The sequence below is a fragment of the Mustela erminea genome, chromosome 1, assembly GCF_009829155.1.
Source record: "Mustela erminea isolate mMusErm1 chromosome 1, mMusErm1.Pri, whole genome shotgun sequence".
NCBI classification, from domain to species: Eukaryota; Metazoa; Chordata; class Mammalia; order Carnivora; family Mustelidae; genus Mustela; species Mustela erminea.
The window spans coordinates 57,732,224-57,855,229 of NC_045614.1; the positions used below are offsets into that span (position 1 = coordinate 57,732,224).

The 123,006-nt window shown below is 43.0% G+C and overlaps 1 protein-coding gene and 3 pseudogenes across 2 annotated transcripts; all 4 read right to left on the bottom strand.

Annotated features, from left to right (window-relative positions):
* Positions 1 to 7,032: 7,032 nt before the first annotated feature.
* On the bottom strand, positions 7,033 to 79,264 carry RAB7A (RAB7A, member RAS oncogene family). 2 transcript variants are annotated; one of them, XM_032335163.1, is made up of 7 exons: positions 79,032 to 79,264; positions 38,045 to 38,147; positions 25,557 to 25,617; positions 23,721 to 23,847; positions 12,983 to 13,201; positions 11,313 to 11,441; positions 7,033 to 7,312 (listed from the first exon to the last, which is right to left on the bottom strand). In XM_032335163.1, exons 3-7 carry the CDS (start codon positions 25,607 to 25,609, stop codon positions 7,217 to 7,219), a joined length of 624 nt encoding a protein of 207 aa, XP_032191054.1. In that variant the 5' UTR covers positions 25,610 to 25,617; positions 38,045 to 38,147; positions 79,032 to 79,264; the 3' UTR covers positions 7,033 to 7,216. The 2 variants fall into 2 exon arrangements, with proteins under 2 accessions (XP_032191054.1, XP_032190969.1); XM_032335078.1 differs by lacking the exon at positions 38,045 to 38,147.
* LOC116585600 lies at positions 18,870 to 21,106 on the bottom strand (annotated as a pseudogene).
* Positions 53,892 to 55,262, bottom strand: LOC116585891 (annotated as a pseudogene).
* LOC116589161 lies at positions 78,566 to 115,934 on the bottom strand (annotated as a pseudogene).
* Between the last annotated feature and the right edge of the window lie 7,072 nt (positions 115,935 to 123,006).

Here is a 123,006-nt window from a genome sequence, read left to right on the forward strand (position 1 = left end):
TGACTAATAGGAATGTTTCTCAAAGAGACCATTGTAATTCTAGGTTGCTAGATTTCATCGTGTTTGGAAATATCCATAGATTCTGTCACACTTACCTATTTAAATTTAAAAGATTCCATTTCTTTTAGCTAAGCCTTTTTGGGTCCTTAGAGCCTGTCATGGAGTTGGGCATTGTGTGGGGTTTTATAGTGTACCTTGTTGTGCAGAAATTTTCTTGAGGTTGGCAAGAGACCCAGTGTCCATCTATTCTGTTCCATGGCCAATAACATATCCTAACATGGGAAGCTTTGGGTTAGGTGGTGAGCATTCTAACTACTTTTATTTTTATTTTTTAAGATTTAATTTATGTATTTGACAGAGAGATCACAAGTAGGCAGAGAGGCAGGCAGAGAGAGAGGGGGAAGCAGGCTCCCCGCTGAGCAGAGAGCCCGATGTGGGGCTTGATCCCAGGACCCCAAGACCAGGACCTGAGCCGAAGGCAAAGGCTTTAACTCACTGAGCCACCCAGGCACCCCTGTAACAGCTTTTAAATGTTCAACCTGTGCCCACCAATTTGTGGCTGCTTCTGAGGTTCCTCTTAGACACAGACTTTATCTACCAAAAAAAAAAAAAAAAAAAAAGACAAACATGCAAGTTAGTATTTCAACAGTAACCAAAGGAGGTCATGGCTTCCTGGCCAAGAGAAGGCCCTTGTATGTATCACCTCCAGCTTCCACCATGGGAACTCGCACTGGAGGAAGGAATCAGCAGACTGAATTCAGTCTGAATCAGCAGACCGCAACACATGGGGACTTCAGACTGCAGGCTCCACCTGAATGAAGAACTATACACTGTCACTAACCGTTCCCATGTGGATCTTTGGACAGAATCCCGGGGTAGGGTTTTCCATTCATTAAACAAGAATTGTGGTCTGAAATAAACACGAGGGTGTTGGGCTCTGGGCAGAACTGTGTGACAGCCCAAGTTCACCTGCCCTGAACTCCCCCTGCCCCCAACTTCTATTCTACTTTCAGCTTCTTTTATTTAGCATAATGTTTTTAAGTTTCAAGGTGCACCCATATCATGAACTTTATTCCTTTTTATGGCTGAATAGTAGTCCATTATATATTCCACAGAATACTACTCAGCCATAAAAAAGAGTAGAAGTATCTCACTTTGTTTATCCATTCATCCACTGAGGGCACTTGGATTGTTACCAGCCTTTGACTCTTGTAAATAATGCTGTTGGGAGTATGATGTAGGAGTGTCTCTCTCAGAGTCCCAGCTTTCAATTATTTCCGGTCTGCATCTAGTAGTGGAATTGCTGGGTTGTATGGTAATTCTCCGTTTATCTTTCAACACGTTAAGTCTTTGAACAATGGCTAAGTATTTCCCACAGCAGCTGCACCATTTTACATTCCCTCCAGCATGCACAAGTGTTTCAGCTTCTCCACATCACTATGGGCCCTTATTTTTTATTTTGTGTAATAGCTATACTTGTGGATGTGTGGTGCTTTGGATTTGCACTCCCCAAGTGACTAATGACATTGAATTTCTTTCTCATGCGCTTATTGGCCATCTGCTTATCTTTGGAGAAATGTCATTCAGTCATTTTTGAATTGCATTGTTGTTTTAAGATTTTATTCACTTACTTGATAGAGAGAGAGAGACATCACAAGTAGGCAGGCAAAGAGAGGTTCGGGAAGCAGGCTCCCCGCTGAGCAGAGAGCCTGATGCAGGGCTTGATCCCAGGACCCTGAGATCATGACCTGAGCCAAAGGCAGCGGCTTAACCCACTGAGCCACCCAGGCACCCCAGAATTGCATTGTTTTGTTATTGAGCCATCCAGCATCCTAAGATTTTGATAAAGACCGCACTGAATCTGTATGGTTTTGGGTAAAGTACTGTCGCCTTAATATTAAGGCTTCCAATCCATGAAGATGGGATGACTTCCCATTTATTTAGGCCTTTAATTTCTATCAGCAATATTCTATACTTTTCAGTGTATAATTCTTTCACCTACCTGGTTAAGTTTATTTTTAGTATTTCTTACTGGGGTGCCTGGGTGACTCAGTCAGTTAAGCCGCTGCCTTTGGCTCAGGTCATGATCCCAGGGTCCTGGGATAGTCCCGCATCGGCTCCTTGCCCGGCAGGGAGCCTGCTTCTCTCTCCATCTCTGCCTGCCACTCTGCCTGTGTGCTCGCGCACTCTTTCTCTCTCTGACAAATAAAATCTTTAATATTTCTTACTGATACTATTGTAAATGGAATTTCTTAAATTTGCTTTTTGAATTGTTCATTATTAGTGTATAGAAATGCAACTGGGTGGCTCAGTTGGTAAGCATCTTTCTTTGGCTCAAGTCATGGGATCAAGCCAGGGCATCAGGCTCCTTACTAGTGGGACGCCTGCTTCTCTCTCTGCCTGCTGCTATGCCTACTTGTGTCCTCGCTCAGTATCTCTGTCAAAATCTTAAAGAAAAAAAAAAACGCAACTTAATTTTTGTGTATTGATTTTGTTTTGCAATGTCGTTAAGTCTGTTACTTCTAACACTGTATACATTTCAAGGTTTTCTATGTGTAAGATTGTGTCACCTGTCAGAGATACTACATTTCTTCCTTTCCAATTTGGTAGTCTTTACTTCTGGGGTGCCTGGGTGGCTCAGTTGTTCAGCATCTGCCTTTGGCTCAGGTCATGATCCCAGACTCCTGGGACTGAGCCCCACTTCGGGCCCCCTGCTCAGCCAGAAGCCTGCTTCTCCCTTTCCCCCTGCCACTCACTTGTGATGACTCTTTCTCTCTCTGTGTCAAATAAATAATAAAATCCTTTTTTGGGGGGGAAATCTTTTACTTCTTTTTCTTGCCTAATTATTCTACATAGAACCTCCAGTACTATGTTGAATAAAGTGAGCATCCTTGTTTTGTTCCTAATTTTAGGGAAAAAGCTTTAAGGCTTTCACCACTGAGTATGATGTTTGCTGTTGGGCTTTCATATATGGCCCTTGTTATGTAAAAAAAAGTTTCCATCAATGCTAGCTTATTCAGTGTTCTTATCATGAAATGGTATGATGTTGAACTTTTTTATTTTGAGCTATGATTGACATGTTTTGTCAGTTTCAGGTGTACAGCATAACGGTTTGGTATTTGTATATACTGCAAAATGATCACAGTAGATCTAGTTAACATCCATTGACACAATTATAAATTTTTTTCTTCTGATGCAGGGTGGGGGAAGGGCAGAGGGAGAGGGACAAGCAGACTCCCTGCTGAGCAGGGAGCCCCATATGGTGGTGCTCAATCCCAGGACCCTGGAATCATCACCGGAGTCAAAGGCAGATGTTCAACCAACCAAGTGACGCAGGTACCCGGTGATGAAAACTTAAGATTTACTCTTTTGCAACCTTCAAATGTGTAATACAGTATTAGCTACCGTCACCATGCTGTCCATCAGTTACATCACAGGCTTCTAACTGGAAGAATGTACATTTGACCACCTTCACTTATTTCACCCACTGCCTGCCTCTGCCAACTACCAATGTGTTCAGTTTTAAGAGTTTGGTTTTTTTTTGGTTTTTTTAAAGATTCCACATGTAAGTGAGATTATATGATATTGTCTTCTTCTGACTTATACTTAGCACAATGCCTTCAAGGTCTACCTATGCTGTCACGAATGACAAAATTTCCCTTTTTGCAGCTGTGTACACACACACACACACACACACACACACACACACACACACACAGGGACCACATCCTATCCATTTATCCATTGATGGACACTTAGGTTGCGTCCATGTCTGGACGATCATAAATGCTGCTGCAGTGAACGTTGGGGTGCATGTCTTTTGACCTTGTATTTTCGTTTCCTTTGGATAAATACCCAGATGGGGGACTGCTAGATCGTGTGGCAGTTCTGTTTTTTAATTTCTTGAGGAACCTCCACAGTATTTTCCCTAGTGGCTACCCAAGGGTTCCCTTTTCTCCACATCCTCACCAACACTTGTTATTTGTCAGCTTTTTGGTTTTAGCCATTCTGACTAGTGGTATCTCACTGCGGTTTTGATTTGCATTTCCCTCATGATGAGTATTGGTGAGCACCTTTTCTCCTAGCTATAAGCCATCTATCTTTGGAAAAAGTCTATTCGGCTCCTCTGCCCATTTAAAAAATTTTTCGCTATTGAGTTATATGCGAGCAAGCTCTCTCTATGTATGTGTATATATATATATATAGGATATTAATCCATTGTCAGATGTATAAATATTTTCTTCATTATTTCTTCAATTCTTAAATATTTCTCAAATGCTTTTTCTACATCAATTGATTCAAATGTGATCAACTGATCAAATTCTATGATTTCATCAGAGAGAGAACACAAACAGGGGAGCAGCAGGCAGCAAAGGCAGAGAGAGAAGCAGGCTCCCCACTGAGTGGGAAGCTCGAGGCAGGACTTGATCCCAGGACCTCGGGATCATGACCGGAGCCGAAGGCAGTCAACTTAACCAAGGAGCCACCCAGGCGTCCCTAAGGGATACTATTTAAACAGATCGGTATTAGTGTTAACAAATTCATTCCCCTTCTTCTCAAAAGTAACTTGTTAGCGCAAACTGAGATGAATGGAAACAGCAACACACATTTGTCTCCATTTATAATTCACTTTTTAAAAATATTTGTGAGAGCAAGAGTAAGAGCACATACGCAGTGGAGGAGCAGCAGAGGGAGAGGGAGAAGCAGGCTCCCTCCTGAGCAGGATCTGCATATACCGATCTAAGGCGAAACCAAGAGCTGGGCACTCAGCAGTCAGCTCAGGCACCCCTTAGCCATCAGCTCTTACTGTAAGTGGTTATCTCAGCGTCAGGATGGTTATCAGTTTTAGACTGATGGTTGTGAACAGAGGTCAAGGTCCACTTCCATGTCAGATTTAAGGTTAGGACCAGAGGATATGATCGTGGAGAAGGAGTTTGGTTTGTAGAAGTGAGGGTCACACATGTCCATAAACCAGAGATCTAGGCCATGAGGTACTAGCCATGGTGGAATTGTAATTGTGAGCTTCTGTTTTTGTTTAAAGATTTCTTTATTTGAGAGCAACAGCGAGGGGGGGGGGGAAGGGACGGAGGAAGAGAATGTCCAAGTGGACTTCTGCCCAGCGCACAGCCTGATGTAGGGCTTGATCTCACGACGTGAGATCATGACGTGAGCTGAAATCAAGTAGGGTGCTTTACCGACTGAGCCACCCAGGCACCCCAGTTGGGAGCTTCTAAAAATGCTACTGGTAACACACAAATGGGAGCCAAGAGCAGGCATGAGGAAAGGAACCCACTAAGGAACCGGAGCAGTGGAAATGTAGAAAAGCGGAGCGAAGTAGAATCCAAGAGCTTAGTCATGGGGGCATTTCTAGAAGCAATACCTACACCACGTCTCTGACTGAAGCACTACTATTCTATAAATTTGGTTCTAGATGGCATACATTCAGTCCCAGCTATAATACTGGGATGCAGGGCACCCTACTGCCACCCCCTCTTCTGTGAGAAATCAGAAATCTAGAACTATGGTATCTAAGTGTCAGCAACTGTAAAACATAAGAGCACGAAGGCTAAGTTAGTGCTCATACGCAGTTCACAGTTGGTCCTCTATAGGGACAGTGTTTTCTCCATTCAGGGTCCCCACATCCCATCACTGTGATCAAAAAACCAAAACCAAAAACTAGGGACAGGCACTGCAGGGCTGGACGTGACACGGTCTTTCTGCCTCAAGGGCACCCCATGTGCCCAGTTACGGAGGGCTCTTCGGCTTGATAAAGCACTGGCCAGGATTAGCTAATAACATGGTCTCTACTGAGCCAAGGGTCCAGAAGAAGGAAAAAAGACAGGGCAAAGGCAGATGATCTTTGTTCTTGTTACATTTTATTGGCATCACGTTCATCTCTTTACAGAAGAACTTGGCCCACACCCTAGAATGTAGACCTTTGGAAAAAGGGGAAGTGCTCCGTTAAGCAAGCTACAATGCAGGGGCAGATCCTAGGGAGGGGGCAGAACTGCCAGGGTTCCATACCAAAGAAACAGGTTAATGAATAGTGGGCAATACTGGGAGTTGGTGGGGAAAAGGAGAAAAAGGTTTGCTAACCTAAGGATACCACAACCCTGAAAGGAGTGCCTTCTAGAACAAAGGTAAAATCACTAGGACAGATCTGTTAGGATTTTTCCTTTTCCTCTTATCAGTAGGATGCTGACCTAATAGGGGAGTTTCCAAGTATGGGGGGGGCAGGGGGAGGAAAAAATGAGAATTTTAATTTCTGAAACAATGGCCATTTATCCATTGCACACATCACTGTATTATGCAAATCAACCTTTTGGAAAATTTAGACACAGAAGGGAACTAGACAGTTTTCCCCCTGGAGAGATGAAAAGCTTTTTGGCTCTTAAGTCTTTGATAAAAGGCGTACATAATTCTTGTGTCTACTGTACAGAATACTGCCTCTAGCTGGATTTCTGAATTCTGAGTAGCTAACACTCTGCAATCCAGACAGGGTTCAACCCTCCATCCTACACACCTGCATTACAGGACTTAAACACATAATCCAAGAATTTCTTACACTAATTTATACATTTTTAATTGGTTGCATATATTAACATGTACTATAAGATTCTTTTCTAAGAAGCATTACATAATAAATGGATACTGTAAAAAGATCTGATTAGTTAAAAGTAACAAGCATTAACAGATACATACAAAACTCAGTCTGATCAGACTGGGTGTGAGCCTGTAATGAAGCATGGGGCACCAGCCTTCCCAAGTGGTAGCCTTCACAGGAGGGGGGGGTTGGGGTGGAGGGTAAAAAGACCACAAGACCGTTAAAAAAATCAGATAACTAATTAGACACAGATTAACTGTAAACAGTTCTCTCTCCCCAGTGGACGAAAAGAATAAGCTTTCGATGCCGACTCCACACCAGAACGATTTCTACGGCTTGCCTGTCCCGCTGCCATACGAGGGCTGATGTGGTGGGTGGGCAGACCCCGATGGAGTCATCACGGGCCTGGGCTGGAGTCTGTCTGCTTGTGTCAGGGCTGTGTGTGTGTGTGTGTGTGTGTGTGTAAGGGTGTGTTTGATGGGGTTTCTTTTGGCAGCTGGATTCGAGAGATGACTTTATGTTTTGTTTGGAAGAGGACAGGGGGCTTGTGTTGGAAGGCCTAAGTGTGTTCTTTGTTTGTGAAGGACTCTGCGCTCTGCTCTCACTGCCCCTTCAGCAACTGCAGCTCTCCGCCGAGGCCTTAGCCCGGTCGTTCTTGTCCAGTTTGATGGGCTCGGGGAATTCATTGTACAGCTCCACCTCTGTTTCCTGCACAGAGAGAGAGCGGGAGAGAGGTCTGTTACTTAGGGTATGGGGAAGCTCCGAGCTCTGCGGCAGCCTCAGTGGTGCTCTCCCACGGCTCTCGGTGGGCAGGGGGCTGGGGCACAGACATAGCGCTGAAGGGAGGGCTCTGGCAGAAGGTGCTCAACTCTCAAGGGCCGAGCAAGGGCAAGACAGATTTTATGACAACCCTGCGACAATGTGAAGAGAGAAACCGAGCGGGAAGAGCAGCGATCGGCGCTGAGCAGTCAGGACACAGCTGACTCACGCTCTCCACCGTCACGATGGAAATCTGGTGGCTTGGGGACCATAGCCAGCTCACAGATGCTTTCTGAGCGCTCCGTAGTGTACCACCACCAACACTCCGAAGTCAGACTTCAACACGGGCTGGATTTTGGCAGCTCTCAGCACTTCCACAAGGCAAGTGTGGGCTGGAGCATGAGTGCTACCTGCCCTTTCAGTCCCAAAACATTCCTCTAGTCCCGTTTGCCATTCATTTTTCTGGACTAACGGTCCACTTTCTTTTTCTTCTCTATTTATTTGACAGAGAGAGATAGCGAGCAAGAGGGAACACAAGTAGGGGGAGTGGGAGAAGCAGGCTTCCTGCTGAGCAGGGAGCCCGCTGTGGGGCTCGATCCCAGGACCCTGAGATCATGACCTGAGCTGAAGGCAGACGCTTAATGACTGAGCCACCCAGGCACCCCTCCATTTTCCTTTTCTTCCAAAGGCTTAGGAGGGTTTTGCCTCTAAACGCCGCATACTCAGAAACCAGCTATGGATGAATTGTATCAGCAACCGTGGTGAGAGGTCACAGGGGATGGACCGTGGTCAGTTTAGTGGGACTTTTTGCTGAAATAACATGGGTCCAGTGCACAGCAGCTGTCCACTTCCTGGTATAAGAAAACAATTTGTCACTTAAACACTGAGAACCTAAGTGACAGGAATTGTTCTATAAAAGTAAAAACCTCCAAGGAATACACATGGGAAGAAGGTCTACTGAGCCAGACCACGGAGCGTACAATTCAGTGGTTTTTAGTGTATTCACAAAGTTGAGCAACTATCACCACTGATTCCACAGATTTTCTTCACTCCACGGAAACCCTGCCCCTATTGGCAGTCACACTCTCTCAAGCCTTGGCAACCACAGACATCTTCTGTCTTAATAGACTGGCCTATCTTGGATATTTCATTTGATGGACACTTGTTTGTTTCTGCCTTTTGGCTATTATGAGTAATGCTATTACAAATACTCATGTACGAGGGGCACTTGGGTGGCTCAGTGGGTTAAGCCGCTGCCTTCGGCTCAGGTCATGATCTCAGGGTCCTGGGATCGAGTCCCGCATCGGGCTCTCTGCTCAGCAGGGAGCCTGCTTCCCTCTCTCTCTGCCTGCCTCTCCATCTACTTGTGATTTCTCTCTGTCAAATAAATAAATAAAATCTTTAAAAACAAAACAAAACAAAACAAATACTCATGTACGAGACTGTGTGTGGACAGTTTTTGTTTCTCCTGGGTATGCACCTAGGAGCGGAACTGCTGGGTCACAGGATGACACGTTTAACTTTTTGAGGAACTGTCAGACTGCTTTCTAAAGTGGGTGCATCATTTCGCATTCCCACCAGCACCTAGGAGTATATTTAATATGAAAGGCAAAGGATGTGAAAAATGCTAGTTTTACCGAAGGACAGCACACAAGACCTAAAATAATAGCTGCTATGGACTGAATGTCTGTGTCTCTCCAAAATTTCTACGTTGAAACCCTAATCCCCAGGGTGGGAGTCTCACGAGGAAGAAAGTAATGAGGTGCGATGGGGTCATTAAGGCTGGGGTCCTGACGTGAGAGGTGAGTGTGTCCTTCTAAGAAGAGACACGGGGAGTGCATGTGTTTCCCCACTTGCTCGGGCTTGCTCTCGCTGTCAGCACAGAGGAAAAGCCACACACCAGAGGACACAAGGAGAAAGACGGCAGTCTGCAAAAACCGGTGAGAGAGCCTTAGCAGCAACTGAATTTGCTGGCACCTTGATTTTAAGCTTCTGGCCTCCAGAACAGAGGGAACATAAAGCCTGCTGTTCTGCTACCCAGTCTGCAGTACTTTGTAATGGAACCCAAAGCACACTAGTAAGACAGCTCTAATGCAGAATCACAAACAGAATCTCAGTAAGATTTTGTATTTGGGAAGGGTGAGGAAAGAAGGTGGAACTGCAATAAAATTCTCAGTCTAAATAGAAAATGCACCAAAATAGCCAAGGAAAAAAAACCCCAAAAATGTTTTTTTGTCAGTCACTAGTCACCTGTCATGGACGGAGACTTGCCTAGCAGAGGGGATACTACACTGTAATGGCAGTCAAATCACAACAGTCCAGGCAAGGAACATGCACGCTGCCGAACAAACTGGGCAGACCAGAAAAAGATCCCAATATACACAAGCATTTGGTGCACAAAGGTAATGCTTCAATCTACGGGGGAAAGTGGTTTATCTAACAATCTGCTACTAATATTTGAAACAACTGACTACTCTGCTAAAAGAAAAACGTGAGTCCCTAATTTCCTGCCATAAGCAAAATAAGTTCAATTGAATTAGACAATAATCTAGACGCGGGAAATCCAGACATTTAAAATGACATACCTAACAAAAATTACTTTTTTCTATGCCCCAGGGAGACAACAGAGTTGGAAAAGTCACTTGCAATACCGGTCAAGGTAATTCCCGCTCACGGGAGCGATGGGCACCCGAGCCAGTGCCAGGTGCTGACGGTGTGCAGCAGGGGCCCAGTGACAGGCAGCGAGGCAGCAGAGTTCCAGATGGCGCTGGCCACTTGCTGCTCAGCAGGGAAGAGAAAGGACTGAAGTACTACCGTCCTCGAGGAAAGCAATCTGGCACCATCTTTTGAAAGCACATATACCTTTCAATCTAACGATCTTACTCTTGAGAGGCTAGTGTGTAGGAACAAAAAAGCATTCTAATAAGGCTACTGGGACAGCAATATTCACACCTAGGTGTGAGGGTGGGTTAAAGGAAGGGGGAGAGCAAGTGGCAAACACCTCAGGCCTACATCCTGTTAGCATGAGGGGCGCTCACCAGGGGCTCCGAGCGTTTTGGGTGCATCAATTCCTTTCATCACAGAACACTCAGTCCAGCCCTTGGAACAACCAAGTTAGTTCCCTGCCCAGCAGTCCAGATGCCCTGGCCTGCTGAGAATCAGTGCTTTCTATAAACCCAGTTTCCTGGAGCTCGCAGAACTGCCTTGCCCTTTATAGCCACCATATGCCTCGTCAAGATGCTCTCCACATCTTCTGGCGTGCGTCTCACCTCTGACACTCACCCGCTCCCGAGTCTGACATCACAGAGCATGGATGGTACCTCATGATCTGTCTTAACTCACTGGCCCCGAAGAGCTGCTGAATCAACAGAGCATTCCACTCCCTCATGCCAACAAAAACAGGTGAGTAAACAACATAAATGAGAAAGAAAACCTCACTCAAGGAATACAATTCCTAGAACTTCTGGTGATCGAACACACCCACTCAGGAGAACGCCAGGAATGAGCCTGTCTCATTCCAGCCTCACAACCATCCTGCGGCAAGTATCATCTGACAGAGGAGGGTATGCAAGCTCAGAGATGAGGAAAACAAAACAAAAACCGAACTGGATCTAATGATGGGTCTGTCCCCTCCTTCAGTAGAGGGAGCCATCTGACCGAGGGCTCCTAGAGGTCTCATCGGATAGCACGCAAGGGGAACAAGGACGTCCCCAAATAAGGGTGGCCTCAGTGCATCTTCGCTGCCCTTGCACTGTAGAGGTTATTTACAAGCAAGTGGAATTTTCTGGAAGCTTTAGCGAAATGCCTCATGACCTTCCTAGATAAAACACATGGGTTTTTCCGGCTACACAGAAGAAAGAGCTAAGGAAGATTAAGGACAAGAAAGCCAGGCAGGGGCTAGGCCGATGGTCAGTCACCAGAGGGAGCCAGACAGCTGCGAGAGACCCACCTGTTTAAGTGCATTCCGTGCAATTGTCTGGAACGCCTGCTCCACATTGATGGCCTCCTTGGCACTGGTCTCGAAGTAGGGAATGTTGTTTTTGCTGTAGCACCAGGCCTGTGCCCGCTTTGTGGCCACCTGGAAGAGGAAACAGGGTGTAAGTGTGCTCCTGAGAGAAGCCGCTAGCACAGGTGAAAGGAGCAGACTGGATGAGGGTGGCAGGGGTCTGAGGAAGGGGGCGGCAGACCTGTCCACGGTCACACTGCAGGCTTTGTGTAGCACAGCTAGGCCTCACACCTAAGCCCATTCTATAATCCCTAGTTTCTGACCCTTAGCTGCACTTCTAGGCAGATGATGAAAGGAGCTAGCTGGCCTAGGAAGTACAGAACTGTTCCTCTTGGGACCTCAGAGGTCCCAGCCCAGGAGATGCCTGGCAGCTTGGTCTTAAGGTTTGCAGTCCCTTGCCATTACTGCTAGGGTTCCATCACCTGTGCCACAGAATTCGGAGCTCTCACTGACACCCTTGCCTCTCCTACCCGAATTCCTTCCCCACCCCAGCCCACTTTCAGGAACGAGAGGATTGTCACCTAGGAAAGGGAGGAAAAGAGATCAATGGCCAGAAATAAACCGAGCTATAAATAAGAGTCCATGCTCCCAATCCCAAGAGAAATGCTATTTCAAAGTAAACCAGAGCAATTTTACTCAAAGCCCAAAGTGCAATCTTCTACACACACGGAGATCCAGGCAGGCCCCTGAAGTGCAGGAGCACTTGAGAAGGACAAAATCTAATTCCCCCCTTTTGAGTGCAGAAGGAGAACGGAGGCTCACAGGGCAGAGACAATGGCCCGAAGTCACAGCTGGCCTGAGACAGCATGGGCACTTAAACCGAGTTTCCTGGGTCCTGGTCCTCAAAAGGTAGCTGACCGGAAGACCAGTTCACGTTCCCACATGTACTTTTCTGGAGCCACCTGGGCTTCGCACAGAGCCCAGCAAACCACAAGTCACCTTAGAAGCCAGTGCCTTTCACAGGAGGAGAAAACAGCAACAGGCCAACCAGAAAGCCACCATTCCCCAAGCTCCTCTAGGTGCCAGGGCTTTTGGGTACACTGTCATCTGATCCCAGAGTGTTCTTGTTACGTAAGTCAAGATTCAGACTCCAAGAAATATTCCCAACTAAAAAGTGCATGAGCCAGGCTTTAAATGGAACTCTGCCTTTAAATCCAAAAGGCCAAAACGCACACTGCAACCAGCCTGAAGTCAAATTATTTCATGGCAACCGAAACAATGGCCAGCACAGGCAACTCCACAAAATGCACTTGGTACTGTGTTGGCATAATTTCAAAAGGAATACCACCGCAAACATTCACTGTCCCTGTTTTGCCACAGGGGAAAGCAAAATGGTAGGCCTTGAGCAGATTAGGAAGCAAGGCCCAAGGGCTGGGCAGGTAACTAGCTAGTTATCCCTCCCCTCTACCCCACTCTGGGGCCACACACATACACACAGATATACTGGGGACTGGTCCTTAGGCAGCATGGCTTTTTACCAATCAAAGCTAAAACAGTACCTGTAATCTAAAACTTAGCTGCCACTTTCAAAAGGCGGTCCAGGAACCACAACCTAAATGACGGCAGATTCATAAGCCTCCACACAGAAGATTCCCATTATCTTCAGCACTTACTTGTCTGTTTTCGAGGTCAATCTTGTTTCCCAACACAACGAAGGGGAAATTTTCAGGATCCCGGGGACTGGCCTGGATGAGAAACTCATCTCTCCAGCTATCGAGAGTTTTGAATGTGTTGGGGGCAGTAACGTCAAACACCAGAACGCAGCAGTCTGCGCCTCTGTAGAAGGCCACACCAAGGGACTGGAACCGCTCCTGGCCTGCTGTGTCCCAGATCTGCGAAGACAGAACATTATTCCTTGGGGGGCCCAGCACTAGGAGTGGGGGACACCAGAGGAAACGCGCTGCATCATGGAGCCACTGAGGGACAAGTGACCGCAGACCGCAGCACTCGGCAAGCAGAGCGCAGCACTGGGTACCCCACCCCGCCCAGACAGAGGGCGCATGTGAGCGCATGTTCTGTGGGGCACGGGCACCCAAGTCTGAACCCTGCTAGAGAACGTTTTTATCTTGATCTGGGCGGTGGTCCAATTAGGAGACATTTATGTAAAATTCACAATGTAAACTTAAGATCTAGGTACTCTGGGAACTTTCTGCAGGTGATGGATACATAGGGAGGTGATTACATATGAACTGTACATTTAAATCTACATATTTTACTGTATATAAAGTTTAGCTAAAAATCACTTTTATTTATAACATGACTCAATAATAATAAAGCAAACAAAAACACTTGACAAAGATGAGGGGAAAAACAACAAAAACATACTTTAGATCAGAGGCGAAAGCCAGCTTTTAATCGAAAGAACAACCGGGTACTACTGACCAGCTCAAAGAACTTCCAGTCGTTCATTGCCATGCTAAGTTCAAGAGCAAGGGTGGATTTCCTTACTGCCCTAGATCCCTAACAAGGCCACCCTGGTCAGCCTGAGAGATGATGAGTGTTCTGAGGAATAGTTTCCACACCACCCAGAAAGTCACCAGGTTTAAGAAAGTGCTTGGTTCAGAAGCAGCAAACCATTACTTATAGCTGACATGGGTCTTTAACTGGTTTATTCACTGTTTGCAGGGAACCCACTGAGCTTCAGAATAACGTAAGAACTTAGACCATCCTTTATAACCCAAATAAATGCCAACTTTATGTCTAAATCACCAGCCAACTACCCCAAAAGGCCCAGGTTTAAACCAAAATTGGAGTGTGGACTGGGCCACTATAGTTTCATTCCCAGAACCAAATTCTGCAGGATGGTTGAGCTCCCCTGTGAAGCAGTGGTGCCTCCCTCCAGGTGATCCAGAACACATGGGGAACCTACCCAGTGTCACTAGGCCATACACAAACTGCGCTCCCAGTTCAAGTAGGAAGAGCACCACAGAGGACGAGGTTATGATGCCTGATCAGAATAAGTAAACATGCACAAGAGAAATAACATAGGACAGGGCAGTAATATGCAATTTGCCTTTCTTTAAAACTACCAATGTAATCAAAGCTCATGATCTTCTACTAAATCCCCTAACACCTCCCAAAATAGTCTCTGAAAGGAGTCCTAAAAACCAATCCAGACAGTTGACTGGCTCAAATGACACTGCCACAAGCAGGGGCAGAGCCAGAACTTAAATACTGACGGGAGGTCTGGAAACAGCACTCAGAACCCCTAACAAAGGTCCAATGAAGCAATTATGACTACACACGCTAAACTCTGGCCCACAGACTGGCCAAGAACAGCCTGGAAGGGGACTACTGTGGTCACCAATGTTAGGGCCGAGCAAAAGTGCACATTTCAGCTTTTTGTCAAATAGTCAAGAGCCCAAGCGTTACTCTTAAGAGGAGGACAGTTCTGAGAAGCCTGCCTCAGCCTTTTCTCCCAATGTGCATGACCCTCCATAAGCAGTACATGAAAACGTGGCTGCCAGGACTCTTGGCCACAACTCCGAGAGCAGAGAGCCTGACCGTGGCAGTCCACTCCGTTCCCAGGAAACCCCAACCACTATATACACTATCTACATGCACTTCACTCTGGGAAGAACCTTTCTAAACTAGGACTTGCCGTGACAGCCACAGGAGGTCAGCCTGACTGTGGAGTAGAGGTAGGAGGCTGTCATGAATGTCCGTGTGGGGCACAGGAGTGCTCAGGCCACTGGTAAAGGCAGCAGCCACTCAAAGAGAACCAGAGGGAAGTGAGAACGACTTCCATGTAAGCGTGAAGATCCATACGAACAAACTCAAAGGCAATTATTCTACCTGCCTCTCATCGCGATGGGGAACTGCATGCAACTTCCAACACAACAGACAAAGCATATATGTGTAGACAAAACTTGATCTCTGTTGCCAGTGGATAACCAATACAGGGACTGCTGGTGGTGTCTGCCTTTGAGCTTTTCTGCTTTCCCAACATCCTACAGTGAAAAAGGAACCCTTCGTCATTAACAGGGAGGCTGATCAATGGAGCGGGGAACTCAAGAGTTCCTCAAGAGCCTGGTCATACAATAAGAAAACTAGAAACAGACAACCACTTCTACAAAGAGAAAGGAGGAAAAAAACAGAACTTAAATCTAGACCTTGACAAATTAAAAAAAAAAATCCGCCCCCCATGAGAGGAGTAACACTGTTACTATGTAAACATCTGGGTAAATAAAGCCAAAGCCAGAAACCCCCTGAAACACTGGGCACCCTCCCACACAGAGACCATCTTCATTAGCTCATGTGTCATTCTAGGTATCCACACTGCGGGGTTTTATGTAGCTGAAATCCTTACACCACGCATCACTGCGCTCTGCCCCATCCGCCTCTCTGCCCACGTGAAACACCACAGTGCTGACAGTAGCTCACACCTCTACTGCTGCCCAAAACTCAGTGAGCAATTTTATTCTTGTTCTTTAAAAACATATTGCTGCCAAATTTCCACAACTATAAGGACCTCAGTAATGAATGTTAACTTACAGAGCCTCTTCTGTATTTCTGATTGTTTAGGACAGAATCCCAAAAGGAGAATTACGTAAGAACTCTAGGACTCTTGAGAGACCCAAATGGGTACCTGGAACGCTCATACACAGAGAAGACAGAGTAAGGCACTAAGAAGTCAAGTTGAAAACTGTGGTTATTCTTAACAACTTTTTTTTTTTTTAAAGATTCTATTTATTTATATGAGAGAGAGAGAAAACATGTGCAGAAGCAGTGGGGTGGGGGTGGGGAGGGTTAGAGGTAGAGGGAGAAGCAAGCTTCCCGCCGAGCAGGGAGCCCAAAGCGGGACCCTGAGATCATGAGCCGAAGGTAGATGCTCAACTGACTGAGCCACCCAGGTAGCCTCTTAGCAACTTTCAAAAATTAATTTATCTTCACACCTAGAAAAGTACAGTCCTATGACCGTAATCTTTTAAAAATTTTAATATGAACTTTAATAGAAATATCTTATTTTCTGGGATGCCTGGGTGGCTCAGTTGTTAAGTGTCTGCTTTTAGCTCAGGTCAAAATACCAGGGTCCTGGGATCGAGCCCCAGATCAGGCTGCCTGCTCAGCGGGAATCCTGTTTCTCCCTCTCCCTCTCCCCCTCCCCTTTGCTTGTGTTCCCCCTCTCCCTAGCTGTCATTTAAAAAAAAAAAAAAAAAGTATTTTATTTTCTACAAAGCATACCCATGTATCTATTTACCCATACTCCAATGTGACAAATACTAACACTGCCACCATAAGATCAGTTTGATTTTCTTTTTTTTTTATTTGACAGGCAAAGATCACAAGTAAGCAGAGAGGCAGGCAGAGAGAGAGAGGGGGAAGCAGGCTCCCTGCTGAGCAGAGAGCCCGATGTGGGGCTTGATCCCAGGGCCCTGAGATCATGACCTGAGCCGAAGGCAGCGGCTTAACCCACTGAGCCACCCAGGTGCCCATTTTCTTTTTTTTAACAGAAACAGAGTTAACCCTTCCTCACAGAATTCCCTTTCCCTCCCAGACATAAATGGCTCCTGAGGAGTTAAATGCCTACATAATAGTAAGGATCTTGTACATCTTTTTGCAGCTTGCCTTTTTTCCAAAGTGAAGGGCCATATAATATCCCACTGTCTTAATACACACAATCTATTCCCTGGGCATCTCAGCAACAATGAGTTCTCTTCCTATGGCCAGAGCTCAGATTCCCTGGGCTCTCTTCCTAGACAGAGCACTGCACACACTCAACAAGGAAGAACAAAATGGTAGTCTCTACTGATAAGTCTGCCCGGATGCACTCCCACCATCAGCTTGAGAATATTCTACTCCCTATACTCCAGTCAAAGCTTGATTTTTGTCAGCCTTCCCCCCCCCCCATGTCTGTACATTTATAGCAATATGCTTTATTAACTTTAAAATGTGGGGCACCTGGGTGGCTCAGCTGGTTAAGTGTCTGTCTTCAGCTCAGGTCATGACTCTGGGGTCCTGGGACTGAGCACCGAGTCAGGTTCCCTGTGCAGCGGGAAGTCTGCTTCTCCTCCTCCCTTTGCTCCTTTCCGCCTCCCCACCCCCACCCTGACCTGTGCACACTCTTTCAAATAAATAAAATCTTTCTTAAAAAAGATTTTATTAGGGGCACCTGGGTGGCTCAGAGGATTAAGCCTCTGCCGTCAGCTCAGGTCATGATCTCAGGGTCCTGGGATCGAGCCCCACATCGGGCTCTCTGCTCAGCAGGGAGCCCGCTTCCTCCTCTCTCTTTCTCTCTGCCTGCCTCTCTGCCTACTTGTGATCTCTGTCTGTCAAATAAATAAATAAAATCTTTAAAAAAATTAAAAAAAAAAAGATTTTATTAGACGAACCATAAGTGACTCTTAATCTCGCAAAACAAACTGAGGGTTACTGGGGGGAGGGGAAGGGGGGGGTTATGGACATTGGGGAGGGTATGTGCTGTGAAGTGTGTAAACCTGGCGATTCACAGAGCTGTACCCCTGGGGATAAAAATACATTATATGTTTATAAAAAAATAAAAAAATGTAATAAAAAAAAAAGAAAAAAAAATTTTATTTATTTGAAAGAAAAAGACACAGCAAGAGAGGGAACACAAGCAGGGGGAATGGGAGAGGGAGAAGCAGGCTTCCGATCTGAGCAGGGAGCCCGATGTGGGGCTCGATCCCAGGACCGTGGGATCATGACCTGAGCCGAAGGCCGATGCTTAACGACTGAGCCACCCAGGCGCCCCCCCAAATAAATAAAATCTTAAAAAAAAATAAAAACCTGTGTTGCACATTTAAATGAGTTTAAATAACTCTTCTATCAACAGATATTTGTAAAAAATGAGGAATATATTAGAATTTAAAGGCTACCTGGGTTTGCATTTTTCTTAAAATGTACATAAATTCTCACTTTCAACTCAGTAACTTTAGTATGTCATGTCTGAATATTTTTTTTTTTTGAAGGTTTTATTTATTTATTTGACAGAGATCACAAGTAGGGGGAGAGGCAGGCAGAGAGAGAGATGGGAAGCAGGTTCCCTGTTGAGCAGAGAGACTGATGCAGGGCTCGATCCCAGATCCCAGGGATCATGACCTGAGCCGAAGGCAGAGGCTTTAACCAACTGAGCCACCCAGGCGCCCCTGAATATTTACTTTTTTAAAATGTTGTGGTATGACCACCTTTCAGTTCTACTGATGATAAATATATGTTACTATTTATGATCAGTAATTTTAAATGATACTTTATATTGAAATAGGATACTTTTCCCCTATATCCATAATTTACTTATTTTATGAGCAGAAGTTTAATCCCTTTCACCTATTTCTCCCATTTCCCATCCCTACCCCTCTGGCCACCACCAGTTTGTTCTTTGTACTGATGAGTCTGTTTTTGTGTTGTTGTCTGTTCTTTTTTTTTTTAGATTCCAAATATGAGAGAAACCATATAGTATTTGTCTCTGTCTGACCTATTTCACTGGGGATGATACTCTCTAGGTCCACCCATGTCGATACAAACAGCAAGATCTCATTTTTTTTTATGATAAGTACCACATCTTCTTTATCCATTCACCTACAGACGGACAGCTGGGCTGCTTCCATATGAAATAAGGTACTTACCGAATATTACTATTTTACTTCAAGTCTAATTTTAGTTCTAGAGAAGTTGGTGCTATCTCAAAGGCCTGGACAAGGTTTTATTTTTCTCTTATTTCAGGAAGATCACTTAACAGCAAACATTTGAGGTTTCTTAAGTGGTGCAGAGCAACACTGCCTGTCTGTGAAACACCCACATGAAATTATTTCCATTTCCAACAAGCTTTTATGTAAATTTTCAAGTTTATGAAGTCTCTCTGAACAGTCAGGCTCAATATAATGACACGCACAACCTTGGTTTTCCAGCATGCTGCTATCCCGCCATGTGATCAAATCCAACATTCATGATCTCAGAGCAGTGGCACCACCTGCCTGAATTCTGTCTGTCCAGAGGGCCTGATGAGGTTGCTGTAGTCCTTCTACCAGCTCTCCTGGCCCTGGTGGCACACCACAGCCCTACAGCACAGTCACTCAGATGCCGCCCGTCAGGGCAGACATCCACTTTATTCAACCAACCCCAGAAATATCTGGAGTCACAGGACCACAGGGAATTTCTTTAAGCCACCCAACTGCTCGGATAATTTTCCAAAGAGCATTTTTTGATAGCACTGGGGAGGGAGGCAGGGAGTATTCCCTGTGTCTACAGTAGTGCCACCCTGCCTCGTCACCTTTTTAAATTTGTAATTCCCGGAAATCAAACTCCTGGACATTAACAGTTTCTTCTGACAGCTGCCTGGTGATGTCTTTTGTCCAGTTTTCCACAGGGCTGATTGTTGACTGGATACTACTACGCATTATCAACATTTTTTCTGGTCTGTGGTTTTATCTGGGAATCTTGTTATTCAAATGTTTAATTTAATGGGGTCTATTATCGATCTTTTATCTTTTATGATTTGTGCTTTCTCTATTTTAAACATTTAAGGTAAAAAAATTATTTTCATTTCTGAAGTTTCATTCTGTACTTGTTCCATTCAGGTCTTAAACCCTCTGGTTACTCCCCATCCAAAACAGAAAACCACTGGCCCACTCCCTTTACTGTGTAACCCCCCCTTTTCCCTACTCTTTTGGAAGCTGACTCTTTACTCAGTGTCCAGCTAGGTGTGCCCTATGTGCCCTCTGTTCCCTTGATCTGCATGTCTCTGACAATATCACACTGTTTAAACTACCATGGCTTCATAGTAAGTTACCTTTACATTTTTCTTGCATACTTGATACCATCTAATGTTTAATACTGATTCCTAGCTTCTTCCTGAACAATATAAGGAACTGAAAACAAAAACAAATACAAAAAAACCCCACAGCAACCACTATGCTTCCCCAACACATTAACTTACATAGGTCTAATCCTGGTTTTGTGTGATAGTTTGGAAGTTACATACTCTATTAGGGTCGTAATTCTAACAATAAGTATTTGCATGCAAATAAAGTTTATCTCCGTTTATCTTATCTCAGACCTTTCTAAATGGAATACTTTCCTTCTGCCTGAAGTACATCATTTAGAATTTTCGCCACAGAACCTAAGGAAGTACGATCTCCTTTGAGGATATTTTTAGCAGGGACAGAACACTGTGTTGAAGGTTTCTTTCAGAATATATTCCAACCCTCTGTTACGGCTGAGAGTCAATTGTCAGCCTCATTCCTGTTCCTTTTTAAGGTCATCATCTTCCTCTGGATGCTTTCGAGTTTGTCTTTTGTTACTGCAATTTCATTACGGTATGTCGAGTTATTTACCCATCTTGGAATTTGGGCTTCCTGAATCTGCGGACTGGTGCCGTAATTATTCTGGAAAATTATCAGCAAATACCATCTCTGATTCATTCCCTTTATTTTGAGATTAAAAGGAAGTCTGACCTATCTACTGAATCCTGTCTGTACCTCTCTTTCCTACCATTCTTCCTTTCAGCCCTCTTCTGGGGTGTCCTCTCTGCTGCTAAAAACATTCTTGGATTTCCACCCTTTTTTTGATTATTGTATTTCATTTTTAGAAATTCTATTAACCTACACCACCTGTTTAGTTTCCTCTCTCCACAGACAACATAAGACTGCCTTATTCCTTTAAATACAAAAACCACTCTGAATGATAAGGGAGCTTTCCATTGGTTCTTGCCTTGTTTTTCTTTCTTTCTTTTTTTTTTTTTTAAAGATTTTATTTATTTGACAGAGACAGATACAGTGAGAGAGGGAACAGAAGCAGAGGGAACGAGAGGAGAAGCAGGCTTCCCGCCGAGGAGGGAGCCCGATGCGGGGCTCGATCCCAGGACCTGCAGATCTTGACCTGAGCCGAAGGCAGACACTTAACGAATGAGCCACCCAGGTGCCCCTTGCCTTGTTTTCTTATTTGGATTATCTTATTGCACACTGGTAAAAGCTTGTAAAAAAATATGAGGATTCCTCAAGATCTAGGAAGATGATGCCTCTATCCAGAGATCATGGTTTTCATTTCCTTCTAAGTCTGTCAAGCTGGCTGCAATAGTACGAGGGTCAGCCTTTTGTTTCAACCTTTCAGAAACATGTTTTCTCCTCTATTGTTTCCAGAGTCTAGTGACTGTGGTTCTCCAGATGGTGTTCACTCCAGCAGTGCGGTGCTGCAGGGTTCCAGCTCAGTAGGGCATGTGGGGCCCTGCACCCAGGAGGAACTGGGCTCTGACTTCGGAATCAGCCCACACTGCTGTCAAAGCCACAGCCTGGCTCCACAGCTGTTCTGTTGGTATAGGAACCAGCTTTCAGTCTGGGTGGTGCGCATGTTAAATCTGCAGGTAGTACTTTATGCCAGTATCCTGAAGGCATTCCATTTCCTTCTCCCTTCTGATGTCCTCAAGAACTCCTCTAATGTTCCTTTTTAAGTAATTTTTCTTCTCTCTAGTTGCTCTTAAAATTTTGCTTTTGGTGTTCTGCAATTTTGAGTCTTCTGGTAATCTGCTCAGTTTTCACAGCTTACTGTTTTCTTCAGTTGTGTTTAATATGCAAGTTAACTGTTCATTTGGTTTATTGCAATGACCACGTTTTCACTTCTTCAAGTTCTAAGTTCTCTATATCCTCATTTTTACAATAGTATCCTTTTTCATTATGGTTTCGATTCCTTTTTTAAAAAAGTCTCTAGTCATTGTGAACATTTTTTGTGGTACATTATTTCCTCATGTGGCTATGACCTCATCTTCTCTCCAGAGGTGGCAAGTCTTCCTATAGAATGGTCTTATCTCTGCTTTTGTCAAGAATGACAGGCATTTATGGGTTTATGTCAAAGTCTTTAACATTTCTGTCGAATGTAGAGTATAAGCTCAGAACCTAGACATGAGCACAGTGGAACTGAGAGTCTCCAACAAGAAAGCAAAGAGGCAAAGCCTCAGGCATACTTTATACAGGAGCTTTGCCACTTCTTTGGGTTGAGGGTATTTGATCCCGTTTTCACAACTTTCCACAGTCCTGGGTGAGTGTGAGAGTGTGAGAGACACAGTGAGAGTGAGAGAGAGAGAGAGAGAGAAAGATGAAGAGAGAATGTGTGTGTGTCTCCCCAAGGGAGTGTGCTAGTGGGAGTTCTAGCTCCCCAACCTTTTGTAGTCACATCTCCTGCCCCTGGCGAGTAATTAAACTCTAGTCTGGTTATAAACTTGACAAGCATCATGGCAGAAGCCCCCAAGCTTAGCACTAGCTTTCGGTTCCCTCTTCTTTCCTGTAACCTGGAAATTTCTTTCTCTCTCAAGCTTGGCTTGGTAAAACTATAGTCATATTTTGAATATCTCGGTGTGTATGCATGGGGGAGGTGAGAAATGAAATCTGTATCAGCCCCATCCTGGATGTGTGAGTCAAGGAACATCCAGAGTCCTTATCCTCTGGGAGCATGTCACAGCTTTAGGTTCATGTCTGTAAAAACGTCTACCTATAACACCTGGATCATTCAAACATTTTGGGGCAAGCCTGGTGTTTGCTAGGACTACAGTGGAATAAAAATCACGTCTGTCTCTAGAGGTCTAGTCTACCAGGGAACTCATTTAACACGGGAAGAAACAAGTGCTGTGGAGACTGGAGTTTCAGAAGACAACCAGGGACAAAAGCTGGAGACTTGGGGATGAAGACAAAGATGGGACGAAAGAGCTGGGATGGAAGCAGACAGGTTCAAGGACAGGTTTGTAAGAGCAGCACATGGTTTAGAAGGACTGACAAAAGACAAAAAAGTGAAGTACAGTTGTAGCCAGAATGAAAAGTCTTTCAAAAAGGTCACATGAAGAAATGTGTATTTTAGCCTAATTGTTGCAGGGAAAAACCTTAAACGATTATGGTGATACACAAAAAAGCTAGCTGGCTTAACAGAAACACAACTTTGGTGGCTGTAGATAAGACAAGAGAAGCCAGAAAAATAGGGAAACTACATGAACAGCTACTGCAAGAAACTAGGAGAGACCCAAAGATGTTTTGGGTCTTTGGGTCTCTCCTAGTTTCTAAAATACTATGCAGGGATATTAAGAAAGGAATGAGTTAGACATTTTGGAGACATAGCAAGACAGAGCCTGTAGGGTGGCAAATTCAGCAAAACACACAAAAAAACAACAAAAAGGAACTCTAATTAAATTTGAACTTTGAAATAAACAATGAAAACTTTCTAGTATGTCTCATGCCACATCTGGGTCATACTTGAAGTCCTGTATTTTACCTGGCAATCCTACTTGGGGCCAATTATCCATGAATATGGTAATGGGAAATGAAGAAAAGGAAAGGAAAATGTCTAGGCATGAACAAAAGTTTCAGACCAAATGAAAAAGGCTTGGCTGGCAAAGCGGCAAAGACATGTGCTTACCTGCATTGTAACTAGTCTGTCATCCACCATCACCTCCTTTGTCAGAAAGTCTGCTCCTATTGTAGCTTTGTACTGATTACTGAACTTCTTGTTCACATACTGGTTCATGAGTGATGTCTTACCAACTCTGAAATTGGAGGAAAACCACAAATATAGGTCAACTAGGAAGGGACAGAAAACAGATTCTGATACTTGAAGCTCTGAAGACACCGGCCTATCTTAAAGAGAACAAGAACTGTGATCACAATAGAGAGCTGCCCCAGCCAACTGCCCAGCATTACTCATTCGAGACTGTATTTTCTCCTGGGATGAAAACATGGGGTACAGATGTGGGCCAGATGTTGAAAAGCTGCTTGCAACTCAGTAGAACCTAGTATTACTTTTTTCCTTCCAGAAAGATGTCAGCAAATACTCTCCTTCTAAAAGGAGCTACAGCAGTAAGATCACTCCACCATTCCAAAAATATCTCTGCTGTCTTGGGTGTCTCTCCTTTTAGGGGTTGCTACTCAGTCCAAGAAAGTAATAGCACAGGAGGAAGTCACCGGCTGCAAGGAGACATACACACCAGTCAGCCACCTGCTGCTTCGAAGTTTAAAATCTAAAGTGGAGAAAGAATCAATATTCCACACCAAATGAGAATTTCCTCAGAGTAAGCTCCTCCAGAGGTGTTCTTCAGTAAGAAAACTCAGGAAGAGATGACAGGTGAGGGGGTCTTTTGGTGATGAGATTAGTTAGGGCAGGCTGAAGACAATACAAAAGCCTTCAGAGTCAACGGGAACACCTTCCTCTCCCACTCCCATCCAAGTACTAACCAGGCCCGACCCTGCTTAGGCTTCCTCTCCCACTAAGGAACATTCATTTTCAAATGCAGAGGACAGGGAAGTACATTTATGGCTTAGGGCAGTGTTCTCCAACCCAGGCCATCTGGATCTGAATTTTCAGGGGGAAAAGCCAGGAGATCTGTAATCAAATAAAGGCCTGGTGATTCTTTCCAAGCAAGTTTGGGGCTAAAACAGTACCTTTCAATCCTGACAGCACACCAGAGTCATCAGGAGTAAGGGAGGGGAAGGGAGGGGAAGGGAGGGACAGAGACAGAGAGATGTGTGTATTTAAGTAGTGCTAACTAGGCCCAACCTGCTGGTCTGGAAAAATGCTAACTTCTAAAAGGCTCCTCAGGCAATTAAAAAAACCACCAGGGTAGAAAAACCATTGCCTTTTTAAAGGGCAGGGAGCTTTGGGATAAGGCGGCACACCTGCATTTATTATTATTATTTAAAAAAAAAATACACAGCTTCTAGCTGGTCTAAGGTTTCAAAGGTCACTTCAGATGCTGAGTCTGAAAAGTCTTCCACAGAACCATAACAGCTACAGAAGAGCTGACTTAGTGGCAGATCTAGGATCAGAATCCAGTTCTCCAGACCCAGGTTCTTTGGAATATAGGCCCAAATCTGGCACAGCAGTGGGAGGATACTGCACAGCACATCCCAAACCCAGACTGGTAGGCATGAGGTCAGTGGCAACAAATGTACATAAACAGAACTCCCTTGTCTAACCAGCTCGGGAAAAAATCGGGGAAAAAGGGAATTCCATGAGACTATTCTTGAATTTAAACAGCTACCCTTTCCCCTAAATCATGCCAAAGAACAGGGAAGAAAGGGTTACAGAACAAGAGATCATTCAAATTGCTGCTGTGCCTGAAACAGCAGGAGACCTAGGGCCCTACTGCCCTGCTATTAGAGAAGAAACCGCCAAATGTCAGCACGTAGGGTACCAGCTTCAAGGAGGTCACATTTAATCCTAGCCAACACAGTAGTTCAAACAGTGAGAAACACTTACCCAGAATCTCCCAGGATGATAACCTTCAGCAACACTTTCTTCCTAGAGGTCATCCTTCAAACTGAAAGGAGAAAGGAGAAAGCACTCTGAGAGTGACAGAAATACGGAGGCAAACCACGCCCCCCAGTGTAGGCATCAAAACAACCAAGAACCATTGAGCCCTGAACCTTTCCGTTGGCTATTTCCCTGCCATGCGGGGGGGGGGGGGGGGGGGGGGGGGGGGGGGGGGGGAGAACACGACGACTGGATGGAGAGCAGTATCAGTCATTAGAACTCTGGCCCCAAGCTGGTTAGAATAGTGAGACAGGCTCATCCTGCCTCTCAGAGCAGTCTAAAAGAACATATTCTCCTCTTGGATGTTGAGGAAATAACTGTTTACAAATAAAAAAGGTAGGTAAGGAAGTGGGTTCTGTAAAGCCTGTTGTTATTCTTCTACAGTTTGGGAGAACAAGGCAGTCAAAACTAGGTCTTAGAAAAGCTACTTAGTTTCATTTTTATTTATTATTTATGTTAAAAGATTTTATTTATTTATTTGACAGAGAGATCACAAGTAGGCAGAAAGGCAGGCAGGGAGAGAGGGAGAAGTAGGCTCCCCACTGAGCAGAGAGCCCGACGCGGGGGCTCGATGCCAGGATTCTGAGATCGTGCCCTGAGCTGAAGGCAGAGGCTGAACCCTCTGACCCACCCAGGCGCTTCTAATTTTTATTTTTAAAAGGGGTGTGTGTGTGTGTAAAAGAGAAAGAGAGAGCCAGCGAGCGCGCGTGTGTGCGCATGCAGGTGTGCGCGCACACAACCGAGCTCACACACGGGGAGCAGCAGGCTCCCTGCTGGGCAAGAAGGCTGATGTGGGTGGGAATCGATCCCAAGACCCTGGGATCATGACCTGAGCCAAAGCAGATGCTTAATGGAGCCACTCAGGTGTCTCTTAGTTTCTTTTTTAACCACCTATCTTTTAGAAGGCTGAGAGGCTGGCTACATGACTGTGACTTTATCTTGTTGGTAGTATTTGCTTCTGTAATAGTCTTAACATCTAATACTCCTTTGAGTGAATTAAGTGTTTGAACAGTCATTCCTGCCTTTTACTTAATATACCAAAAATCTGGGGAAAGTAATGCTGTAAAGAACATCTTTGAACTTCAGTTCGGGGATCATTTCCTTAGGACCCAGCAACAGCCATGGGATGGGGTGCGGGTGGGGGGCACAATCTCACAGTCAAATTCACAAGACTATCACAGGCCATACATTCACTTATACAGGCCATACCCGGCATGCATCTACTGAGAAGGAATGGGACAGGAACACAGCTTGTTGGCTGTTCTTTCAAAAGTCCACATAGCAGATGGCTCAGGTATAGGGAGAGTGTGTGGGTTCAAGCCCTGACTTAAACCTTCACTGTTGAGAGGATCCAATCAGCTCTTTTAATAGCTGTACTGGTCCCTGGTGAGGAACACACACAGCCCAAAAGCCAATGTGCTCTGCAAAGCCCAAGCATGGGGCTGCACTAAGCGCTCACAGCCTCTCCCTGCCCAGATGCAATCACCAACCGGGAGACATTTTACCATGTAAGCCACAGCGCCCAGCAAGAGAAGTTGGCAGTCTGCCTTTATTGAGTTCCCCAGAAACAAAGTTAACCAAAGGTCAAATTTTCACACAGGCCAACGGGTTTTGTTAAACTTAACTTACAGATACTGTTTAGGAATGGGGTTACTGAATCAAAAGTATAAATATTTTCATGACTTCCACTAATTCACTTTCTTTCTTTTTTTTTTTTTTTTAAGATTTTATTTATTTATTTGACAGAGATCACAAGCAGGCTGAGAGGCAGGCAGAGAGAGAGAGAGAGGCAGAAGCAGGCTCTCCACTGAGCAGGGAACCCGATGCGGGGCTCCATCCCAGGACCCTGGGATCATGACCTGAGCCGAAGGCAGAGGCTTTAACCCACTGAGCCACCCAGGCACCCCATAATTCACTTTCTTGAAGGATTTTCCAAATTTATACTACAACCACTGTTGCAGTGGTTAATAACTGTACAAGACTTAAATAAGAAAATGACAATCTTACTGAAACAAAGAAAATCTGAATAAATGAAGAGCTATCTCCAATAGGAAGACTTAATGCAGAGATGTAAATTCTCCCCTACTGAAACAATCCCAAGGGTTTTTTTGGAACTTGAAATAATTCTTATTTGATGAATAATTTTATTCATCAAAATAAATTCACAGGAATCCCTCCCATTCCTCTCCTCTAAAAGAATAATGACAAGAGGAGAGAGGACTTGCCTTAACAGTCTTGGAAAGTATGTTATAAAAATACAGTATTAAAGTATGGGGCTGGAACAGGACTAAACGAAAAATAACCCAGAAACGAATAATTTGGACAAAAATGCATTATAAAATTCGGTAGCAAAAGGATGAAAAAAAATTCACAAAATGAAGGCAGCCAGAAAAATCCTGAGAATTAAGATCCTTACACTTCATCCTCCAAAACAAAATGCCCTAAGGAGTAAATATTTAAATATAAAAATGAAGTTGAAAGGAATACAATTATTAGCAGGTTTTTCCTGGATGGGAGAATTAAAATAGCTTTAATTAATTAATTATTTATTTTTCCCCCTTTATACTACCTTATTGTGACCTTTGGAGGAACACATTACCCTGAAACTGAAAAAGCTATTTCCACTTCGGAGAAAAATGTTAAGCTGCTGATTTTTCAAATAAGTTTTATCATTACAAAATTAGTCCTTATTCATCATGAAAGATACACGAATGAGGATTTTATTTTCACTTAGGGCCTGCACTCAACGGTGGATCTGAAGAAACCCAACACGTGGTTTCATCACCAGGATGTTAACGGCTTTAAATTGGCAAAGTTTAGAGCTAGGTTCCTGCACTTAACTGTTCTCCAGGATCAAGAATGGGACACTGGTTTCTAGAAAAAAGTAAAGAAAAAACCAAACCAAACCAAACCAAACCTGAGCACAACTTTTGCTACAAGAAGCTGCCCAAGCTGCAACGGCTTTAAAATCTCCACTCGCAGTTTCTTCGCTACTGATTTCCATCATCACCTTCATCAATTTCTGAAATTACTTCTTGAAATCCTACAAACTTAGGGGACACCTGGCTGGCACAGGTGGTACAGCATGTGACTCGATTTCAGGGTTGTGAGTTCTAGCCCTAGGCTGGGTGCAGAGTTTACTTTAAAAAAAAAAAAAAAAAGTTCCTACAAACTAGAAACTTGTAACTGGAAAACAGTTTCTAACACAGAGACCACTCCTTTTACAGGAGAAACTGAAACAGGCAAAGAGGAAATAAGAGCTGTGCAAGGTCCCTAGCCACTGTGTTCCTTGGAAATGAACATTTCTGATAATACCCATTAATCCATTTAGATATATCTTCTAATTTTCAGAATAAGGTGTATTCAGAACACATTTCCTTCCTTCTGCTTTCAAACCAAGCCTCATCAGTGTGTTTTGGAGAGATTTCCTTGGAAGAACAAGCAATACTAACTACTTCATAGGCCGAATCCATTCTTTCCCCTCAAGTATAATTTTTTCTCGAATAATAAATCAAAAGCTAGAATTTTCCTGTTAGCCTGGAGCTATCACTCTCTTATCTCTGAAGCAGAGAAACCAACTGGCCATAAAGGCAGACACAACAAAGAAACCCCCATGTAGGTAAAAACGTCGGGAAAATAATATCCAAGGGTCTGGGCTGGATAGAGCCAATGAGGTCAGAAAGGGTCCCACAGAGAGGTCAGGGGAGGACAGCGAGAACAAAGAATTGGTATGGGAAAAAGTGGAGGAGCAGGGAGGGAGTAGAAGTTGGCGGTCAGCAGGCCACTGCAAAGTGTGGCCAGTGCAGCTTTGTGTGGTGATCACAAACTCAAGGTGACTATGCTCCTGTGGAGGTGAGACTAGGGAGTTGCAGTATCAAGGAGTTGAAAGCAAAGCATGTGCAAAGCCACCACCACAACAGTGTAAAACACAGGAAATGAAGGTGAACCAGGTGTTGTATCATGTCCAAGATCACACAGCAATTGGGTGGCAGAGCTGGAATTGTTGAATGTGTAAGCCCAGGCCCCCAGTACTCAACCACCATGCCACTCTGTAGTATCAGCTCTCACCGCCAAGAGGATTCTGGTTCATCAGGGCTGGGGGATCAGTCCTTAAGGTTAGGGATTCTGAAAAGTTCCCTCTGGCAATTGAGGCGCACACACCAGATTTGGAACTCCTGACTTGGGGTCTGGAACTGCTGCTCTGATTTACGTATGTGTCTGATACAGTGACGGCACTGACATTAGAGATGCAAGGCTGCAGCAGTTAAACGGACTAGTGTTCAAGAACCCATTAACAATTTTATTTGCGTGGTGTTGCCAAGTTGCGTACCTCTCTAGGTGGATCAGCTAGATCCTAATCAAACAACTGACTCTTCTGCTACTCTCTCTCTCTCCCCCACCCCCAATTAAAGTACTGAATTATAGAAAATTCAGAAAGGTACACAAAAGAATGAGCCAAAGACAAAAAGGCATCCACAATTTCAACTCTTAGAAACAATCCTATTAGCACCAGTGTTTAGGTCTAATTTTCCTTGAAATAGTTGAGATTATACTGTTATATCCTGTCTTTCTATATTAAATATCCTCCCATGCTCCTGGCATTAAGGTTACATGATACTGCAGCATATGGATAATCCCACTATTATTAAGCATGCAATTATTTTAAATTATGTATACAATCTGATCACACAAATGTGTTATCACTCAGCAAAACAGTAAGACTATTTTAAAGGCCCTTGAAATTTACTGACAGAATTATTTTCCAGAACAGCTTTATTAACACCCACGCCATCAGTGAACTAGAATTTCCATTTCGCCATACCTCAGCTATCATTAGCACAAATCACTGTTAATCATATAGCTAGAAAAGAGGATCAGGTCAGCTGGTTCCATCTGCATCTCTTAGATCGGCAGAGGTCAAGCATTTCAACCAGAAACCTCTCAGTTGTCTGCTGGTCTTTGCCTATTTTACCTAATATAATGTGATTTATTGCATAGTCTACATATAGCATTGAGAAGGAAGCATCATGGGGATACAGATTTCAGAAGTTGTAGGCTTCTGAGCAGATTCAAAAGTACCATTCTAAACTATAACCAGCATGAAACCTCTCCATCCCATATTCTTCCAAGACTCCGTGCTATAGCTATACCTGACCATTAAAGAAGACCCAGAAGGGGTGAATGGGGTGGCTCAGTTGGTGAAACGCCCACCTTCGACTCAGGTCAAGATCCGTTTCCTGAGATAGAGGCCCTGTGTCCCCCATATCCGGATCTCTGCTCAGCAGGGAGGCCAGCTTCTCCCTCTGGCCCTCCCCTAGCTTGCACGCATACACATGCTCTCAAATCTTTTTATTCCCCGTTATTTATTTTTTTTATTTCTTTTCAGCGTAACAGTATTCATTGTTTTTGTACCACACCCGGTGCTCCATGCAATCCGTGACCTCTCTAATACCCACCACCTGGTTCCCCCAACCTCCCACCCCCCACCCTTCAAAACCCTCAGATTGTTTTTCAGAGTTCATAGTCTCTCATGGTTCACCTCCCCTTCCAATTTCCCTCAACTCCCTTCTCCTCTCCACGTCCCCTTGTCCTCCATGCTATCTGTTATGCTCCACAAATAAGTGAAACCATATGATAATTGACTCTGTTAGCTTGACTTATTTCACTCAGCATAATCTCTTCCAGTCCTGTCCATGTTGCTACAAAAGTTGGGTATTCATCCTTTCTGATGGAGGCATAACTCCATAGTGTATATGGACCACATCTTCCTTATCCATTGAAGGGCATCTTGGTTCTTTCCACAGTATGGCGACCGTGGCCACTGCTGCTATAAACATTGGGGTACAGATGGCCCTTCTTTTCACTACATCTGTATCTTTGGGGTAAATACTCAGTAGTGCAATTGCAGGGTCACAGGGAAGCTCTATTTTTAATTTCTTGAGGAATCTCTACACTGTTTTCCAAAGTGGCTGCACCAACTTGCATTCCCACCAACAGTGTAAGAGGATTCCCCTTTCTCCACATCCTCTCCAACACATGTTGTTTCCTGTCTTGCTAATTCTCAAATTAAATCTTAAAAAAAAAAAAAAGACAACGCCAACCCCACAGTCACCTTGCCCTCAAAACCAATGAATTCAAGGCTCAGAGTGAGGTAGGCAAGCAATATATGCTAAGGTTTTGGAGAAGGTCACAGGGAGGGAGCGGGAAGCCATATACTACCAACTGTGCTAGCCTCCAAGCTGAACAGAGTAACGTCTGCTGGAGGTAGATTCTTTCAACTTTCCAAATGGAGCAATCTTCTTAGGGCCTACAGAGTGAAAGAGCAGAGCCTATGAAAGATCAAGAAATAAAGACCACTTTCCTGAGCACTCTGTGCTGGGCACTACACTACAGGTCATGCATTTAATCCTCACAACGAGGCTGTAAGGTCGAATTCTCATTTAACAGACAAGGAAACAGGAGTTTGCAGGTGGTCCCTGGATCTGTAAAAACACTCAGATACGAGATGGGAGCCCAGGACCGATTACAAAGTGCTTCATCTCAGTCGCTACACTGGGTTGATCACCAAGATCAAAAAGGCGTGTCATGCTTCAAAATAATCCACAGGGTGAGACAGAGTGCACAGCCCAAATGTGACCGGCTGGTAACAGGCTGAGTGATGGGTGCAAAGGCTGCCTGCACTGTTCACACTACTTTTGCACGTATTTGGGATTTTCCATAATAAAAAACTGTAAATGCAATTCATACTTCTAACAAATTAGAAAAATCTGAAGGAAAAAATAAAGTATGTATAAATTTATTTTCATTACTAAAAATACAGTGACAAACTTTTATGGCAAATGTGTCCCAGATTCAGGCTTGATAATCATCTTTGGTTATCCGTGATAATTAGCCTTTGGTTTGAGGGCAAGCATACTGTTAGTTTTGCCACAACAGAAATCTTAGGTTAGAAACATCTGGCACATACCTTCTAAAAAGGAAGCCTAAATAAAAAACTATGTTATGACTTTGGTAATAACCTTTTTTTGAAAAAAATATTTTATTTATATTTTGGGGGGGGCGGCGAGAATGAGCAGGACAGACCGAGAAGCAGCAGACTCCCTTTTGAAGAGAGAGCCTGTCCAGGGGCCTGATCCCAGGACCCTGATGAGATCATGACCTAAGCTGAAGGCAGCCACTTAAATGACTGAGCCAGTCAGGAGACCAAGAAGGTTTGTTTGTTTTTTGTTTTTTTTTGTAGTAAGGAGTCTCTATGCCCAACATGGGGTTTGGACCCACAGCTCTGAGATCAAGAGTCATGTTCTACCAACTGAGCCAGGCAGGCCCTCCAGAAGTAACTTGTTTTAAGATCAGTTTGAGAGAGAAAGTGAGAGGGATAATATGAATTTGGATTCCTCCAACAGAGCAGCTTAAGATGGAAAGAGAAAAACTTGAACAAGAGGATTTTTCTTTTTCTTTTCTTTTTTTTTTAAGTAAACTCTACCCTTGAACTCACGATTCCAAGATCAAGAGTCCCATGCTATGCTGTGTGAGCCAGCCGGTGCCCCAAGAGCAGATTTTCAACAAACAGTATCACCCAGCCAACTCCGATCCCAATGGCTAAAAGGCACTATATAAGGGTTCTAGAGTAGCAGGAGACAGCCATAAAATGTCATAAAGGTAAATAAAAACAATTCTGAACAGCATCTCTAAGCCAGGAGGTGGAAGGAAGTTATGCTGGCTACAGAAGGTAGGTTTGCTTCATGGGAACAGGAACCACAGGTAACAAGAGAAGGAAAACTAGCTACACAAAGGCCTAAGATAAAAAATTACCAAGTGCGTCTCTTGAAAACTCACAGTGTGCTGGTCTTCAGGCTAAACATCTTACCTGTATCATCTCATCTGGGTAAGCATGAAGATTAAGATAACTTAGTGTTACTTTTGGACAGGTTAAGGGTGTTCATTGTGTCCTTTGGGGATGGGAGTTGGGAGCGTGACTACTTTAACAATCCAAGGGTTAGCAAATCCAGGAAATACTCTACTAAAAAAAGTGGGGGTGGGGGGAAAGGACAGGGGCATAACAGATTGCCTGAGTTAAAAATGGCTTCAAAATTCTAGGCCCAGAAGAAAGGCAAGAAAATAACATCTCAAATGATGTTCTGAAAGCTCCCAAATTAAAACTGAAGCCATAATTTTTTAACCCACTGAGCCACCCAGGCGCCCATAATTTTTTAAAAAAATATTTTATTTATTTGACAGAGAGAGACAGACAGACAGGGAACACAAGCAGGGGAGTGGAAGAGGGAGAAGCAGGCTTCCCGCTAAGCAGGGAGCCCAATACGGGGCTTGATTTCAGGACCCCAGGACCATGACCTCAGCCAAAGGCAGATGTTTAACATCTGAGTCACCCAGGTGCCCCTGAAGCCTAATTTCAAATGGTAGCAAAAATGTCCCTCCAATAAGGGAATGAAAAAAATGGAAGCTGGAGTTGTTTGGAAACCCCATGATCAAATGGTCCACATGGACCAGAACTAGGTCCAGGTCCAGGAACGTGAATGGGAGAAGAATGCAGGTCACTGCCACATACTTCCAGGAGGGGATGCAAGGTTCCAGAGAGGAGGATGCTCATCTGGGCAGGGGCAGGAGTGGAAAGACTGCCAGCCTGGAAGCAGGAAGGCAGAGGATGAGTGGGGGCCTTTGACCAAAACCCTTTCTGTAGAATCATGAAGTCACTTTGGGGGAAGCTTGGGGAAATGCTGGTGTTCTAGAAACTCAGACAACAGGCTCAGATTGGAAAGCAGAACTTATCAACTGGTTGGTATGGATGATCACTACCTCCGAATGCACAACAGACATTTAAGCAAGTGAGGCACCTTTTTACTTTGAACTAGCCTTTGTCTTGTTTTTATTGAATAAAGTCACTTGCCTGGGTCTGGAGCACCTTCCATCCCCTTCAATCGGCTAAGTTCTAATACCCTTCATTCAACACAGGTGTATGTCAGAATAATTCTAAAGTCTTAAACCTAGTTTCTCTACTCCCAGAGTTTGAAGTGAGTTTTTTCTTTCCCTTTCAGGATGAACGCTGCCTTCAGCAGGAAGCCTACTCTAGCTTCCCCAGGGACCAAGACAGATTCCAGCCTTCCTTCCACCAGTTTCCACTACATCCACCCAATAAATGAAGAGATACTGTGGATAGGGCTAAACTGTGACTAACCCAAAGTGGAATTTGCCCAAAGAGGAAGCCTACACCTGGGACATGGACAGCTAGGGGCAGTGGGCAGGCCCTGTGGAATTTCTTGCCGTGCTGAAGCAGTTTGTACTCTGGAAAGTTTAAGAGTCACTGGTTTAACAGAGTCCAGGATCTGGACTGAAACATGTATTTCCAAGTCTAGGAATAATACAAGCTCAGTTGAATTTTATCATATTCCCCTTTCCTCCTAAATAGAGAGACTGGAATAATCTTGCAGTCAAATTCTACCCCCCCCAATTTTTAAGTAAAGGGGTGCACCTGGATGGCTCAGTCAGTTGTGTCTGCCTCTGGCTTGGCTAAATGATCCCAGGGTTCTGGGACTGAGGTTGTTTTTTTTTTTTTTTTTTTAAGATTTTATTTATTTATTTGACAGAGATCAGAAGTAGGTAGAGAGGCAGGCAGAGAGAGAGATGAGGATACAGGCTCCCTGCTGAGCAGAGAGCCCGATGTGGGGCTTGATCCCAGGACCCTGGGATCATGACCCAAGCTGAAGGCAGAGGCTTTAATCCACTGAGCCACCCAGGCACCCCCCCCGCCCCGAGTTCTATACATCAGCATCCTTGTTCAGCAAGGAGCCTGCTTCTCCCTCTGCCTGACACTGCCCCTGCTTGTGTACTCTCTCACAAATAAATAAAATCTTTATAAAAAGTAAAATACAAATTTTTAGTAAAATCTACCCCAATGTGGGGCTTGACTTCACGACCCCAAGATCAAGAGTCTCGAGCCAGCCAGGTGCTCTTATTTTTTAGAGAGACACTGTATTTAGCTGTATCTCAAATTTCACGGCTAACTGAGGAATGCTTGTTTTTGCTAGGATTTTATGACTTCGGTCTAGATGCCTGTGCTAAAATGGGAATGTCAGCATTCACCGGACACATAGGGCTACGGTATAAAGGGTAGTAACAGATGGCTGCGCTTGTCTTCTAGAGGTTTGTTTTCTGGCAGGCAGGAAGACCATCATTTCACAGGGCAGTATAAGTAACAGTACTTTAAGGGAGAGAACACTTATCAGCAGAAATACTAGAACATTTTCAAAAGCAAGACTGAACAGCTGTATATGCAATGCCTGAGAAGGAGTGTCCACTGCTGTCAAAACTAATCGGTCAGAATGGTTAACTTGTTTGCCATCTCTTACAAGCTTCAGAGAAGTTCTCAGGAAGCCCAGTGAGAAATGTTACAGGACTGAAGTGAGAAGGAGCAAGGCTCTGAAGCGTCAGGTCTGAGACGCCGGTGGACCACCAGAGGGATCAAAAGGGGCTGTCTGGGCCTGAGAGCATGTAGCCACCAAGGCTGGAGCTGGCACACAAAAGCTAGAGCCCAGCCTGCCATGGGCACTCTCCATAACCATGCGAGGCAGGTACCTAGCCTAGCCTCGAATTTCTCCAGAACATGCATCATTTCTACCCCATATGCCCTGTATCTCTCATGTGTGTGCCACCCCACCCCCGGGGCCACACCCCCTGCACGTACCCACTTCGTGTACCAGGAGCCTGCTCATCTGGGAGAGGGCAGCAACGTATAGGCAGTCTGGACAGCCAGTCTTCCTGGGCACCACTCCCCAAACGCCAGAGCATCTGGGTCCCAGGGCCCCCTTTCATCATACTGAACCGTAACTTCCAGCGCATCTGCCTGCCACCCGAATGCGGACAGACCAAGGCAGTCTCTCCTCCACCCCCGAATCCCCAATTCCAATAGCACACCCCACAGGAGGGCCTGGTAAACTACTACTGTATCCAGCATGGTAGTTACTGAGCGCAGGTGGCTACTTAAATGAAGTTAAATAGGGCCAAATACAGTTCCCCAGCCATACTAGCCACATTCCAAGTGCGTGACAGCCATCTGTGGCTGGCACCTACCATACTGGACAATGCAGATATAGCATATTTCCATAAGCATAGGAAGTTCTATAGTATAGTACCAGTCTAAACACTCCTAGAACCTTTCCCTAGGATTAATACACAGTTCTCAAACATCTTAAATCTCAATTTATGGCCATTCCTTGTTTCATTACCACCTTATCTTCTGTCTGCTTTCATTTTTTTTTTTTAAGATTTTATTTATTTATTCGAGATAGAGTGTGAGAACAAAGAGTAAGTGAGTGTGCGCATGCACACTTGAGTGGGGGAGAGGGAGAAGCAGGCTCCCCATGGAACAGGAAGCCCGATGTGGGGCTCAATCCCAGGACTCTGGGATCATGACCTGAGCTGAAGGCAGAGGCTTAACTGACTGAGCCACCCAGGGACCCTGTCTTTCATTCTTAACAACTAATAAAAATACTTGTTCTTCAACAGCAAACTATAGATACTACTTAATGTCTGAATTTTTCATTAGAACACCACAGCAGGATAATGCTGCATCATAACCACTTCATAGTATCTGTGGCCATTTGTCCTGGCAGACCAGGGGTGCACAAACACTATAGGAGGCTCTCTGCAACCCGTCAAGGGGAAAGTTCAGTTAATGGTTTCACACACCAGCTTATAGGAAAGGAAGTGAGTACAGGAACAAAGGAATGCTCAAATCCGAGAATGCGATACTGTCGATAACGTAAGGAACACTGAGGACACAAAACTGATGGCACTGATCGACTGGAACAGCCCTTACAGATTTCTTGCCCAAGTAAGATGAAATGATGAAACATCAACCAAATCTTAAAATCCTTCTCTGAGAAGGTGGGAAACTCTGCCAGTGACAGTTTAGACAGTTTCATCAGACTGGAGAAGGTCCTGTTAGGAACTGTACGCAATTCTGTGCGGCAGGCACATGTATTTTACTCCCCAGTACTTTCACAGGAACCATGGTGAACTGAGGTGTTTCATATAGTTAGATTTATATTCCAAAACAATTCCTTCTTAACCCCTTCTCGAAACAAGATGTCAAAGTAAAAGAAATCCAGTCTGGCAAATGATAAACTAGCTCCTCACTGGAACTTTTAAAAAATTAATTTATTGTTTCAGAGAGAGAGAGAGAGAGATCGAACATGAGCAGGAGGGGTAGAGGAAGAGAGACAATCCCAAGCAGACTCTGTGCTCAGGGCAGAGCCCAACTCAGGGCTTGATCTCACAACCCTAAGATCACGACCTGAGCTGAAACCAAGAGTCGGATGCTTAACCTAACTAACTGTGCCACTCAGAGATGCCCCCACACAGGAATTTTTTAAAGCTCTAAAGTAAGTATACCAAATAACATAAATGTAGTATCATACCTGTTCAGGTTAGATGTCAAAAAGGTAACTCCCACCACTCAATGGACACACGACCCAGAAGTCCCAAACAGGGAAACCTAGGCAACGCTGTATGGTACTGCCACTAAGAAAGAAGAAGTCAAAGAGGCAGGGTGAGTTACATCAGATGGAAAACAGATGTGTCCTTTTCCCTCCCAGTAGAGGAAGGATGGAGACTAATGGCAGACAGATTCAACCAGAAAGACAAGACAAACCAAGACGAACACTGTTCAAATGCAGGTGAGGTGAAGAGCCTCACTAAAGCCAGGCAGCCTACAGGTCCCCATCTTAACACAAACAGCGGCCAGAAATCATGGCACACTATACATGTCAAGGCTGCATTAGCACCCTCTCTCCTCTCTAGCATTCCTGCTATTCTCCCTATGAACACACCCCGATCAGGGCTCTCTCTGTATGGCAGCCCACTCCTCACACATTTAACTGAAGGGTAAGAGGACTCTCAATGGCTGCTGGGTCTTCAGGATATCCAAGAACTCTTTCATTACTGAAGGTATTCCTGTTTCGCTGAAAAGGTAAACTTCAATTTCAATTCTTTCACCACCACACCACACCTACCCCACCTCTCCAAAGAATAAGAGCCGTTAAAAAAAAGAGGGAGGGGGGGTGCCTGGGTGGCTCAGTGAATTGAGCCTCTGCCTTCAGCTTGGGTCATGATCTCAGGGTCCTGGAATCGAGCCCCGCATCGGGCTTTCTGCTCTGTGGGGAGCCTGCTTCCCCCCTCTGCCCCTCCCCGCCGCCTGCCTGCCTACTTGTGATCTCTGTCAAATAAATAAAAATCTTTGGGGGCGGGGGAGACAACAGGCACAAAATGAAGTCACTTGGGCTAAACCCAGCATCACCAAATTGACACTTAATTATAGTTCTGGCCGCTCCCAGAAATGGAATCTTAAACCAGTCAGTCCGGAATTACCTGGTCAACACTGGTGAGGTAACCTGCCTGACAGACCCCAGCTGTAGCCCATAGGAGATCTCCTCACAACCAATCCACTTATTACTAGTGTAACTTCCCTGTCCCACTCTCTACTGCCTAAAGAAGTCTTTTTATTTTGTACAGCTCCTTGGAATTCCCTTCTTTGCTAGATGGGACGCTGCCTTATTCATGGCTTCTTGAATAAAGCCAGGAAGATCTTGAAAACTTACTCAGCTGAATTTTCTTTTTAACAGATCAAAGGAATCAGAAACTGTGGCTATATAGCATTTCTCTCTCTCTCTGATATTAGAAGGAGGGTGGGGAAGTTACCCCTAGGGGAAATACAAGTCAGAGCAGCAAACTCTTACCCAATGTGTATGGTTCTACAGACTTTTAAACCCTTGATTCTTTCTTCAAGTCAGATACTAGGAATGCAGGAATACCGCAAGTCTGAGAACTTATCTGAAGGGCTGAAGCTCAGTGGCTGTCATCCTCAGAAGAGATACTCAAAGTAGAAAATGCTTTTAAGTACATTAGCTTTAAGGGGCGCCTCGATGGCTCAGTTGGTTAAGCATCCGCATTCGGCTCCTCGGCTCCGTGTCCTGGGATCGCACCCGCACTGGCCTCCCTGCTGCTTCTGCCTCTGCCCCTCCCCTTGTGTGCTCTCTCTGACTCTCTCTCTCAAATACATAAAATCTTTAAAAAAAAAAAAGAATACTTCATATGATGTCTCCAAAATACATGAACAGATTAAGCCTAATATGCAATCACTGGGATTTAAATTCAGAAAAGCCTTACTACCCAAACCATTTTTAAACAAGCATTCAAAAAGTTGAATGTGGAAGAAAAGAAGTAAAACAGTACTACAGATTTTCACATTCTGTAAGCAAATCTGAAATTAAAAGCAGCATGGGATGTCTCTAGTGGGAAACTATGCATTATTTAGACTCTAAATCTAGAGCACTTTCTTTTGTGCTGACTCCAGCCCTCCCCTGCTGGTGACCCAACTACAGGTCCTGGAGAACCCCTGTCTATGGATACGCAAATGAATTCTAGCTGGAGAATTCTATTTCCCCTGGGCAAGAGCCAGTTTTGTGCTCATGTGCATATTCCTTTCAACTCTACTGACCTACACTTAATGTCTGTTCTTTGTATTCCTTTGGTTGTAACATTTTCCCCATTTTCTCAATTAATGAGATAAAATCTTTGACATGTATTCATTTCGTATTTAAATGACAGTATGATCTTACCTTTTCTTGAGAACTACCATAATCTTAACAGCTAACATTTCTAACGAAGTTTTAAGTGTGTTTGGTTTATCTTCAGAGGCAAAAAGCAATACTCGTAAGAAGAGAATGGGGAGAGTGTTGAGATTCCTAATACTCCAAAGCTGTCATACAAAGGTCGGTCGGAATGCTATGACTTCAGGAGTGTTCTCAATACTATTCTCCAAAAGCAGCTCAGATCTGCTCCGTATTCAGATGCAAGACAAACTGGGACAACAGACAAACCAAGGGCTTTGGGACCCAAGAAGACCCGAGAAGCTCTAGTTCAAATCAGGGCTTTGAAACTTACTAGTTGGGCAAGTTGAGGTAAATAATCTGTCCTCCTTGGGCCTTTTATAGTAAATTCCTAAATCTGTAAAAAGTGGATAGTTTTATCTTTCCGTGCTTCTGTGAAGAATGAGAATGAAGATATAAAGGAACCAGAGACACCAATGACTGACAGCTCATTACTATCAGGCCCAGTATCTCCCCACCTCTTCAATTTCTGGAGCTATTACTGGTTCCTGGTAAAATGGAGTAAGTCCCTTATTCACCCAGTACAACATTCTTCAGTTCAATTCTTCAACCAATGCAATTACAGAACATATTTTAGTCTTCACTCTTTGTGTTGAGATGAGCCCCACAACTGAGGAAATTTTCCAAATACAGAACTTAAAATTAAAACATATCCTTTCTAATGAACTCTGTAACTACCTTTTACAAAGGGAGTCCAGCCACACCCAGAGATGAGAGACTCCAGAGGGAAGAAAGCCCAGGCTCAGGAAACTCCTTAAAATCACAAAGTTCTCAAATTTTTCATGGAAAAGAGGAGCCGTGTAATTATCTGCCTTATGTTAAAAAAAAAAAAAAAAAAAAAGTAATGTGTACTTGGATTTTTTAGGAAGAGAAGGATAGAGGATTTGTCTTCCAAATTTTATTTTTCTTAAGTTAACACTGATTCTTTCTTATGGCATTCATTTGACAGCAGAAAGAGCCAGGTCAGGAAATATGGGAGACAGATGGGGGTGAGGAAACCCCCATCATTTTAGAGCTGGCTAAGTACAGGCATGCTCACATAACGGACAGATGACTGGGCAACTGACTGATAACTGGCTTATTTATGACCCCTACAATTTCTGACTCTCCAGTGTATCTGGTGAAGGACACAGATGATAAATGTAAATGCCCCCTGGGTATCTAACAGAGACCCTGAGCTTAGTTTAAAATTTAGTCCTATTTCAAGGTTGTCAGAAATGTGGGCTAAGCAGATTTCCTAGGTATCACACCAAAAGCACAACATGTAGAAGGACTGACAGACTGAACTTCATCAGGATTAAGAACTTCTGCTCTTCAAAAGATGCTGTTAATACAGTGAGAAGACAAAGATGGAGAAAATATGTGCAAACCACGTATCCGACAACAGACTGAGAACTCTAAAACTCAGTAAGAAAACAACCAACTCAATAAATAAGCTAAAGAGTAACCAGATAGTTCACCAAAGATCCCATGAGATAAAACTATCAACATGCCTGAACGGCTAAAAAAATATTTTTTAAAAAAAGATTTTGTTTATTTATTTGACAGAGATCACAAGCAGCCAGAGAGGCAGAAAGAGAGAGAGAGAGAGAGAGAGGGCAGGAAGAAGGCTCCCGGTTGAGCAGAGAGCCCGATGGGGCTCGATCCCAGGACCCTGAGATCATGACCTGAGCTGAAGGCAGAGGCTTAACCCACTGAGCCACCCAGGTGCCCCTGGTTAAAAAAAAATTTTATGACCATACGAACTACTGGTGAAGATATGGAACTGGAAGATGTGGAATAATATTGCTGGTGGGTATGTAAGACAGAAAAAACATTTTAAGAATTAAAGATACATTTTGGGGTGATGAAGATATGTTCTGGAATGAAAGAGTTATGTCGGTTGCACAATCCTGTGAATATACTAAAAAGCACTAAAATATGGGACACCTGGGTGGCTCAGTCAGTTAAGCATCTGCTTTGGCTCAAGTCATGATCCCAGGGTCCTGGGACTAAGTCCCACATTGGGCTCTCTCTACTCAGCAGGAGCCTGCTTCTCCTCTGCCAGCCACTCCCCCTGCTTGTAATAAAATAAAATAAAAATAAAATCTTTTTTTAAAAAGTGCTAAAATGAACCTTGAAGGAATGACAACGATTCCCCTCCTAAGTATCTACCATTAAGGCATATGTCCAGACAAAGATTTGTACACAAATGTTCACAGCAGGGTTATATGTAACAGTCAAAAACTGGAAGCAAATGTTCATCACTTGGAGAATAAACTGTGACCCACCTTTATAAAGGAGTAAGATTCAGCTACAAAAAGGAATGAACTATTGACATTTAACATGGACGGAACTCAAAATGATGTTGAGTAAAAGAAGCCAGACACCTCTCCCCTAAAAGTACATCTACTGTACGTGCATATACATAATGTATAAATGCAGATTCCACTTAAATGAAATACCAGAAAATGTAAACTAGAAAGCAAGTCAGTGGTTGTCCGGGAATGGGTAAGGAAGGGGCAGTAGGCAGGAGGGAGGATTTATAAAGGGGCTTAGGAGACTTTTGGGATAATGGATTGATCATTTGATTGGGGTGACAGTTTCAGAGACAGACGCATAAATCAAAACTCAACATGTATAGTGTAAACATGTACAGTTTATTATATGGCAATTATACCTCAATTAAGCTGTTCTATAAAAAAGAGAAGGCGGGGGCTCAGTGGGTTGAAGCCTCTGCCTCAGGCTCAGGTCATGATCCCAGGGTCCTGGGATCAAGCCCTGCATTGGGCTCTCTGCTGCGTGAGGAGCCTGCTTCCTCCTCTCTCTCTGCCTACTTGTGATCTCTGTCAAATAAATAAATAAATAAAACCTTTAAAAAAAAAAAAAAGAGGAAGGTGATCAGAGGTTATCTGCAGATATTTGAGGGGATGACACGGAAGAAGCAGTGACCTTGTGACACTTCCCACTTCATTCAGGATGTCAAATCTGGGCTCCAGTAAAGGCGTTTCTTAATTTTCTGCAGCACACACATTTGTCACGTGTTCTGTTAGCAGTTAAGAGTCACATTACATACAGAAACCTTCCACCCACCCAAATCTGTCCAAAGGGAACATTCTCTCCTGTTCTCAGACTCAAAACTATTTCCATGTTCCTCTACCCTAAGCATTACATCTGATCTAGTCCTACCCATAACTAATCTTCCCCAACCTCTTCTTTTCATTTGCACAACTCCAGTTTGAATCCTCATTACTTCCTGACTATTTCCTCAGCCTCAGAGCTGCTCTGCTCTAGTTAGCTTGCTTTGCTATAAATACACGGTGTTCGCTACCACAGTCAGAGCTCCTTGGGCTAACTCTTCCAGCCCTGCCAGGCTTGGCCCCAGCTCCCTTTTGGTCTATTTGCTTACCACATCCGACTTCTCCTTCTACCGTAACCTGCCTCTCTGTACTTCCCCCGCCCCAGCACCTACAAGGAGCATCTCTGCTGCACCATGACCCAAACCCAGCAATTCCTGAGAAGACTAGAGGTAAACAACTGATGGAAGAGAATACCCACTAGGATGACTATAATCAAAAGGACAGGCACTAACGAGTGCTGATGGGCAATGCAGAGACACAGGACCCCACACGCTGTTGGGCGAAGGTGAACCGGTGCGGCCACCCTGCACAAGGCTGGCAGTCCCTCAGAAAGTTAAACAGAGAGTCACCCTATGACCCAGCAATTCCATTTCTGGAGACAAACCCAAGAGAAATGAAACGAAACATACATCCCCAAAAAAACCTGCACACAAATGTTCACAGTGTCATTATTCACAGTAGTCAAGAAAGAGGAAACCACCTAACTGTGTAGAGCATTTGGTAATGAACAGAGACAAGCTCTGAGTAAGTATAATCACTGGACCCTTGGGGAACCTGAAGAAATCAAAAAGGGAGAGATGAGAACCCATGAGGCGTTCCACAGAGATGACAACCTTCCCTCCCATTAAGCTGGGCTGGAAATGAATCCCCTAAGATTCTCTCCAGTATCCTTCTGGTAATTCTTTCCAGCCAGTCCACGTGAGTGATGAGTAGTGCCGAGACAGTCTGGACTGCACACACTGTTCCCATCCCCAGAAAGAAACAGCTCTCTTAGCCACAACTTTCTCATTTTGCCTAACTCAGTCCCCTTCCAGTGCTCTAGACTCTTCCACTTCTGACTCTGCCAGGGACACTGCTTCCAACCGGAAGGGCCTTCCTGCCTCTTTCTCCCACCCACCCTCCCTAACCCACCTCAAAAAACAAGGCCTCCTGGGGCACCTGGGTGGCTCAGTGGGTTGGGCCTCTGCCTCTGGTTCCGGTCATGATCTCAGGGTCCTGGGATCAAACCCCGCATCAGGCTCTCTCCCCCCACCCCGCCTGTCTCTCTGCCTACTTGTGACCTCTCTGTCAAATAAATAAATGGAATCTTTTTTTTTTTTTTTAAAGATTTTATTTATTTATTTGAGAGAGAGACAGTGAGAGAGAACATGAGCGAGGAGAAGGTCAGAGAGAGAAGCAGACGCCCCGTGGAGCTGGGAGCCCTATGCGGGACTCGATCCCTGGACTCCGGGATCATGACCTGAGCCGAAGGCAGTTTTCCAACCAACTGAGCCACCCAGGCGTCCCTAAATGGAATATTTAAAAAAAAAAAAAAAAAAAAAAAGCCTCCTAAACTGAACAAATCTGTCATCACTTGGTCTCTCTACCTAAACAAGCAAAAAATTAACATCAATACTGATGTGCTCCACTGAATACAGACATTTGAAAACGGCAGCCTTGGTATGTAAGAAATGTTTATATAGCTGTTTAACAGCTAAGTTCTTAGGGGTCCCTGGGTGGCTCAGTCAGTTGCATGTCTGACTCCTGATTTCAGCTCAGGTCATGATCTCAGGGTCACTGAGTTCAAGCCCTGCACTGGGCGTAGAGTCTACTTAAAAAAAAGACAAAGAGAGAAGAAAAAAGAGGAATAAAGAAGGAATGACTGAAATAAAAAAAAATCATTTTGCATTCCTTAATGAAAATGAAAGATTCAGGTCAAGGTCATCAATGATGCTAATGCCCCAGGTGAAAGGTGGATGGGAAACTAAAGATCTACATGTCACCAAAACAGCACCTCAAGAGATCACTTCCTAATCACAAGAGGCTGCAAAGGACACATACAAAGCTGTCACCATCTTAATATAGTGATTAAATTTACCTTCACTAATAGTGGGACAATCAGACATTATGAAATAGTCTCATCAAAAACATATAACCTAAATTTACCCAAGTTTTTAGATCTAACTTCCAGTGCACAAGAAATAGCAGGGCTAGTGGTGCACATTAAGTATCAAAGGATGCAACCAGCCAAACCCAGAGCGTGGAACATTGTTAAGACAACTGGTTTGGGGGCACCTGGGTGGCTCAGTCTGTTGAACGTCTGCCTTTGGCTCAGGTCATGATCCCAGGGTCCTGGCATCAAGCCCCGCATTGGGCTCCCCGCTTATTGGAGAGCCTGCTTCTTCCTCGCCCACTCCCCCTGCTTGTGTTCCCTCTCTAGCTGTCTCTGTCAATTAAATAAATAAAATCTTTAAAAAGAAAAAAACAACTGGCTTGATCTTTTCAAAGTTAAAGGTAATGACATAAAAGGAAGGGGGGGAAGGGACCACATCTAGATGAAAAGACCTGAGCATTTAGGGGTGAAGTGTCATGATAATATCTAATATACTTTGTTTCTTTTTTAAAGGTTTTATTTATTTGGGGGGGGGCATGAGCAGGGGCACAGGGAGAAGGAGAATCCCTGCTGAGCAGGGAGCCCAATGTGGGCAGAAGGCAGATGCTTAACTGACTGAACCACCTAGGTGCCCCTCTAATTTACTTTGTTTTAGTTCAACCAAAAGAACAGATAGGGAGCAAATAGAGTTGACCCTTGAACAACACGGGTCTGAACTGTGTGGGTCCACTAATATGTGGACTTTTTACAGTATGGTACTTATATGTATTTTCTCTCATTATTCTCTTAACATATTCTTTTCCCTAGCTTACATTATTATAAAAATACTGTATACAGCACAGTATATATTTAACATACAAGTGTTAATCGACTGCTTATTGGTGAGCCTTCTGGTCAATAGTAGTCTATCAGTACTTAAGTTTTTGGAGAGTCAGAAGTCATACTAGAATTCAACCACAAGGGGGGTTGGTACCCTTAAACCCTGCACTGTTCAAGGGTCAACTGCTGAAATTAGGTAGGAGGTTGTGTGTGTTCATGTATTTTATGATTCTATTTACTTGAATTTTTTCATAACAGAACATTTTAAAAAGAGATGGCTACTCCACATTAGAGGAAGGGACGCTTCCTGAAGCAGTGCTGTTAGGACATGCTCTCTGGTCAGATTACAATCTGGTTAAAGAGTTTCTGATACTAGGGCGCCTGGGTGGCTCAGTGGGTTGAGCCGCTGCCTTCGGCTCAGGTCATGATCTCAGGGCCCTGGGATCGAGTCCCGCACCGGGCTCTCTGCTCAGCAGGGAGCCTGCTTCCTCCTCTCTCTCTCTCTCTCTCTCTGCCTGCCTCTCTGCCTACTTGTGATCTCTGTCAAATAAATAAAAATAAAAAATCTTAAAAAAAAAAAAAAAGAGTTTCTGATACTGAATCCCCAGGATTCCCCAACTTTACCAGGGGCTGGTAGACCTGCCAGGGAACCTCAATATGCAGAAATGCTTCAAACAAAACCTTCTGAAGTACTTCAAGGTGTGCTTAACCAGCCCTGACTACTAATTCAGATTTAAGTAATCCTCCACGTCATTATATAAGTCCCTCCTGTTTTTTTGTTTTAGAGGGCTGCAGGGTGGTAAGACTTTAGAAAGCTAAGAAGTGTGGGAAAAGTTTGTAATAAAGAATACATAACATCATTTGCTTAGTTTATTGTGTTGGGGCAGAAGGGCCTGAAAAGATATGAATACTGGTAAACATTGTAATTCTTGGGGAAAGGTGAGCAGAAACCTTGAAGTTTCCACTTTTGCTCCTTACCCTTTTTCATCTTTAATCTTCATACAACAAAACCTACCTGTAGCCCAGAACAAAATGAACATCCTTTTTAGTTCAATACTGCCAGAAGTATCCTCACCCCAGAGGTTTTTAAATTTACTAACAAAGTTATAGAAAGCATTCTTACTGTATTATAATTTATATTAATAAGTTAATAATAATTTATTATATAATAGTGTATTATAATTATATTATAAATAATAATTCATATTATGATTTACTGTGGCAAAATATAAATAATATAAAATTTACCATTTTAACCTCTTTTAGCTTTATAAACAAATTCTCACAGCTACAATTCAACTTTCTTCCTGGCATGTAAGAGAGACTTCCTAGCCACCTCTTCAGGTTGTAGGGAGGATTCCATGTGCAAATCAGTAAAGCAGCTTCGTAAACAATGAAACACTTTACAGAGATACACAATTTACCTGAAGTCAATATAGGACTGACTGTAGGAAATGACACGATTTTGCCTTGCCACCCCCTCTAAAAAGAAGATTGGATTTAGAAATATTTCAGTTGCCACTAGTCCAAAACATTTTTGAGTTCATTAACCTCAAGAATAAGTGTTCTCCTGCAGTTCTCACTCACCCAAAAGCAACCCATCCTTTCATTTCTACATCTCACTTCTGCTACAGTTGCTGAATGAACTTCCTCACTTTTACTCAAAGGCTTAACCATCAAAAGCCTGTTGGCTAGGTGACAACGGACTTTCAGAGTCACCCAGCTGTTCACAAACCAGACACTAGTTCTCTGAATTATAAGCTGTATCTGAGAAACATGCCTGGGTGGTTCAGTCAGTTAAATGTCTGCCTTCTGCTCAGGTCGTGATCCCAGGGTCCTGGGATGGAGCTCCCTCTAGGGCTCCCTGCTCAGTGGGGAGCCTGCTTCTCCTTTGCCCTCTGCTGCTCCCCCTGCTTGTGCTTGCTCTTTCTTTGTCAAATAAATAAATAAAATCTTAAAAAAAAAAAAAAAAAAAAAGAATCTGAGAAACAGAGGTATATGAAGGATCAGTATAAAGATGCTCTGGGACCTGTCTTTAGGAAAGAATGACTCTATTATTAATGCCAAATTTATTAGTCAGGGTTTCCAAAGAAAACAGAACCAACAGAACCACCAAGATGGAGGAAGAGAACCTAATGGCTCTGCTGGGACCATATATAAGCTCACAGTTTGCCAATTACCTTCAAGGGAGATTTAAAATATGCTGTTAAATATAAACTTCATACATACAAGATTTACCTATGTAACAATGTATAAGATCACATAAATACATACAGAATTATATATATATATATATACACACACACGCACATATAAAGTATATATATATGTGTGTGTGTGTGTGTATATATACACACACATATATAAAGTTTATATATGTGACATTTATTACATGTAAGTAGCTCACACAATTATGGAGACCAAGAAGTCCCAAGATCTGCAGTCTAAGGGCCTGACAACTAGGACAGCCAATGGTCTAAGATCTAGTCTGAGTTTCACAGTAGGAGAAAACCTTCAGACAGAGGTGAATTCTCTCTTGTTCAAGCTTTTTGCTTTACTCAGACTCTTCACAACTGGACAAGGGCAATCTGCTCTGCATAGTCTACAGATTCAAGTGTTAATCTCTTCCAGAAAGACCCTCACAGATACATCCAGAGGAATGTTTTAACCAAGTAACTGGGCATCCCTGCCCCAATCAAGCTGCCACGTGAAAGTAAGCAGCCGGCCAGGGCTAGATATGAAAAGCTAACAGAAGCTCAGCCACTTGAGGTTTCAGGTAAAAAAATGCAGAACTGTAATGTTTAAGCACAAGGCCTAGCTCTTCAGGCTGAAAAGGAAATGCTAAAGAACAGAAATGTCCGAAGTTTCACAACACTTTGCTTCTCTTTCAAAAGTTACTGAAAGGAAGGTTTAACAGGACTGAAACTGTGCTAGTTAAGATTTTGGCAAAATAAAGATCCACCTGCCCAACTGGATCACCAATGCACAGCTTGCTCGGACAACATTTTAGAGACGTCATTACGAAGTACTAATTCAAGGTGGAAACACAACACTACCATGAAAACAAGGAAAAAGGATGGACATTTCATATTCCGTAACTCCACATGCTTCCCCACCACATGACACTGCAGGGCTGAGCACATTATGAGGTGGTAATAAATACATGATTTATGAATCACATTTCAAGGTCAGAGATCTGTCCATTAAGATGCAGTCTGGATTTGAGGGGAAGAGTTTGGATGAAGAAAAGGTACTGATCTTAATTTCCTCATCTGTAAGAACATCATACTGCGGTGTTGTGGTGATGGCAACATCACCATCTATTTCCAGAACTTTTTCATCACAGCAAACAGAAACTCCATACAAATTAAGCAATAACAACCGAGGTCCCGCTCCTCTAGCCCTTAATAATCTCTACTCTACTTTCTATGAATTGTCCTTTTCTAAACAGCCCATGGAAGTGGGATTACCAAGTATCTGTCCTCATCTACGGTGCACCTCAGCATGGTGTTTCCCAGGTTCAACACATGGCATGCATCAGAACTTCCTTCCTACAGTGACTACCATGCCATTGCATGTAAATAATACCACATCTTGCTTAACCTTTTTTATTAATTTTATTTAAATTCGAGTTAGTTAACATATACTGTATTTTGCTTATTTTTTTATCTGCTGATGTGGGTCGCTTCTACTTTTTGACTCTCATTCTGTCATGAACAACAGTGTATCAGTATCTGTTCTGATACCCGGTTTTCAAATCTTTTGGGTGTGTACCTAAAAGTGAGTTTCCCAAGACATACAATAACTCAGTTTACATTTTTAAGGAACAACCAAACTGCTTTCCATAGCACCAGCACTGTTTCAACTTAACAGCAATACACAAGGGTTCCAATTTTCCAGGTCCTGCCCAACACACGTTTTTTAAATTAATTTATCTGACAGAAAGAAAGCGCAGGAAAAAGCACAAGCAGGGGCAGTGGCAGAGGGAAAAGCAGACTCCTCAGGGCTCAACCCCAGAACCCCGGGATCATGATTTGAGCCAGAGGCAGACAAAGACACTAAGTAAGGCTTAACTGACTGAGCCACCCAGGTGCCCTCCCCTCCCCAGCCGTCTTTTAAATAACAATCAGCGTGAAGTGGTATCTCATTGTTGGTTTGATTTGTATTTCCCTAATGACGAGTGACCTGCATTTTTGTTGTGTGAATTATCCATTTGCATACCTTCTTTGAAGAAATGTCCATCCAGGTCTTGTGCCATTTTAAATTGAGTTTTATGTTCTTGAGTTGTAGTTCTTACATATTCTGAATACTAATTCCTTATCAGATATGATTTACATGTACTTTCTCTTATTCTGATTGTCTTTTTACTCTCTTAATAGTGTCCTTAGAGTTTTTAATTTTGATGAAGTCCAATTTACCTGTTTTTCCTGTCACTGCCTGTGCTTTCAGGGTCATAGCCACAAAATCACTGTCAAATCCAATGTCATAATTTTTACCCTGTATTTTCTTTCAAGAATTTTATAGTTTTAACTCTTAAATCCTTTGGTTTGATCTAATTTTTGTACATGGTTAATAGATAAGGGTCAAGCTTACTCTTTTGCAGGTAGAGTTTCCCAGGACCACTACCATTTGTTGAAGACACTGTCCTTTTACCACTAAATGGACTCAGCACCCCTGTGCAAGTTCAACTGACCCTGTATATGAAGGTCAATTTCTGGGCTCTGTATTCCACTGATCTACACGTTCCCTTATGCCAGTACCACAACATTTTGATTACTGTAGTTTTGTAGTAAGTTTTGAAATCATGAAGTGGGAAACTTCAACTTTGTTTTGAGCTTTCAACAGTGTTTTCACTATTCAGAGTCCCATGATTTTCTAGCTGAATTTTAGGATGCGTTTTTCTATTTCTGCAAAAAACAGTCACTGAAATTTTATTGCACCAAATATGTAAATGGCTTTGGGTAGTATTGTCATCCTAATAAAATTAAGTTTTCTAAGCCAAAAACGTGACATGTCTATCTTTTTATATCTTCTTTAATTTTTTCCAGCAGTTTTATAGTTCTCAGTTTACAGGTCTTTCATACACTGAGTTAATTTTTTAAACTCAGTTTTTAAAAAAAATTCCAGTAGAGTTAACATGCAGTGTTATATTAGCTTCAGATGTACTATATAGTGACTCAACACTTGCATACATCACCAGGTGCTCATCCTAAGTGCACCCCTCAATCCCCATCATCAATTTCACCCAACACCCCATGGTCACCAGAGGTGACCATGAGTGTGTTCTCTAGAGTTAACAGTCTGTTTCTTGGTTTGTGTCTTTTTTTTTTTTTTTTGGCCTTTGCTCATTTGTTTTATTTCCTAGATCCCATATATGAGTGAAATCAGATAGTATAGTCTTTCCTACCAAGCTGATTTTGCTTTTTTTGATGCTATCGTAAGTGGAACTGTTTTTCTGGTTTCCTCTTTGGCTAGGTTCATTGTAAGTATACAGAAATGCAACTGGTTTTTGCGTGTTCACCTTCTCTCCTGCAACTTTGCTGAATTAGTTTAGTAGTGCTGTCACAGGTTTTTATTTTCATTTTTCAGTATGAAATCTTTAGATATTCTACATATATAAGATCACGTCATCTGCATCTACTCTTTCTTTTCCCATTTGGATGTCTTTTCTCTCTTTTCCTTGCCAAACTGCTCTGGTTAGAACTTCCAGTACAGTTATGAATAGAAGCAGCGGCAGTGGGCATTCCTGCCTTGTCCCTGAACTAAATCAGAGGAAGCACTATCATATCAGTCTTTTACCACTATGATGTTCACTGGGTGCTTTTCGTATATGGCTTTTATCATGCTGAAGTAACAGTGCTCTATTCCTAGTGTTTCGAGTCACGAAAGGCTGCTGAACTTCATCAAAGGCTTTTTCTGGATCAGTTGACATGATCATGTGTGGATTTTTTTTGTTCCTTTCATTCTATAAATGTGTACTATATTGATCACTTTTTCAATGTGCAATCATCCTAGCATTCCAGGAACAAATCCCACTTGCTCGTGGTGTGTATAATCCTTTTAAAGGACTGCTTAATTTGATTTGCTGGTATTTTATTCAAGATTCTCAAATCATTGTATTTTTAAGGGCTACTGACCTGTAGTTTAATTTTTGTAGCATTTGCTTGGCCTTGGTTATCAGAGCAATGTTGGCTCATAGAATGATTTAATAAGTGTTCCTCCCCTCTTTGATTTCTGGGAAAAATGAGAGGACCAGTTAGTTCTTTAAATGTTAGTTAGTTAGTTAGCATTCACTAGTGAAGACATCAGGTCCAAGCCATTTTACCAGTAGATTTCAGGTATTCGATTTGATCTCCTTACTTGACAATAAGTACGATTTTTATTGAGTTGGTTTTGGTAGTCTGTGTTTCCAGGAACTTATTAATTTTTTCCAGGTTATAAAAATCTGTTGTTGTACAAGTGTTCACAGGACTCTCAATCTTTTTTTTTTTTTTTTAAGATTTTATTTATTTGTTTGACAGAGATCACAAGGAGGCAGAGAGGCAGGCAGAGAGAGAGGAGGAAGCAGGCTCCCCGCTGAGCAGAGAGCCCGATGTGGGGCGCGATCCCAGGACCCTGGGACCATGACCTGAGCCAAAGGCAGAGGCTTTAACCCACCGAGCCACCCAGGCGCCCCAGGACTCTCATAATCCTTTTTTACCCCCTGTAGAATAGGTAGTAAATTCCCAATAAAGTTCATTCCCGATTTTAGAAACGCGAGTTTTTTTTGTTTTTTTGTTTTTTTTTTAAGTCAATTCCAGCTGGGACTGTGCTCAGACCGGGGTGTACTTGAGATTCCCTCCCTCTCCTCCCCTTCTGCCCTCCCCACCCCCTACTTGTGTCTGCTCCCTCTCAAATACATAAATAAAATCTTCAAAGAGAGGTTTCTTTTTTCCCCCCAATGTTAGCATTTATCGCTCTGAATTCCTCCCTTAGCACTGCTTTACTGTGTCCCATAAGTTTTAGTATATTGTGTTTTCATTTTATTCATCTCTAAGTATTTAAAAATTTCCCTTGTGATTTCATCTTTGGCCCACTCCACTGGTTCTTTAAGAGCGTGTTGTTTAACATCTGCAAATCTGTGAATTTTCCAGTTTTCCTCCTGTTACTGATTTCTAACTTCATTTCACTATGGTCCAAAAAGAAATTTGTATGATATCTATCTTGCTACCAAGACTTACACTGTGGCCTAAGAGCAGGTGCGTCCCACAGAAGGTCCCATGTGCACTTGAGAAGAACGCATGTGCTGTTTCTGGGTGGAGTCCTGTGTGTGTCCCTTAGATCTGGCTGGGTTATTGTTATTGAAGTTCTCTATTTCCTCACTTCTGTTCTCTGGGTCTACCCACTCTTGAATATCATTGTAAAATTATCTACTTCTTCCATCAGTTCTGTCAATTTTTGCTTCATAGAATTTTTTTTCATTTTAACTGTTTTTTTTTTTTTCATTTTAACTGTTTTTAAAGATTTTATTTATTTGACAGAGAGAGCGCGCATAAGCAAGGGGAGCTGCAGAGGGAGCCGCAGAAGCAGCCCAATGTGGGGCTCAATCCCAGGACCCTGGGATCATGACCCCAGTGAGAGGCAGACACTTAACAGATTCAGCTACCCAGGCGAAACTTAGCAGTTTTTATTTAAAGTTGCATATATGATTATTCTACTCCTGCATCTTCTCAATTGTTTCTTCCTTATATATGCCCTTTTCCTTTCCTACTTGGCAAAATCTGGCTTTGTGTTCAAGGGCTTTTTGGCGGTCTTTGTCCAGTTTTAGTCTAGTGATAACCACCTTGCTAGAGTGAACGCCCACACAGACAGTTGGGCCATCCGCCTTCTCTTGCTGTACTGGTTCAATGTAGAGGACATGTCTCTTCCTGCAAACCTGGGATAATTTGCCAATTTGCTGACCTTTGTAGTGTCCTCACACAACCTGCACTCCATCACCCTTTCGGATGGGCACAGATCGAACCTTTTACTTCCATCTCAGCTCTTTGGAAAGAGGGAAAGACATGATCTTCCTGCGAATGTGGGATGGTGCACTGAAATGCTGTTTACAGTTTTTGCTCTGGTCAGAAGTCACAAAGGGATTAAACTTCATGTTGGCCAAGGGCACTTCAGCGATGGCCAGAAAAGGGAAGGGCTGCTTCATATAATTTCCTGACCTGTCATTACATGTGTAAATGTTTACCACTATTTTATCTTCTTGCTGTACTGAACCTTTTATGTTCTTCTTTGTCCTTTGCAAATTTTTCCAACTTAAAATCTATCTTGACTCATCTCAGTACAGCCATCCCAGCCAGCTCTCTTTTGGTTACTATTTATGAGAATTCTCTTTTCCCACTCTTTCATATTCAAATTTTTTGTGTCTTTGGATCTAAACTGAGTCTCTTGTAAATAAATAATTGGATCAGGTTTTTCTAGCCAATCTGCCAATCTGTCTTTTTGGAGTTTAATGCATTTATATTTATAGAAACTACTGTTAAGGAAGGACTTAATTCTGTCATTTTGGTGTCCGTGTTCTGTAAGCCTTACAGCTTTTTTGTTATTCTGCACCACTATCTTCTTTTGTGTTCAGCTGATTTTTTTTTGGTAGTAAAACATTTTAAGTCCCTTCTCATTTCCTTTTGTGTGTACTCTACAGCTATTTTATTTGTCATTATCCATCAGCTTTACAGATGTTAATAATGTACCTTATTGTGTTGTATGCGACAAAACCCTTTCCTACAATACTGTGATGCCAACAGACATATCATCATTTTGAGACCAGAGTTTAAGCAAAAGGAAACGAGTATTTTAAGTGTAAACGGTGAAGTAGTTAAAGCCAGAAATTATTACAGATTTCCAATCTAGAAAGGAAAAGCCCAGTGAAGCACAACAGATTTTAATTTTCTATAAAGTAAATATTACTTTCTAATAATCCACCTAAACAGAAAGCTCTTGGAGTCCCTTGCGGGGGGGGGGGGGGGGCCGGGGAGGGGGACCATGGTGCCTGGGTGGCTCAGTCAGTTAAGTGTCTGACTCTTTCATGATCTCAGAGTTGTAAGACTGAGCCCTGCACAGGGCTCCCTGCTCAGCAGGGAGGCTGCTTCTGATTCTCTCCCCACCCCCACTTCCCACTTTCTCTAAGAAATAAACAAATCTTAAAAAAAGAGCAAGAAGTCTTAAGACCAAAAAGTGAGAAAACCCTTGTAGATTATCCCCAGCATTACTAGTCCATTTCTTGCCCTCCATTACTGCAATGAATTACAAACAGCTATCTGGGCCCCTGGCTGGGCCTAGGTTTTTGGTCATTAAAGCCCTGAAAGCTGGTTTTTGGTGACCTGATGGACTCTGGTACCTGACAGGTTGTTTTCTCCTTTTTTTTCTTTCCATCTTGTTTTCTTTTTTCTTCATTCTCCATTCTTTCGTTTTTCCCATTTTTTTTTCTATTTTCCCTTTTCTTTTTGGTTCTATTTTCTCATTTTTCTTCATTGTCTTTTCCCACTTTTTAATTTTATTAGCATAATTAGTAAGCATAATTTTATTTTACATCATTAGTATTAGTGTTGTTAGCACAGTTGGCACTGCCACTTAGAATGGTTAGCAGATCACCATGCAGTAGGACCTTGCAGCCATCTCTGGTAACTAATTACCCATATCTACAATTATGAGCTCCAATTACGAGACCACTGGGCAGGGTAACTTTGCAATGGTGGAAGTTGGCCCAGCACATCTTGATGGGGACAGAGGCTGTGAAGGTCATTAAGGAGAGTCAGCAGAGCTCCTCCAGTTTCCAGGCACTTTTCCATGAAGCACTTTCTATGAAGCACACAGCACAAAGACCCTGAATCACACCAGTATTGTAAAGCGGAGGTGACTGACACTGAGGAAGCACTATTCCTTGCCTGGGAGTAGGTTAGTGGAGGAGACCTGTTTGGTTGTTTACAGTGGACCATGGCCACATGACAGACAAAGAAGCCAGAGGCAAATTCCAGCAGCTAGTAGCCACTGTGCAGTAGGGCATAATCCACAGGGACCTGAAGCAGAGGAACCTGCTCTGTGACACTCGACTGATAGTAAAAACTGCAGACTTTGGCCTGAGCAATGAGTTCACCACCGGCCATAAGCAGAAAACCTATTTTAAGAGCCTCCCTTATACTACCCCAGAACCCTTCCTGTGCCAAAAGTACAATGATCCAAAGTCACCCTCTGCCCCACACTCCCCCCTTCACCCACTCTGGTGAATGTGTGAAACATGCTAATCATTCTGTCACCATGGTCACTGGTGTCCCTGCCTTTTGTGGGAGAGGACTTATGAGAGCTATGAAAGCAGATCCTGAAGGGGCAATACCATATTCCAATATCCTTACCTCTTGAATGTGAAAACCTCAAGAAAACTATGACCCTCAACTCCAGCAATAGAGGAACGTTAGAAAATATTATGAGGGATCCATGGATAAATAAGGCCAGAAGGAGAAACTCAGATCTTTACACATAAAGTGCCTCATGACAAGAAGGACTTCCAGGGTGACCAAGGTCATGATGAACATGGGCTATGGGTGGGATCCAGGACTCAGGAACAGCACTGAAAGTACCAGAGTGTGATGGCCACCTCAGTGACGCCAAGAAACCCAAGGTGGAGGGCCACCCCCATGATAGGAAGTCCCTCCTCCCCTTCTGCTGACCCTAATAACTGCATTCTTCCCCCAACCTAGCAGGTTCAGCAGGTGTCTGACAATGCAGTAAACAATACGTGCAGCAAGCCTGCTATTCCCACCTGGCTCTGCAAGGCGGAAAATCAGTGGTAGAGGAGTACCAGAGCTCAGAGTAGAAGCCCATGGCGCCTGCCAGTCCTGCACCTAGTCTGTCAAGGACCACCCTCCCAGCTCAGCCTCCTACCAGTGGCCCTGGGACCTCCTCCACCTCCAGCAGCAGGAGCACAGCACCAGAGGGAACCAACTGTCCTCAATGTGTGTCCGTAAGAAGAAATCTTTTGCAAACCAGGCAGCCTGATGGCATGACCCAAACCTCTCCCTCCTGTCACAACCAGGGCCAACAGAGACGGCTGCCAGGCTCCTTTTTATTCTAAGACACTTCTGTTTTAGGCTGTCCAGCAAGAATCAGAAAACAAAATATAGTGAAGACAACTGAATCTCTCACGGTGGATGGCCAAGGCAGAAATCAAATCAAAGACCATGGGGAGGTTGACTTGCACTCCCCAAATTTTAGATGAAAAGAAAGAAGACGCTGAACTCCATCGAGCCTGACAACACAGTACAGATCAGCCAGAGACTAGGCACAAAACAGCTGCAGACGGGAGCAATATAAGTAGTACAGGCTGTGTGTGTGAGATGCTTGGGGAAGAGGACTTGGTTATTACTGATAAGGAAAGATTTACTTTTGCCACATACCATTTGTTTTCCGTATGTCTATTTTCCCATTATTCAATTCTTCATTTACTGATATTTTTTGTATTTAGTTGAATTTTTAATGTAATTTTTTCCAAGGGCTCTGCATCATTCCTTCTTCAGCTTAAGGAGCAGCCACGATATGGACTTTTTTTTTTTTTTTTTTTTTTCACGATATGGACTTTTGCTGGGTGTCTCCGCGAAGTGAAAACTACTGGGGGGTCTTGCTCCTGCAGTTAAATGTTCCAGCCCAGGATGACACGTCATGTCGGCTTACAGCTCACTGGCTAGAATGAGTCACACCATACAAGATACTAAGGAGTGTGATTCTCTTGTGGACTTGGAAAGCACACAGTTGGAAATTTGGGGAACTAGGATGAGTTTTACACTGGCTTGCTGTAGTAATAATAAATGTAATTTTAAGATATTATTTACTTGAGAGAGAGAGAATCACGCATGCACTCAAGTGGGGAGAGGGATACAGGAAGAGAGAAAAGCAGACTCCCTGCTGAGCAGGGAGCCCAACACAGGTCTCGATCCCAGGACCCCAGGATCATGACCTGAACTGAAGGCAGGCACTACATGACTGAGCCACCCAGGTGTCCCTGGCATCCATGATTTCTGATGAGCAATCAAGTGTGAAAATCTTTAGAATTCCTTATATATGACAAGTTGATTCTCTTGCTTTCAAGTTCTTGTTGCTTTGCAAATTCAAGTTACAATTTGACTGTAATGTGTCCTGGCATAGATTTCTTGAGTTTATCCTCCTTGGAATTCATTAAGCTTCTTAGATGTGTAAATTCATTAAATTCTGGAAGTTTTCGGCCATTTGATTTTCACAAATGTTTTGTTCCTCTCTAAATATTCTACCTCTGGAGCACCTATGAAGTGTATTGGCATGGATGATGATGTCCTGCTGATCTCTCAGGCTGTGTCATCTTTCGTAATTCTTTCTTTCTTTCTGTTCCTCAGGCTGAATAATTTTGATGGTCTTCAGCTTGCCAATCTTTTCTTCTGTCTGCTCACATCTGCTGCCAAACCCTTCTAAATTTCATTTTGGGGCACTTCAGTGGCTCAGTTGGCTGAGTGTCACTCTTGGTTTGGGCTCAGGTCATGATCTCAGGTAAGACTGAGCCCTGCACTGGGCTCCCTGCTCAGCAGGGAGTCTGCCTGAGATTCTCTCTCCCTCTCTAAAATAAACGAATAAATCTTTAAAAAAAATTTTCATTTCAGTTACTGTACTTTTTTTTCTGCTCCAGAATTTGTTCCCTTTTTATAATTTCTTTCTTGATGGTCTCATTTTGTGTAGACATTGTATATTCTCAATTGCCTTTAGTTCTTTGTCCATGATTTCCTCTGGCCAAGTAATTTAATACAGTGGATTTAAAGTCTTTTATTTACTTATTTATTTATTTGTTTTTAAAAAGATTTTATTTATTTATTTGACAGAGATCACAAGTAGGCAGAGAGAGAGGGGAGGAAGCAGGCTCCCTGCGGGGCAGAGGACCCTGGGATCATGACCTGAGCCGAAGGCAGAGGCTTTAACCCACTGAGCCACCCAGGCGCCCCTAAAGTCTTTTTTTTAAAACAAGAGTTATTTACTTATTTATTTTAGAGAGACAGAGAGAGCGCACAAGGGCAAGCAGGGGAGAGGGAGAGAGAAGCAGACTGCTCGCTGAGTATGGAGCCCAAAATGGGGCTCTATCTCACGACCCCAGGATAATGACCTGAGCCAAAAATCAAGAGTTGGGATGGTCAGCTATGCAGGCACCCCAATTTAATGCTTTAATTTTTAATTCCAATGTCTAAGCTTCCTCTGAGATGGCTTCTGTCCAGTTCCTTTTTTTCCTGTGAACGGGTACATTTTCCTGTTTCTTCATATGCTTCACTTTTTTTTCTTGTTGAGAAATGAACCTTCTGAGTATTATAATGTGGTATCCTGGAAATCTCACTCCCCTGTTCCTCAGGGATTGCTGATTGTTATTTGCTGAGAGCTGGAATTGTTCATTTGTTAGCACAGCACTCACTTAGGAAAGATCAGCACTCTATCCCTTCATGAAGTACATCTCCATCCAATCAGGTTCCACAGTTCCAAGATAGTTGATTCCAAAATACTCTTTCCAGGTCAGTGGCTGACTTTGTAGAGGGACTGACTTCTAATGCTTCCCCCTCAGTCATCTTGTGTGACATCACTGTAGTCTATAGTCTTTTAATTTAAGTATCAGTGAACTTGTCCAATTTTCACACCCTGACCAAACTTATTCAAGCCTCTGAATCACTGCTAATTCTCTCAGCAGAAAATGCATGCATATTTTTTGGATATAAGTATGATTTGTTTTCTAGTTTTAGTAAAGGATCAGGATGAGTCTTTCTCCTTAAATGTTACCATCTTTCTTGAGGTGCCTGGGTGGCTCAGTCAGTTAGGCATCTGCCTTAGGCTCGGGTTGCGGTCCCAGGGTCATGGGATCATTGGGCTCCCTACTCACTGGGAAGCCTGCTTTCCTTGCTTGTGCTCTCTCTCTCTGGCATATAAATAAATAAAATCTTTTTTAAAAAATGTACCATCTTTCTTAAATCTCTTGCAACTACAGAAGACCATCACAGGAAAGGAAATGATAAGCGGCAAAAGACAAAGATCATCTAATAGCACAGATTGAAAATACCAAACTGGTGGCTCCTGGGCTTAAGTACTGTTCAAAATACTAAAAGTGGTATGTGAGTATTAAGAGAGAGGTAGCTGACTGGGAGCATGACACAGAATTTACTTTAGGAGTCTTTTTATTCTGGGTACAACTGTCCGGTGCTCTGAAGTTATACTTCAGAGCTGGAGTTAATACTTCGAACTCTGTGCTCAGAACACATTAGGGACTTGAATATTTGCTAAAATATTTAGCTTCCTTTGTCTTAATAGAGGCAACTTTCTGGAAGCATACATAAGAAAGGATACAAAGAATGCTCCATACAGGTAAAGTACTTAGTTCTCACTCTAGAAACCCTCTCTCTCTAAAACATGGCTTTTTGGGGGGTACCTGGGTAGCTCAATCAGTTGGGCATCCAACTGTTTTTGTTTTTTTTAAAGTTTTTTTTATTTATTTACTTGACTGAGAGAGGGAAAGAAGAAGCAGGCTCCCCACTCATCAGGAAGCCTAATGCAGGGCTCAATTCCAGGACCCTGAAATCATGACCTGAACTGAAAGCAGACCCTTTACCAACTGAGCCACCCAGGCACCCTGGGCATCTGACTCTTGATTTCTGCTCAGGTCATGACACTGGGCCATGCATGGGGCTCCACCTCACCACAGAGTCTGTTTGTCTCTCTCCCTCTGCTCCTCTCCCTGCTCTCTCTCTCTCTCAAATAAAATCTTTAAAACAAGCCTTTTTTGAAGCAATAAATTTGTATCAGCAGGATACGCTGGGAGTTAAAATGTTTAGGAAATTAAGGTTCTAACGGTCAGCAATTTCCCCCAAACACAGTCTTCCTCCAAAAACAGCCAAAATAGGGGCGCCTGGGTGGCTCAGTGGGTTAAGCCGCTGCCTTCGGCTCAGGTCATGATCTCAGGGTCCTGGGATCGAGTCCCGCATCAGGCTCTCTGCTCAGCAGGGAGCCTGCTTCCCCTCTCTCTCTCTCTCTCTGCCTGCCTCTCCATCTACTTGTGATTTCTCTCTGTCAAATAAATAAATAAAATCTTTAAAAAAAAAAAAAAAACAGCCAAAATACCTCAACAATTAATCTGTCAATGGCTATGAATATGAACGAGTTTTCACTATGACATTATCATTGGTTAGGAGCAATAGGGGAAGTTTGGAACTTCTATTCAGTTATCACCAGAAATGGATACAAATAAGGGTACCACACCATGCCCACACTGCCCATGCATCTTTGTTTAGCGAGCAATCTTATTTTTTTTGGAGCAGTTAGCTCTGTTTCCTCTTTCACCGTTTCTGCTGCGCTTGCAAGCACAAGATGCCTGCCTCCATCTGCACAAAACCTGTCAAATAGGTGTCCCTACTTTTAGAGCCACGGTCACCATCTTAGATGGGGCTTGCACATACTCTACCTATGCTATTTTAGTTGTAAATCCTTTGAACTAGAATAATGTCCCTCATATTTTATTATTTCCTTTCAAATATGTAAATATGGGTGTGCCTGGGTGGCTCAGTGGGTTAAAGTCTCTGCCTTCAGCTCAGGTCATGTTCCCAGGGTCCTGGGATCGAGCCCCACATCAGGCTCTCTCCTCAGCGGGGGACCTGCTTCCCTTCCTCTCTCTGCCTGCCTCTCTGCCTACTTGTGATCTCTATCAAATATCATTAAAAAAAAAACCCACAAATATGTAAATATGGACAGATTATCACAATGAAATGTGGTTAATATGAAAATGAAGTACCACAAATATGTCTGCCTTTATTCACATCACAGTACTTCCTACCTCGTCTCTTGAATAATCACATACCCAAAAAAAACAAAGCCTGCCACACCGAGTAGCAGTGTATACCACGCCATTTTTCTTACTGTATTCAGCCCCAATCTCTCCTCCTCATTTTTGAGGCCTACCATCCTCTCAAATCTATCACCTCCAATCAGTCACTGCCAAGAATCTAGACGCCCTACTTCCGGGTTCTGCCAAATTAACATACTGGGAAGGTAATGGGTCCACTTCTCTCCTTTCCTTGATACAACTCTCTCAGCCAAGAAAACCCAAGTGGTGAAAGAACTCTGCCCCTAGTTCACAATACATATTCAAAACATAAACACACAAAAGCAGACTTACATGTATGATGAGTGAATATTCTAAAATGTAGCTAGATATTTTTGAAGTAGGGTAAAGAACAAGACATGCTCCCATTTGTGTTTATTAGGTTGAATCCTATGAAAATGTCATTTTTGTAGGTCAAAACCAAGCAACTTTATAGGGTTCAATGTCTCTACGGTACAGGAGGGATTAAGGTAGGAAAATATTTGTTTTCAATGTTTCATTCTGTACAACTGAATGTATGAAGTTTATCATTACCTCTTCACATCCAAAACCTGAACATCTGGCCCGGAAGCCTGCTATCACATCTTTGCACACTACATCATCCCCTTTTGTGGGTGGCTCCTCATGTGTCACACAGTCAAAAAGAAAAATTCCTTCAGCACAGGAACTATCTTACTCCTCTGGCATTTCCCTAATACAGCACCTGCTACAAAGCATCCTTTGGATACCTGCAGGTCTGAATGACTACATTTCCACCTCTCCTGTCACTGGGGTAGAACCAGTTCTCTACCACAGCAGCGGGAAGCAGAAAGAACAACTCACTTCTCAGATTCTGACATGCACGGTTTGATCTTCGCCTGTGAACAACCACAGGTAAGGTTATTCATTAACTACATACACCATTTGTCTAGGCCGAGTGTACATTACGAGGCTGACCAACATGAGCTCCTCACTTCCCTCCCACATCCCCTTCCCAAACTCACAAGGGAAATCTTGCTATTGCTGCACTTCTCCAGTGGGCTAACAGAAGTCTGGCCACAAGTCTTCACAGAAACAGCATGCCTTTCTCTCCCCCAAGTAGATCATGGATGCTCTGTACCTCCAGATGACTTTACGGGCACACAGAACTGCAAGCCACAAAAGACAGCCACTTGGCAGGGGCAGGTGTCCAGTCACATGCAGACAGATTTCATGTTGTTGTCATGCAGAAATGATTAGCTACAACTTTAAAAGATAAAAAGCAAGGGAAAAAAAGGAAGAACTGGCTGAACAAGTGCGCTTTTTTCCTATCTGAAACAACCGTTTCTCTCAATTCAAACTGCTAACATTTTTTCAACATCAACAGCCCTGAAAATAAAGACTGGCCCAATGGTCTACTTTTTATCTGTAAAAAAATTAACTCCCTTCTTTTGTTTTTTATTTTTTTAAATATTTTATTTATTTATTTGACAGAGAGAAATCACAAGAAGGCAGAGAGGCAAGCAGAGGGAGAGGGGGGAAGCACGCTCCCTGCTGAGCAGAAAACCTGATGTGGGGCTGGATCCCTGAGACCGTAACCTGAGCCAAAGGCAGAGGCTTTAACCCACTGAGCCACCCAGGCACCCAATTAACTCTCTTCTTATTTGTTACAATTAATTAATAAAAAGAAAAATTTTTGAAACTCATGCCAAGTCTGGGACACTGATATCTGCTATTAAAACCCTCCACCAGAAGTGACAAAGAAATCTAGTATGTCAAAGTTAAACAAGAAAAGTTGATTGAAAAACCCATCCAGAGCGCAGATTATGAATTGTGTATGTTCAAATGCTGCAAGAAATGACCAGACATGGCAAAACATGAAATGCATAAAAACTTCATAAACATAAAACCTAATACTTGGTTTCCAAAGTCTTTTTGCAACCAGTTGGGTTACAAGGACTGAAAGATACGTACCACTGCCCCACCAAAACCAAGGCTCCTTGGGGGTCAGAAACCAGGTTTTCTACTATTTGTAGAGCTACTACCTTGTCCAAGGCTTGGGATATGGTGGTGCTCAAGAAAACCAACTGGATGAACAATTACACATTATTTGTCCCAGATACACAGGGGAGAGAACTGAGCTGCCTCCCTCTGCCAGAACACCTTAGAAAAAGTTTCTTCTAAATTTCTTGATGGAAGAAGCTGCCAGACAAAGTGATTAAGGGCCCAGGACAACGGGTAGAAAGAAAACCAATTTAATGAGAAGTAAACATATTCTGAACCTAATGCTGACAGAGTTTTATGACAGATGGAAAACCGCTGAGCTTGTCAAAATGTATTATGAAGCAGAAGCAAGTAAGACAGTGGTACTACCATCCCAGAGACAAAGTGTATCAGAAGAGTTAAAAAGAGATACATGTAGGGAGGTAATCAAGTGTGTGATAAAAAAGATTTTAGTCAGTGAGAAAAGGATGACAATGTAGCGAAATACTGCCACATATTTGCAAAGATTCTGATGTCATATTGCATCATACATAAGAATTTCAATGTGCTAAGTACTGGGGCGGGGGGAGACTGTTTTTATTGCCCTTTGGATAGGGAAGGCCTAGTATAGTAACTAACATGAAACCCCCAAATCAAAACAAATCAACCACATTGACTACAGGAAAGTTTCTTTACTACAAAACACACCATTAACCAAACCAAGCCATGAGAAACAAGCCTGGAATGTTTATAACATGAAAAAGGGTCAATATGCTTGCTATATAAAAAGTTTAGGTTAAAACAAAAACCTGCCTCACTTGGGCTTTAGAGAAAATAGTCAATTCACAGAAGGAAAAAAATGGCTAATATTTTTTCAAAAGCTTAATCTACTCATCAATAAAATGGAAATGAGGTATCATTTAAATTTTTCCCACTAGTTAAACTGGCAGCTATTAAGAAAATCGACAATTGGGGGAGCAACTGGGTGGCTCAGTGGGTTGAGCCTCTGCCTTCAGCTTGGGTCATGATCTCAGGGTCCTGGGATGGAGCACCGTTTTGGGGGGTCTCTGCTCGGCAGGGAGCCTGGTGCTCACCCCCCGCCTGCCTGTCTGCCTACTTGTAATCTCTGTCAACTAAATAAATAGATAAAATCTTAAAAAAAAAAAGAAAGAAAGAAAATTGACAGTTGGCAACTACATAAATTGAATTCAAAGGCTACAAATGTTAAGTAGACAACCTTCTTGGAGGCAGTATGGTAATGAATGCCAAATTTTAAGTATGAATAACAACTACAAGGAAATGATCAAACAAGTGGATGAAGATAAATATTAACTGTCTTCTTAAAAAAATTTATTTTTAAGGAATCTCTAGACATAATGTGGTGCTCTAACTCACAACCCGGAGATCAAGAGTCACAAGCTCCACTGACTGAGCCAGCCAGGAACCCCTTAAATAATTTTCTAAAACAGGAAAGTTGAAAACTGAAACATTCATTTAGAAGATGGTTAAACTTGGTAAATGCAATATTATACAGCCATTAAAAAAAGTATGTACAGGGGGTGCCTGGGTGGTGCCGCTGGTTAAGCATCTGACTCCTGGTTTTGGCTCAGGTTGTGATCTTAGGGTCATTACACTGAGCCTTGCGTGGGCTGTTCTCAGTGCAAAGTCTGCTTGAGATTCTCTCTCCTTCTTCCTCTGCCCACCTCCGCACACACCCGCACGCGCGCACGCACATACACACATGCACGCCAATAAATCTTTAAAAAAAAAAAAAAAAAACCACCACCCAACAACAACAGTATGTACTGACAAAGAAACGTGTGTAGTACATACAGAAAAGTTTTTAAAAAGCAAGTTACAGCAGAGTGTGTACTGTGTCATCCCATTTAAATATGAACATATAAGTCTGGAAGTACAGCCACCAAATTATCCAGAAGGGTGATAAAGAACTATTCACTTGCTTCTCTAATCTAGAAACAAGTTCATTTTAGGAAAAATCTGACCACCTAGGGATTTCTGGGTGGCTCAGTCAGTTAAGCATCTGCCTTCAGCTCAGGTCATGATCCCAGGGTCCTGGGATTGAGGCCCACATCAGGTTTCCCACCTGTCACTCCCCCCTGCTTGTGCCTGTGCTCACAGGATCTGTCTCTGACAAATAAATTTGTTAAAGTATATTTTAAAAAATCTAAAAAAAAAAAACCCCACAAACAAAAAAAACTAAACCACCTACAGTGAGGTTACTTTTGCCCTTCATAAAAAAGTGAACAAGCCGGACTCCATGTGGGTGATAGTCTTTGAAATGGCTTAATCGGTTCTCAAAGTTTGGTGTCATCTTGCCAGCTGGGATATTGCAAAGCCACTGCAGTATGATCAAGAGCCAAAGAAAGCCAAAATATGAAAGGATCTTGAGGATAGCCAATGCACTACTCTCATCTTTCAGAAGTGCAAATGGAAGCTTAGTAACTTACCTAGAGAGCCATACTGTGGCCCTGCTTAAAGAAGTCTCCAAAATCCTACTGCTTCTGGCCTACTGATTTCAAACAAAAAAACGTGAAGAATTTACAGGTATTTCTTTTTTTCAGCCAGAGAACACAACAGATGCACACACACATACACACACCCCAAAAGCCACTTGGAGAATGTATTTTCATTCTTTCTTTCAAACAATTAAGGAAAATAGATAAATTAGTTTAGTATCTACCCTGAAGCCCCTCTCCTAGGGTAGGGTAGAACACATATATAAAATGTGTATAAGACACACATTTCATATAGAAATTCGAATCACAGGCATTCAGTGAAAGCTGAGGAAAGTATGGGCTGAAGTGGCCAACAAAAAGCTTTAAAAATTGAGCTGGTGGGGGCGCCTGGGTGGCTCAGTGGGTTAAGCCGCTCCCTTCGGCTCAGGTCATGATCTCGGGGTCCTGGGATCGAATCCCGCATCGGGCTCTCTGCTCAGCAGGGAGCCTGCCTTCCTCTCTCTCTCCCCATCTGCCTGCCTCTCTATCTACTTGTGATCTCTCTCTGTCAAATAAATAAATAAAATCTTTAAAAAAAAAAAATTGAGCTGGCAGTACCTGAGCCAGGCAGGATGCCAAAAGACAACACAGAAATGAAGGGAAGTGGCAGGAACCAAGCTGAAGGAAATGGGGGAACAAAGTGTGGTATGAAACAGGTTAAGTAAAACAACTTCGGGTTAAGTAAAACAATACAGGGTGTGCGTCAGAGAAAGGACAAAACCAGGAAGACAAGCCAGAGGTGGAATGTGGAGGGACATAACCAAGGGCAATAGAAAACCAAGGGTTCTGCAGGCAGGGAAGGTAAAGAACCTAAGGAGTATTTTTAAGACTGATAGCACCTTACAAGGAGGACTACAGGGGTGGGGGTTGGAGTGGGTGGTGGGGGTGAGAAATCAGTAAATCTATAGGTTTGTAGGTTTCCAACACTGAAAATGTGGAAGGCAAGGGACCTCTCAGACTCAATTGTTTCTCTCACACCTACTTCTGCAAAGGGTATTTTGGAGGCACTTAAATTGAGATTATCACACATCATTTAAAAGAAACATGTCCTAGGATGGAAAGGTGATCTGTGAGTAAGGCAACTTTTGTATCCTTTTCTGCATTTAAACTGCAGCTGATGGGAACAACAATCTGCAAATGAGCCACTCGGTTCTCCAAGAGCTATTACTACTACAGGCAAGTCACTGTAAAACTCATCCTAGTTCCCAAATATTTCCAACTGTGTGCTTTCCAAGTCCACAAGAGAATCACACTCCTTAGTTTCTTGTATGGTGTGACTCATTCTAGCCAGTGAGCTATAAGCCGACGTGACGTGTCATCCTGGGCTGGAACATTTAACTGCAGGAGCAAGACCCCCCAGTAGTTTTCACTTCGCGGAGACACCCAGCAACAGTCCATATCGTGGCTGCTCTTTCATCTGAAGAAGGAATGATGCAAAGCCCCTGGAACACTCACACTGCACACACTGGGTGTGTGCAGAAAATAAAGCTAAGGGGCTTTCAACCGTTTTGAGATTACTTGTTGTTGCAGAGTAGTAGCCTTACCTATTCAGTCTCATACTGCTGGAAAAATGCCTGAAAACTTGCATTTCAAAAAGAAACAATAATCAAAGCATCTTTCTTTTATTTTTTAGAAGATTTTATTTGAGAGAGAGAGAGAGCAAGAGAGAGCACAAGCGGGGGGGAGGTTAAGAGAGGGAAGCAGGCTCCCCACTGAGCAGGGAGCCCACTGTGGGGCTTGATCCCAGGACCCTGGGATCATGACCTGAGCTGAAGGCAGACGCTTAACCAACTGAGCCACAAACCATCCTTGCTCAAGAAAAACAAAAACAAACAAACAAACTCTTAAATAAAACTGAACAATAAAATTTACATAGGCTGACCTTCCAGATGTGATATTATTTTTCTCACCCCTATTAGGGTTAAAGAAATATCTGACAACTTGGAATATGGAGCACCAGTTCCAATCCCACTACTGGCCTCCATCATACTGAGCACTTCCTTTTGGGTCATTTCCTCATCTGGAAAGAGAGAAATACGCTGCTTCAATTGAACTCTAATTGAAGCTTAAGGAAATTGCTGATCTCCCTAAGACACTGATTATATATAGGCTCTGTTCCATGTATCAGTCATGTGGGGTGGAAGGAGAAAAACAAAAAACAAAAAACAAAAAAACTAAGGCAACTTTTACAAAGAAGCAAGTTCCTGGGAAAGCAATTCCTGTTGAGAACTTTGTAGTCCAGCCCAATAGATACATGACTGTGCCATGCCAATGCTCTCAAGCTTTCTAAAGGCAGGTACCAAAGCGAGCGGAGTCTTTAGCCAGGTACCTGGATGATGGGTTTCTTTTTCCTTCTTTCTTTCTTTTTTCTTTTCTTTTTTTTTTTTGGTAAAACTGACTGGAAAGCAGATAGCTAGTATAACAGTTACACAGAACTATTCTCAACAGCTGAAAGTTTGTTTCTTTTAAAAAATATTTTATTTATTTATTTGACAGAAATCACATAGAACTATTCTCAACAGCTCAAAGTTTGTTTCTTTTTTAAAAGATTTTATTTATTTATTTGACAGAAATCACAAGCAGGCAGAGAGGCAGGCAGAGAGGGAGGCAAAGAGAGAGGAGGAAGCAGGTTCCCTTGCTGAACAGAGAGCCCGATGGCGGGCTGGATCCCAGGACCCTGGGATCATGACCTGAGCCAAAGGCAGAGGCTTTAACCCACTGAGCCACCCAGGAGCCCCATCAACAGCTCAAAGTTTTTGCTAGCAACCCTAACTTATCTCCAGCATTTACCTAGTAAAATAAGTTGTCCATAAAGTAAGAGGAACCCACAATGGGTTGGCTGGCTCAAGAGGAAAACCAAACTGTTCTTTCTCCATCCCATCCCTCCCAAGCCAACTATTAATTTGTGTTAAAGACACTTCTGAGGAAGTACCTCTTTGAAGGCTTAAACACATTTGTATTTGAATCCTACCTAGTCCCACTAATCTCTCAAAATGTATTTCTCTAGGTAAATTATAACATCAAAGTCATTCCTTATTCTTTTTATTTTTTAAAGATTTTACTTATTTATTTGACAGAGAGAGATCACAAGCAGGCAGAGGCAGGCAGAGAGAGAGAGAGAGGAGGAAGGAGGCTCCCTGCCAAGCAGAGAGCCCAATGCGGCACTCCATCCCAGGACCCTGAGATCATGACCCGAGCCGAAGGCAGAAGCTTAACCTACCCTGAGCCACCCAGGCGCCCCCATTCCTTATTCTTTTTTTTTTTTTTTTAAATATTTTATTTATTTATTTGACAGAGAAATCACAAGAAGACGGAGAGGCAGGCAGAGAGAGAGGGAAGCAGGCTCCCCGCTGAGCAGAGAGCCCGATGCGGGGCTCGATCCCAGGACCCTGAGATCATGACCCGAGCCCAAGGCAGCGGCTTAACCCACTGAGCCACCCAGGCGCCCCCATTCCTTATTCTTAACTGCGGTACCACCTGCCTTACTCAATAGGGGTCATGAGGTTCAAGTGAAAGGATAATGTCCTATCCTAGCATTATGGGGTAAAGGATCACTTCGTTAAACATAAACTCTTCAAGAAGGCACTGGAGTGCCTCCCCTCCCCCATTCCATCTGGCCCCCACACATACAGTCATTCCCAGTTTGGAGATATTGCAGCTTCTCCATCTGCCTTAGCATTTCCCTACCTCCATTCATTTGCTTATGCCATTCCCACCAACTATAATGGGTTTCCCAACTCTCCTCTCCATACCAAAACTCCACTCCACACCGGCCTAACCCCAGCCCTTTGAACACCTCTAGCATTTTCTTTAAGCTATTTTTACGGCTCTCATCCGCTTTGTTTTTACAATTATTCCTAAACCTCCAGTGATCTTTATTTTATGCTCCCTACAGCTGCCAGCAGTGTTTTCTTATACTAGACAATAAAAATCTGTCAAATGAATACAGAACACAGTTTAGCATTCAGGAAAGCTCTACATATTAATCACTGGCCCAGAAGCATAACTTACATGCTACAAATAGTAACTTACTGTGCAAAGTTAGAACTGGTGGGAAAAAAATTAAGTTTACTGAGGAATATTTCAAGATCCATCTTAGAATGATTCATCCCTGCCCCCCCAGAAGTTTGGGGGGTCAAGGGTAAAATCATGTAATATTTTTATTGTCACCAAACACAGGTCTATAGCATATGTACAAAAAAAGCTCAAGATCACTCAGCCAGAAAGCTGTTGGTCAAACACCAATATCTAAATGGACAGTCAGAACATGCAAACAGGCCTATTTCTAACATGTATATGAAGGAATCCAGTATTTTAAGAACTCAAGTGTCAGATCAAAGAAGAGTCTCAATGAAGGTAACGTTTATTATGGCTAGATTTATATCCCACAGATGATACTTTTGGGCCAATTCCACCACCAGGAATGGATCCAGATTATAAATGCAAAAACTAATCCACAAGGGCAACTAAAGAGGACTAACTACTCACTGGACTGAAACCATTCTGCTTTTCTAACCCTATGAGGTTTACAAGACATTTACAAGAGGCTGTCTCAAACTGTAACATACTTGGCTGTAGAAACAACTTCTCTATTCCCTCAAGGACTGCCTACACTGGTAACTGAATGGGGCCATTAAAAAAAAATGGGTTCCTACCAGAGGGGCAAAAAAATGAAAAAAGAAGACAAGTGTTAGCAAAGACATGGGAGTATGTGGAACTCTCAAATGCTGCTAGTGGGAGCTAAAGCGGCTGCAACAATAGCATAACCAACAGTATCAGCCAGGGTGTTAACAGACACCGGGACCGGATGAAGTGAATCCCCGCCAAACTCGTACACTGAAGTCTAAGTCCCATTACTTTAACACGTGACCACCTTTGGAGACAGGGCCTTGAAAGATGGGACTGAGGTTAAATGGGGTCATGAAGGTGAGCCCTAATCAGTATGACTGATGTCCTTCTAAGAAGACTAGGACACAGACAGGTACAGAGCAAAGAACATGGGAGGTCATAAAAAGACGCCTAACTACAAGCTAAGAAAAGAAAAAGAAGTCTCAAAACAAATCAACCTGACCAACACTTTGAACTTAGGCTTCCAGCTTCCAGAAATATGGGAAAATAAATTCATTTTGGTTAAGCCACTCAGTCTGTGGTATTTGTTACAGCAGCCCCAGCAAAACAATACAGATACATACCCTAAAACTCAAGCCATTCCACTCCTCGGGATTCACATAATAGAAATGTGTACATGTATCAGTCAGACAGACACAAGAACATTCATACAGCATTATTTTAACAGCCACAAATTACAAGCTACCCATATAAGCATCAATAAATTAATAAATACATTATGGTATACCACCTAATGGAATATTTCTGGGCAATGAAAATGGAGTTTACAACTGCACTCAATACAAAATCTCACGAACAACAACAGATCAAAGAAACCAGACACAGAAGGGCACAAAGTGTGTAACGCTACTTACACGAAGTCCAAATCCAGCAAATCACACTGGTGATTTAATAGTGTTAAAAAAAATCAGACTCATTACCCTGGGAGGAGAGGAGGATAACAACTTGAAGGAGGCACAAAAAGGCTTCTAAGTTTATAAAAATTCTCCAAGTTCACTTATTTGTGTGCTTTTCTTAAGTATGTTCTACTTCATATTCAAAGTTTACTCACAAACAAAAATGAAAAATTACTTAAAAATAAGGGCACCACTATACTTATCTAGTGTCACCATGCCAAATAATTTTTTTCTTTTTTTTTTATTTGACAGAGATCACAAGTAGGAAGAGAGGGAGGCAGAGGCAGGGGGTTGGAGCAGGGAGTGGGGGGTAAGCAGGCTCCCTGCTGAGCAGGGAGCCCAATGCTGGGCTCCATCCCAGGACCCGGGGATCATGACCTGAGCCGAAGGCAGAGGCTTAACCCACTGAGCCACCCAGGCACCCCAAGTAACTTCATTCTTGAACTGAATGCATCACGTTCTTTACCTGTTGTCATTAAACATCTGAAAAAACACAACTAGTCTCATGATCCCCAGCTTCCTATCCCTTTATGAGAGATCCCACAGGTCAAAGACGCAAGCCTGTTCAGCTTCCCCCACCACTGTTAAATTCCCACACCATATTTTATTCAACTTCACAAAACAAAAATATTAAAGTATATATTCACAGGAAGAAAACAACCAGTTAACACAATGTCTTCCTGTGGATAGTGAACCGATTTTTTTTTTTTTACTTCTGTGTTTCCTTAGTTTTTTTTTTCCCTTAAAAAGAACACACTTGTTTAAAAAAAAAAAAAAAAGAAGAAGAAGAACTTCTTTAATCATCAGCAAAAGAGAAATGGCATTTTATTTTATTTTTTATTTTATTAAAGATTTATTTATTTATTTGAGAGAAGAGACAGGGAGCGAGCACGTGCATGTGGACACAGGCAGGAGGAAGGGAGAGGGAAAAAATCCTAGAGCAGACTCCCTGCTAAGCGGAGAGCCTGACACAGGGCTCTATCCCAGGACCCCAAAATCATGACCTGAGCCAGAAATCAAGTTGGCCGCTTAACCTACTGAGCAATCCAGGCACCCGAGAAATGTAATTTTATTTTATTTTTTTTAAATTTTTTAGAAAGATTTTATTTTTATTTAATGGACAGACAGAGATCACAAGTACCCAGAGAGGCAGGCAGAGAGAGAGGAGGAAGCAGGCTCCCTGCTGAGCAGAGAGCCTGATGTAGGGCTCAATCCCGGATCCCTGGGATCATGACCTGAACCGTAGGCTGAGGCTTTAACCCACTGAACCACCCAGGTGCCCCGAGAAATGAAATTTTAAATAAAAGGTAGTAGGTGGTGTGTGGCTGGCTCAGTTGGAAGAGCATGAGACTCTTGATCTTGGGGTTGTGAGTCCTAGCCCCATGGTCAGTACAGAGATAACAAAAACATAAAACTTTAAAACAAATAAATAAATGGCAGTGGAAGAGAGGCGCCTGGGAGACTCAGTGGTATTTCAGCTCTGCCTTCAGCTCAGGTCCTGATCTCAGGGTCCTGGGATCGAAAGCCCTGCGTCGGGCTCTCTGCTCAGCAGGGAGCCTGCTTCCCTCCTCTCTCTCCCCCTACCTTTCTGCCTACTTGTGATCTTTGTCTGTCAAATAAATAAATAAAATCTTAAAAAAAAAAAAAAAGGCAGTGGAAGAAAAATACATTTTTTTACAAGGAGTCAAATGCTAAGATCTTTAAAGGCATCATGTACAATCAAAAAGGCAGAATGGTGCATTAGAAATAGCTATGTGTTGGGGTGCCTGGGTGGCTCAGTGGGTTAAGCCTTTGCCTTCGGCCTGGGTCATGGTCTCAGGGTCCTGGGACTGAGCCCCACATCAGGCTCTCTGCTCAGTGGGGAGCCTGCTTCCCCCTCTCTCTGCCTGCTGCTCTGCCTACTTGTGATCTCTCAGTGTCAAATAAATAAATAAAATCTTAAAAAAAAAAAAAAAAAAGAAATAGCTATGTGTTTCAGCAGACATAGATGAACATTCTAGGAGCTGGACCACCTGAGGACCCAGAACTATCTCATGCAGAAAAAGCAGAAAAGGCTACCCTCTCAGCATACAGAGATGGTGTGTGGACCAAATGAAATCCTATGTGAATGGTAAGCACTACACAAACACCAAAAAGCATTTAAAGACAAATACCATGTAAGAAGGTTTTCTACAAAATGTTAATACTCTTTAACAACTGTCAACTGAATGGCAGAGGTCACAGGATTTAAGAGTGGCTGTGAACTTATGGGCTATCCAGATGACCCAGAGTTATTTCAGATCTCTAAGTACACAGAGCACTGTTGGTAGACTAAATACCATATGTTAGAGGCACTACTTTTTATAAAGTCTGTGCTATTACAACTGGGTTTTTATTTTTTCTTTCTTTTAAGATTTTATTTACTTGACAAAGAGACAACAAAAGAAGGAACACAAGCAATGAGAGTGGGAGAGGGAGAAGCAGGCTTCCAGCCAAGCAGGGTGCCTGATGTGGGGCTTGTGGGGCTTGTGGGGCTTGATCCCAGAATCCTGGCATCATGACCTGAGCCAAAGGCAGATGCTTAATGACTAAGCCACCCAGGCGCCCCTACAACTGGGTTTTTATTTTTTATTTTATTATTATTTTTTTAAAGATTTTATTTATTCATTTGACACAGAGAGATCACAAGTAGGCAGAGAGGCAGGCAGAGAGAGAGAGAGAGGAGGAAGCAGGCTCCCCGCGGAGCAGAGAACCCGATGCGGGACTCGATCCCAGGACCCTGAGATCATGACCTGAGCCGAAGGCAGCGGCTTAACCCACTGAGCCACCCAGGCGCCCTACAACTGGGTTTTTAAAAAGTTAATTCATATTGGCTTTATCATACATTCCCAAATTACTCCAATTAAAAGCTCACCAAACGGAAATAAACTTTAGATCAAAACTGCATACAAAAATTAGAAACCAACGATAACTATTTAGCTCAAAATGTAATTTTTGAAGGATTACTGAACTGAGCTGGGTAACTCCAGGAAAGAGAGCAGCAAGCACAAGCCATCTTTACTTGCAGGGTCAGGGAGAACAGAGACGCTCCTTCACCATGTCTGGTAGCAGTCACACAAGCAAGTTCATTTTGAGAGCCAAGTGAGGTTACAGAATTCCTAACACTGCCCAGGTCCCCAGGCTTCCCTTAATATGCTTCTTAGGATTTGCTCTGCCCTGACAGCAAGCAGTCCAAGTCCACCAGGAAATGGACAACAAAATCAGCCAGACTGAACTCCATGGCAGTGATGACATCACCAAAACAGCCCAGTAGAGGCTCGAGGCCCCCTGCATTAAGTACAGCATCCTCAGGCAAATGAGCAAGGCCAACACTGTATGTCACCACTGGAACCAACTCCCAAGCTTTCTTCCTCCCCCACAGAGACATTTTGCAAGTAGCTATTCTTAAATTTGTTTTTGAAATCACAGCCTGAGTACTAAAATTGAAACTAGTCAGAGGCACTGCTGAAAAGCCTGCTCTGATTTCACCCACCACACATCATTTTTACCTTTGATTCACAAGTCACACTGACCACAATCACCATTAAAAAGTTTTAAAACATTAATGCAAACTATTTCTCTGTGTTTTTTTAGAAAAGGCAGAAAACAGAAGGGAGATGTGAGAACAAATAACTGAAGGGATCAACACGTTGTAAAATGTGTCTGCAGCAAACTGCAGACCCAGAAGCACAGATATCTACTAGATGGCACTAATGGATCAATGTTTGGTAACCCAGGAATGGATGGCTGAGAATACAGTGGCAAACTTACATGGGAGATAAGAGTCAGTAAGAAAGCCAGCAGCCGCAAGGCAGTATGTGTGGGGGGTGCTCATTTCTAGAGCTTCAGTCTCCTTCAGAGGATGACATCAGTACCAAGGGGAACCACCGGTTAGCCTTACTCAGGAGGATTCCTCCTCCATACTTCCCCAGAAAATCTTGCCTGTAATTCTTAGTCCAGTATCTAGTCAAATACCCAGCCTTATTTGTTGTATCAAACAGATGCACAGTTACACAATTTGACCACAAAAGTAACAGCAAACATGTCAAATTTCAGAAAGGAACAGTGCATAGGAAGACTATCATAAGAGTGTGGTCTCGGTTTGCTACCCCTTTGCAGAGAAAGGCTAATACCAAATGTAAGGGTAGAAATGGTATTAGTACAATTCTCTTTGGAGATTAGAAGCTAATCAAATAACCAAAACCTTCCGCTTCACTTGGTGGTGGGGTCTGGAATCAGATTCAAAGCCATATTTTACTATAAAACAATGTTCTTTGATTATGGGATTTGGGGGCTTAGGCCTGGTTGGCACAAACAAAACAAGCAAATAAATGCCCAAGTGATTGTTAACAATTACCTGGAGAGAGAGACTACACAACTATTTTTAGAGTGCTTTCTCCTACATTCCACCCTGCCATTTGTTTACTCATGCACTTCTACCACGAACACAAAACTCATCTCCTTTTAAAGGGGAGCCAGAGCAGTTGCACAAGATGCAGCAGCACAGGGCTTTATTTAGTAAAATACTGGCATTATAACTGGTGGGCACTATATTAAACTTTCTCCATCAGCTGAAGGAAAAAAAAATCCAGCATGCCAAATGTGCCTTTGCTCAAACAACACCGTAATAGCAGCAAACATTTGCAGTGTCAAATGGCAATGACATGAACTCCCTCAAGTGAACAACAAAACACCACTAGAGCAAAAGGATAAACTAGTGTTGAAGGTTTCTCTTCCAAAGACAAGATCAATTTGAAACTGTAACATTATCTTCCATACTCTCCAGAGCAAACCATACAAATGCTGTTAAATTAACAAAGCCTTCAAGTTGGCTTCAAGAGTCTGGTGTTCTACAAGACTGCCTACTATGGATTCACTTGCTGAGATGAGAAACAACTCCTCTTTCCAAAAGCCTCAGTCAGGTTCTTCCACCAAGCCATTCCACAACAGAATTCTGGCTGCGATCACACACCATTTTTAAATTCCTTTAGGACAATAACCACACCTACGTCCCTGACTCAATAAGCAGTAATGTCTAAGAAATGGTAGATGTTCAAAACATCTCAATGAATGAAAAGGTGCTCATCATTACTCTCCTCTCTAAATTCAAACATCATGTAAGACTACCATACTATTTACTCACTTAAATATATCAGTTTAGGTAGAACAGTTTAAAAAAAAAAAAAAAGAAATTAGAATACAACAGGGTTGGGAGGACTAAGCTTAAGCCTGGATGGTATCTTCAGAAGTACTCACAACTCACCTTCCAGTTCTTAGACTCAAATCTGAGCAAACTCTCCCAAGTCTGAAGAGAAACACACTAATAGGAGACTCTATTAATCCATAGATGAGAAGTCATGCGGCTAATCAGCTGCTTAAGTCACAAGGAAGAGACAAGAGCCTGTTCTTTTGGAATCCAAAAGAAGACAGAGTATTTTCAACAGGAAAGAACTAACTGGCCAGATACTCATGTACTAAGGTTTTAAGAAAGGTTCACATGGCAGGATTGGCAGGCATAATTCGTTTGACAAAACATTTACGTAACAACATTTTTCAGACCTCATTCAAGCACTTCGCTAAAACTGTAGAGCATCTAATATTAGCACTACACTACAAAAAAACCTATGTTAAAAGTCACAACCGCAAATGGAATACCTCATGATTTTAAGGTAGAACTAAGGTGGCTGTAAGGTAAAAGCAGAGCATTTCAAATAGGATCACTAGAAACAAAGGAGGCACAGAAGGAAGACACTGGGTGGCAAAAGACAGATCACAACTTCAGGAGCATCGGAAAGCAGTGCAACCCAGAGACCAGTCGAGTACAGTACTCCGGAATCTGACTGCCTCAGCTTGAACCTTCGCTACTTAACTTACTTATCTGTGTGACCTTGGCCAAACAACTTAAGCTCTCCGTTCTTTAACAATAATGGTACTTCAAAGGCTGTTCTGAGCCTTAAACGTAAAAATCCTTGCAGTGGTCTTGCCACGCTGCCGAGACCACAACCAGCGCTCAAATGTTTGCTACTATTCTTCTCAATTTTCCACTCTTACGAAAGAAACACTTGACATCAAGCTTTAAGGCAGTAAGAAGTCCCTCAACGCGGTGGAGACCAAACCCCATCTTTCCCCCAGTAAGTTTGAAAACTTCCTTCGGGATCTACCACAACAGACTTAAGACAAAAAGCTCCCTGTCTCCCGGAGCCAGAGGCGTCTCACATGTATACAAGTGCTTGGGGCGAGCCCAATGCACGTGACCTGACTCACTGCCTTGACTCAGTTGCCTTCGGAGAACCTCTCTCACTAACAGGGTCAGGCTGTTCACTGAAGATACAGATGGGAACGTGGCTCAGCCCTGGGCGCCTGTTAGCAAGGCCCGCGCGATCCGGGGCGCCCGGGCTAGCGTCCCCAGGCAAGGCAGCGGGCGGGGTCGACTCCGACAAACTCCCGCTCGCTGCTCCAAGGGATTCAGCCCAATAGCGCGTCCCGCAGCGGCGCAGGCCCCCAGTGTCCAGAGGCCACCCAGATCAGAAGACCCTCCGGCTTGGTTCTTGACGCTACCAGCAAACGAGGCGTCCCGGACCGCCAGTCTGCGGTCGGCAACACGGCCAGAGGTCACACCCGAAGACCTCTGACCTCCCCCACGGCCGGGTGCGGTCCGGGCCTGCTCTTGGGCCTTGAGCGACGCAGGATTTCCCCGCGAGGCCTCGCTGGGCCTAGAGCTTGCCCGAGATAGGGACGACGCGAGGGCCGGGCGACCGAGAAACTGAGGGGGATGGGGCCAGGCCACCCGCCAGGCTGGGCCCGCTGCTTACCGCGGCCGCTCCGCTTGGGGCTCCGGGCCGGGCGCGTCGCTAGGGCTCCCGCCGAGGAGGAAGTACAAGGGAGCACAGGGGCTGAAGAGAAGTCCAAGTTCCGGTTCCAGCGGACACCTCGGCACTCCACAAACCTTCAACGCCGCCGCTGCCGCCGCCTTGGGCTTTATGGCCAAGACTCCGGCTCCGCTCCCACTTCCGCCACCGCCGCCGCCCCGAGCGGAAGTACTTGTCACGAGACTCTCGACGCCAAGAGTGCGGGGGAAGAGCCCCGCCTCAATCTTGCGTCACGTTCCGGCCGCTTTTGGGCTGAGCCTGGATCACGTGGCACAAACATGTCTGCCCCCAATTGGTTGTTGCCATCTTTGAGGCTCGTACAATGAGAAGAACGGCGCCATGTTGAATCCGCACACGGATGTCTCAGCCGTCTCAGCTGTCTCGCCTTTCCCTCCCACTCCCGCGTTCCCCCAGAATAATGAATGCCGGGGAAGAGAGGACGAGAGCAAACTGGCTCTTACAGTACTGTCCCTCTGCAGAAGGCACCGATCAGTCAACTAAGTAGTCCTACTGTGTGTCTTGAGCTCTTCAGAATCAAGGAAGCTTGCATACTCTAGGCAGAGACTTTCTCAGGGGGAGGTCTCTAAGCGGTGGGAGATAAAAGAGCGGTTATTTGACAAACTTACATTGGGTTGAGGAAGAGTACCCATATTTGCTGAGCCCCTACCAGGTCCCGGTAGTACACCTTTGGAACATCTCCGTTTGTCCTTAATCACTTAAGGAAAGATTATTTCTACAAGTGGATTTGACTTTGCTCCCACAGTGGTAGGATGAGATGTGAAGGAGGTTGGATGTCAATGTGCATGATCTAGTCGACTGAAAATGTACTAGTTGTGTAACAGAGTGACGGAGACGTGGAGGTGAATGAGACGTTGGTCTGGTCTAAGTAAATGGAAAACCAGCTAATTTAACTAACATGAGGTTCCTCCTTAGCGAGTCACAGATGCACCAGGTGGAGTTGTCTCACAAAGTAAACTTATTTGCAGCAAATAAGGAGATCGCTGGGGAATAACTTACAAATCCGTGGCTCCTAGAGCAAAGGGGAATGGATTCCTTTTATTTAGGGTTAGGATGACTATTTAGATAGGGGAGCCTTGTCATCTTATGTTAGAGGCAGGCAAAAGGAGGTGCATGTGCCTTAAGGAAACATGCCTATACATACACGGTATGTTATGTATATGAAGGCTTGTGCTCCTCCTTGGGTGGAGACTTTACTATTAAAATGAGGTAAGGGTAAGTCTTACCTCATTTTACCACTCCATGGTCCATCTGCATACCCGTGAGTAGGGGGATAAGTTCAAACTGGTCCGGGTGGTCTGGGCAGTTATTATTGCCGTTTGTTTGTTTGTTTGTTTGTTTGTTTGTTTTTTAAAGATTGTATTTATTTGACAAAGGGAGAGAGAGTGCACACAAGTAGGCAGAGTGGCAGGCAGAGGGAGAAGGAGAAGCAGGCTCCCTGTTGAGTGGAGAGCCAGATGTGGCTTGATCCCAGGACCCTGAGCTGAAGGCAGACGCTTAACTGAGCCACCCAGGTACCCTGACTGAGGGGTATTTGGGTTTCCATCAGGGAATGTTACGCCCCTCAGGTCTTTTGCCTGAGTTAAAAGATAATGGTGGGGGGGAAGATAAGCTGGAAAGAAGAGTCTAAGGGAAAATGTGGGACAATGAGTACAACAAGCGGGTAGGCAGTAAAGGTCAGGCTTTGGAGTTTAGCTGGTGACAAGAGCTCAAGACTCCCTGAGCTTAGAATCAAAGATGAGGCAATAAAAACTGTACACTATAGAGCTCTTAAGAGGGTGGGACACCCTATCAAAGACCTGCCCCATCCAAACACATTAAGATCAACTCAGAACTTTATCTCCGTCTTCAACATACTCTTCTCATAGTCTTTTCCTGTCTTGGTTCATGAAAACTTCATTCTTTCAGTTGCTCACTCCAGAAAACTTTGGAACCATTCTTGTCTCTGGTAGCAGATTGAATAGTGACGGGTAAAAAGATAAGCCTAAATCCTGGAACTTGTGGATGTGACCTGATTCAGAAAAAGGGCATTTGCAAATGTGATTAAGGATCTTGAGATGAGAGCATCCTGGACTATTCAGGTGCGTGACAAGTGTCACTATTCAGTGACAAGTGTCCTTAAAAGATACACACACAGAAAAGAAATCCCTGTGAAGATGGAGTCAGAGATTTGAGTGAATAGCCACAAACCAAAGAATACTGACAGACCCCAGAAGCTGAAAAGGACCAAAAAAGGGGGCGGGTGGTTGATTTTGAGTTTTCTATTTGAGGTCTAAGAGAGAATACATTTCTGTTGTTTGAAGCCACCAAGCTTGTGGTGATGTGTTACAGCAGTTCTGGAAAATGAATTTAACTTCCTTCTGTCTTGTGCCCCTCATCTACAGCCTTCAAAAGATATTCAGAACATGGATACTTCTTACTATCTCTGCCATTACCACCTGGTCTCAACCTCCATCATTTCTCCCCTAGAGTACTGCAAAAAATCTTGGTTTCCTGCTCCCACATCACTTCTTACCATTTCTTAACACAGCAGCCAGGGTAATTCTATAAAAATGTCAAACTCTCATTCTCATGGTCAAACTCTTCCCATAAATCAGACTAAAACTAAAAGCTTTGACTCCCAAATACCTCTCTGGTATTCTCCTTCTAATATCCCCTCAGATCAGCCTGCTAAAACTATACTAGTTTATGAAGAGAGAAGGCACACATTTAACTCAGGCCTTTACACTTGCATTTCTTTCCATCTAGAAAGCTCTTCCCCTAGATACCTGTATGGCTACTCCCTCACTTTTCTCAGGTCTTGACTTCAATGTCATCTTCTCAGTGAGAATGGCCTTTCCTATTGAAAATGAAAGTTCCTTTTCCTATCAACACTTAGACACAAAACACCACTTGCTATTTTTCTGCTTGCCTTTTTTTTTTAAAGATTTATTTATTTGAGAGAGAGAGAGAAAGAGAGCGAGAGGAAGGGCAGAGGGAGGGAATCTTCAAGCAGACTCCCCGCTGAGCCTGGAGCCAGATGCAGGGATAGATCTCATGACCATGAGATCATGACCTAAGCTAAAACCAAGAGTCAGACACTTAACTGGCTGAGCCACCCAGGTACTTTCTTTGTTTCTTTACATTGTTTACTTGCTTATTGCTTGTCTCTCCCACTAGAATGGCAGTTCCATAAGGGCAGGCACTTTTGTCTTGTTTCACTCATCCCTGATCCCTAGAACAGTGCTGGGGCACAATAGGTGCTCAATGAGCACCATTTGCAGAGTCTTCAGAGGAATGAAACTTGAAAATCATCTCAAAGACCAAGAATTATGGAAATTCCACCCCATTCTGCAGCCATACAAAATGATAGGTTTGAAGATAAGCAATTAGAGAACACAGGAAAAGGCAAAGCCTCTCTGCCTTCTAAGACACTGACTGAGAAAGCTATTCAGATGTAAATGTGGGCCATTTTTTGAAAAGATTTTATTTATTTATTTGAGAGAGAGAGAGAGAGGGAGAGAGACCGACCAAACAGGGGTAGGGGCAGAGGGAGAAGTAGACTCCCCACTGAGCAGGGAACTTGACTCAGGGCTTGATCCCAGGATTTGGGGATCATGACCTGACCTAAAGGCAGATGCTTAAACAACTGAGCCTCCCAGGTGGCTCCCCAAATGGGCTGTTTCTTATGGAAAAGGAAGGATGACTCAGAAGAAACCCACAAGCCAAGAGGATAGAATCAAGAGCTGCCGAGAATATTCCCAGGGAGCAGGATTGTACCCTAATCAAAGAGCTGGCAATGTGTGTCTAACTGGATTTCAGAATTGCTATGGCTCAGTGATAAGTATGTGACTCCTGTTTTCCCCGTTTTTGGAACAGAAGTGTCTGCTCTGGGGACACCTGGGTGGTTCAGTTGGTTAAGCGTCCGACTCTTGTTTTCAGCTCAGATTGTGATCTCAGGATTGTGAGACTGAGTCCCGTGTCAGGCTCTGTGCTCAGCCAGAAGTCAGCTTGGGACTCTCTCTCCATCTCCCTCTGCCCCTTCCCCACTTCAAATAAACAAGTAAATTTAAAAAGGAAAAAAAATTGTCTGCTTTGGTTATCTCAAACCTGTTAACTCTGTTAGGTTTCTGGAGAGCCAAAAACCTGTCTGTAGCTTACAGGTCTTCAGATCAAAAAGAATAGTACTCTACAGGCTGTTCTTGAAGAATCATGCCTAATCTGTACCTGGACCTGATTTATAAGATAAGATCCATTATGAGCCAGTGATGTTTTGGGATGAGATGTTAAGGGTCCTTGGGAGGACCCTTATATATTTTTCACGTGGAAAGAATGTAAATAATTTGTGTCCAGAAGGTGGACAATGGTAGATTAAAGATGGTGGTAAATTCTTTGCTCCTCCTTTGAGACGTGGCATCTACTTCCCTTCCTTTCGAATTTGGGTTGAACTTCCTGACTTATTTGGCCAAAAGGATATAGCAGAAGTGATCATAAGAAGCTTTACAGTTTTCACCCAGCAGTCTTGAAATGCTCAGGCAGTAGAAGCTGCTCCTCAGGAAGCATTCTCAATGCTTTGCGAAGTCCAAACCATTACAGGTGTTCTTACCAACAGCCCCACCTGGGCCCCCAGCAGACAGTCAACATTAATTGCCAGCCATGTAACTGTACCATTTGGGAGGTCCAGCGATGTTAAACTTCAAATGACTATCGCCCCAATGAAAAGCTGACTGTCATCATACAAGAGACTCCAAGTGAGACCTACTCATTTGAGCCCAGCCAACCTACAGAACCAAGAGAGGCTAATAAATTCTTATTTTAAGCTGCTATGTTTTGGGCTGCTTTGTAACACAGTGATAGAGAACCAAACTGAAGGGGAAAGAAAATGAAGGGGAAGAGAAGAGTTATTGGGTTGGGGGAGACAGACCTCAGAGTTGTTAGTTAAGGGAATGACATGAGGACAGCTATTTTAAGAGTGTTCCACTAAACTGGTGTCCTGCTGGCAGCAAGAGAGGAGGAAGCCCAAGCTGGGACTGCACGTGAGGCGGCGTGGACAGGGAATGTCAGGGATTGTGACTCACCGATTTGTGCATAAAACTCACTGTAGGAAGTTTGTCACATCAGTGGGACATGGATGGGAACTGGTACTATTTGACTGAGCTCGCAAGGTCAGAGAAAGAGAAGATTGGTGCCTGGAAGGTTCAAGGGAGGTTAAAGTGAAGTTAGGAGTGAGGAGGTCAGTTCCAGAAATACTGACTCAGAGGACCTCTCTGGAACATGTAAGTGGAGATGTGGTTGAGCCTGAGGCAGACAGGGGACAGTTAGCAATCTGGGTCCCTCAGTGTAGCCTGGGCTGACAATAGAGATTGGAGAGTGGTGATGGGTAGAATAAGATAGCCCATAAAAGAAGTCCAGGAGTGTTTTATTCTTTCAATAAACTATTTACTGAGAATCTCTCATGTGTTAAGCATTGTTCCATGCTAAGAACATGAGAAAAGTAAAGCTTCTCAAGATCCTTACTACTTTGTGTAGTAAACGACACATAAGTAAATATCCCCCCCCCACAAAATTTCATTTAAATTTCCATCAAAGGGGAACTGGTTAAATAAGCCACAATACATCCAGTCAATGGAATACTATGCAACTATAAAAAACAATGAGAGAATTCTCTATATGTTGATATGGAAATATATCTAAGATGTTATTAGGTGACAAAGCAAGATACAGAATTGCATACATCATAAGTTTCTTTTCTGGAGGGGGTAAGAGTGAAGGTAGAAAGAGAATTATACTTCAGCAAATAAAAAATGTGGTTAATCAGAGCAATTAGAATAAAAAATTAACCAACACATGCCCATCCCTGGGTGGTCTCTGGTCTCTGGTCCTCTTTGCCTGGAATGGCCCTACTACCATGGTCTTCGAGGCCCTACATCATTTGATTTTTATCTATTTTTCATGGATTTATTCATGCAACAAGCCTAAGTTTGAGCACTTACTGTGTGGCAGGCACTGTTCTGAGCTCTGGAGAGAGAGAAGTGCACAAATTAGACAAAACCCCTGCCCTCGTGGAACTTAGGTTCTAGTGGCAGCCCCAGAAAATAAACAATATAAATGAGTAAAATATATCATGTATTATTAGATGGTGTAAGTGTGTTGGAGAAACACAAAATAGGGAAGCAGGGAGGCGAAGGCCCCTGCTCCAGCTAGTCTTCCTTTCTCCCTGATCAGTCAACCTACTCCTGCCACACTGGCCTTCTTACTTCTCAAATACATCAGACTTGTTCCACCATTGTCCTTCTTAGTTCTTCTGTCTCGACCATTCCCCCTCCCCCCCATTCTGAAGATCTTGATATGGCTGTGTCCTTCCAGTCATTTCAGTCTCAACTCGGGCCCTCCTGGATCACCCCGTCTAATGTTATTTCCCAGTTATTCTTTGTCCTCCAACCTTGTGACATTGTAATATTTCCTCCATATCTTCTCTAGATGCAAGAGGAGGAGTGGGAGCTGTCTTCCAGCAACAGCTGTTTGCTATGGAAGTGGGAGAATAAACAGCTTTCTGCACCTGCTACAAATACAGCATGACAAATACTACATAAAGGAAGCAAAGGAGGGGCGCCTGGGTCGCTCAGTGGGTTAAGCCTCTGCCTTCAGCTCAGGTCATGATCTCAGGGTCCTGGGATCGAGCCCCGCATTAGGCTCCCTGCTCTGCTCCCCCTTCTCTCTCTGCTTGCTGCTCTGCCTACTTGTGATCTCTCTCACTCTGTCAAGTAAATAAATAAAATTTAAAAAAAAAAAAAAAGGAAACAAAGGATTGAGGGTGGCCACGGAGAGCCACCTGATGTAGCCTGGGAGACAGAGTGGTCATGGAGGGCTTCCCAGAGGAGGCAGTACACCGAGGTGACTCATGAAGGGTAAGAAAGAATCTGCTGGGCAAAGGTGGAAGGTGGTTACTGCCAACAGAGGAACGGCTATGTGCAAAGGTTTGGAGAAAAGACAGAGCATGTCATAACTCACTCCAGAAACTGCTGACAGTTCAGTGTTCCTAGAGAACAGAGTTAGAGGGAAGGAAGCAGGAGCAGGAAGGAAACCAAAGAAGAAAGAGCAGGTCATGATAGGTTGTGAATGCCTTTGATCTAGATGTTGAGGGGGCCTTTTCCTGTTTTCCTGGTGTTGACGATCGAGATACAAGATTGAGGACAGAGTTGAGGATCTCACATTTCAGGATGATTAAGGATGTCTGCTAAGACTGGGGCAAGAACAGGCACTGCCCCAGGAGTATCTGGAGAAGTGGCAGGACTGGCCTGACCACAGTCACTCACCCTCCTCTACACACAATGAGCAAAAGTGTGGGAAGAGCTGAGACAGGAAATCCTTGTAGGCCCAGGGTCCACTGGGGAGTATTGGGGTTTTCCCCTCCCCCACAATTGCCAAGGTGAGCGGGTTCTATAAGACTTACTCTTTAAGCTGGGATGGGGTGCTACAAACAAGATTGATGAGCATCTCATTTCCCAGTGGAACCCTCATTAGGCAGCAGATGTACTGATCCTCCCCTCTGTGTCCCTGGACGGGGAAAGGAGAGGGACATAAGGACAAGAGCCTCATAGAATGAGTTGGGAAGTATTCCTGTACTTTCTTGTTGAAAACTGGACATTTTAAATAATTGAATGTGCAACTCTAGATATCAGATTCTCCCCCTCCTCAAGGTCTTTTGTCATTACTGCTTCTTCTGGTAGTTGTCTGTTAAGTGACTATCCTGAAATATAATTTCTGTATTCTTTGTCTTACTAAGCCATGGACATCTATTCAGTTAGCTTACTGATCAGCTAATGATTGGACAAAAAAATTTTTTTAAAGATTTGTTTATTTATTTATTTGACAGACAGAGATCACAAGTAGGCAGAGAGGCAGGCAGAGAGAGAGAGAGAGAGGGAAGCAGGCTCCTCGCTGAGCAGAGAGCCAGATGCGGGGCTCGATCCCAGGACCCCGGGATCATGACCTGAGCCGAAGGCAGAGGCTTTAGCCCACTGAGCCACCCAGGTGCCCTGGACAAAATTTCTATAAATGCCTGGAATCAACAAATCTCCCAGTTGTCCAGGGGGCTCTGAGCGTGTATTAGGATACACTTTCCATGTGCAGGCAAGCAGTTACTACTCCACTTAGCATTCCCTTGCGCACTGCTTCAAGGGCAACCAAAAGGTGAGAGCTCAGGGTTTTTTGTTTTGTTTTGCTTTGCTTTTGTTTTTTGTTCTGTTTCGTTTTTATTCTTTCCTGAGCACGTGCATCCCTGGGCACACAGACCTATGCATGTGCATGAACTTTTAGATTTCCTAGAATATGTCGAAGATTTCAAAGCCCCTATGGACATCTATTCCCTAACTCTTCCTTTTTCAGCCTCTTTTCTTCATCTATTGTGCGACCCAACCCTTATCTATTGCCTCTACCAGTCACAAAGTTAAAACACTTGGCCTGTACGTTTTTTTTTTTAACATCCCCTAGGGGCACCTGGGTAGCTCAGTTGGTTCAGCATCCCACTCTTGATTTTGGCTCAGGTCATGGTCTCAAGATCATGATCTCAGGGTCATGAGATGGAGCCGTGTGTGTGGGGTGGGGAGGTAAGAGGGAGTCTGAGCTCAGTGGGGAGTATGCCAGAGATTCTCTCTCTCCCTCTCTCTTTTTCTCTCTCTCTAAAACAAATAAATCTTATAAATAAATAAATATATATATATATAAAATCCCCTAAAGAGGAAAATTTTCCATAGTGGGTGAGCTCCAAGTGAAGCCAAATACAGTCTTGCCACTTAAGTATTTTAGGGAAGCACAATCAAGTCAGATAATGAAAATCATTTGGAAATACATCTTTTTTTTAAAGATTTTATTTATTTTTTTGACAGAGGTAGATCACAAGTAGGCAGAGAGGCAGGCAGAGAGAGAGAGAGAGAGAGAGAAGGAAGCAGGCTCCCCACTGAGCAGAGAGCCTGATGTGGGACCTGATCCCAGGACCCTGAGATCATGACCCGAGTTGAAGGCAGAGGCTTAACCCATTGAGCCACCCAGGTGCCCCAATTGTTTTTTTTTTTTAAGATTAATTTATTGATTTCTTAGAGAGAGAGAGTACAGTGGGGAAGAGCAGAAGGAGAGGGATACAGGATCTCAAGCGGACTCCGTGCTGAATGCACAGCCTAAAGCAGGACTTGATCCGACAACCCTGAGATGACAACCTGAACCAAAATCAAGAGTTGGACACTCAACAGACTGAGCCACCCAGGTACCCTACAGGTTGTTATTTTTGAAGGCTCTTGACCTGGAGAACAAGAGATGGGTCTAGGGCAAGTTAAAATGTCATAAAACTCATTGTTCTTACTGACACTCACCTTTATTCTTGAATAAATGTTCTTCAGGTTGTTCCAAGCCTTTGGCTAATCTCCGCACTCCTCAAAAAGTGGATTCTGATCATTTTTGCCGTTTTTCTGGTTGATTTTTTGGAGGAGACAACTTTTTGAGTCCTTACATTGCCATTTTTTACTGACCTCGCTCACCCGTACTTGTTCTTTAAACTTGAAAATGAACCCTGAACTTTTTCAAATAAGACTGATTATTCTAAAGTATGATGTTCTCATGACTGAATTGCATTCTACTCCATGAATAAATGATTGTTTCTTTAGGAACCACCTTCCAACTGTCGGACATGTTGGAGGTAGAAATCTCCAGGGATATGCTGGAGCCAGTGTCACCCTCAAGACCAACTTGCATACATCTCTTCCCAATTCTCTGTTAAGTGTTCATTGGTAGCTTGAAACCAGCCATGGTGGAAATGCTTACACCACAGAAATTGGCAAAATGTTTCTCTCCGCCCCAACTGACAAGTGGCTGTTAAACATTCAATTGCACATCACTGGGGGCTGATACCATAAGAGAAAGCCATACTAGGACCACGTTTTATTCATTTGTGTATCCTTAAGACTCAGCAGAGGACCAAGCACACGATTAGTGATCATGATTTTTTGTTCTTTTGGTGTACATGCTTCTTTTTTTTTTTTTTTAAGATTTTATTTATTTATTTGACAGAGAGAAATCACAAGTAGGCAGAGAGGCAGGCAGAGAGAGAGAGAGAGAGAGAGAGGAGGAAGCAGGCTCCCTGCTGAGCAGAGAGCCCGATGCGGGACTCGATCCCAGGACCCTGAGATCATGACCTGAGCCGAAGGCAGCGGCTTAACCCACTGAGCCACCCAGGCGCCCTGGTGTACATGCTTCTTAACAGAGTTAGATTTCCAATTTGAGTACTATTTTATAATCTTTCTTGATTCAACAAAACTTCAAAGCTTATAACACATTGAAACATAATTGTCCTTATTTAATGGTTGCAATTTTCCTTTGAATGAATGAATCATGATTTCTTCAAGTCCTCGCATGTTGATTTATTATTAGGTTATTTCTGATGTTTCACAGTGATGGACATCTTTGTGAAATTACCATTTTATATCTTGTTACAACTCCTTTAAGTCTGGGAACAGGTTATCTTATTAAAAAAACAAACAAAAACACCTGAGGGGTGCCTAGGTGGCTCAGTTGACTAAGTGTCCAACTCTTGATTTTGGCTCAGGTCCTGATCTCAAGGTCATGTTTTTGAGCCCATGTCAGGCTCCACACTCAGCATGGAGTCTGCTTGTCTTTCTCTCTCTGCTTCTCCCACCACTCATGCTGTCTCTTAAATAAATAAGATCTTTAAAATAAAAATACCTAAGATAGAATGACACCATAAATGACCTCCTATATCATTAATTCTTTTATATACTGAGTGTCTTTTCTAGGCCAAAGTCTAGCAGCTGTTACAGGGACTCAGGAATATCACTGGCCTGAGTCTCACATTTACAAACAGGTGCTACATTTAGAATTCTACTGATGTCTCCAAAGGAAATTACACCTGCAAAACAGTGGTACTCATGATATAATTCTATCCCAAACCAGACTCTGGTTCTGAATCAGGAATAATCAGGGTATACTTTTAAGTTGTTCTAATAAAGGACCTAAATACTTGCACATTAGAAAGACAGAAGTTTCTTCATCTATTAATAGTCCTGCTTCGCAGTATCAGGGAGCCAGCCTTCAAATATATCATTGGTCAACTATTCCTAGGTATGCCCCAGTCTGCTCAGTCCAATGTGGCTTACTGCCTATTGAAAGTAAGAAAATACCTTTTCTCTTTTTGGAGCCCCTGAAGTTCTGTATATCACGTGCTCCCACATTCTATAGACCAGACTTCATCATATGGCCACACACACGTAGCTGCAAGGGAGTCTGGGAAATGTTGTATTTGACCTGGTTGACCATAAATACAGCTAAAAAGGGTGCCTGGATAGCACAGTGGGTTAAAGCCTCTGCCTTCAGCTCAGGTCATGATCCCAGGGTCCTGGGATTAAGCCCTGCATCAGGCTCTCTGCTTGGCGGAGAACCTGCTTCCCCCCACCGCCTCTCTCTGCCTATCTGCCTACTTGTGATCTCTGTCTGTCAAATAAATAAATAAAATCTTTTTAAAAATATAGCTAAAAATCGAGTATCATGATAACATAAAAAGTAGAGAACTGATCTGGAATAAAATTGACATTTTCTTCTATAGTTTTTAATACCTTTTGAAATGAATTAATACTTTTTATGTTCTATAAATTTATAAATTAAAACTTTTCTATATTCATTTTTAAAATATTCCAGTTACTCTGCATCATCATTTTTATGTTAAAAGCATTAAGTTGGTAAACTTAAACCTTTAAATTGTACCAGCAATTTTGCTACCCTGTTTCAGTCTTCTTCCACTTTCTTATATGCCAGGAGATAAAAAGAATTGGACCCAACCTTGCTCAGCTGTGTAAACAGACAGGGGAGACCTAATCTCTGCCCTCTTGGTCTAGAATGGTAGACAAATGTGGAAAAAAATAATTAGAGAAGGTATACATATAGAAGCCTAGAACAAGACTTTTCCCGGGGAGGTAAGAGAAAGCTTCTAAGAAGAGGCAGTCCAGAGGCTCCTGGCTGGCTCAGTCATTAGAGCATGTGACTCTTGATCTCAAAGTTGTGAGTTCAAGCCCCACATTGGGCATAGAGCCTACTTTTTTTTTTTTTTTTTAATTTGACAGACAGAGATCATAAGTAGGCAGAGAGGCAGGCAGAGGGGGGGGGAAGCAGGCTCTTTGCTAAGCAGAGAGCCTGATGTGAGGCTCGATCCCAGGACCCTGACATCATGACCTGAGCTGAAGGCAGAGGCTTTAACCCACTGAGCCACCACACGCCCCAGAACCTACTTTAAAAAAAAAAAAAGAAGAAGAAGAAGAAGAGGCAATTTAAATTCATCTGGTAGGAAAAGTAAGAATGTTACAGACAAAGGGCTCATCTTGAGCAAAGACATTGAGTGATGGAAGTACCCCAGCAATTCAGTTGAACACAGGATTGGTGGGTTGGATAGGGGCTGGAGATGAGGCTGGGAAGATCTGCTGGGCCCAGGTATTGGAGATGCTTCGTTTGTCTGACTGTGGTATATATGATAAACCGACTTCCATTATCCATTCCAATCTCCTAATGTGCCTTCATACGCTCCATAGGCTAGAAAACCAAAAGTTTCGCTGCCTTCCTTGCAGGCAGAATTCTGGGTAAGATTGGCTCCACCAGTTAAACACACGGATGCAGCTAGGAGTGAGGTGGAGGCCATCATTTTGCTTCTCTGGTTGTAATTGCTGGCTGGCATGGCCTGGGAGATACTGGATTTCAACAGCAGTTCAGCTTTGTGGGAGCTAAGAGATTGAAAGTTGCAGCAGTGGCAAAGGCTTCCTTATATCCAGTGGATCACAGTTCAGGTGTAACAGTCTTCTTCTGATTTCTCTGCTTCCTGTGGGAGAGACTGCAGCTCCAGTGGTTGACCAGTTCTGCTGTGTCATTCTGGGAGCCGGCTTAGAGGCCCACCAAAGCCATTCCTCTAGGCTCGCCAATGATTTTATAAGGGTCTAATACTTTGCACGAAATCCCCTTCTGATTAAAATTGCTAGAATAGGTCCTGCTTCTCATAACTAAACTGTGATTAATGCAGAAGATATGCAACTGGAACTGACTATCCAGCTGCATTCCACCTAAAATGTGGCCCCAGCTCAGCCTCTGGCTTATGTTCTGGAGAGCCTGTTGCTGTTATGCCCAGGAGGCAATGTAATCACCCCCTACCAGAAAGCCCCTTACGGCCTGGCCTGCTGTTAAGTGAAGAATAGGTCACTTCTGAGGGTGAGTTAGGGTAAGCATAAACAGAGCCTTCTTGGCAGAGATCCTGCTTCTGACAGTATCAATTGTAGGGGTGGGAAAATTTTCCCTTCTTCCCTTCTAGGTTCTTTGATCTAATAATGAAACTGACATAAGAGATTAACAGGCAGAAAACAAATCTACTTTTATACATACATAAGGGAGCCCGAAAGATAGGATACTCAAAGGTAAGTCAGGCAACTGAGGCTCATGTGCCATCCTGAGCTAAAGAATGGGATGGGGGTCTGGGGCTTCAAAGGGGAGGAGGGTAATGCCAAGGACAATAAGAAGAGCAGATGTTTGGTAATTAGGTGTTTGTCCTGCTATACAGATAGGCCTTTCAGCTAAAAAGTTATCTCTGGTAAGAGCTGTCTTTCTTAGCCAGGCTCCCCCCGCCAATTATTTTAGGTAATTAAGGGAGAGGTAAAAGTTTTTTTGAGTCTGCTGGGTCAAAATAATCCATATGCCAAAGAGAGCATGTTCTCATGTTCCTCCCTTCCACACCAAAAGTAGGGGTTGTACAATCCTGGTCATGAGTCAGGCCACTTGAGTCTCTGCAAAATCCTACTGAATGGGTTAGAACACCTATTATTACAGAGATTTGGCGCCTCTTTCATTTCCATACAAACAAAGCCATGGACATCATATCAGAGACTGTCAGGGGAGGGGTGGTCGTGGATACACAGAGAGGAGGGAGGGATCGCTCTGCATCCACCACCCCACTGTGGTACACACAGTAACACTTGATTTTGTAATTTTGATTTTTCTGTTTCAAGTTTTTATTTTAATTCTCATATGAATGCTTTTAAGTTTAATCATTGTTCATTTCTTTTAAGGTAGAGTAGAAAAATTTAATATGTGAAATAAAACCAATTTCATGAGTAGTATTTCTTCAGGACATGTTTATTTATTTTATTTTAATTTTGTTTTAAAGATTTTATTTATTTATTTATCAGAGAGAGAGCGAACATGCACACAAACAGGCAGAGTGGCAGGCAGAAGCAGAGGGAGAAGCAGGCTTCCTGCCAAGTAAGGAGCCGATGCAGGACTTGATCCCAGGACCCTGGGATCACAACCTGAGGCGAAGGCAATGGCTTAACTGACTGAGCCACCCAAGCATCCTCTTTAGGACATGTTTAAAAGGCAAACCAATTAGGGGGAATTATTAGGTAAGTAATAGTAGAGCTGGCATGAAGACATGGTCCAGACCACGCAAGTGTCATGGCATTTCCTTCGATTCAGAAAGCCCAATGCAGGATCACAGTGAGTCCTCCTGACAACTGTAGGAGTTGCTTATTTTGAGGCCCCACTTTAGAATGGGGAGTGAGGGTCGGGAAATAGAAATGACCTGTCAGGGTCATACGGCTACAGTGGTCAGTGACAACGTTGAGATTCATTCCTGGCCGATGATCTCTTCACCCTTCTCCCACCCCCGCTTTATTTGTCATATGCAGACTCTGAAAGCCACCAGTAATAACTGGATAACTTTGAAGAAGTGAGAATTCTCCCAGCCCACTTCCTCCTGGTGGCTGTGGTCATCCACCAGATCCCAGTTCCCCTCTGATGGGGGTGGTCTGTTGCAGAGAATGCTCAGAAGATCTGCCAGGTTTGGGTCCTGGACATCTAACTTGGCTGCCTCCTCCAACATGCCAGGCTGGAAGGTTCAAGGCCAGGAAGGTGGGAGGGGCCTGTCTGGGCCTCTGCTCCTTCTCCTTGCCCTTGTCTCTGGACTACAGTCTATATTTTAGGAAAATAAAAGAGAAAGGACAGTGGGGATGGTATAGGGGGTTGGGATGCTGTCTGAGCACAGGCTGAGAGTTCCTTCTCCAAAGTCAGTGACTCGTGTAGCCCCAGGACTCAAGTTCAGAGCTGTTTGAGGCAGCAAACGGAAGAGGGGTAAGATCCAAGCCAGCCTTCCCAAGCATCCAGTGGCCATAGGTGTACCTCCTGGGCTAGAAGTTTCGGTGCTGTCCTAGGTTGCAGGCTGGGGGGCCCTCGGATCCAACCAGCAGGGAAGGAGAAGGTCTTTTTGGGCATGACTGAAGCCCACTGCTCTTGCTCCAACCCAAACAACTTCTGTTTTATGTCTTAGATTCTAAAAGCAGTTTGAGAACCATTGCCCTAGCATCTTCTAGGCCTCAAGTTTAAAGAAATGCTTGCAGGGCCTCATTCAGCCACTGGTTCCTAAGCCATCCAAGGCAGAAATCGATGAGTTAGAGGAAGGGAGCAATGGTAGGTGGACAGAGGAGCCTGGAGAACCAGGTGGGTATAAAGGATACTGAGTCTCAGAAGCCAGCTTTTACCAAACCCTCTTCTTCTTCAAGACTTTATTTTTTGAGGGACGCCTGGGTGGCTCAGTTGGTTGGACGACTGCCTTCGGCTCAGGTCATGATCCTGGAGTCCCGGGATCGAGTCCCACATCAGGCTCCCAGCTCCACGGGGAGTCTGCTTCTCTCTCTGACCTTCTCCTCGCTCATGATCTCTCTCACTGTCTCTCTCTCAAATAAATAAATAAATAATCTTAAAAAAAAAATTAAAAAAAAAAGACTTTATTTTTTGAGAGAGAGAGCATGAGCAGGGGGAAGGGCAGAGAGAGAGAGAGGGAGAAGCAGACTCCCAGCCAAGCAGGGAGCCTGACACAGGGCTCAGTCCAAGGACCACCTGATCAAGACTGAGCCGAAGGCAGAAACCCAACTGACTGAGCCATCCAGGTGCCCCACAGCAAACCTTCTTAAGTGCCTCCCGTCATTCCCCTAACTAGCTTAGGAAAAAAAACCACATTCACCTTAAAGTATATATAAAGTGTAATATATATATATATATATAATAACTTCATATATATATATATTTTTTATATATATTTTTAAGATTTTATTTATTTGACAGAGAGAAATCACAAGTAGATGGAGAGGCAGGCAGAGAGAGAGAGAGAGGGAAGGAGGCTCCTTGCTGAGCAGAGAGCCCGATGCGGGACTCGATCCCAGGACCCTGAGATCATGACCTGAGCCGAAGGCAGCAGCTTAACCCACTGAGCCACCCAGGCGCCCCATATATATATATATTTTCAGATTTTAGTTATTTATTTGACAGAGAGAGAGAGCGCACGCAAGCACACAAACAGAGGGAGTGGCAGGCTGAGGGAGAGGGAGATGCAGGCTCCCCACAGAGCATAAGTCTGATATGGGACTTAATCCCAGGCTTCTGGGATCATGACCTGAGCTGAAGACAGTCACTTAACCAACTGAGCCACCCAGGCGCCCCTCCCCATGATAATTTACCAATTACAAACACTGACTTTCCAGTGGAAAAACCTGGTGGACATCTACCTTAACCAAATGATCACACTTAATATCAGCAATATTGAGATAAAGTAGCATTAGGGACCACCTGACAAGATAAATTGAGACAGTTCACATACAGCATTTCTGCCAAAAATGTAAAGCCTAGATCTAACAAGAAGGAAGCATCAGGCAGGTCCCAACTAAGGGACAGTCTACAAACTAACTGGCCTACGCTCTTAAAAAAGGTCAGAAAAGACAAAGAAGGGCTAAGAAATTGTTCCAGATCAAAAGAAACTAAAGGGACGGGCGCCTGGGTGGCTCAGTGGGTTAAGCCGCTGCCTTGGGCTCAGGTCATGATCTCAGGGTCCTAGGATGGAGCCCCTAATGGGCTCTTTGCTCAGCAGGGAGCCTGCTTCCTCCTCTCTCTCTCTCTGCCTGCCTCTCTACCTACTTGTGATCTCTCTCTGTCAAATAAATAAATAAAATCTTAAAAAAAAAAAAAAAAGAAAGAAACTAAAGGAACATGAAAACAAAATGCAATGCCTGGTTCTGAACTGGATCTTGGACTGGGGGGAAAAAAGAGCCATAAAGGACATAAATAGGACAATGGAAGAACATGAATATGGGCTGTGAAGTAGATTATAGTATTGCATCAATGTGAAATTTCTGATTTTTGGTACTGTACTCTGGTTTTGTAAAAGAATGCTTTTGTTCTTAGGAAATAAACCCTGAAGGTAGGGATAAGTATAAAGCTGTTTTCAGTGCACTCTTAAGCTGAGAGAGAGGGAATGATAAGGGAAAAAAAAAACTTACAGAATAATAGATACTTGGGGTGCTTGTTTGGCCTAGTCAGAAGAGCATGCAACTCTTGATCTCAAGGTCGTGAGTTCAAGCCCCACATGGGGTGTAGACATTAGTTAAATAAATAAAGCTTTATTTATTTATTTTATAAGTAAAACTAAAAAAAATACATACTCAAGTCAAACAACAGAGAGTAAAGGAAAGGTAAGAATTTCCCCCAGTCTTATGGCCTCCCAGACACAAGCACTGTCTTTGATCTTTAAAACAGTTTTAAATATTATTTAATATTATTAAAGCAATACACATATATGATTAAGAAATAGTAGTACTCAAAGTGCTTTAATAAAATCCAATGCCCCACCACTTCCTGATCTCAATTATGCTCCACGGAGCAATACTTTTGACTATCTGCTTTTCTGGCAGTTACCTTTATAGTTTTAAATAATCTATTCATGGATATAGGAATAATGTTATCAACACCCTGCTCTCTGTGAGATCCTGTACCCTGTCATTCCCCATTCTTTCCAATAGAGTTTTTATCACTATTTTCTGTCCTTGTAACTTTAGGCTTCATGTTTTGTTCTGTCAAATCTAGACTGTATCTAAGTTCCAGGTTTGTCAGATATGGCTATTCTGGCACTACTCTTCCCTTTGCCTCATTCTCCTACCTTCCTACTTCCGTGATCTGTGATTTTAGTTACACACTGTTAAACTGGATATTATTATGTTTTGTTCTGTAACCACAATGGTCTTCCTTGCTGATTCTGTAGGTTGGTTTTCCAAGTTGAAAAGTCCATAAATACTACTATGATTAGGACTATGTAAGCATTTCTACCTGCACAACCAAGCAGTATACTATGGTTACATTTCTTTTCTTGGGCAGCCTTTGACTTTGCTTGTATTCAACTACTTTTAGGGGTGCCTGGCTGGCTCAGTCAGTGAAGTGTGCAACTCTTGATCTCAGGGTCTTGAGTTTACGCCCCTCATGTATAGAGTTGTGCATAGAGTTTACTTAAAAAATAAAATAAAGGGGGGCTCCTGTGTGGCCCAGTTGATTAAGCATCCAACTTGATTTCAGCTCAGGTCATGATCTTAGGGTCATGGGATTGAGTCCCTACACTGGGCTCCGCACTCAGTGTGGAGTCTACTTGAGATTCTCTCTCTCCCTCCACCCCTACCCTGGCTTGCACTCTCTCTATCTCAAGTAAGTAAATAAATAAAATCTTAGAAAAATAAAGATAAAAGGAAATAAAAATCAACTATTTCTACTTAACAGTATCTGAAAGGTCTTCCATTTTTTTCAATGACCATATGGTAATTTGAGTCTATGGATTTGAATTTTTTAAATTAAATTAAAATTTTTATTGAGGCAAAGAACATGTAACATAACATTTGCCATCTTGACCATGTCTAAGTGTTTAATTCAGTGGCATTAAGTACATTCATACCATTCTGCAACCATCACCATCCTCCAACAGAACTTTTCCAGCATTCTGTACTAAAACTCTTTACCTATTAACAAATAACTTCCCATTTGCCCCTCCCCAGAGCTTGCTAACTACTGTTCCACTCACTCTATGAATCTGACTATTTTAGGAATTTCACATAAATGGAATCATAGGAAAGGGAGCAAAATACATGATCAGAAAATATGTCACTTTGGTATGTGGATTATTTTGAGCTGAAGGCAATGGAGACCCAGCAAACTCAAGAAAAACTTCTACCTCTCCCTTAACTATTTAAAGGAATTTAGATAGTGCTCCTGGCCTAGAAAGAGAGCAATTACCAAAGGTAACTTTTTACTGAAATATTTACCTGTATAGCAAGGCAAACACCTAATTACCTAACATACGCTCTTCTCATCCTGTGAATCATCCTCCTCCCCTTTGAAGCCCCAGGTTCCCCCTGCCCCCACCCCATTCTTTAGCTTAAGAAGGCACATAAGCCTCAACTGACTTACTTATCTTTGGAATCTAATGGTCTTTGTGGGGCCCCCATATGTATGTCATTAAATATTCATCTCTTGTTAATCTGTCTTACATTAATTCACCAGAAAAGGGTAGAGGAAAGTTTTTTCCTCCCCAACAGTTGGCACAGTTGGCAGGATGAACCCACTAGCTGGACTCTGCTTGCTTGGAGGCTGGTGCAGCAGAGAGAGCCTGGGATCTCTGATAAGCATCACCAGAAGGTAAGAATTCTTACCACTTCAGTCTCCCAGATCTCTGCCTGAAGGGACTGGTGGACGTGAGAGTGGTGACTCTTCTTCTCCCCTCCTTTTTCCTTCTTTAAATTTAGGTAAGTGGAATAAAATATTTGTGCAACTGGTTCCTTGGCTTTATTGACTCTGCTAAAGAATTGTTAGGAATACTCTTGATTTTTGTTGATCCTTTTTCTCCCAGAGATGGTCACTGATTTCCTCTGTCTCGGTTGTGTCATTTGTCACGAGGAAGAAAGCCATAGGGAAGAAAGCAGGCGTAGGTTTGTAAGCCTGCTGTTTGACCTGGCCTCACAGTACAGTGACTCTATGGTCACCAGATCAGCGTTCACTTAGACAAACATTGCTGTGGGTTAATGTGCACATGAAGTAAAGGAAGGGCTGTTGCTAAGGGACATCTTGGCAGCCAAAGCCACAAAATTGGGGCACATGGCTCTAGCACTTTAAAGCTATTAAGAGTGATTGCCACCTAACTCAGAGACTCCTGTGTTAGGATAAATTGGTCACAGAACAGGTTAGACAGACCACAGGTTACCTGTCAAGCTCAAAAAAAAATTCTGCGTAATGAGGCAATCTGTAAACCACCACACAATCCCTAACCCTGGGGCACGTCCCTCGTAGTCTGGCTCCGAGACCCAAGGATTAGCGAAAGCTGTTAATGTGCATTTAAGAAAAACCAAATGAGGTTTCCCTTTTGCCATGTTCTGTGTCTTGAGGGGTTGGTTTTATGGAAAGTGAGGATATTCTCTTTGTGGTCTCTGCCAACTGGAGGGTGCATATACTGGTGGATAGCCATGCACTGTGGATCTGATAAGCAGAATTCTCTTTGTCCTGTGTACCAGCTTTCAAGGGAATTTGTCATAAGGGGTCCTGGTCCATAAGGAGCCTTGGTTGTCTCAATGTCTGTTGTCACTAATTTGGCTGGACAGAAATGTGAGCGTACCCCATTCGCAGCTAGATATTTTTCAGGCTAACTTTGGGAGTGAACTTTTTGGATGTTGTTAGAGCAGCATTTTTTTGTACTCTCCTTTGGAAACACCTCCTGAGTTCATGGTTAGGTCATAAAAAGGCTTACTGGGGGGCGCCTGGATGGCTCAGGTGGTTGAGAATGGTCATTCAGCTCGGGTCATGATCCCAGGGTCCTGGGATGGAGTCCCATATAAGTTCCCTGTTCAGCTGGGAGCCTGCTTCTCTCTCTGCTCCTCGCCCCTGCTTGTGTGCACTGTCTCTCAAAAAGAAAGCACAAAAAATTATAATGGATAACCTTAGGAACTCTCTTAAGATGAAAGAACACAAACTAGACTTAAAACAAAAATCAAACACAATGTGAATTTCTTTTCTTAAAATCTGGCCCTGGGGAGCCTAGGTGGCTCAGTGGGTTAAGCCTCTGCCTTCGGCTCAGGTCATGATCTCAGGGTCCTGGGATTGAGCCCTGTATCGGGCTCTCTGCTCAGGAGGGAGCCTGCTTCCCCCTCTCTCTCTGCCTGCCTCTCCACCCACTTGTGATCGATCTGTCTGTCAAATAAGTAAATAACATCTTAAAAAAATATATCTGGCCCTGTCTGTCTATTTTAACTTTCTTTTTCCCACAAGATTTACAGAGACCACTTTGGTCTGATCTCCAGGCCCATGATATATTGGTTACTCATGTAACCGCTGAAAATCAAGAAGTGAATTTAGCAGAAGCACCTGGGACAGGGAATAGGGCTTGGTTTGGTGGGCTGTACAGTCAGGCTCTGACAGCATCAAACTTTCCTACCAATGTTCTTTGCAGGCATATTCTAGAATCACATCCAAAGAATTCATGTTCCGAAGATGGCAGAAAATAAAATTTCATGTTATCCCTTCCTTTGCAAATCCAGACTTGTTCATTTTTGATCCTTTCACCCCAGGGATAATTATAACCTTCTTGCTTGCCTAGTTTTGTGTCCTAAGAACTTGGTTTGGCTTTCTGCCTGCCTGGGTTGTCCTTCTTTTGGTTACCTGTGGGAGCGACTCTGGATCTTGGGAAGGGGATATCCTTTGCACTCTCTTCGGGGGCCCCTTTTACATCAAAGGAGGGAATTTAATACTGTCAGGAATATTAACTGTTTGTTCTGGCTGAAAACTGACACAATACAGGCATACCTTGGAGATACTGCAGGTTTGATTCCAGACCTCAACAATAAAGTGAATATCACAATACAGTCCAATGATTTTTTTCACTTCCCAGTGAATGTAAAAGTTACATTTACACTATCCTTCAGTCTATTAAATGTGCACTATGTTAAAAAATGTACATACCTAATTAAAAATATTTTATTGCTAAAAAATGTTAACCATCACCTGAGCTTTCGGGGAGTCATAATCTTATTATTGGTGGATGGTCTTGACTCGATGTCGATGGCTGCTGACTGATCTGGGTGGTGGTTGTCCAAGGCTGAGTTCACTGTAGCAACTTCTTAAAATAAGACAACAATGCCACATCGATTGACTCGCCCTTTCACAAACTATTTTTCTGTAGCACTAGATGCTGTTTGGCAACATTTTACCCAGAGTAGAAATTCTCTCAAAACTGTAGTTAATCATCTCAAATCATGACACTGCCTTATCAACTAAGTTCATGTAATATTCTAACTCCTTTGTTGTTATTTTAACGATCTTCACAGCATCTCCACCAGGAGTAGATTCCATCTCAGGAGACCACTTTTTTCATCATCCATAAAGAGCAAATCCTCATCCCTTTAAGATGCTATTTCCACCCCACCCGCACTTACTTTTTCCCCCGAAGTCTTGGTCCCTCAAGGTCATGAGGATTGCAGTCAACTTCTTCCAAACTCCAGTTCATATTGATTTTCTGACTGCTTCCCAAGAATCACAAGTGTTCCATTTTTTAAAAAAAGACTTTATTTATTTGACAAAGAAAGAGCATGAGCACACAACCAAGGGGGGAGGAGAGGGAGAAGCAGTGGGGAGCCTAATGTGGGGCTCAATCCAAAGACCATGGGATCATGACCTGAGCCGAAGGTGGGCGCTTAACCCACTGAGCCACCCAGGTGCCCCAAGAATCACAAACATTCTTAATGGCATCTAGAATGGTGAATCCTTTCCAGAAGGTTTTCAGTTAATTTTTGCCCAGCTCCACCAGATCCATTATCTATGGCAACTATAGCTTTACACGGTGTACTTCTTAAATAACAGACTTGAAAGTTGAAATCGCTCCCTGATCCCTAGGCTGCAGAACAGATATTGTGTTAGCAGGCATGAAACCAGCATCTCATCGTATCTCCCCATTGGAGCTCTTGGGTGACCGGGTGCATGTCAATGAGCAGTCATATTTTGAAAGGAGTCTTCTTTTCCGAGCAGTAGGTCTCAATAGTGGGCTTAAAATATCCAGTAAACTATGTTGTAGACAGAAGTGCTTTCATTTGGGCCTTTTGCTCTATTTATAAAGCAAGTCAGAGTTTATTAGCATAATTCTTTTAAAGATTTTATTTATTTGAAAGAGAGAGGGAGGGAGAGAGCACAAGAGTGGGGAGGGACAGAGGGAGAAGCAGACTCCCTGCTCAGCAGGGAGCCCTATGCAGGACTCAGCCCTGGGACTCTGGGATCAGGACCTGAGTGGAAGGCAGTCGCCCAACCAACTGAGCCAGCCAGTTGCCTGATTTAGCCTAATTCTTAAGGGTCCTAGGATTTTCCGCGTGGTAAATGGGCATTGGTTCAACTTACCGTCATCGAGCTGCATGAGCCTCTAACAAGAGAGTCAGTCTGTCCTTTGAAACTCTGATGCCAGGCACTGACTTCTCTCTAGCTCTGAGGGTCCTCGATGGCCTCTTCTTGCACTAGAAGGCTGTTTCATCTGCACTGGAAATCTGCCGTTTAGGGCAGCCACCTTCATTCATGATCTTAGCGAGATCTGGGCGATGTGCTGCAGCTTCTGCACCAACACTGGCTGCTTCACTTGCTCTTTTCTGTCATGGAGATGGCTTCTCTCCTTCACCCTCGTGAACCACCTCTGCCAGCTTCACACTTCTCTTCTGCAGCTTCTGCACCTCACTCAGCCTTCACAGAATGACAGGGAGAAGGCCTTGCTCTCCGTGAGGCTCTGGTTAAGGGAATGTTGTGGTGGTTTGATCTTTCATACAGACAACTAAAACTTTCTCTGTATCAAAATAAGGCTTTTTTGCTTTCTTATCATTCACAGATTTATTGGAGTAGCAATTTTTTGTTTCCTTCAAGAAATTTTCTTTTGCATTCATAACTCTGTTAAGCATAAGAGTCCTAGCTTCCAGCCTCTATCCCAGCTTTCGACAGGCCATGATCATGAAGCTGATTCATTTCTAGCTTTTGAGTTAAAACGAGAGATGTGTGACTCTTTTTTCACTTGAACACTTGGAAGCCATTGTAGGTTTATTTAACTGGCCTCATTTCAAGTGTGTTGTGCTCAAGGAATAGGGTGAACCGAGGAGACGGAGAAAGAGATCGGGGGCAATGGCTGGTTGGTGGACGAGTCAAGAACACACACAACACTTGTCAATTAAATTTATTGTCTTACGTGGGTGCATTTTGTGGCACTCCAAAACAATTACAGTAGTAACACCATGGATCACCGACCGCAGATCACCATAACAAATATAATAATAATGAGACAGTTTGATGTATTTTAAGAATTACCAAAATGTGACACAGAGACTTGAAGTGGGCATGGTGCCAACAGACTTGCTCAATGCCAGGGTGGCCTCGGATCTATAATTTGTAAAAACAACAGTATCTGAGAGGCATAATAGAGTGAAGCACGATAAATGAAGCATGCCTGTATTTAAAAGGAAGTATTTTTTTTGTTTGTTTCAGACCTTCTCTCCTAAGGTAGAATAAAATTATGTACCCTGAGGGAAAGAAAAACTTTCTAATAAAGGTGTATGGGTGTGTCAGTCCTTCATTATACAGACTACAAATCAATTCTTTGAGGAATTAAGGATGACTGTCCTTATCTTTTTTTTTTAAAAGATTTTATTTATTTATTTGACAGAGAGATCACAAGTAGGCAGAGAGGCAGGCAGAGAGAGAGAGAGGAGGAAGCAGGCTTCCCGCTGAGCGGAGAGCCCGACGCGGGACTCGATCCCAGGACCCTGAGATCATGACCTGAGCTGAAGGCAGCAGCTTAATCCACTGAGCCACCCAGGCGTCCCATGACTGTCCTTATCTTACATATCTATGAAAAACTAGAAATACAGCTCTAGAGGCATTTCAAACCCCACCTATTCCTTTTTACCAATCCAGAAACCTAAGTACTATAGGAATTCTTACTTTAGGAAACTAAAGTTCTTTTCCCCCCCTTTTTTCTTTTCTTTTCTTTTTCAAAGATTTTATTTATAGGAAACCAAAGTTCTTGAAAGAACTCGCATTAAGACTACTTGTCAAGAACAAGTAAAAATCATTTTTTAAAAGATTTTATTTATTTGACAGAGAGAGAAAGACCAAGAGAGGGAACACAAGCAGGGGGAGTGGGAGAGGGAGAAGCAGACTTCCCGCTGAGCAGAGAGCCCAATGCAGGTCTCAATTCCAGGTCCCTGGGATCATGACCTGAGCTGAAGGCAGATGTGTAATGACTGGGCCACCCAGGCGCCCCAACAAATAAAAATCTTAAGTGTGTTCTAAAAGGCTTTAACCATCTGAGAAGACAGACTTATCCCAATTGTTCTTTTATAACGTGATTTTTACATTATCATATCTATTTCATGGCTAAAATTTAAAAATGAGACTATAGGGTTTCTGTGTCTGTATTTTCATGTGTCCAAATATGTATATTGTAGATATGTGGCATTTTATCCCTGTGGGTGGTATCACTAAAATTAACTTGTAAAAGAACTTTATTTAATTGGTTTAAAGAAAATAAAATGCTTATATAATTAAGTTCTTAGAAATACAACAGAAAGTTGGGGCGCCTGGGTGGCTCAGTGGGTTAAGCCGCTGCCTTCGGCTCAGGTCATGATCTCAGGGTCCTGGGATCGAGTCCCGCATCGGGCTCTCTGCTCGGCAGGGAGCCTGCTTCCTCCTCTCTCTCTGCCTGCCTCTCTGCCTACTTGTGATCTCTCTCTGTCAAATAAATAAATAAAATCTTTAAAAAAAAAAAAAAAAAGAAATACAACAGAAAGTAACCCAAATAATTTTTATGTTCAATTGATCTGGAAATATATTTAGTATTAAAGCTAGTTTAAGTTTGTTGGCTTAATTAAAATAGTCATACCTTCAGAGTTATCAGCATAAAATATATTTTTATTCTACCTAGGTTTACCAAAAGTCAAATAAGCTCATGCCATCTCCATTCCAGAATTTGTCATCAAGAAAGATAACTTAAGGTGATGGTTCCTTTTTTAATGTTTCATGAAATTTTCCTTTCTAAGCATAATTGTTAAGAACAAGTGAATTAAATAGATGTAAGATAACAGTTTATAAATCAGCATTCCATCAATACTTGTGTTTTATGTTATGTCTACTTAAATACTTTCCCCCAATTTTTTTGGTATCTTAAAACTAGTTTTGGGGGCACCTGGGTGGCTCAGTGGGTTAAAGCCTCTGCCTTCGGCTCCAGTAATGATCCCAGGGTCTTGGAATCGAGCCCCGCATCAGGCTCTCTGCTCAGCGGGGAGCCTGCTTCCTTCTCTCTCTGTCTCCTTCTCTGTGATCTCCGTCTGTCAAATAATAAATAAAATCTTTAAAAAAAAAACTAGTTTTGCTATGTTAAATTAAATGATGTATAGTCATTAAATATCTAGATCATTTCCAAATGAGATAAAATATTGAATGCATTTTTTAAAAGATTTAATTTATTTATTTGATAGAGAGAGCATGCACAAGTAAGGGGAGCAGCAGAGGGAGAGGGAGAGGGAAAAGCAGGTTGCCCACTAAGCAGGGAACCCAATGTGGGGCTGGATCCCAGGACCCTGGGGTCATGACCTGACCCCAAGGCAGATGCTTACCCAACTGAGCCACCAAGCTGCCCCAAAATACTGAATATTAATTATTTTATCTCCTGCCTATAAAAGCCTTCCTTTTAAAAGAAAAAAAGATTTATTTATTTATTTTGGAGGGAGAGAGAGTGCACAGAAGGGAGGGGCAGAGGGAGAGAGAGAATCCAGGAAGACTCCTCCCTGAGCACGGAGACTGATGTGGGGCTCCATCCCACATCCCTGAGATCATGACCTGAGCTGAAATCAAGAGTTGGATGCCCAACTGACTGAGCCATCCAGGTGCCCCCAAAACCTTCCATTTTGGATACTGTTCTATTCATGAAACTTTCTAATCAGATGTTCAAATTTTACTCAGTTAAATTTTGTTTAATGGAATTAAAGATATTTGGGTCTTTTGGTAAACATGTCTTGTGTCATGTTGAAAGATTATATTGTGAAGAAGCATATGTTTCCAGAAATTATGAAATGTATTCATAAATTTGCCAATCTAAAGAATACCAGTATAATACAATTCAAAATTGCTTATTCTTAGTTTTCACTAGAAATCAAGACTTATAAAAGTTAAGAATTCTAATTAACATATGTAGTTAAAGTTACTAGAAATAATAAGGGAAATATCTCCATGTGCAAGGAAAGTAGGATGTATGTTTTTGGTAAGAGATGGTATAAGAAAAGGAGATGAATTTTTGTTGAAGGAAAAGAAAGTTGTAGGTTTGTGGAAAAGCAATCTTTGGAAAGAAATTTTAATGTGGTCAAACTTGCTAACAATTAATTAACATTTAACTTAATTAAATTTAATTATGTTGAATTTAATTTTATTTTATCATTATTTTTTAAAGATTTTACTTATTTATTTATTTTTCAGAGAGAGAGAGCACAAGCAGGGAGAGTGGCAGGCAGAGCAGGCAGAGGGAGAAGCAGGCCACCAGCCGAGCATAGCGTTTGATGCAGGACTCCATCCCTTGACCCTGAGATCATGACCTGAGCTATCCAGGTGTCCTGTATTTTATTTTATTTTTTAAAGATTTATTTATTTTGAATGTGGGGGGAGAGAGAGAGAGAGAATGTCCATGTTAGCAGAGGGGGGGGGGAGAGAGAGAGAATCCCAAGCAGATTGCCCACTAAATGCAAAGTCAGACAGAGGCTTAATCTCATGACCTTGAGATCATGACTAGAGCCAAAACCAAGAATCTGCCAATTAACTGACTGAGCCACCCAGGTGCCCCAGTTAAGTGAGTTTTAATATTTAAAAAAAAAAAAAAAAAAAAAGCTGGTGCAAAATTAGAGTTGGTTTTCTCTTTCTAAAAAGGACAAAGTTTTCCTTGGACTTTTGGTATACTATTGGTAATAGACAGCAAAAAAAGTTTACCTTTTAAATAATCTGCACAGAAAGCGGAGAGTCTGTGTTTTATCAAAATAATTTTCTGTGCTTTACTATGTCTTTCATTGTTTTTGCTCAGATCTATATAACATTTTGTATTTGCCCTTAATATCTTTTGTCACTTTGGTTCAATAGATTATTATTGTTTCATAGTGATCTGTGATCTTATTTGGTTAAGTGTCCAAACCACTTGATATTTTTTTTGAAGATTTTATTTATTTATTTGACAGAGAGAGACAGAGAGATCACAAATAGGCAGAGAGGCAGGCAGAGAGGAGGAAGCAGACTCCCTGCTGAGTAGAGAGCCCGACGTGGGCCTTGATCCCAGGATCCTGAGGTCATGACCTGAGCTGAAGGCAGAGGCTTTAACCCACTGAGCCACCCAGGCGCCCCCTTCTTGATATTTTTGACAAAGTTTTCGGAATCAAATTCTCAGCAAAATCTTTTTTGACTGCAGAACCACCTGGGTGGCCCGGGTGGATGAGCATCCAACTTTTGGTTTCAGCTCAGCTCATGATCTCAGGGATCGAGCTCTGCATTGGGTTCCCTGCTCGGTGTGGAGTCTCTCTCCCTCACCCTCTCCCACTCGCACTTGCTCTCTCTCTTTCTCTAAAATAAAGAAAACTTAAAAAATATGTTTTGACCTCAAACTAAGTTTTGAGAACTTCCAGAGGGTCCTGGAATATCTCAAAAGATTTGTTCTCTCTCCCTATAAAAAGAGAGCTGTTAATACCAACCGGGCTTCTTTAGTATGTTAAATTACAGGGAAAGAATTATCAAATTAATGATGATAAACCTTCTTAGATTATATTGTATGTTATTGATATTATTAATATAAGTATTCTAGAAATTGTATTAAATTCCTAAAATTCTTATATGTACCAGTATTATCAGTCATAATTCTAGTTACTGGGATGCCTGGGTGGCTCAGTCGGTTAAGCCACTGCCTTCGGCTCAGGTCATGATCCCGGGGTCCTGGGATCAAGTCCCACATCAGGCTCCTCGCTCAGCGGGGAGCCTGCTTCTCTTTCCGCCTGTGCCTGTGCTCTCTCCGCCTGTGCTCTCTCTGCCACTCTGCCTGCTTGTGCTCTCTCTCTCTCTCTGACAAATAAATAAATAAATCTTTAAAAAAACAATAATTCTAGTTACTACCTTAAAATATTTTACATCATACAAATAACCACACTTATGTGTTAATTCCAGAATAATGAACGCTCATCAGATCTTTAACAATATGGGCATTTAAAATGCTTTTGTCATTTACAGATAGTTGTTTTACTCTGATGCCCTGCAGAGTGTTCTTGAAAAAGTACTTCTTCAAGGAGATTTAAGGGAAGAACCCTTGACAAGTTCAGGTTTCTGATAACTTGAGACTATAAAACTGGGCTGGGTAATGGGGGCCTCTGGCTGGCTCAGTCAGTAGTTTTCTCTTAATTTTAAGAAATTTTTAAAAATATTTTTTGAGAGAGAGAGAGAACACAAGCAGGGGGAGGGATAGAGAAAGAGGGAGAACCAGATTCTCCACTGAGCAGGGAGCCCAAGGTGGGACTCGATCTCATGACCCTAGGATCATGATCTGAGCCGAAGGCAGACACTTAACCACCTGAGCCACCTGTGTGCCCCTTAAAAAAATTTTTTTTTAATTTTTAGAAAATTTATTTATTTGAGAGAGAGAGAGAGGGTAGGTCATGTAACTCTTGTTCCCAGCCTTGTGAGTTGAAGCTCCAAGCTGGGTGTGGAGCCTACTTTAAAATAAGGTAAAATACAATACAATACAATACAATACAATACAATACAATACAATACAATACAACCTTTACCAAAACAAAACAAAAAGAAACAAAACAAAACATACCAAAAAACTGTGCTTGGTAAGAATTTCCAGAGCCAATGAAAAACTGGATTCAGGTAGAACAAATATTAATTATTTGGAATGATGGGAATGCAAGCTGGTGTAGCCCACTCTGGAAAACAGCATGGAGGTCCTGCAAAAAGTTGAAAATAGAGCTACCCTATGGCCCAGCAATCGCACTACTGGGTATTTACCCTAAAGATACAAATGTAGTGATCCGAAGGGTCACCCACACCCCAATGTTCATAGCAGCAATGTCCATAATAGCCAAACTATGGAAAGAACCTAGATGTCCATCAACAGATGAATGGATAAAGAAGATGTGGTATACACACACACACACACACACACACCCCAAATATTACACAGTCATCAAAAAATGAAATCTCACCCTTTGCAGCAAAGTAGGTGGAACTAGAGGGTATTATGCTAAGTGAAATAAATCAGTCAGAGACAGACAATTATCATATGATCTCACCGATATTTGGAATTTAAGAAACAAGGCAGAGGATCATCAGGGATAGAGGGAAAAAATGAAACAAGATGAAACCAGAGAGGGAGACAAACCATAAGAGACTTTTAACCTCAAGAAACAAACTTAGGGTTGCTGGAGGGGAGGGTGGTGGGGGGATGGGATAATGGGGTAATGGATATTGGGGAGGGCATGTGTTGTAATGAGCACTGTGTATTATATACAACTGTTGAATCATAGACCTGTACCCCTGAAACAAATAATAAATTGTATGTTAATTGAATTTAAATGAAAAAATAATTAAAAAAAGGAATTTGTGATTTAAAAAAATTAAATAAAGTAGAATTGGTTAAAGCAAAAAAATTATTTGGAAATGAATGATTAAAATTTTTATGACTTTTGGGGAACATTTTATGGATTTTGTTTCTCGAGATTTAAGGAAACCTTTTTTTCTTTTCTCTCAAGTTATCAACAACTTGGTAAGATATATCTTTGTAAACAAAGATGGAACAACTTTTCTCCCTAGCTGATCTGTCTAGAATTTGGTAACTCCTAGTGAGTGAGCATTCTTATTTTCATGGCAACAGAATTATTTGCATAAGGTCAATAAGAATCTGTTCTCCTTGTAACAGGACACAATTGGAAACATAGATTATATTACCAAGGCTTTGACTGGAATGTCACATTTGAGAGAGGTGTACATAGACTCTGATATGACCAGACAACGTTTCTTTAAAGTCTTTTTTTTTTTTAAGTGATCTCTACGCCAAATGTGGGGCTTGAACTCACGACCCTGAGATCAAGAGTCAGATGCTCCTCTCTCTGTCTGAGCCAGCTAGGTGCCCCCATGACCAGACAGCTTTAAGGGACTAACACTGACTTTATGGAGCCAATAAAGCCCCATGGAAAAATTGGCCTGGTACCTTGCTTACAGGGTTCCCAGGAGGCTTACCAGGTGAATAAAGAAGGTCACATCCTGGCAGGTGCAGGACTTTTAGGATATTCTGAAAATCTCAAAAAAAGAGGAATTCACCCAAATCTATAGGTACTGCAGCCACAACATGATGCTAGTCCTTAGTATGGCGTGTTAACATAGAGGAGCTTTAAAAAGTTCAATCTGAGGGATGCCTGAGTGGCTCAGTCAGTTGGGTGTCTGTCTTCAGCTTAGGTCATGATCCCAGGGGCCTGGATCCAGCCCCACATCAAGTTCCTTGCTCAGTGGGGAGCCTGATTCTCCGTTCCCTCTGCCATTCCCCTACTTGTGCTCTCTGGCTCCATCACTCTGAACACTACATCAAAAACTAATGATGTACAGTATGGTGACTAACATAACATAATAAAAAAAATAGAAAAAGAAAAGTTCAATCCAAGATTCCTTATGAAAAGTTCCAGCAAAGTAGATTTAAAAGAGCCTACAAGGTCAATCACTATTCTTGATGCACTTATGTATATGATCAGGCCAAACAGATTGAAAGTAGACTTGGTTTGCAGATGCATTAGTCTTGCTGTGGTTATCTTTGATAAAAATGGGGGTGATTGTAGAGAGAAAAATTATGTTTCATTAATACACCTTTGTGGATATCAAATTCTAGTACTGTTAATTCTCTTACAGTAGAATTTGTTTTCTACCTGTAAACTGGATCCTGACTTTTTCTAGTTTCCTCTAATATTTAACTAAATTCTCCAAAAGAATGTTTCCAGCTTTCCTCCTACCCTTCTGATATGAAATCCTTGAGAACTAAAACTGCCATTTTTCTGAAGCCATGCAAGTTAAAGTTGGACAACCTGATATGAACTTCAGAGAAATCACCACAACAGCTCATGTATGGACAATCAGGCCTGTTGCAATGTGACCCCTCAGTATGATCACCAGTGACATTCAAAGTACAACCCAGAAAAATCTGTCAGATTGCCTCTGCCTGAAGATATTTTGAGCCAGGCCTCTAGAAATCGTCCTGTCTCACTGCCTTCAGAACTCAGACTGGGTTTATAATCTGTTCCAATCATTAATCATTGTTTTTCTTTTGTTTCCATAGAAATGCCTCTTGTAACACAGCCCTAACTTTGGGAGTCCACCTGAATCACCACCTCCTGAACTGAGAGATAGAACTGTTTAACTGAACTGACCTATTCTCAGTATTAAGAGAGTGGTTCAGTGAGATGGAGCAATCTACCAATTCAATTTCAGGACTGTGAAACTTCTTGGGGAAATTTCCAAGGTGGGACTGGGGGGAGGGGCAGACTGTGACTGTGAAATATGCCATTTTGGCTGGTGGGTTATTTTGAGTTGAAGGCAGATTCAAGAAAAACTTTTATTTCTCCCAAATCACCTAAAAGGATTTAAATAGGGGACCTGGTCCATAAAGAGAGCTATTACCAGAGATAAATTTTTATTTGAAAATAAAAATACCTATCTGTAGGGCAGGGCAAGCGTCTAATGACCAGACATTTTTTCTTCTTATTGTCCTGTGACCTTCCTTCCTTTGAAGACCCAGGCCCCTATCCCATTACTTAGTTCAGGATGGCATAAAATCCTCAACTGATGGGCTTGTCTTTGGGTCTCATGTTCTGAAGGACTTTCTCTATGTATGTGAGTAAATGTTTCTTTCTGGTTAATCTGTTTTATATCAACTTACCAGCCAAAGAACCTAGAATGGTGGAAGATAGTTTCTTCCTCCCAACACATGCAGTGTTTGTTCTTTCATCCTTTTGGCTTATTTTGTTTAGTGAACTTCTCTCAAGTTTCATCAGTGTTTTAGCATGTGTTAGAATTTCCTTCCTTTTTAAGGATAAGTAATATTCTATAACATTATATGAATATACTAAATTTTGTTTATCCATTCATTCAGTGATGCACATTTGGGTCAATCATTTGGGCCACTTTTGGCTTTTGTAAATAATACTGCTATGAACACTGGTGTACAAAAACTGTTTGAATACTTGTATTTAATTCTTTGGCAATATACTCATAAGTGGAATTGTTGAATCATATAGTAATTCTATGTTTAAATTTTGATGAAGTCCAATTTATTGCCTACACCTTTTGTTTTATATCCACAAAATCATGGCTGAGTCCACTGTCAAAAAGATGTTGGGCTTTGTTTTCTCCTAAGGGTTTTATATATAGTCTTACCTCTTAGATCTCTGATCCACAGAATGTAGATTTTATAACTTGTTAATATAGTGATCTTCAAAAAATATCAACCCGGGGCACCTGGGTTGCTCAATCAGGTAAGTGTCTGCCTTCAGCTGGGGTCCTGATCCCAGGGTCCTGCATAGGGCTCCCTGTTCAGCAGGGAGCCTATTCCTACTTCTCCCTGTGCCTCTCTCCCTGCTTGTGCTCTCTCAATCACTCTCTCAGATAAATACATAAGTAAAATCTTAAAAAAAAAAATCCTAGCCTGCAGGGTTCTCTGTGATTTGGTTAACACTTTTCTGATTTCAACAAATTCTAGGAACACAGCCCACACCATGCTGTTTCTCAAATATGCCAAGCACATTCCCACCTCAAAGCATTTATATTTGCTATTCCTTCTTCCAGGAGCACACTTCCTTCTTATCTTTGATTATTCATCCCCTTCTCAAGGAGGTCTTTCCTGAGCACTTATCTAAAGTGACATCTTCATTTCTATCCCACTACCTGCTTTTGTTTTCTTTCTTTTTTTTTTTTTTTTTGAATGCTTTTGTTTTCTTATTAGCATTTGTTATTGCCTAACATGTTATTTGTTTCTTCTTTGTGTTCCCCCAAAAGAATATAGACTTTAGGGGAGCAAAGATCTTGGCCTCCCTCTTACTATACCAGGATCCTCAAATTTTTATTTGAATACATAGATGCTCAGAATAAAGGCACTTAGTGGTGGGCAATGGGTGAAAAACTTCTAGGTCATATTCTTAAAAATAAGGAGTGTACCTCCTTTTTTCTCTCCCCACTTAAGCGTTGGATGCGGGGGCACCTGGGTGGCTCAGTGGGTTAAGCCGCTGCCTTCGGCTCAGGTCATGATCTCAGAGTCCTGGGATCGAGTCCCGCATCGGGCTCTCTGCTGAGCAGAGAGCCTGCTTCCCTCTCTCTCTCTCTCTGGCTGCCTCTCCGTCTACTTGTGATTTCTCTCTGTCAAATTAATAAATAAAATCTTTAAAAAAAAAAAAAAGCGTTGGATGCGGTGGCAACCGGTATTAGACTATTTAGATGATGACAACTCCTTGGAGATGACAAAGCTACAAGTCAGATGGAACCTAGGTACCTACTGATTTCTTGAATCAAAGCTGTTAAAAGGGGCATCTAGGTGGCTTGTCAGTTGCGCATCTGCCTTCTGTTCAGGTTGTAATCTCTGGATCCTGGGATTGAGCCTCACATCAGGCTGCTTGCTCAGCGGGGAGTCTGCTTCTCTCTCTCTCCCTCTGTCCCTCCCCCCCACATATTCTCTGTCTCTCTGTCGCTCAAATAAATAAATAAAACCTTCAAAAAAAAAGCTGTTGAAAATCTTGCATTTTTCTTTTTTTGAGAAAGAGCACACTTTATTTGAAAGAGAGCATTGTTTATAACCAAAAGATGAAAGCAGCCCAAAGGCATCCTACATACCATGTTCTAAAAGATACAAAGGATGATGGGTAAAGAGGATTAAGAGTACACATAATATGATGAGCACTGAGTAATGTACAGAATTACTGAATCATGTATCATAGTACTGAAACTAATACAACACACACATTAACTATACTTGAGTAAAAAACATTTTTTAAAAGATTTTATTTATTTGACAGAGAGAGCACAAGGAGGCAGAGAGGCAGGCAGAGAGAGAGGGGGAAGCAGGCTCCCCGCTGAGCAGAGAGCTCAATGTGGGGCTCGATTCCAGGACCCCGAGATCATGACCAGAGCCGAAGGCAGAGGCTTAACCCACTGAGCCACCCAGGTGTACCTAAAAAACATTTTTAAAGATACATAGCATGTTTTGCTAAGAAAGATCAACTGGAATATGTATTCCTTTGGGCGCCTCCCCACTCATATCTCTCTGAGGGGCTGAGACAATCCTACCCATTTCTTTGAAGGCAACTGTGGTTCACTAAAGACAGAGCCACTCAAGGGTACCTTCTTGTTTTTCATAAAAACACTTTTAGGGGCACCTGGGTGGCTCAGTCATTAAGCGTCTGCCCTCAGCTCAGGTCATGATCCCAGGGTCCTGGGATCAAGCCCCACATCAGGCTCCCCACTCAGCGCGAAGCCTGCTTCTCCCTCTCCCACTCTCCCTGCTTGTGTTCCCTCTCTCGCTGTGATTTCTATCAAATAAATACAATTTTTTAAAAATAACCCCCCCCAAAATTTTTAGATTTTTTTCTTTGAAGTCTCCATTTGTTACTTTCATTCTACATTCTCTCGAGGCCATCAGACTAGCTTCTGTACAGATGGCCTTGTTGTCAACACCAGGGAGGTCAGCTTTAGCCATGATCAAGTCGCCTATGGTTACATCAGCAGAAGCCACCATCGTCCTGCTTGCATGAATCATCCTTCTTAGTCCTTTCACTGGTCAGGGGGACCTTGCTCTCCCTGTCAGTGTGGTCTGATCTGTTAAGTGCCTGATGGCAATTTTTTACTTGGTTTGTGGCCACGATAACGCGCATGTCTTCCCTTGAATTAAATCTATTCAACTGCTTCCACAGCTCTAGTATTGTTGGCTGAATTTCTCTCTCACCCCAGAATCTGAGTAATATTCTTTTGTTCCAATAGCATCAATTTCATCAATAAAAATGATGAATGATACATGTTCTTCAGCATCTTGAAACAATTCCTGTGAAAGTCTGGGCCAGTCACCTAGGTACTTCTGAGTCATTCAGAGCCAGCTATTCTCAAGAAAGTGGTTGAGGTTTGGTTTGCTATTGCTTTGGCTAGTAAGATTTTACCTGTGCTAAGTGGACCATACAGAATGACTTCCTTAGGGCTTTATACCTGTTTATTTTTTTTTAATAGTATTCTGAATGAGCAAGAGGAAAGCCACAGATTCCTCGATTTCCCTATTTGGTAGTCCGACTCCCCAATAACAGCACAGATCTCCTGGAGGGACTTTTCACCTTTGTCGCTGTGACCACGGGATCCACGTCACCCCATCACAGCATGTACCCTGTGGTTGAGCAGGGCTGAGCAGCTGGGTTCCAGCAGATTGTTGTCTATGAATGAAAAATGCTGATGTGGTGTTCTCAGCACACAGATGTAGACACAATGGCATGTCTTTGATCATCACTGACCTCTTCCAAGGCTCCTACCAACATTGTGTAGGAACTGGCTGCCCTCAGATCATTCACCTTTGATCTTTCCTCCTTGCTTTTCTCCTAAAAGCTTCATTTATTCCTGATTTCTAATGAATTCTTCCTAACTTTAATAATTTTAACTAGCACTGAATGTGAGGGTTATCAATGGCAGTTTGCTGACAAGTAAGTATCTGATCCCTTTGTTGCCTTCTTTTCCCAACTCTAGTTGGTACACAAGGTTCATATTTCTTTTTTGTTTCCTTGTCATCCTTCTTGCTACCTCCAGGACCATGACCACCACTACTCTGACCCATCTTGCTTGGGCCACCCGAGCCAAGATTGGACTTTTATGTGGAGACACATTTTCATCTTTTTAAAAAGATTTTATTTATTTCTTTGAGATAGAGAGTGAGAGAAAGAGAAAGAGAGTACATTCAAGTAGGGGGAGTGGCAGGCAGAGAGAGAGGGAGAACCAGGCTCCCTGATGAGCAGGGAACCCAGTACAGGTACAAGGGTTGATCCCAGAACCCTGGGATCATGACCTGAGTCAAAGGCAGACACACAATCGGCTGAGCCCCCCAGGTACTCCAACACATTTTCATCTTAATAAAGTAACTATTATTTTGCATCTCTGTCATAGTAGCTGTATCTATTTCTTAACTCTGAGCTTTCTACCCACTATGCGTCAGCCAAGAGAAGGGAGGAATATCAACCAACAGAGCCTACCACAGTGACCCACAAGTTCCCTCTTATATTAATCTCTGTGTATTTCCAGTCTTAGAATGGGGAATGGAAAGGGAAAAAAAATCCAAAACGTCATTCTTCCTCCTGCATAGAAGCATATTATCTCAATTATTTATGAAACTACATATACCCATGCATGCAAAAAAACACTAGAAGAAAATACTTATAAATGTTAAGTGGAGAGGCGCCTGGATGGTTCACTTGGTTAGGTGTCTGCCTTTGATTCAGATCATGATCCCAGAGTCCTGGGCTCTCTCCCTCTCCCTCTGTCACTCCCTCTGCCGCTCTCCCAGCTTGTGCTCTCTCATTCTCTCACTCTTACTCTCTCTCGATAAGTAAATAAATAACATATTAAAAAATGTTAAGGGTGAAGATTCAGTGGAAAGAATTCAGGGAAGAAAAAGAAGTACTGTGAAAGAGAAAAAAGAGAAAGAAGCTTTTTGGATGGGGAAATGGAAAGAATAATGATGCAATTTTCATGAAAGTCATTAAATCTGTCATTCTTATTACACTGCAGTAACATAAACACCTTAACGAATCCACTGTGGAGTCAGATAAAATTTTTCTCTGAAAGTATTAGAGAGAATGATTGTGCTTGTTCTGTGCTTCCTGAAACATGTGCAGTAAAACGGTATTCCTGAGACACAACCATGGCAAAAAGAGCTTTAGCTGTGGATGAATACATTATCTCTCCCTGGAATTTTAAAGGTTCTGAGAAATCATGCAGTTAGGAAGCAGGATTCACATTCCTCAATGAAGCTTTGCTGTGACAGTTATTTTTTATTGTTCACATCTACACTCTCTTCTTTGTTCTTACAACCTTGATTTGTTCAGAGCAACATGCCCAGTTAAAGAACCATATTTTCCAGCATTCCATGCAGCTAGAGGTGGCCGGGTGACATGGTTCTAGGCAATGAGGTGGAAGTGGCAGTTGCTGAGTGAAACTTCCTGAAGAGTTCATAAAAGAAAGACCAACTGGGTGCCTGGGTGGCTCAGTCAGTTAAGTGTCTGCCTTTGCCTCAGGTCATGATCCTAGGGTCCTGGGATCGAGTCCCACATCAGGGAGTCTGCTTCTCCCTCTGCCGGCTGCTCCCCCTACTTGTGCATATTCTCTCTCTCTCTCTCTCTCTCTCTCTGACAAATAAATAAATAAATAAAATCTTAAAAAAAAAAAAAAGAAATACTGTTGCCATTTTCCCTTCCCATTCAACACCTTGGCCAAAACATGTTTGTGACTGTGATGGAGGATACAAACCTCTGAAGACCAAAGACACAGGATAAGAGAAACTGACCAAAACTATAAAGGTAGCTGCAGCCTCTGATGCTTTCATGGGTTGACTGTATTTCTCAGAACTTCTCAATCCATGAGAAAAAGGAAATCTCTATTTGGCTAAGGTACTATGGATTTCCTGTCAAAACACAGAAGGAGTGTGGGTCCTATTGGCGCCATGGGGTAGCCACATTTGTCTAAATCTTAACTTTTTGTACAAAAGAGAGAAAGCAAGCCCTCATTTGCTTGTTACATGTACCAGAGACAAATAGCTATGTGCACTGTGTCTGGGTTCTGGATAAGGAAGGAGGAGAGAACTGTCATGCTTTGAAAATGCTGAGTCCGAGATACTTCTGGGATAGCCACATGTGGAAAACCAGGAGAGCATGGGATAGGTAGGTTGGGAGCAAAAATGCACTGTAAGCAACTCGGGGTTGCCATGAAATAGTAACTGCTAATATATTTTTTAAATATTTTATTTATTTATTTGACACAGAGAGGGAGTGATCACAAGTAGGCAGAGAGGGAGGCAGAGAGAGAGGGGGAAGCAGGCTCCCCGCCAAGCAGAGAACCTAATGTGGGACTTGATCCCAGGACTTTGAGATCATGACCTGAGCGGAAGGCAGAGGCTTAACCCACTGAGCCACCCAGGTACCCCAGTAATTGCTAATATTTATTGAGCATTTAGTACAGGTTGGGAACTTGGTGAAACTCTGATTATGTTGCCATATTTAATACCTCTAATATCCCCGAGTAGTATGTGTAAAGGGTACCATTTGTCCAGAGGCACACTGGCAAAGGCTCAGGAAATGGTCAACTATTTCAGGACAAAGGACTGATACTTCTTTCACATTGAAATAGATGATCCCAAGATCAATGCTAATTCTGGAACTGCTTCTCCTTTATTTTTTGAGCATTGGAAACACTTTTCTGGATGATTTTTAAGGCAGAACTTGGTTTGAATGCTAGTTCAGTGCTGCCATTGTTTCCCATACCAACCCTAAAAACAGAAGATATACCAGAAGATGCCACTAAGAATATATGTCTATAGTAGAAAGGCATTCATTCATTCATTCATTCAACAAATAGGTTTTAAGTGTCTTCTGTTTGCCAGGCCACATCTCTTATTGCCCCTCCTCTTCTCAAAAAACAGACAAAAACAAAAGACCTCCAAACAAACAATAAAAACCCAAATCAAAAAAGCAACAACCTCCCCTCCTCCATATAACTAGCTTTCAAGAGGGCTCAGGTAGTCACATGGATATAGAATAGAGCTGTTGCAGCAAGTACTATTGCATTTTTTAAAATTATGTTATGTTAGTCACCATACAGAAGTACTATAGTGTTGACCTTGAAAATTTTATCTCCACAAACTGAATCTCATGGATCTTCATTAAATTCACGGTTACAGCTGAAAAATGCCACATTTTTTGCTATTGTCCTTTAATAATATGATAACCTTATAAAGGAACTTCGTGTGATTAATTCATATATTTAAATAATTATGAACTTATCTTTCTTCCTATTCCTGTTCTTCACCTTTTCATGCCTATTGCTTTTGTTAGATCAGGAAATTACTGTTACCAGTTTCTCTGTGGAGATATTTTATGCCTAGGCAAGTGTCAAGGGCAGAAAAAATTTCCTTCCATCCTCCTAGGTTCTCTAATAATTAAATCAACATAAAACACATTAATAGGGGTAAAAAAGTTAATTTTGCATATACAGAAGCCCCATAAAAAGGTGAAACCCAAAAACACTTAGGCAGTTGAGGCTTATATGCCATTTCTGAGCTAAGGAATGGGATAAGGGTTTGGGACTTCAAAGGGGAGAAGGGCAATTCAAAGGAAGATAAGGGTGCCTGGGTGGCTCAGTGGGTTAAGCCGCTGCCTTCGGCTCAGGTCATGATCTCAGGGTCCTGGGATCAAGTCCCACATCAGGCTCTCTGCTCAGCAGGGAGCCTGCTTCCCTCTCTCTCTCTGCCTGCCTCTCTGTCTATTTGTGATCTCTCTCTGTAAAATAAATAAATAAAACTAAAAAAAAAAAAAAAGGAAGATGAAAGCAGATGTTTGCCCTGCCATGCAAGTAAGTCCTTGAGATGAAAATCTAACCCTGGTAATAATTCTCTTTCTGGGCCAGGTCCCCCTATTTAAATTCTTTCAGGCAGTTGAAGGAGAGCTAAAAATTTTTCCAGAGTCTGCTAGGTTTGGACTGATTTCAGCTCAAAACAATCCACATGTCTGGGGTGCCTGGGAGGCCCAGGTCATGATCTCAGGATCCTGGGATGGAGCCCCACATCCGGCTCTCTGCTCAGCGAGGAGCCTGCTTCCTCCTCTCTCTCTGCCTGCCTCTCTGCCCACTTGTGATCTCTGTCCAATAAATAAATAAAATCTTAAAAAAAAAAATCCACGTGTCAAAGTGGCAGGCAAACTTTCGGGGTGGCATATTCAGAAGCTCGTTTGTCTCTCTAGCCATGTGGGTCCTCCTGGTTTTGTTTTCCAAGATTTTATTTTGGTTAATTATTTTTATTAACATATAATGTATTATTTGCCTCAGAGGTACAGGTCTGTGAAATCCAGATTTTATTTTTGAGTAATCTCCACACCCAAGTAGGGCCTGATCTCACGACCCTGAGATGAAGACTCTCACCCTCCACCTACTGAGCCATCCAGGAGCCCCAGGACTACTCATATGGATCTCAAAACGAAACAAAACAAAATACAACGTTATAACCATACACATTGTTCTGGGCTTTGCGTTTTTTCACGTAATATACCTTGGAACTTGTAAACTGCTGTTTTGCTCTCTCTAGCAATAGCAAGTTATTTCTTCGGGAAAAAAATGGGCTCTATTTAATTACACCCGATTACTCTCTGGTTTCATGGCTTAAAAGAGGAAAAAGTTGTCTTTGTCTACCCGAGTCAGTTTGAGGTTACTAGGAATCCCCGTTTTGCCCTCCTTTCTTAGCCGTTGGGAGGAAAAAAATCTCTTAACGCGAAACAAAGAGAGACCATTAAGCCAAAACTAACTCCCAAGAATAGCATGAGCGACAAGGCCACGGAAAGGACCCTCCCCCGCACACTCCACCTGCACACAAAGACCCTGCGTACAAGGCCCCTCTGACCTGCGGCGGGGGCGGGGCCAAATCCCATCCCGCCCACGCACGCACGCACGCATCCATTTTTCCGGCAGTCGCCGCTTCCGCAATGGGAGCCGCCATCCTCGACCTTTGGTCGCTTACCCCGTCAAGAGAGACACTTTGAAACTCCGCGGCAGCCATCTTCTACGAGAAGCCTGCGCTGCAGTCCTTGCTCTCAGATCACCGCGTTTCCAGAAACGGGAAAAACTGCGTTCCGTACAACTACAAAGGAAGCAGCCATCTTGTACGGCGAACCACTCCATTTCCGGACTGGCCCGCTGACGTGACAGCGAAGGCACCAGCCAACATAGGCGACTCTCGCGCCCCCTGGCGCTGGTGCCCTAGCAGTGATTCCAGCTTTGACCTGTTGGGGATTCTGTTTCCGGGTCCACTCAGGCGGGGCCTTGACGTCGCCTGGCCGCGCCGTCTACGCCGAGGGGGGCAAGGCTGGCGTGGAGTCTGAGCCTGCGCGTTGGGCGATCGGGGGGGGGGGGGAGATGGGGGCTTACGTGACGTGACGTGACGTGACGTGGCGCGGCGTGGCGCGGCGTGGGGAATTCGGGGAGGACGTATCCACGTTCCTTCAGGGTTCTTGTGTGATGTTTTAATACACCACGACCGTGTGAGACATACTTTTTCCAGATAAGGAAACGCTCGTCCTCCTTGCTCAATCTGCCAGTCCCTGACAGAAACAGGATTAGGCAGTCCCCGCTCTGTGTTTGCAAAATGGGGTAACAGTATCTAATCTGTGGGATTGTTGTGAAGAGTGAGTGTCGAGACTCCGGGGTTTTTAATTTATATCAGGTTCTCCATTGACAGCAGAAATAACATAGTATCAACAACCACTTGGTATCTTCACTTACACGACAACTTTGTGAGGACGGTAGTATCAGCATTACCATTTTGCATATGAGGACAGTGAGAGAAAGCAAAAGTAATTTGACCGAGTTCGAGAAGTAGCTGGTAGCAGTGCCCGGGTGGATTGGGGTGGGACTGACCTTAACCGCTCTAAGTACTCTCTGGTAACAGGACCTTGTTGGAGTATGTGATAAAAAGACGGTAAAGAAACAGGGACCCATTAATCATAGTTCTTGTAGCCTTGTGACAGAAAAGGGAGGCTTCTAAGGACAAGCTTGTCTGGGAGGGAGGAGAAGACGGTGGGAGGTAGAGAGGGACTGTACCAGAAGGAACAGGCGAGAGAGGATAGAACAATATTTTTGTCTTGTCTGCTCCAGAAGTGGGAAAAAAAAAAAAAAGTCTTCCAATTTGCGGAGTGGAAGTCAGGATGGTAGTAATAATAATCACTATGACTCGTTTAGTTGTTACTTTGTCTACTCTTAGAAGGTGTTAATCCAGCCTTAGGAGGCTGAAGTTGAAAAAGTAGGTCCCTTATCCTTCGCAGTGTTTCATTACCCCTATAAAACTGGGGTAGTAGGAATCCCTATCCCAGCCACTTAGCCAGATTGTTTTGAGAGAATTTTGGTGCCCTACACTGTCATTTGGTGCGGTTTTTAATGGGACCCTGTGTTGGCAAGGCTGGGGTAACTGGGCACTGTGATACCTACTGGTGGAGGGAATCTACATTTTTACACCCTCCTTAGAAGCCAAGCACGCAATGTCTGTTAACATAGAGTTAATTCTTTCAATGAATCATTTGATCAACCACTTAAAGTCTTAGGAAATTATTTTACAGGTGTGTTCCAAACGTGCACGGACACGTGGACAGATAACAATCCAGCATTGCTTGAATAGTGAAAACCTGGAAAAAATCTAGTTGTTAATCAATAGGGAACTGGTCTGATTTAAAAAATATAACACATTGGGGAGCCTGGGTGGCTCAGTCGTTTAAGCATTTGGCTTGGGCTCAGGTCATGATCTCAGGATCCTATAATCAAGCTCCACGTTGCTCAGGGGGGAGTCTGCTCCTCCCTCTTCCTCTGCCCCTCCCTCCACTCGTGAACAAACTCTCTCTCAGATAAATAAATAAAATATTTTTTAAAAATAGCAGGGATGCCTGGGTGGCTCAGTTGGTTAAGCGGCTGCCTTCTGCTCAGGTCATGATCCCAGCATCCTGGGATTGAGTCCCACATCGGGCTCCTTGCTTGGCAGGGAGCCTGCTTCTCCCTCTCCCTCTGCCTACCACTCTGTCTGCCCGTGCTTGCACTCTCTCTCTCTAACAAATAAGTAAATAAAATCTTTTAAAAATATGTGACATAGTACTAATAGCTCTTTTTAAATTTTTAGACAGGGAGAGACAGAGTGTGCAGGGTGGAGAGGGGTAGAGGGAGAGGGTGGAAGGGAGGGAATGTC

Bases quoted from the DNA above. Each gene is read 5' to 3' on its own strand.
- RAB7A (XM_032335078.1), bottom strand. From the start codon at position 25,609: ATGACCTCTAGGAAGAAAGTGTTGCTGAAGGTTATCATCCTGGGAGAT. The intron at 13,202-23,720 runs GTAAGCACATGT...CTGTCTTCGCAG, and splicing joins ACAGACTAGTTACAATGCAG to ATCTGGGACACAGCAGGCCA. The intron at 11,442-12,982 runs GTAAGTGCTGAA...TTCCTCTTCCAG, and splicing joins TTGACCTCGAAAACAGACAA to GTGGCCACAAAGCGGGCACA.